Genomic DNA, 144,179 nt, shown 5'->3' with positions numbered 1-144,179 from the left:
AGAGAAAACCCAGCTTTGCATAGGGTCTTGCTGGTGAGAAAAAGATAAAAAACCAGGTAAGATATGTTGACATCTTCAAAAAAGAGATTCACTTCCTTAAAGTAACCTGTAAGGAAGAACCAATTTTGGTCCCACTGGATCACAGCTTTTATAGAAAGCAATTTTATAGAAAACACCAACCTGCAAACTTAAGATTTTTTTCCTCAAGTTTATTATAAACCAAGTTCAAAGGCAGTAAGATAACTATTTACAACTTTCCAGGTGGCAAGCATCTGAGCAAAGCCTAGAGGATCTTAGGGTCTTGGTGGGCGCATCCCTGGAGGTGGAGGACCTGTGAAGGGAAGAATAAAAGGAATATCTAACAGGTTAGGGGTACAAAACACCAAATTCTGGCCTGGGACTGAGAGCATGATCACCAGCCTATAGCTAAGAAGCAGCATAAGATAGTAAAAAGACCACTAGGACTCAAGGGGCCTAGTTTCTAGCAGATGATGCCACTATTATATTGTGTAATCTTGGGCAAGTCATCCCAATCCAAACCCCAAACCCACCACTGCCTGTCTTCTCTTGGGGTCTTCATTCAGAAAATAAAGGTGTGATATTACCTGACCTCCCAGCTCTATGTAGCAATAGGTCATAAACAGTGAAGTGTCAGGAGGGACAATAAAGACTGGATTAACTCCTACCCCCTCATTTCACAAAGAAAAAAATTAAAGTTAGCTCCAATATTCTGATTCCATGATCAGGAGATGGATCTATGTGAGGCCTAGTTCACATCCAGATTAAAATGTAACTGGGAAATATTTAATAAAATAAGTAAAAGTACAATATAATGTTAATTTGTTATTTTCTGATGGTGGGAATCTGTTAACATTTGTGTTTGACGCTGCTTGTCTATAAACACATGAAATTTTGTCTGTGCATGAAATTCAAATTTCCTTTTGCTAAGCATAAAAACCAAAGGCCTGGACATTTTGAGCAGTATACCAGACTATAAAAAGCAGTGGCAACTTAATCCACACAGATCGTGTTTAACACTAGAAGGACCAAAATTTAAGAATAAATCAAAGGAATACGCCTTTTTAAGTGATATAGTGCATTTTTATCCATAAAGCAAAGAAAATGTAAAGATAGGACAAAAATTCCAGAGCAAAATTATACTGTTTTTTGTCAGTTGACATACCCAGTCCTTCTAGTTAAGCCACACAGAATCACACACTCTCAAGAGTAGGATGGAAAGTAGAGGTTATCTAGTCCAATCTGTAACTGAAAAAGAATTTCTTCTGCAGTATCCCTGGCCCTTCTAACTCACTGTAATCTCCATGTACAAATCTTTTCTCCTTTGTGAATCCTTATCTGTAAAATGGGAATACTACTACTTACATCAAAAGGCTTTACAGGATTATTCTGAGAATCATAAGAGAGCCCAGAGAGGGAAACAGAAACTAAGGATCATCTGTACAACACCTTCATTTTACAGAAGAAACTGAGTACAAGCAAGGTTAAACTTGCCCAAAGTCATAGGGGTAGGAAATGGCAGACCTGCCATTCAAATCCATGCCTTTTACTCTCAATTCCCTGCTACTTCTATAGAACCTAGATGGTTGGAAAAAGGTGTTCTGGAAGAAAAAAAAGGTTCAACGCAAATTTAAAGATCAGAATTCCAGAGCTAAAAATGACCTCAGATCCTAACAAAAAATTCAGGAATAGGGACCTTAGAACACTAAATGTTAGAATATGATGGGCACTTAAAGATATCCTGACTGTAATATCCTCAATATCACTATTCCAGAGCACTCACCTCTCATTCCTGGAGGTGGTGGTCTCATGCCAGGAGGAGGCATGCCCATTGGCGCCCCTCGTCCAGGGGGCATTCCCATTGGAGGGCCCATGGGAGGTCTCATTCCAGGTGGAGGAGCCATCATGCCTGCAACAAAGAAGTCCCAGAAAACTAGCTTGAGTATTTGTCTTAAATAAAACAAAATCAGAGTTCAAAGGTCCATCACACTCCCTCTACAATCCAGCCAACCCATATCCCTAGGATCTACATTCAGAAACCATGGTTTCTTCTAGTTCATCCCCTGCCTTGAAGTTGTATCTTAAGGCATCAGCCTTGACTGAGATACACAGCTGGACCTCAGAGTAATCCTGCTAACTGACCCCAGTTCTTCATCAAGTTCAGACAAGGCCATGTTTCATCACTAATCCAGCTGAGAGTCTCTCCCTCTGAGTAGTGCTGATCCAAGAGGCTCTTTACCTGGAGGAGGTGCCCCTCGACCCATTGGTGGGGGAGGTCCCCCTCGGCCTGGAGGATATTGTGTTGGAGCCCCTGCAATGCTGGCTGTGGCGGCAGCAGCTGCAGCAGCAACAGTTCCTCTTCCCTGGGGAGTCATCACCTGGAAGGACAAGGTTGGAAGGTCCAGAGATTGTCAAGATAAAGTCATGGCTTTTGAGAGCTGGTAAAGACTTAAAGAGATCTCACCCCCAAGAAAGCATCACCACTGAAGAGAAGCCTAGTTATCATGTAAATATTTCCAGTAACAGGGAGATCAATATCCCCTTAGGAAAGCCCATTCCACTACTGAAGAGTGATAAATAGTAGCTTTCCACCCCTTTTTATATTGAGACAAAGTTTGCCTACCTCAACCTTCCACCTTGTTTGCCAACCAATAGTCAAATCCTTTTTCAAGACAAACTTCAAATACTTGAAGATGGTATTCAAGACCTCACTAAATCGTCCATTCCCCAGATTACACATCCCTAGATCAACTTATTCTTCCTTGAAATGGTTTCCTCTCCCCTCCTGCCCCATATCACCACGTGTCAACATCCCTTCTAAATTCAAATATGTTTTTGAATTAGTTGCAGAAATAAAAGTCAGGGATTCAGCCACTACTATTATATCTTGATAATCAGCTTCTTCTTAGGGAATTCAGAAAAAGGCATTGGAGTACTGGCAAAACAAATATTATTTAGCTAGTAAATGGTGCCAGCCTGACCTACTCTAAACAAAGTATGTTGCTATCTTGAGTGCATGGCTCTCAGCAATGCAAGATCTATGGACCAACATCTATATTGAAAACAATCAAGTTGTTGCAGAAGGTATGAGAACAGTACAGTGAAAAAAGGACAAACCTCAAGTCACAGGACCTGGAATTCAAATCCTGACTCTACTACATACTACTTTTTTAAACCTTTACCTTCCATCTTGGGATCAATCCTGTGTATTGGTTCCAAGGCAGAAGAGTGGTATGGGCTAGGTAATGGGGGTTCAGTGACTTGCCCAGGGTCACACAGCTAGAAAGTATCTAAGGCCAAATTTGAACCCAGGACCTCCCGTCTCTAGGCCTGACTCTCAATCCACTGAGCAACCCAGCTGTCCCCTGCTACATACTACTTCTGATGCTTATGCCAATATGATCTTGGGTAACAAACCCTTTAAGCCTCAGTTCTGTCATTTCTAAAATTAGTGATGGGCTAAATCTTATAGGTCCCTTCCAGATCTAGATCTTTGATTATCAAGAGTCTTATAATCAGAATGAGTTCACATCTTGGAGCTAATACACTATCTTTATGATTGGTGGAAGTCTCTTTAACACTTATTACTTGTTTCCTCACTTGAAGAATAGAAATAAAACCTGCACTGCCTAACTACAAAGGGTAACTATGAGACAAATACTTTTTATGTTTTTAAGGACTAGAGAAAGTAAGTTATTACTACTATTAAAATGATAGGGAAGGGGCAGGTAAGTGACTCAGTGGATTGAGAGCCAGGTCTAGAGCTGGGAGGTACTGGTTTCAAATCTGGCCTCAGACACCTCCTACCTGTGTCATCCTTGGGCAAGTCACTTAATACCCATTGCCTGGCTATTACTACTCTCCTTTCTTGGAACCAATATACAGTATTGATTCTAAGACAGAAGGTAAGGCTTTAAAAAAAAAAATTAACCCTGGGTAGGTGTCAGAATTCACAACCATACTAGGACACAGTCCCCACCCCCACCCCCCCAAGAATCTTTGTTTTTTCTCTATTTCTGGCTGCTTTGAGGCTGTTGGGGTGAATCAGAAAAAGACTAGGACCACTAGAACCCCACCTAAAGTACAGCTCAGACAGGTACTAGTCATCACTTTACCTCCACTTCATCACCTAACTATATGGGATAACAGTTCACAAGGTTATTGTGAAGAAAGTACTTAACATTATTACCTAGCTTACAGGTTTGTTATGAGGAAAGTGTTTGGCAAATTAAAAAAAAACGATTATACTCTTTTGACCATTTAGATCTTCCAAAAGACAATATTAAATTACAAACAGGAATAGAAAAAGTTGAAAAATGACATTTTTACTCGTTTTCAAAAAAAGCAAATATAAATCAGCACAATTCAACAAAAGCTCCCTCCTAGAAAAAGCTTACAGTAAGTAGGCAAAATACATTGAACCTATCCCAACTTGTACTACACCAAGGTATATATTTCTTCAAAGGTTCTTATCACGTTCTCAGAAACTCAAGAGGACACTCTTTAATCACAATTCACAATGGCAAATTTTCCCATCATATTAATTTTTTTTTAAGAATCCCCACAAGAATCATGTAACCATGGGAAAATTCTCTTCATTAGTAAATTAAATAAAATTTTTAAAAAAGAAAGAAAAAAGAAAGAATCCCCACAAGAACTGGAGGAGTCATATGTAGCCTCAGGGCTAACGAATAGGGGCTCTTAAAACTCTCCCCAAAATAGAATGCCTGGAGGCCTGTGTATCCACTGGGTTCTGTTATGAGTCCTCTTCTCTCACACACTATAATCACACTGACCTCATCAGTTCCCATGGATTCAATTCTGTATCAACAGATAATTCTCAAATCTTTTATCTTTAGCCCATTTCTCATGTGAACTGCAATCCCCATCACTAATATAATGAAATTTCCAAAGCATCTTAAATGCAATGTAATTACCTCCCACTGTTCTCCCAAAACCCCTTTCCTTTAACTTCCATGTTTGTCAGACACCATCAATATTAAAGTCATTCAAGTTTGTAACTGCAGTCATCCTTAATTCTTCATTCATTTTCATCTCCAATATCCAAGTCAACTGCTGAGACCTGCTGATTCTATTTCCACTTCTCTCACTTCTTCCCCTCTTCTCTCCACTTACACAGTACCCAAACCTATTTCAAGCCCTCTTTCACATTTTACATGGACTACTGAAATAGTTACTCGAATCTCCAAACAATCCTGCAACACAGATGTCAAACTGATATTCTTAAAGAGCTGACCCTGCCACTACCCTTCAAAAGAACCTCTTAGTGGCACACTTGCTCTTGACTCTAGGATAAAATTCCTATTTAAACTTCTCTAGCATGTCAAGTCCTTCACTTTCTGGCTCTAGGCTATATTTTCACAGTGATTAGGTTACTTCCCATTAACAACTCTGTAGACCAGTCAAAATGACCTACTTGCTATCTACCTCCTGTTTTTTTGTCTTCAGAAGCTGCCTTCTTCACCCCTCCACATTGTAGATGTACAATGCAGTCCAAGATTAATTTGTATTCACTATCTATATTTGTTAGCCTTAACTTATACATATGTCATTTCCCTCCACTAGAGACCAAGTTCCTTCAGGGACAGTTTCATTTTTGCCTTTGTTGTATCTTCAGTGCCTAGCACAAAGTAAGTGCTCAATAAATGAAATTAATTGCTTTTAGCACCATCCCTACACCTACCCCACCCCACCCTTCCATATAAAATTCCATGTTTTCACAGCTCCTTACCTGTTGGGATGGTCCTCCTACTCCTCGAACAGGCCCTGCTAGCCCTGCAGGAGCCTGGGGCATTGGGACACCAGCAGGCACACCTCTTCCTGCTGCCCTACCAATCCCAGGACCTCCTGCAGCTCCGGCAAGTGGGACTCTAGCAATACCAGTCTGAAATGGGGAGAAAAAAGTTTTATAGCCCAGAGACACTAAGAGGAACCTCTGTGGAACAAACTTGCTAACAGACTCCCAAATTTGCAGTGCACTCAAATATACAAAATATACAAATATACAAAACAAGGTCAATATGCAACCACCACCTTTACCCTCTTATCCACTAGGCCTGATCCTTTGTTGTCATCCTAAGAGAGCATGTATATTTGGTCACTTAACCAATTAAAGTTTCAGTTCCTTATCTCTAAAATGAAAATGTACCTCAGTAGGTTAAAAAAAGCTTTTGAAAACTTAAGTGCTTTAATAATTTGAACTGTTATCACCACCATTACTACTTACACATAAAACAATCTACCTGCTTACACAAAGACCAAAAAAAAATACTGGATCTGGAACCTAGTTATGGCTGTCACTAATTTAGTACATAAAAAATAAGTCACTTTTCTGTCTTCTCTCAGAGATGAAAAAAACTCTGAAGCCATCTACTCCACTATGTCCAAAGTCCTATATACTGAATCACTCTCTAAGTTTCCTTCTAAAGTTATGATTCTATGACTAAATGTGTAGTTTGTTCATCATATATTTTAGGTCCAGTCTGTTGACTGTTCTTGGGGTTCCACAGCAAGGAATTGCACACTACAATATGCTCTGGTCTAATAAAGTCTGGCATAGTGAAAAGGAAATTGGTGCCTAAAGGCATGAGTTTAAATACTGGCTTTTCCACTTTACTAGCTATGAAATATAGAAATCACATCATCTCTCTGAGCTTCAGATGCATATAAATACATAGGAATTCATAATATTTTTATTACCTACCTTATTGGGTTGTGGTGACAAGAGAGCTTTTTAACTTTGTAAAATGACATAGAAATGAGGCATTCCTATTTTCCCAGGAAGAGCATTTGACCCTCAGTACTCATACCAAGTCAGGGGCTTCCCCATCACCTCAAGACCATACTGATTTCTGCCTTACATCTTTGGGAGGTGGCCCTTCCACGGTCATCGAGACTAGGTTTTCCCCACGTAGTAGCACAAGACCCAGAACTCGCTTTTCTTCCCTTTCTGCTTGTTTTGAGTTCTTTGGCCTAAAGAGAGAAGGGGGAAAAAAAAACACAAATGCACTTTAATGGATGTTATTAAGGCATTGCCCAAATTAAACTCCTTGTGGCACACTCCTAGCATTCCCCCCAGCTTCCTGCTCTGAAACTTGGAATCTGTTGTAGTCATTTGCAAAGTTAAAGATCCAGTTCATTTCCAGACATCTGACTGGTATAATGGAAAGAGGCAGAAGAACAGACTTAGAGTGAGAAGACTTGGTTTCAAATCCCAGCTCTGGCAATGACTAGCTGTACAACTTTGGGCAAGCCACTCTCCTTCTCTAGATCTTTCTTTAATTCAAAAACCAAAAAGATTGATTTTGATTATTTCTAATGGTTTCTAAACCCTATGAAAATTAGCTCCTTGGAAATCTTCCAAAGGTAAATCAAGATAATCCTCAGGTGGCAAAGTTAAAAAGGACCTCGGTAACTATCCAGTTTCCACTTGAAGTCCTCCACTGACATAGAATCCACCACTTCTACAAGAGAGCATATTGCCCTTTCAGAGAGCTCTAATTGTTAGTTAATTGTTAATTTTCCTTTGGACAGCCAAAATCTTCCTCCCTCTATTTTTGTTTTTAGAACTGTGCTTTGGGACTAAATGAAGTGAGTCTAATTCTAATCCCTCTTTCCAATAAATTTTAGTTCTTCATTGGTTCCCAGAACAACCTCAGAGATGTACTATACAGAAAACAGCCCCAAGACAAAATGGAAAACTTTTGGTAATAAAAGGGTTCAAGATAGTGCTTACATCTACAGTAGGCAGGATATTGTAGTACACCAGTAGTACTGGGAGTTGTCCTACACTTAGTAATTCTTTTCAGTTGTTTTTTTTAAGCTGTAGACTTACCTCTATCCCTGGGAGAACCCAGAAATTTGATCTGTGATTCTAGATCACAATTCCATAAATATCTTCTAAGCATCTGTTATGTACAACAGTGCTTCTAGGATGGTCTCAGGACAGTAGCAAGCATTCAGGACAGATAGCAACCCTATTCCTGCACATATATACCCAAGCCATAACTGTTTCCATATTCTATACTACTCCATCATGTGGAAAGGAAAATAAGAGAATCCCATACCACATCCAGGGCCCATAAAACTCATGATGTGGATATTCTAAAAATATATGTTAAACAAATAAACACATTGGTCCAAATATAGAAAATACCTTTCCTACAAACTTAGCTTATAAAAAATATGAATGCAGACAATAACTAATGTTAGGCTTTTTTCAGTATAAACATTTTTTTCTTCTTTATAGAGATCTTTTCTTAGGAGAACAGTGTATATTCAGATCAATTTAGTACCTATAAAGACTATTTTCTACTTTTACCTGGACCTTCAGGTAATACTTTCCTTCATACCAATCCTTCCCAAAAATTCCAAGAAGACCCTGACAATAACTCCCACAGAAAAGTTGAAAGGTTCTGCAGCTGACCTTCTGTTAACATGTTCACTCCAATCCTCCTAATGTAAGTGATGTTGTCACTAGAATGTTCCTCTCTACCTGGATATCTTATCTTAGCCTCCAGCACTTGAATTCTTTTACTGGGAGAAAGGACATCAGTCTACTCCTATTAGCTTCCAGATCACTCAGGTCCCTAAAAACCTCCCTGCTGGCATTTATTACCCCACTCACACTGGACATAAGTCCTCATCCTGGACTCCCTCCACTCAAACCAGACACAAAAAAACACAGACCTAAAAGAAACAAAAGGTCATTAATAGGCGGATGGAAGAAAGGAAAATTGGAGCCCTACTCTTGGAAGTAAGAGACCTGGGTTCTAATCACTCCCATGTTGACCACTACTTTTTTTAAGAAACTAAAGACCAAAGGCAAGGCATTTATACTCCCCAAGATGCCTGACCAATAAAATGGCAATAAATAACTTCGATGTCTTGGGGTAAGGAGCATCTAAGACAAATCATCCTGATGTCCTTAAAGCTTTGAGAGCCAATAATATCACTAGAAAACTAACATAGGTAATAATTTGAAAACCTGAGGAAAGGAGCATTTAGCCATTGTCTCTCACCACTTCTATTTTTGCAGATGGCAAAGAAGGGATTCTGGAATAATGGGGAAAAACATTGGATGTGGGGGTCACTAAACCTAGGTTTGAATATCTGCTCTGCTCTATGACTTTAGACAAGTCACTCAGCCCCTTTGGATCACAGGTGCATCTTCTACAAAATAAGGGGTTACACTCTCAATGATCCTTAAGGTCTCTTTGAAGTCTCTGATTCTAAATCACTAGCCCCAAACACCAACCCAAGTGGTGAAGTCAGGCACTTACCCTGAAGAGTCAGGGGCTCCTGAAAGCTGCTTCAGAGCAGGCTGTATTGGGTGGGGGTGCCGTTTAGGCTGCAGCCTTACAGAGAGGCAATGAGGACAGAAAAGCAAGTTCTCCCCCTTAAAAACCTGTGGGGAGAACACGAGAGCCCTTTACCCCAGGGGGGCAAACAAGGAAAAAGCAGAAACACAGCTCTCAGGCTAAGGGGTTCCAAGCACAGCTGAACTCCCGGGGAAGGCAGCATTCAGAGGGCACTGGGGATCTCAGCTAGCTTTTCTTCAAAAAAGGACACAACCACACAGACACATAAAGCACAGTCAGGCAACAGCCAGACAGGGGGATGGCTAACTACATCACCTGCCACTTGGGTCCCTCCCCCCAATATTCTGCTGGGTGAACTGGGCTGCTCTCCTCCCACCAGGGCCCCTCCTCACTTGATCTTCCTGAACTCATCACAGTCACACAGGATCAGGTTCATGTGCTTGTCGAAGGCCTTGAAGGTGCCAATGAAGATGCGGCCATCCTGCAGGATACACCTCATCCTGTAGTCGATGTGCTGCAGCATCTTGCTACTCTTGCCCACCGTCTATAGGAAGCAAGAAAGAAAAGGTTGAGATACTAGAATCTGAATCTCTCCTTCACTCTACATCTCATTTCCCCTCCCAAGGGGAGGCTAGCATGAAGGAAAATATACAGGCCTTGGAGTCAGGAGACCTAGGTTCCAGTCTTGACCTTGGATAAATCACTTTCCCCACTCTTAATCCACAGTGTCCTCAGTAAAATGAAGAGTTTATACAAAATTAGCTTTAATATTTTTTTCCAGTTCTTTGTTCTGAGATCCTTAAAATAGACCCTTGGAACAGCCTCTTTTCATCTCCCTTTCTTCACACTAATTTGTCACTCTCTTCTCCTCAACCACAAATACTAACTCCCTGCATGTATAGTTTTCACACATAATCCAGTGATATCATTTGACCACCCCAAGAGCCAATTGAGATAAACAGTACAGAGATATTTACCTCAGTTTTATAAAAAAGGAAACTGAGGCTCAGCTGAAGAGCTTGAGACTTGTCCAAGGTAACTAGGGCTTAAACCGAAATCATCTGACTTAAAATCCAGTACATTCTCAAACTGGGCCTTCTGCCACCTGAGGGATATACATTACTGATGATGTTCAGCAAGCTAATTGGTAGATAGTATCCACTTAATAAATATTATGTTGAATGAATGAGAGTTGTTTAATTTAAGAGGATGAATATAGAAGAAAAGACATTTGAATGGGAAACTTGGGCTGAAACAATGTTGTGGAAAGAGAATTGATTCTGAATCAGATCTGGATTCAAGTTCTAAAGCAAGTCTCACTCTTACTACCTATGTGACCTTGGAGCTGAGTAATGGATGTGGGGGTCACTAAACCTAGGTTTGAATATCTGCTGGAAGTCCTAGAAGTTAGGAGACAATAGGTCTAGAAAGGAGGGCCTGAGTTTTCTCTTGTGTAAAATTATGAGGATGGAGTAAAGGGTAAAAGGTTTCACCATGGGGTTTATGAAGCCCATTCTTCTCACTCCTTATCCTCAATCCCCAAGTTCCCCTTGGCTCTAGTCCTGACTTCCAATCCATTCTCTTCCAGAGTCCTCCATCTTTCAGATCTCTAGCCCCTCAAATCCAACTGATTTACTGTCTCCTCTCCACCAATCCTCCCCACTTTCAAACTCCTTACCACCTCCAGCCCAGTCCTTAAATCCTGAACGTGCCCACCTTTAACTTTTCCCCCGGGTCACTGGGCATCCCACCTCAACCTCTCAGTCTCCCCTTTAATACTTCCCTCTACTGAAGGCTTGCCTCCCCCACAATTTCCGATGGTCCCAAACCGTCCCCTCCCCAAACCGACCCGACCTTCCCCTCACAGATACACAATGACCTCCCAGAACCCTCACCCCCCCCCTAGAAATTCTGGCCTTCCTCTCCCCTTCTTCCTGAATCTATATCCCTTCCTCCCCCTCACAATCCCTCCTCGAAATCTCGGCCCCAAGCGCCCTCTCCACCCCCCTCAGAACCCCAGGTCCGCACTAGCTCCCCTCCCCCTCCTCAGAATCCCCGCCCCGAGCAAGAACGCCCGCCCCTCCCCCCTCAGAATCCCGGCTTCAAAGACCGCGCTCCCCTTCCCACTCAGAATCCAGACCCCACGCGTCCTCCACTCCCCCACCTCAGAATCCAGACCCCACGCGCCGCACCCTCCCCTCCCCCTCCTCAGAACACAGTCCTCGCGCACCCTCCCGTCCCCCCCTCAGAACCCGAGTCCCAGCAGCTGTGGCCAGCCCCGTACTCGGCGGCCGGCCCTAGCTGCGCCCTCCGCTCGGGGCCAGGCCCAGGGCCGCCCCAGATGGATGCCCAGCGCCCTCTCACCATGGTGGCGGCTGGGATGGCTCTGATTCGCGACGGATTCGGCTCAGCCGGGGCCTACAAACCGACGAGAACTCCGGTTCCCGCGCCCGCGGCCGGAAATGAGCCCACGACAAAACGGTCCGACTGGGGAAACTTCCGGGTCTGCCTCCCGACTGATGAGGCCCTAGTCCTTTATGTTCCATCCTGGTAATTTCCCCTCACATATTCATTGTTTCTTATTTAAATTTTTAAATTCCTTCGTTATAACAATTCGCATTAATTTATAATAATTCGCATTAATTAAAAAAAAAACCTTATTGTTTACAATGCGCTTTTCTCGCAACAATCCTATGACATTGGCTAAGTATTATACCCACTTTATAGAAACTGAGGCTTAGATAAGTAAAGATTTGCCCAGTCATCATATAATTAGTAACCACCAGAGCTGATATAAATAACTCCCACTTACATAGTGCTTTAAAGTTTGCACCAGTGCCTTATAAATATCTCAATTTTTCCCACTCAACAACTCTGAAAGATGGTGCTTTATTATCCTAGTCTGAAGATGAGGAAACTGAATCATAAAAAAATTAAATGACTTACCAAGGTTACACAGCTAGAAAGCTAATAAGTGTGCCAGAAATGGAACTTAGGTCATTCTGTCTCTAGGTCCAGCATTCTATGCATGATGCCACCTAACTGCCTAGGCTTGTCTTCCTTCCTATATCAAACAGCACTGCAACTGTGACCACCCCAACTTCCCTCAGGTTGAACAGTGACAGAAACCCAAGAGCCCTGAAAGTAGAATCATGCCCTAGACACTGAGGGAAGAAAGAATTCCAGCCCAAACAACCATCACCAAGGAAAGCAAACTATGTAGAAAAGGGGCCAATCATGCCCACCAAACTGCCATCTTTGGGAGGGCAAAAACCAGCCTAGCTGAAATAGGGACCCTGAAGGAGAGACAGGAAGCTGCATGTGTCAAACAAGCCAAAGCACTCTCACCAAATCACCATCACCCTTTAAGACCCCAGTGAGGATAGTTCTGGACTCTGAACCCAAAAGCCTTAAGAATAGCCAAGTTATCCCACTACCCCATGCAAACCACTAGTCTTGATGCCAGCCCAGACCCCAAAGCCAAAATCCCAGGAAACAGCCTTCGTGCAAATGCTGTTTTAACATCAAAAATTGATATGATTTCATCAGTGGAAATTATTTTAAAGATGCTTTAACACCTGCTTTGCCCTAAGGTCCATGTTTCTATCTTGACTATCATCTGTGTCATCTCCATTAGAGTGAGTTCCTTGAGAGCATGTCTCATTCATTCATTCCATTTCCATTTCCTCAGTAATTTATTTCATTTAACAGCTACTCAATACATAGTTTGTCTTATATGATGAAGGAAAATAAGACAAGATCTTGTCGTAATGGAACACTTTTGATCTAATAGCAGTAAATACAACTTAAAATAAGATAATTAGCTAACAGGGACTTTAGAGAGCATTTTGTCCAACTCTCATTTTACAGCAACAAACTAGTTCATGGTTCTAGACTTAGGAGGTTAGTAACTATTGCTAATTCCTGGTCTAGAAATCAAGATCTGGGATCTCCTCTCAGCTCTGCAACTAACTCTGGGACCTTCAATTTCCTAATCTATAAAACTAGGTTACATTAGATGACTTCAAAAGCCTCTTCTAGAGACTTACAGGGCTGTGAACATAGTAGACTTTTAGTAGTTGTTTTAAAAAATTAGTAAATAAATGGAAGTGAAAAGACACAAACTTTGGCACCTATACAAGATCTGACATTTACTAATCAATCTGCATTCTAAAAGACTCTTCTAAAACATCTTAATTCTATGACTTAGTTTTCCTCTTGAACGGATGAAAGCAGGTTACCAATGAAAAGTAAAAAAGGAATCATTATAGAATATTACCGAGGAAACTGTAAACCTCAAAATTTCTTAGACTTATAAATGTTGGAAATTTCACCATTGGGAAATTTCATACTTGAAAAATTTCCTATTGATAGTGGGTCTTGACTATTGGAATGTGAACCCCATTGGCATGGGAGGTTCCTTCTCCTACCTTCTTAAGATTACTTTAGGACAGAAACCTTTTGCTGAACAATGGAAAGGACTTTGACCCATGCTTAAGCATAGAACAGGAATTTCTTTGAGTCATGATTGATTTTAGAATTGATACAATGGAGATACTTGGAATCAATCTCCACCCTATTCAGTCCTAACAGGATTGAGTAAGGGCTGCAGCCTAGATCAAAATTTAATTATTCCAATCTCTACCCTACTCAGGTTAACAGGATTTAGAAAGGGCTGTAGCAAAGGATCAAAGATTTAATTATTTGAAAATATGACCTTCAAAAGCCAGAGACCTCTGGGCGGTCCTGGGTTTAAGCTAGAGCCTCCATTGGCACAGGGAAATTGATGGACAGGTGATTGGTAGATGTGAGGACTGAGGGGAGGCAACTTGGATGGTTTCCTTAAAGATAGGGGAGTCTGAAGACTGGGGGGGGGGTGGTTGAGAAGTTGGTCGGTGTGGTTGGTGTGTGCTCTGAGAAGCTTGCTCTGAAGGAAGCTGAAAGTTGGGGGCCTCTGAGAGTGTTTCTCCATTTTTGGTCACGTGAGTAATAGGGACTGATCTCTTTTCTTTGCCCCAGCTATCTAAGGGCTTGGGCCTTTTGGCCCAGCCTAAACAGAAGGGGTATTTAAGCCCTATTCCCTTCTCTCCCTTTTCTCTCTCTCTCTCACTAATTACTTCCTCCTATTGTAATTAAACTCCATAAAAGATTGACTGTTGATTTAAGTTTTCATTTAGGAATTACATAGCTGATTTCTTGGCGACCTTAAATTAATATATATCAGTCTTTTAAAGTGATTCCCTTGTCACAAAACACTGCAAAGGTAGAAAGATGAACTTCAAGGGTATTGGGTGCCTGGGAAGAAGAAAAGGAAAGAGGAGACTGTCAAAGACAAAATCCCTACTGTACTTTTCTCAAGAATCAACAAATACAAGAACTGTTTGATTACTCTTTAAAAATAAAAGTGCTTCAGCTAGAGCATAGAGCTTTCTTTTCACAAAAGCTAGCCCTGAGCCTTTCTTTAGCATTCCATTCAACCAGGTCTCTGAAATGGTCTCCACACTATTTCAATTCTTTCTCTTTTCTCCTCCCTTTCCCTTTCTTCATGTGGTGTCTCCTTAGAACACCCTCTGACCCTTGCCTTCTGATTATGTAAAGTTTTCTCACCCTTCAAGACCCAGTCCAAGTCCTATTTTCTACACTAAACCATCTCTGATCAACTTGAGCACCCTAATTTCTTCCTCTTCCAACCTCAAGAACTGTACAGGTTAGTATCCCTTTGTCACTATTATAAATAATAAAACCTGTATATATATGCCCCTTTCTCTATAAATTGTAGTGAGGACATGATGTGGGATTCTTCAAGGCCATGCCAGCAGAATAACAGCTCTAACAAGGTCCTATCTTTTTGAAAAAGATTCAAGAACGGCTCTGGTTAAAGATCCCAAATCTGTTGTCTAAGAGGCAGACTAGCTAAGCTTGAAAATGATCATTTTGAGGGTGATTAATTCTTCAGCCACAGAAATTAAAAACAATACACTAAGTTAGAGGAGCTATGGTGTCGGTCTAGAAAGTATCCACACTAACAAAATTATGGATGAGTAAATTATTGATGTACAAGTATCTCAAACATTGCAGGTGCTGGGGTGTGGCACCCCCACAATCTGGAAAATTTCAGAAAAAATTTTGACTCTCCTTTTGTACCAAAGAAGTCTGCTTTTTTTTTTCTTTTATGTTGTGTTTACAGTGCCTCATTGTAGAATTTCGGTTAAGTATTTAGTCATAGGCTATATAGTTTCTAAAATCTTTTCTGTTATCTGCAGCTTTCACAAACTTCTCCAAAATTCCCATTTAATCTCTTATGCAGATCCACAGTATTTAAAAACTGCAATGGGGAAAGTCATAATGTGGAATAGATACTTGTATAAAGTGCTTTAAGATTTACAAAATGCTTTCCTCACAACCATATAAAGTAAGAAGTACAAATATTATTCATATTTTGCTGACAAGGAAAGTCTCAGATTAAAAGGGCTTGTTCATGGTCACATGGTGTCAGAGCCAGAATTTAAACCCCAATCCAGCTCTTTCCACTGCACTACACCACCACTTTTTTACAACCAATAAAAAGAATTTATGGAGCCATCTACTAGGTGCTGGGCCCTGGGAACACTCCCAGGAAGGAGCTTGCATCCTAACAGGGGAGATAAGTACATAGAAAAATATATACATTATTGGATGATTTCTAATTTTGCTTGTATTGTCATTTTGGGTCAATTCTTATATAATAAATGTTAAATTAAAAAATAATACCCAAAGGGTTATACAATTATATCATTGGAAAATTTAAAATAAATATGTGTATGTATCAAAGTTAACCAGCACAAATTGACAAAATACATGGAGTTTCAGAGGGAAGATACAAGCATTAATATTAGTAGCATTTATATAGCATATATATGTATACTGCTTATGTTAGTAAAATCCTTTACAAATATTATGATCCCCACAACCACCCTGGGAGACAGGTGCTATTATTATCCCTATTTTATAGATGAGAAAACTGAAGCAAGTGAATTTCAAAACTACTCCACCCTATTCAGACCATTCTTCAGAAGATTAGATTTAGCTATTTCCTGATCAATAACAATAGAGATACTTGAAATAACAGAATCAGGTCTTGGAAACTACACCCTACTCAGTGTAACAATATTAGTAAGGGCTGCAGCAAACTCAAGATTTAATTATTTGAGAATATGGCCTTCAACAGACATGTGCAAAAAAAGGACAGACCTCTGGGTGGTCCTAGGTCAAGCTAGAGCCACCATTGGCACATGTGAGACACAGGAAGTGAGGTAGATAACAGCCTCTGCAGTTCTGGGGACTTCCTGGGAGGAGGGTGAGTCAGTTCAAGGCTGGTGCTTGAGGTTGGAGGAGCCCTGCAGATTGCTTTCCTTTGTATTGGTCATGTGAGTGATGAGGACTGATCCTTTTCCCTGCCTTGGCTATCCAAGGCCTTAAAGCCTGCTTTGGCTCAGCCTGAGCCAGAGTGGTTCTGAGTTAAACTTCTTTCCTTCTTTCCCTCTTTCCTTTTCTCTCTCCCTCTAATATTTTCTTCCTCCTGTTGCAATTAAAACACCATAAAAACTTGGCAGATGACTTGAGTGTTTCATTTAGGAATTACATAAGTGAATTCCTTGGTGAACTTAAATTTATATCAGTCTTTTAAAGTGATTTCAATATCACAAGCAGATGAGTTAAGTGGCTTGACCAAGTTCACACTGCTGGGAAATGAGGTCGCATTTGAACTCAGGTCTTTCTCATTCCAAACCTGGCACTTGGAACTATGGTGCCAGCTTGCTGAATTTGGGAAGACCCCAGAAAGTTCCAAACAGAAGATGTTACTTGAGTTTTGTTTTAAAGGAATAGAAGGACTCTGAGGCAGAAGTGAGGAAGATATTCCATGAATGTGACCCAGAGATGGGAGATGGAGTGTCATGTGTTTAAAGAGAAAGGCAAATCTGACCTATTTGCAAAATTCAGTGAGACCAACTAGAATCAAAAGAGGGTAGATCTAAGGTCTTGATAATGTTAAAAGAGTCATCCTCTTTTTTGGTATACTCCACTCTCTGGCCATGGACTATGCACTGAGTACATGCTCCATAAATATTTGCTAACTCTCCACCTACCAGATGAATTCTTCTCTGATAAGTATCATTCAGAACTTATTTATATCCAATGACAAAAACATTGGGGCACCCTATTCCATTGTTGAAGAGATGAGCTGAAATCCGTGATTTTAACCCATCTATCCACTGCTCCAAGTTGTATTCTTTGAGATTGAGTCTAATCCCAATTTTCAATATTATGTCCCCCACTAAATGCCTTAACCGAATAAATTATCCTTAGTGGTTCAACTGATCATTGAGACAGTGCACCAGTCCTATAGTCAGGAATATCTGAATTAAAATCCAGTCTCAGACACTTACTACTTGGGTGGCCCTGGGCAAGTCACTTAATGTCTATATGCCTCAGTTTCCTCATCTTTAAAATGGGATCATAATAGCACCTACCTCCCAGGATGACTGAGGACCAAATGAAATAATCTATTTGTAATGTATTCAGCAAAATCTTAAAATGTTATAATGCTTGCTATTATCATCTTTCTGAGGCCTCTTACTTAGAGACAATAATAGGAAAAAGCAGGGAATTGAACCTATGGTTATCACAATAGAGGGAGACAGTAAGAAGAAACAACCACCTTTTCTCACCAAAAATAGATGAATAAAAGGGAAATCAAGAGACTGAGATAAAAGAACCATCTCCTCTAAGATAGCCCAGGTAAGAACTATGGTAGTTTTTGAAGGTTTAAATTCTGTACCCTCTTCCAACTCTTCAACAGACACAGAAAATACCCAACAATGATACTGCAAAATTTTTGTTTTCCCCAAGAGTTTATTATGAATCAATTTTAAAGCAGCACACTGTACAAAAAACCCACAAAACTATATACAGCCTCAGGTCAGAGGCAGCATCACAGCAAACTGAAGAATTCTAAGGTCTTGGTGGGCGCATTCCGGGGGGAGGGGGACCTATATGGGAAACAAAAGAAGTCCATGAGATTAGACATAATAACATTTCACATTTCTAAAATGCTCTAAAGTCTCCAAAACATTTTCATCACACACCTCTGAGAGGTATGTAGCAAAAGTAATATCCCCTTTAGACAGTGGTGGAAACTGAGGTACAGAAAGGAAGAAACACTTGGTCCAGGATCAGACACCTAGTAAATACCTAATCCTTCCTGGAAAACGGAACCCCCCCAGGGAATGAAAGAAAAGAGGATTCAGAGCTCAAGGGAGCTATCATCCCCACTGCACAAGCAACAGCAAGAAAATGGGTCTGATGGCATTCCTAAAACCATGAGTCTAGTCAACATATATGCAGCTTCCATTCTCGTTCTGTTGTGCAGGCCCATAACCACCAGAGGTCTAAGCTCAGGCTGAGAGAACAGTAGCAACAATCCACAATGACCATGTTTGAACAGCAAATGTAGCTGTTCCACTCACCTCTCATCCCAGGAGGAGGGGGTCTCATGCCAGGAGGTGGCATGCCCATTGGTGCCCCTCGCCCAGGGGGCATCCCCATTGGGGGCCCCATGGGTGGTCTCATTCCTGGTGGGGGAGCCATCATGCCTACAACAGAAAAGTCCCAGAGAACAATTCAGTGCTGTATGATAATTGTAAGGAGTAGCACAAAGGGAGAAAAGCGAGAGCCAGGTAACAAAAAGAGATGAGCTTTACAAGGGGTCCCAATGTTTCTGGCTCTATCATCCACATTGTGGCTGTTCCTTGCTCAAAGATGACATGCAGTCAGCAGCCAGGGCTCTTCTCATAGGAAAGAATAGGCCTTAAGCCACTGGACAATCATCCAGGCTGGACCTCAGAGTAATCCTGCTGAGTAATTCAAACTCTTCATCAGGTTCAGACAAGGTTAGGTTTCATCACCAATCCAGCTGAGGCCTTAACCACCTACCAGTACAGAGTCTATCTAAGGATGCCTTACCTGGAGGAGGTGTCCCTCTGCTCACGGGTGGGGGAGGAGTCCCTCGACCAGGAGGGTACTGTGTTGGGGCTCCTGCGATACTGGCTGTGGCAGCAACTGCAGCAGCAGCTACGGTCCCTCTTGCCTGGGGAGTCATCACCTAAGAGAGCACAGAGGTTGCTAACAGTAAACACAAATCAAAATATAGGCATTTATGAAGTACCTACTATGTGCATGGCACTGGAGAAGATACCAAATCTAAAAAAGCATGGCCCTTGTCTTAGTCAACTTGGTCTAATATAGAATAAAATACCAACACAGATGGTTAGTATAATATATGATTTATGAATTAAATGGGGAGAAGTCCAAGGAAGAAAGATTAGATACTACTCTTTCCACAAACTGCAATATAGACACAAACGATGATTGAGAATTCAACATTACCAAATGCAGAAGAAGGAAGGGAACAGTGTGGGGGTAGCTGGTGTGTTAAGACATGTAAAGTAGATGTCCATATTCATCATTTCACATTTATCTATTTTTTTTTTAAGGCAAAGTACAATAACATTGGAAAGGACACTGGAGCCAAATTGTGCAGGGTCTTGCACACCAGTCTAAGGAGCATGAAGCACATGCATTAGAAAGACTGCCCTATGTGCCTAAGACTGTGTTGGGAACAGTAGGGACAGGGAAACCCATTAGGAGGTTATTACCACATTTCAAGTCAAGAGATAACAAGCACCTGATCTAGAGGGTAGCAATGAGAATGAATGGGAAGGAGAGATACTTCAGAGAGAAAACAGAAAGGATCTGGTAGCTAGTTAGATGCTGGGAGTTAGCAGTGGGGAAGAATAATAAAAAATATAAGAAATTTCAAGCCTGGGTGACTGAAAAGGGGGTAGTGCCATTAACAGAAAATTCAGATAAAACTGAAAAGTAATTGCACAAGCTAATTGATTGTGATAAAAATTAAAACATTTTAGTTGGAAAAAAAAAACCTTTTAAACAAATTTCTCTGAAAAAAAGTGTGATATGCAAGACGTAATCATGAATTGATTCAAATGTCTAATAAGAAGCATTTCTTAATAAATAAAGATCAGAGAATATGAAGGGACACTTAAAAGTCAGGAGAAAAATCAATAATCATGAAAACCTGCCCCAAATCACTAGCAATAAGAAAAATGAAAATTAAAACTCCAAGAAACCTAGTTCTCCACCTGAGTGGAAAGCAAGCAGCCAGAGTGGAGGTAGATTCCTTCAAGGGGCAAGGGTTGAAAGACCACAACAACCTGGATCAAAAACAGGATTGACATACATAATGCGAGTGATTTTACACAATCACAGTTATAAGGTGGCTTTGATGGAGAATACCAATATTTCATTTGAATAAAGACAAAGTAGTTAAAAAAAAAGACAAAGTAGTTGATGAGTCAGAAAATAAAATGAAAAGATAGTTATTGTTAACTATCATGATTGTGACTTCTCCCTCGAACTATGGTTTCATATAGTTTTTACTCCAAACAGATTATTCCATATTATAGAGAAGAATCGGAAACAGTGGATACAATGTAAAGAAACTACAAGGCAATATTCAATGTGAAATTTTCCAGATTCTTTATGAAGAAGCCCTGGGTCTCTTGCAGGAACAAAATGATGCACTGTCTTCCCAGCAACAAATGAGAAAAACTAGAGATATAAAGACTAGATATGGATATCTGGGAATATAGAAGGGTGGAGGAAAGACAGTAACTGAACCTTAAACAAGGATTTTCAAGGTATTCTACATAATATAGACTTTCTTGATCTTTAATTCCCCGAGGAAATCAAAATTAAGACAACACATATACTAGCAAAGATTATATTATTGAAGTAACAGACATAATCTATAAGGTTGAATTATGGATGAATTAATTTTTTTCCTCAATGAAAAAACTGAAACCACCCAAATACAATGAATAAAGAAGTAAAGCCTTTTTAAGTTTAGGAAAATACTCAGCATTCTTATTTTTGGTTAAATGTTAAAGAATAAATGAATTGGAGAAAATGGGTAAAAACCTTTAAAACTTGACGTGCAAAAGAAAATGAAGGCTAGGAAGAATTGCTGATGACTTACAAATAAATGAGTCTCTAAAGATAAGCCATAAACATCAAATTAAGTGTTCTATTGGCGAATTGCTGTTTGTTGGTTGTTGTTTTTTTATAATAACCCTTACTTTCCCTTTTGGTGTCAATACTGTGCATTGGCTCCAAGGCAGAAGAGTGGTAAGGGCTAGGCAATGGGGGTTAAGTGACTTGCCCAGGGTCACACAGCTTGGGAGTATCTGAGACCAGATTTGAACCTAGAACCTCCCATCTCTAGGCCTGGCTCTCAATCCACTGAGCTACTCAGCTGCCCCCCTTGCTGTTTTTTTTAATGTTAGAAATTGGTTACAAAATTAAGATAGTCACAAAATAAACAGTGAGATCTTTGAGAAAAAATGCATCTTTTTAGTACAAACATTCACCGAGTTCTTTTACCTAAAAATTGATGTTTCTCCCTGTATTATTATTTGTCTCCACTGAATAGTAATCTAAATAAGTTTTCCAAATATAGACAGGAAATAGCAAAGTCAATTCTGAACCCATGGAAACTATACATATTGATTTATTAGTTGGCTAATTTCAGTCTCAATTCAACAAAAATTCATGTGATGCTTTGCTACCTCATAAGCGGTGATAATTAGATAAAAATGTAAAAGATAATTATTGTGTATCTAGAAAAAAAACCCCAAGAAATCTGAGCTTTTACCTCATATACATGAGATGGGCAAAGATTCCCCCCCCCCCCCCCAAAGGATGACTATTATTAAAGAGGATGTAGAAGGAGTGGCACATTCATTCAGTGGAGCTTTGAAATGATCCATCTATTCTGGAAACCAATTTCAAACTGTATCCCTAAAAGCATTAAACTGTGCACAGCCTTTGACCAAGAGAAACTATTAGGCACATACCCCAAAGAGATCAAAGAAAGAAGGAAAGAGCTTACATGCACAAAAATATGTAAAGCAGAACTTTTTGTTATAACAAAGTGAATCTCATCAATTGAAAAATGAATTGTCATATGAAGTTAATGAGATTATTGGGCCATAAATGACAAAAGGAACAAACCTGGGAAAACCTGTAAATACTGACACAGAATTAAGTAAACAGAACCAGGAGAACATTTTTTTGGGTGACAATTACACATTGGAAGGGAAATCAATGGCAAAAAACATAAGAATAACAATTATCCCAATGACCTATCACAACTCCACAAGACTCATGATGAATCATGCTTCCCATCACTTGTAGTAGAGAGGTGGTGAACAAGAAGTTCTAAATCAGATATGCAGATTTGTTTTGCCTGACTCATTATTTAGCTTTATGGTTCTTTATATAAGGAAATGTTCATATTTATTGATATTTATATCATTTTTCAAATGAGGAAAGCACTGATGAATGGCATTAATCTTTTATTTCTTTTATATTCCTGCCCAACACCTAATACATTCTCACTTCTAACAGGCAGACTTGGAGTCAGGATGCCCAGATTCAATTCCTGGCAGAAATGCTTCCCTACACACCCTTGTCATCATGGTACCAGCCACTGGATCCTCCAGAGCAGAGACCATGCCCAGGCCTCTCCCCTTTTGCAAGTCCAGAGCTTTGCCATTATGACATGACCCATCCCAGCCAGGTTTTACTTTTCCACCAGGCCTTATTCTTGCTGCTGCCACAACTTGCCTCTTTCCTCTTTCCATATCCCTAAGTTGTCCATTCTTGATACAGTCACCATCCCAATGACTTCTCACTACTCCCCTAATTAGAATGTAATAAGCTCTTTAATGAGATTGTCTCCTTTGTATTTGTATCCCCAGTTTTTAGCCTGGTACTTGATGTATGGTAAACACTTAAATAGCTTTTTCAAAAATTTATTTGTCCACTATCCTCAACATAGCACTGGGCAAAACACTTCAACCTCTCAGCTATAAAATGGCAATAATTGTATTTGCTTTGTCTACTGCATCACAGGGTAGTTGTAAAAAACCTAAAGTCAACAGATATTTATAACACTATTAATATTTTATTACTAATATATGTAATAATATAATTAGATATTATATAATGTTACTTGCAATGTAATTATTGTTAATATGTATAATAATTATTATAATGGAGAATATTGAAGAATGTAATAACACTTGTCTGAAACTCCATTAATATTGGATCACCTGGTTCCTTGCTAGAAATGTCAGTCAGCAACTGTGGAATTGGAAATCTGGGAATTTGAAGCACAAGAATTCAAGTCAATTCAACAATTACTAAATGCTCACTAGCTCTGACCCTTCAAATCAATCAGCTGCCAAATCTTGGCGCCTCTCCAATATGATCCCTTCTCTTTACTGACACAGCCACAACCCTAGCTCAGGCCTTCAGCACCTCTCCCCTGGCCTTATCACAATAGTCTCCCAATTGGACTCCTTACTTAAGTCTCCAAATAATTCTCTATATAGCTGCCAAAATATATTTCCATAAGTTAGGTCTTAAGTCACTACCCTACTCAAAATTCCAGTGATTCTTTATTGGTCTTTAGAATGAAAAGATAAATAAAATAATATTTAAGCCTTTAATAATCAGGCCCTGAACAACTCCCTTGATCTGAATAAAAGCTTTTCTCCGTATTATCTATAATAATAAATATTTATATTACTTCCCCCTTCATGTACTATATAATCTAGCCAATCTAGTCCTGCAGTTCCTCACATAGGACACTATTTCTATATTACTCCTCCAAAGCCTGAAATTCACTTCCATCTTACCTGACTTTTAGAATCTATTTCCTTCAAGATTCAATTCTAGTACTGACTTTTTAGCTCTTAGGGCCTTCCCTCTTAAAATTACTTCCTATTTATGCTACATGTATTTGTATGTATTTAAAAATTAAAAAACAACAACAACAACAAAAAACACTCCTTACCCTCCATCTTAGAATCAATGTCAAGTATTGGTTCTAAGGTAGAAGGGAAGTAATGGCCAGGCAATAGGGATTAAGTGACTTGCCCAGGGTCACACAGCTATAAAGTATGTGAGGCCAAATCTGAACCCAAGACCCCATCTCTAGGCCTGGCTCTCTATCCACTGAACCAACTAACTGCCCCCGAGTACACTTATTTATGTATACATTGTCTCACCTGATATATTTCATTTTCCTCTTTGCATCCTCAACACCTAATATAATGCCTGGCACATAATATGTATTTAATAAACGCTTGCTGATAAAAACTAAGATATATATTTTATCTTCATAATGACCCTGGAAGATAGTTCCTATTATAACCTCCATTTTACAAATGAGGAGACTAAGGCATATATGTTAAATAACTTGCCCAGGGTTACACAGCCAATGTCTAAGGCAGAATTTGAACTGAAATCTTCAAGTCCAACATTCAATCCACTGCAACATCTGGCTATTAAAAACTCAACAGGGGGGCAACTGGGTAGCTCAGTGGATTGAGAGTTAGGCCTAGAGATGGGAGGTCCTGGGTTCAAATGTGGCCTCAGACACTTCCCAGCTGTGACCCTGGGCAAGTCACTTAACCCCATTGCCTAGCCCTTACCACTCTTCTGCCTTGGAACCAATACCCAGTATTGATTCCAAGACAGAAGATAAGGGTTTAAAAAAACAAAAAAAAACTCAACAAGTAAATAGTCAAAAGATTTGAATAGACACTTTTCAAAAAAACTGCAAAATATTAACTATATGAAAGAATGCTCCAACCCACTAATAACAACAGAAATCCAAATCAAAACAATTCTGAAATTTCATCTCACAAACAGCAAATTAGCAAGAATGGTAAAAGATGAAAATTTGAACTGTGGATAGATAGGCTGGCACACATCATTCGTGGATCTGGGAATTTTCCCAATCATTCTGAAAAGTAATTTGGAATTCTGCAGAAATGACTAAAATGTCCATAACCCTAAGCATATACCACAAAAATGATTAAAAAAAAAAAAAGGACACCAAATGCACTAGGTTCCCAGCACATAGTAGGTGTTTAATAATTACTTGTTCAACTTGAGTACAAAATAAATGCCCAGATGATTGAGGAACTGCTAAACAGTGTATGAGTTACAAATAGAACATTACTGTGCTGGAAGAAATTATCACTGTAATGACTACAAAGGAGGAAAGATGGCAGGAAACCAATATGCACTAACTACAACATAAACAAAAAGAACAACAAAACTGAAACTGAATTCAGTGAAATTACAATGACCAAGTTTTGCCTCAAAGGGCTGAGAGAAAGCATCTCCCTTCCTTTTTGGCAAAGATGGGGGACTATGGGCTTGGAACATCACAGGTAAATTTATTTTCATGGCTAATTTTACTGAACTTTCCCTCCCTTTTTTATTCTTTGTTATAAAGGACAGCTCTCTGGGAGAGGAGAGCAAAGGATATATTCAGAAATGTTAGGTTATAAAAAAAAATAAATCAAATAAAAATGTTTAAAATGAGAAGAAAAATACTTATTGACTGAAAATCATGTGTTATGTCCCCCCATTTCCCCCCAATATAAAGTAAAATGCAACATAGATCCTACTCTCATGAAGTTTATAGTCCAATGGAGGATTATTCACACTCCTCATTAATTAAATACTTATCACGTACAATAAATCCTTAATGGAGGTGGAAAGGGAAGGGAGGAAAGGAGAAAAGATAGTACCAAGGCTTTGCTCAGGCTGCCTGAATTGTTACCTAGAGCCTTCTAAGAAAAAGGTTCAAATGCTGTCCTGAATACCTGGTTGTTCTTTCCAAGACTATAACCCAGGACTAAGGCCTCAGAACTTTTGCCATTTATGGAACCTATCCTTCAGATGCTTTGAATATCCATACCCAGACTTCATTTGTCCTAACAAAAAGAGCCTCTTGAGGGCAAGGATTGCTTCATTTTTGGTTTTTGTAGCTTCAGTGCTTAGTGGTGTCTAGCACGTTGTAGGCATTTAATAAATGCTTATTCAGTGAATGACCTAAGACGTTATAGTGGTCCAGCTCCTTACCTGTTGAGATGGCCCACCAACCCCCCGGACAGGCCCTGCTAAGCCTGCAGGAGCCTGGGGCATGGGAACGCCAGCTGGCACACCTCTGCCTGCAGCCCTGCCAATCCCAGGGCCTCCTGCAGCTCCAGCCAATGGCACACGAGCAATGCCTGTCTGAAACAGGAAAATATATGAAGTCATTTATAGGGAAGAAAGATTAAATATGATCACACTTTGTAGGCAAGCTAGCAACTAAGGCTCAAAAGAACACAAAATGTCATTAACCCATTATAACCACAAACATCACCACTCATGCCCAGACAAGTAAAAAAAAAAAGAAAGAAAAAGAAAAAGTTCACTAACTGTGGCTCACATACCTATATGAATACTTATGAAACAATATTATCAAGATAGAACATAAGCCTTGGCTCAGGCAGCATTTTATCAACCCAAATCCTCCATCAGCTAACATATCTCCATAAGTTCATTAAATGCCCTCATGATCATCATAAAGCTTGAATTACACATAATACTAGAAAAACATGGAGGGAAACAGTGTTACACTGAGCTAAAACCTGCCATTCTGCAAGTGTTCCTACTAGACCTGCCTTCTGGATCTAAAGAGAATTAATCTAATGGCTATTCCACAAGACAGCCCCATTCTAATATGTGAATACAATATTTATGTGTTTTTCAGCTCTACCCCCTCCCAAAGTTTCTCTTCTCCACACTAAACATCTTTACAAACACCTTCACAAACAATTGCATTTCCCAGACCTTGATCTATGGAATCCTACAGTACCAGACAATATAAAGGATTCAAATGAAAAATTTGATAACCATGATAATTTCCCCCTATGAAATATTAAATGTATCAAACATATATACTATGTACAATAATTTTCCAGTATGAAAATACATCTTTCTCCGTGTTTTGCTATAAAATGTTGACTCCTTTATTCCCTTGGAAACCTAGGGTGGCATTAATGGATTCCATCAATGGATATTTCACATCCCCATGTATTTTATGGTCAAATGGGTTTGGAGAATGTTGCCAAGGGAACAGTGCTATAAATGGGGCCTTGATCAGACTTGTATTCAGGGAGCTAATGTAGCCAGGGCTCAAGTAAGAATTCTGTTCACACCAACAATCCAATTCAATTTTGGACAACAGGCACAGTGGAGCCTGGCAAATTTACCGTGGAGTCTAGACATAAAGTTTTAATAACATTATTGTGAAATGAAAATGATTTTGACTGTAGTCATATCATGTGGGGGGACTAAAGGAGGCAGAGGTTCTGCCTATGTAGTAACAGTGCTCTGTGTACATTATTGGATACTGTATTGATGACCTATATGTATATTAGAGGTCTACAAGCTTTCAAAAGAGGAATTCTAAAGTTGTAATCCTTGTTTTCTGATCTGTGGTTCAGTGGTTTATAGAATTTTACAGATGGAAGGGCTCTCATGGGATAACAGACTCTCAGAGTGGGGAGAATTCTCAGAAGCTACCTAATAGCTGAACAAAAATCTTCTCTATAACAGCAACAATAACAACTAACATTCATATGACTCTAAATTTAAGATTTGCAAAGCAATTTATATATTAAATGATTTGATTCTTCACAGCAATCTCGTAAAATAGGTACTCTTATTATGAGGCCAAAGGAGGTTAAGTGACTTGCCTTGCAATAACAGTCTCATTGGCAGATGTGAAAATCAAACAAGAGTCCATAATTTAGAGCTAAAAAGAACATTTATACACCATCTAATTCAATCTCATTAGATCATAGCACATCAGACAGAACTAAGTGGAAAGAACCTCAGAACCTATAGAGCATGAATGGTGGGAAAGATTCCTAGGATCACATGAAGATCAGAGCAGGAAAACCTTATAGATCATCTAGTCTAATATCTTGATTTTAGAAATCAGATGTCATCTCGTCAAAACGAAATATTCCCTGTTGCCCTGCTCCTTCCATCTATAGGGGAGGAAGAGACCAATGAGGGGACAAGAGAGGGAAGCTATTCAAAGCAGTATTTAAATGATGATGGGAATATCCTGGTGCTCAAATTTCTTCTGTATTTTATTATTTATCTCAATAACCACTAAAAGCTCTAGCTAGATCCTATTTCATTTGGTATATCTAAATTTATCAGAGTACTTAATTAAGGTCAGCCAGATTTAAGTTCTAGGCATATGATAATTACTATAGCTACTTTCTAATTTCTACATATTCAACTGATTCTGAAAGAGCTACAAACTACAACTTCCTCTTCTGTCTTAAGTTTTTATAGGCTCCTAAGGTGGGTACATCCAAACCCAGATGGAAGTTTCCCTCCCTATCCTTTTCCCAACCCATTCGCCTTACATCTTTAGGGGGCGGACCTTCCACAGTCATAGAGACCAAGTTCTCCCCTCGAAGCAGCACCAGTCCCAGAACCCTCTTTTCCTCACGTTCGGGTTGTTTTGCATTCTTTGGCCTGAAGGATAGAAATATGGCTATTAGTGGAACAGGCTATTGAATACAGCCTGTACAACACAGGCAATTCTATGCTCCTAGGCTTCCTAGGATCCCTCAAAACCTTCACCTTGTCACTAGGCCCATAACTTACTCAAGGAGTCCTGGGATCCTTAACGTTGGAAGACTTAGAATCATAGAATGTTAAAGCTGGACGGGTCCTTAAAACATAGAACATACAATGTCAGAGCTGAAAGGAACCTTAGAACACAGAATATTAAAACTGGAAGGGCCCTTAGAACACAAGATGGAAGTGGTGGAAGGGACCTTAGAAACCATATTACCGCCTCATTTTACAGAAGATGAAATTTAGGTTCTGAGAGGAAAGGAACCAGTCTAAGGTCACACAGTCACCAGTGGATATAATTTAAAATCCAGCCTTCTGTAGAGTCAGAACTTCACATAACAAGGCTCTTAATAAACACTGAAATTGCACTCCATACCTCTTTTACCATGAATCACATTCTAAATATTGTATTATAGATGTTTGCATAGTTGACATCTCATCTATTAGACTATAAGCTCCCTGGGGGGCAAGATCCAAGTCTTATTCATCACTATACTTGTTGGAGTTCACAACACAGCGTCTTAACAGAGAACACAGTTAATAAAAGTTGATTAATGCAAAAATCAGCTTCTTTAAAATACTTAACTGCAAGATATTTTCACCCCAAGATGACCACATAGAATTATAACCTTCTTAAAGAGAGCCTCAGAGAACAGTAGAATGTGTACAATTACACTCAAAAATATTGCTGTTAGCCTCATAGTATTTAGGCTTCATAAATACTTGCTAAATTGAACTGAAATTATCTTAAAGCATTTCACTCATTAAATAAGCACAACTCATCATGTATTGGTTAATTTTGCTGAACTGATATTTTTTTCCCTATTTCTTTTTATTCTTTGTAACAAAAGCATGTTCCTAAAGTAGGGGATGAAGGAAGGCTATATTTGAAAATGAGATTTTAAAAATCAAGATAAAAATTAAAATAACCACATGAACACATTTCATTAAATGTCACTATTAGCTGGGAATAAAGACCTGAAACTTAGAAATTGAGTGTTTAGCAATGAGTAGAAAGAATCCTTTTCCAGATAACTGGAATCCAGATTTCAAAATAACCAAGTATTGTAAAATCTCTCTTCTCTTATGTTATAGTATTCTCTCCAAACACACACTGGGAACCACCAGAACAAAGAGCTAGGACTGGGGCCTTAGAACACAGAAAAAAAGGGCATGGATAGAATATCAATTACTAGACCAAATTTCACGAGGCAAGGGACTAAGAATGTTATGTTAGAAAGGACCTTTAGAGACCATCTATTCTAAACCTTTCATTTTACAAATGGGGAACTTGGTCTAGACATAAATGTCTACCCAAAGTCACAGTTTCTCAGAACTAGTTGCTCTGTGCATAAAGCAGTCTAGAACCTAGATTTCCTGGCTCTTGCAGAGTACCTGGCATCTTAATTTATTTATCTTATTTATCTATCATCTATTCTAAGACCAAGGTTCCACCCATCATATCACTGCTTTTTATCATCTCCAAGTCATGTGTGCTGATATATATATATATGTGTGTGTGTATATTATGTTTCAACATAGATGTCTCCTCATATTCCACTAAGGGGGGGGAGAAAGGCTAAGGACTAAAACGGAGAAAAGCATGTTATTCTATGAGTATTAAGTACTAGAAGCCTAGTTTACCTGCCCTCCACACCCTCTAACCCCCCCCCCTCATATCCCAAGCTTCCCAACCCATCTCCCTCCTCACTTGATCTTTCTGAACTCATCACAGTCACACAGGATCAGGTTCATGTGCTTGTCAAAGGCCTTGAAGGTACCAATGAAGATGCGGCCATCCTGCAGGATACACCTCATCCTGTAGTCGATGTGCTGCAGCATCTTGCTGCTCTTGCCCACTGTCTGAGGGAATTAAAGAGGGAAAAGCAGTGATTCTGGGCCCTGCACGAACTACTTATCACCACAAACTGTCCAAAGGTCCTAACCTTGACCTTTTCCCATTATATGATCATTTAAAAATAACTCTTACTTTCTGTCTTGATATTACTACTAACAGCTAAGAATCTGGGATTATAGGATTTGCCCAAGGTCAACACGGATAGGAAGTATGTAAGACCAAAGCTGAACCCAAGATCTCCCATCTCTAGGCCTGGATTCTCTATCCACTGAGCCACCTACCTGCCCCTCCCATTAGATAATCTTGACACTCAAGAACAAACATACTCTGGGCTCTTAATCTCTAACCCAAATCTATGATTTGGTGATCCTTCACACCCCCTCCCCAAATATCTTTACTTGTACACTCTTATCTCTGTTTATGCCCCTTTCTCTCTCCTGATATTGCCACCAACTTGACTCAGGCCCTTATGCCTGCCTTCTGGTTGGTTTGCCTACTCCAAGTTCTCTCCAAACTTAAATCTATCCTCCAATCAAAGTGATCTTCCCAAAAGTGCAGATCTAACCACACACTGCTTATGGTCCCAGGCATCAACAACCAATAAAACTCCAGTGGTTCTTTATTACCTCCGGAATTCAATATTGACCCTTTCTACCATTCCAGTCTTCTTACACCTTAAACTGCTCCTGCTCCACGTACTCTTTGATCCAGGTACGCTAATCTCCTTGCTGTTCCCCTTTCCCTCTAATGGGCATTTTCATTGACTGTCCCTTATGCCTAGAATTCTTTCCCTCCTCATTTGTTTCCTGAATTTCCCCACTTTCTTCAATCCCAGCTGAAATTCTATCTTCTGCAAACTATCTTTCCTTATCCCACTTAACGCTAGTCTCTTCCCTCTGTTGATCACCTCCAACATATCCAGTAGGTAACTTGCATTGTTTCCCTCATTATACTATGAGTTCTTGAAAACGGGGATTATCTCTTGCCTTTCTTTGTACCACCAGCGTGTAGCCCTGGATGTGGCACAAAATAATGCTCAATAAATGTGCCGACTTAACTTCACCACCATGCGAAACCCAGAGAACAAGACAATCCTCCCCCAACCTGGCAGGACCCTGACCTCTAACCTTCCCGGTCGCCCGGCCCCGCCCTCTGCAGTGCTCTCACGGTCCTCGCCACCTCCAGCCCCTAGACTGGCCCTGTTCCCGACTCGTCCTGTCCTGTTCCCCAGCCCAGGCCTTCTTTTCCTGTGGTACCAATATTACTTACCATGGTGACGGCTGCAAAGAGTATCGACTTAGAGAAAGGTTCCCGCTCCGGCGACCGAGAACACGAGGGAGCTGGAGGAAAGTAACCGCCCCGCGATTTCCGGCTCTAACGGAAATACGAAAGGTGCCGTAAAGCCCTCGGAATGCTTGAGAAGGGCACGTGACCAAACATGTTCCGTCTGCCGCCATGTTGGATGAGGGCAAGCGCCCTTTTCCCAAGGCAGAAAGATTTCTTGGGAACTTTCCAGAACTGGTAGTAACTCTTAGTGGCACTGCTCTTGTCCAAACCCTTCAGGAGTAGACAGCCTCAGGCCTACGAAGGGCACTATTAGTCATTAGCGCTTAGTTTTTTTTATTTATTGATAATTCATTTTGTAGCTATTGACCTATTGTGAAGTATAGATTGTTGCCAGAAAACTACACATGGGATAAATTGGAGATAATCTCAGAGAAACACTACTAGGGGATCAGGAAAGATATTTATTATTATTATTACTATTATCTTTCATGGAGCTACCAAAATAATCTTAATGCACAGTCCTAACCCCTAATCCCATGCCTTCCAAACGTTCAATAGTTTATCTCCAAAATAACATAGAAACTCCTCATCCTGTCATTAAAGGCTCTCTTTAATCTCCGTTCCAACCTTTTTTTTTTTAATTATATGCCGCTATTGTGTGAGATAAAAATGATGACTCACTCAGATAAACAAAACCTGGAATCAGAAGATAGGAGTAAAAAGAGGTAGTTGTTTGTTCCCTTCATGAAAGAGAGCACTTCAACGATGGGTTAAGAAGTACGAACTGACTAGGTAGCAGGCCGGCAAATATATCATTGCTTCTCTATCCTTCTTCAGTCTCCTTCCTAAGCTTGTCCAGGAGTCCTAAATCAACAAAAGGTAACAAACTAGCCCTTGTAAAATGCATGTTTATCCTGAGAATAGCACATTCAATTCTATCTTACACAGTCCCCCCTTTTTTTATTTTCAGAGATGTGCTATTCTCACTTGCCTCAGTTTCCCCTTCTAGGTAAAACATAACAAACAATACAAATTCCACAAATTCCAGTCCAAATACAATCAGTTGGATCTCATCACCAGTCACCAGGATCCTTCTGGAGCTATCCCCTCCAAAGCCTTGATTGTCCAGAAGACGAGAGGAGCTGCCAATTCCTTCACTAGGGTACAATGAGTCCATTCTTTTTAAGCTGTCCTCACGGCTTATGATGTAGGGTGTAGAGGTTGTTATGGAATCTAGAAATCCCCAATTTATTTAGTAAACAGGTAGAAACCCCAGGTTTTAACCTTGTCACAGGAAAGTTTTCCCCCTGAGGGAAGGTCCCACTTCACCAGACCATACACATCCACTTCAGGTGGGAGATAAGCCCCATCCAAAGTCCAGTGACTCTTCCTCTCCAGAAGCCTTTTCCCAGTATATCACACCCTCCTTCCGAGGATCGAACTCTGGACCTTCAGCTTTTGAGACTGACATACGAAGACAGCATAAGTGGAACAACCTGGGGTTGCTCCCCAATGCCTACATATTGGGGAGTTTGGGTGGGAGCAGCTAATCCCTTTTGTCCTAATGGTTTCTCCCCCTAGGCTAAGGTCCATTACCAAGGTGACCCAGCCCTGGGCTGAGTCTTTCCCTTTTGCCTCCATTGTAGGGCATCAGCCCCTCACTGTTATTCCTGTCTGGAACTCCTCATTTTCCTTTCTTACCATTGTAAAGTTAGTCAACTCTCCCTCTCACTCCAAGCCCCCAGGGTCATCTAGAGTGGTATATAGGTTCCCCAAATTCTTTTGTTCCTCTGAGTTCATCCTGAATGGGTGGCACTCCCAGGGGTCAGTGACCAGGGGGTCCAGACTCTGTGCAGTCTCAGGGGAGCAGCTCTGTTGTCGCACTTAGTAGCACTAACCCCTTTTCTCCTTGATTAAAGAGTGATTTTGACTATTTAATAGTTCTGCGTTTTTTCTAGTTGACAACACTATGAGAACCTGGAAGGGCATCTCTCAAATTGGGGTAGCCCAAGAGCCCCCTTCTTTCTCCTACTAACTTCAGAACTACTTTCTGCTCTCCTCCACCAAGGTGGCAGCGACAGCAACAGCCTGGATACATATAAGCCACCCTCTGGTCACTGGATTCAGGATCATGGACAGGGAAGTTACTGGCTTATGGAACACATAAAAACACATAAAATAGACTTATGGTACTAGACTTACAAAAACAAACATGAAAGAGTTAAACAACTTTGCCTCAGGTTCTGAGTCTGCTCCAACCCAACTTCCCATATCTGCAGGAGAGAGAGACAGGCCCTTTTGTGACTTGGGATTTCCCCAATTACCTCTGTGAAAATCAAGGTGGCTAGAACCCTGTCAAATCCCCACTGGCAGGCATTAAACTACTCAATCCTGAGGCATGCAAGCCAACTTCACTGATTCAGTCACTGTCAGCCTCACCAGATCTTTTATAGAATCTTGTCTAAGATACCTTGTGAATCATACCCTAGGTTGCACCCAAACCTCGGGCTCACCAGCCAAAGCAATCCTATGGACCAGCCAGGGTATTTCAACCTTTCAAAATCTCAACACGTTTGGGATCTGGACAAATAAACCCAAATTCTTGTTGCAGCTCTCTCCCCACTGCATCTGGATCTCCTCTGCTTTTTACTCTCAACTTCTTAACCCTTTAGGCTTGAAAGTTGGCAGAGGATCACTCAATTATCTCTCCCCTTGGGGGGACACCAGAATGACTGGTGGGACATCCTGCCAATCAAGGAAGGGTGTCAAGGGTCTCTCTTCGGGTCCAGGAATCCCAGATGAGCCCCCATCTGTGTGAGATAAAAATGATGATAAGTGCCCTACTCACTCAAATAAACAAAAACTTGGAATCAGAAGGTAGGAGTAAAAAGAGGCAGTTGTTTGTTTCCTTCATGAAAGAGAGCACTTCAATGAAGTGCCAACTGACTAGGCAGCAAGCAGGCAATATATCATTGCCTTTCTATCCTTCATCAGTCTCCCTGCTAAGCTTATCTAGGAGTCCTCAGTCAACAAAAGGTAAAAAACTAGCCTTGGTAAGTAAGCTGAATGCTCATCCTGATGACATGGGCACTGTACCCCAGAAACCCAGGTGAACTATTACCAGGGAAACTCCCTTGCCTTTGCATCCTTGTGACGCTTAACCTAGAAACACCCAATGATCCCACCCAGGGTCCTGAGATGTTTACCCTCTTTTGTCCTCTAGATTTAAGGTGGACAAAGAAATTAATCTTTATGCCTCCAGGCAGGCCCAAGTCAGTTCACCACCTCACACCACCAAATGCCTGAGGGACTAACACTCTAGGTCACATCCACACCAGGACATAGCATCTAAAGAGTCTATAAATCCCAGAACTGATACATAGCATCTAAAGAGTATATAAACCCTAGAACTGATGTCATCTGGGGGACAGCCTTTCCATCCATGCTGTCCCCATGGAGGAACAGCCTTTCCATTCATGCTGTACTCCCAGGAACTGCTCCCCATCTTGCTGTCCCACCTTGCTATCCTCCTGGCCATTCTCAACATTACTTTCTAAATTAATAAATCTCTTTTTTGTTTTTAAGCTAAGTTTTGGAGTCTTGCATGCTTGCAAAAGGTATCCTTCCCGAACCCCAAGGGTATCCTTCCCGCCCATAACATTTTGATGCCCAACGTTTTTGGCTCTCCTGAAAGCTACTCCTGTACTCTGGATCATCCATGAGGACACAGCTTCTCAGGTAGGAAGGAAACTTTTCTTTGACTCCTGAAACCCCCATCTTTTGGGTGATATCTTTGTGGGAACTCTTTCGTTCTCTCTCTCCCATCAGCCCCAGATCAGTCTGGCCACTGGAGTTTGGGGTCTATCTGTCGGCTTCCCCTTCTGATACTAGAAGACATTCTGGTTTGTGGGGAGCCTTGCCTCAGTCTTACACTGAGTGCTCACCTCAGTCTTGAACTGAGTGCTCTTGGTTGGGAAATCTCTGTGGACGCACAGTTGTTGACCCTCCAGTGTGGAATTGGCCATTCCACATCTAAATGGGACAGAGACAGATTCCCATACACCCCAAGATTCCCCTTTGGGGTGTATACTTAAAAATTAGAAAAAATTGGCACTAAAGTAAAAGCAACCAATTTCTTTTTGTAATGTTACATTACATCCTTGGTAAGCAAGAGGCATGGCCTATCCATGGCACCCTAAAATTGAAATTTATTTTTCAGCCTGAGGTCAAGCCAGATAGGGACTAGCCAACCCAATTAAGACCAAGGGAGAAGCATGCTTGCAGGCCTCTCCTGTTGGGAAGAGATCAAGTCTAAGTAGCCTGAGAGAAAATTCAGTTGAATTTTTTGTTTGTTTTCTCTCATGTTGTGAACCTTAAAAAATTCTCAGACCCTACTTCATAAAGTTTGGTTAAGACCATTCCCCCTTTAAACAATGAAGGGACTTAGATCAGGAATGTGAGAACTCTACTCCACCCATACTTAAGCATACTTTAGGGGAAGAAACTCCTTGCTGAACAATGAAAAATACTTAAACCCATACTTATAGCAAGGCAAAAGTTCTTAAGCTGTGCCTATTTTTAGATCTAATACAAAAGGGTGGTAAGTACCTATAAAGGTCAGGCAGCTTGTGAATTTACAAGGAGCAAAGAGCTGAGAACTTACTCAGAGGTTTTCTGAGTTGTAAACTTAATCAAAAGTTTAAGCCTACTTAGGTGTGAATTAAGAATGGTCTGTCCTTTGGAAACCCTCTACTGTGATTGGTAGATGTGAGAACTTAGGGGAGGTGACATAGGAGAAAATTCCCTTTAAAAGGAGATGAAAAGCTGAGAGAAGGGACGGTCTCAGAAGTACTCTCTCTGGAGATTCAGCTGGGAAAAGCTGAATTGGAAGAGGCAGCTGGTGTCTCTCTGAACACTAGAATCTTGCTTGGACAAATCATGTGGTGAGTGGATAAAAGACTGACTGATCTCTCGCTTAGGGTTTTCAACCTAGGCTGGTTCATGCTGGCCTAGGCTGGTCTAGCCCTTTTTCTCATTATTTCCTTTTTCTCTCTTTCTCTCTTTCATTAATTCCTCATTTGTATTAATTAAAATCTCTATAAAACCCAGCTGACTTGGGTATATTTAATATTTGGGAATTTTTCCCTGGAGACCACCTTATATTTTATTTAAAACAAGACACTGTCTTGAAACCATATTTTCTGTGGTCACAATTTAAGCCAAACACTCTTTTTATCTGCCACAGTTTATAACTCCCACTATTTTAATTACTACAATGTTAACTAGCTGAGCAACATCAAAAAAAATGATGAGGAAATTGACTTTTTGTTACCCTAAATTCTAACACCAGGTGGCAATTGGACATATTGTATGGACAGAATCTCCTTACCTTTTAGCTTTATTCTCTCAATAGGATCCCAGTTCTCCAAACTCTACTCTTCACTTGGATTTTAAGGCAAGGGCCCGCCGAGAAATCCAGGTGGAGATGGGGGGAAGGAAACCGGGAAGTTATCAGTTCACTGATCAAATCTACCTTCTCCTCTGCTGCAGAGAGGAAGGGGGTTGATTCTAAACATAAAAACTGGTGAGAAAGCCCTATTTGGGGGATTTTTAAATGTCTTACACTTTTAAAACTAAGGTTTTTTCCCAACTTGTAGAACAACCTATTAATTACCTTCTGTTTTGAGGTAAACAGGGAAAGATAAGAAGACCTGATAAATCTCCTTTCCCTGTTTGCTAGCCAGAAGGAGGTAATGCTTAAAATCTGTCTATTAGAGGTATTTATTGGTATTTTATTTCAAAACTGTGATCATGTATTTATATGTGGGCTTAAAAAAATAACATCCTAATTTTAATTTTGTTACAGTGAAATTTCAGTTTGTATAGAAAAGCCACGGATCAGTTTTGTAAAATAGGTTTTAGCAGTGTTTAAACTTACCAAAAATGGGTTTTTGTTTAAAATTATCAAATGGTTTTCATCCCAGTGTATTAAAGTTGGAATAACTTTATTGTTACATTTAACTTCTTGGTCTTGAAAATAATCAGCCTGCTTGTCAAAAGGCTTGCTTTAAAGTTTACAGTCCTTAAAAGGATTCAAATCTCTAAATTTAAAATAGATCCTGTAATACTAAATGCTTTATGAAATTTTTTTAATGTTATGTGAGTTGTTATTGAAACATGTATTTTAAATATTGTTTGGATGTAAACAACAGCTCATTGTAAACCTGACTCTACCATAGACTTTGTTCAATACTGGGTGGTTACCTCAGTTTACCAATTTGTACTATGTACTGAAACTCATAACTGATGAGTACTATGCTAAAGATACAGTATTTCAATGATCCTTTAAATCAGAATTCTTTTGGTTACCAATTAGCAATTGCAGTGATATCAATAGAATGTTTGTTTGACTTATGATGGTAAAAGCAAGTTAGAGAAGGTGATGAGGTATGTTGGGTTTGAATTCAGAAGAAAGAGGGACTTTGATCTAAAGTCCATAAAGCTTGAGCATGCAGATTTGTGAAGGAAGAATGGAAGTTGTGTTCTGCCTTTGAAGCAGAGGATTTTGAAGGAAAAGAGAGAGAGAGAAAGATAGACAGAAAGAGAGAGAAGGTGAAAGAGAACAGATAAATGCAATTGGATCTTAAATTAGGGATAATTTCTAGAATTGATGTATGTAGTTTTGGAAAATCACAAATAATTATGGAATTTCTCTGAAAATTCCTTAGAGAGATTCCTGACTGGTCTTGTCTTAGTTCCTTCAAATGGCCTAAGGTCAGGATTTGATCTAGCCTTGATTTGTATTTACTATAGATCTAATGAATTCAACATTCCTGTTCAGGTTTTATGACTAAATTGTGATAAATTAATTATTGCCAAAATATGTAAGAATAATTGCTATAATGTAGACTCATAGGCTTTGAGGAATCCTTAGAGAGGGCAAATGGTCAGAAAAGCTTGTTTGAGGGTATGGAAATTTGCTCCTGGTATGCTGATAAGCAGAATTTCTCTGAGCTGTAATGGGTGAGACTTGTCCTTTAAGGAAAAAAGAAGGCTTCTGGGATCCAATGGCAAGTACACAAAGGAGAGAGAAAGTCCTAGGATGGTTATAGAGAAGACAGCTAGCCCAAGGCTCACTTTGGACTGAATTTTCCTGACCATCTAGGCTGCCCATCCTTGAGTGAAACAATAATGGCAGTGACAGCCTTGCTTGGTACACAAAGCCACTCACTGTGTCCTTTGTGACTTGGAGATATTTTCCCTTCTGGGCCTTCTTCATTCGTGGCAAATTCTCATAATCAGCACATAATACAAATTGGAAAATTAAAGTTTCCATTTCCCCAAACAACCTATTAGGTTAGTAATTGAACATTCTCAAATTGTTAGGGAACATACTTTGAGAAGTAGGTGAAGTTTATTAATTGATGGCTTGTATTTGCAGCCTTAATTGAAGTTTGAATCTTGAGCTTGGAATAGCTCAAAGCTCTCCTGAATTTTCTCCAGAATCTGGAGTAAAGTCATCTGTAAAATATTGTTACTCAATTGTTTATAGATGTTATAGTTAATGTGTACTTTGCAAAAGCATATTCTTTAACAGAAACATCACATACCAACTCTGCAAACAACTCAGGAATCCAATTTCCTAAAGGGATCTATTCCTATCAGAAGATGATTTCTGAAGAAGTCTGTTGGCTAAGATACCCAAATGCAAATGTGTAATGCCAATTGCTATTGTACTAATTTTCTTTGTCTCTATCCCCACGGTCCTTTTCTACACTTCTATCTTAGGGGCTGACTCTCCCCTTGTGACCTGTCTGCCCATCAGGGGAAGCAGTCGCTGGCCATCCTTCACATCTCCAAGCAGATTCCCAACTTCCTAGGACCCAAGCATTCACTGAGGACAAGTCCCTAAGACCCTGTGACCACAGCCTTTCCTTCCCTGTTATCTTCAACCCCTTTTACTTTAGCTCTTAACTACCTGACCATAACTATTTCTTTCCTTAAATTTTGGGTCTTCTCCTATGTTTCAAATCATGCATACCCAGCCAGCTGGACATATAATCCTCTGATTCATCTCTCTAGTTACTTCTAGGGTAAATGCACTCATGGGAGTCATCCAGATGCCAGATGCCACAATAACCTCGGAAAACATCCCAGCCCAATGCTCTAGACACAGCCTACAGTTAATACCTCTCTCTCCTAACATTAGGCAGGGACAACTCTACGCCCATTATCAGCTGTGTGTGTGTGGGGGGGGGGGTGACAGGAGCCCCTGGGGTTGGGGTCCTTATCAGTTCCTAGCACATTCTAGGGTATGGTAACTGGTTCTTCATTAACTTGACTGCAGCGGCCCTAGGGGCAAGAGGGTCAGGGGAAAAATACATTCCAGGTCTGATCTTTCAACACCACAACTTTTACAGGGCATAAACCCTGGACTCTGGGGGTGTTATACCTGGGAGTGCCACCATGCTAGATGAGGACTCTAAGGAACAAAATAATTTGGGGAACCTATATACCATTTGGGGAATCCAGGGGAAGGGAAAGATGATTGACGTTACTATAGCTACAAAGAAAATGGGAGTGTTCAAACTACACTGACAGGATATAATCAAACTTGGGAAAGGAATCAGAGCTAGAGGTTAGGATGTAATAGAAAGGGCTACTTATAATGAATACTAAATAGCTGGTCCCTGCCCAGGTGTGGGTCTTCTATGGAAAAGGTCTCTGATACAATAGGGGAGACTACCTAAACAAAGAGGGTCCTTAGCATATGCTTAGTCCAACTCAACTAGGATTGTCATTCACCTGAGGGTCTGCCACTGTCTAAAACTGCTAGCCTGGGATTCTCTTCAGGGTGGATTCCCTTGTGTTATGGTGGGATTGTAAGTGGGGAAAGAAAAGAGGGAAAACATAAATATTTTAGGTTTATTGATGGGAAAGGGAGAGGAAGGAGGATAAAAGGGAGAAGGAAGTACTTAATCTTATTCCCAAACCAAAATTCCCTTAATAATATCCTAATGGCTAACTTGTCTAGGCTAAATAAGTTAAGTTTCCCCCAAACAGAACCTCACAAAACAGAGTGAAATAAATGAGCCAAGATCCCAGAGGAAATGTCCAAAGTAGGTCCAGCAGAGAAGTGGTTCTTTGATCTTCTGTCCAGCTGCCAGCAGCCAGTAAAAACAGTTTTTTCCTCCACTAAAACTGATATCTTACAAAGGACCAGAAACTTTGTAGAAAATATGGAAATCTCCACTATCTCCAAAAATGTCCCCCCAGGAGACTTTTGTTTTGTTTTTAAGTTGGGAACTTAGAATCTTGACCCAGGCTCCCATGTGATTCTGTGTCAAATGTCCCTGTCAATCAAATGCAGTTCATTTTGCAATCTTCCTTTGCTTACTACATTCCCCCCTTTGTACAAAGCCCAAATCGTGTTGAAAACACTATTTTGACATTTCTGCGCAACCTAAAATGCTTACCAATTACCAATTACCTAAACTAAGATATCTACCCAAAATAACAAGCAATCTTCACTCAACTATCTTAATCTAACTAATACTAACCTATTTTAAGGAATTTAACAAGGAAAAAGGAAAAGGAATTAAATAATAAACAAATACAAGTGTCAAACCAAAGCAAAAGCAAAACAAACAAATAACATCAAACAAAAGATTTACATAATTTCCATGCAAACATCAAACTCAAAATATTACTACTATCTGCTAATACAGAACATTGTACTACTATTGCAGTACAATAACATTAAACTTAGAGAGAGAAAATTTTTTTAAAATTTCAATAAACACATTGCATAAGTTTTACACTGAAAATCAAACCAAACATTAAACTCATTGCAAATACATGTAACAATAAATATAAGTGAGCTATGTACATAATATACACACATACATATAGTACATACAGTATATACATGTGTGCTATACATATGCACATATACCTTCACATTTATATATATGTTGCATACATTACACATATAATAAAATCAATTTACAATATACCCTATTTACATATATTTACATATTTATTTACAACTTCCTTTGATACTTGATGTCTTATGTTGTTTGTGTTGTGTAATGTATGATATAGTACAATTCAGTATCTAATTTCCTCATCTACTTAATCCTAATTAACTAATCCCTATGTTCAAAATTCTTCTATCTAACTAGATTTCTATACTTACGATAAATCTAAGTATCTAATTACATTTTGTTAGTAACTAACTTATCTATAGCTAATTATAACAATGTTAGTACCCTAACTATACATTGTTTCACTCATTTAAGTAGTGATTCAATTTAACCTAACCATGTCTATGTTTTATATTTATGTTTTGTTATGTTGTTATGCTGGAACTGCCTGCAGTTCCAATTTAATTTCTTTATGGGTGGTCACCTGAGAAGGAGAATGGAGACTGAGGGAAAATGGATGAAAAGGTAATAGAGATAGAGAACGAGAAACAGAGGAATAAAGACTCAGAGACAAAAAGTTAAAACACAAGGGATATAGCAAGCTCCGGTGATTCTTCTCAAAAAGAAAGAGAGTGGCTTGCACTTTTATTTACATTCCCCCTGAATTTTTATTGGAGCGATTTGGAATGTGAAGTGGGAGGTAGCTAATGAACATTGGACACGGCATAGGTTTTAACATTAGTTGAACTCACAATCACGTAATCAAAGAGGAGGAGGCTAATCAAGCTTGGACTTGGTAAGGAATGTGGTCTAACAATGTGTAAACTAGGACCCTGTGGCAAATAATGTCCTGCTCAGGAATTCTTTTGTCCATTGGACTGAAGATTTGGAAATACAATAATCAATAAGTAACATGACCATGATGTGAATCTTAAAAATTCTCAGACCCTACTTCAGAACACTTGGTTAAGACCATTCCCCATTTTAAACAATGAAGAGACTTAGGAAAGTGAGAACTCTACTCCACCCATACTTAAGCATACTTTAGGGGAAGATAAAGTTGTAAACTCTTTACTGAATAATGAAAAAGTACTTAACTCATACTTATAGTGAAGCAAAAACCTTAAGCTAAGTCTATTTTCAGGAAGGTGCTAAGTACCTATGAAGGTCAAATTAATCACTAAAGGTTCAAGCAAGCTTAGCAAGAGGTATGAGGTTTTAGTTTACTCAGGTGTGAATTACTCATAAGTTTAGTCTACTCAGGTGTGAATTAAGAATGGTCTGATCTTTGGAAAACATCTACTGTGATTGGTAGATATAAGAACTTAGGGGAGGTGACATAGAAGAAAATTCTTTTTAAAAGGAAGTCAGAAACTGAGAGAAAAAAACTCTGAGAGAACACTCTGAAGAAGAATTCAGCCTTAGAAGCTGAAGTGGAGCTCAGGAGCTGAACTGGTGCTTCTCTCTGAACACTAGAATCTTGCTTGGGACAAATCTTGTGGTGAGTGGATTAAAGACTGACTGATCTCTCTCTTAGGGCTTGGGCCTAGGCTGGCCTGGGCTGGCCTAGCCCTTTTCTCATTGTTTTCTCTTACTCTCTCTCTCTCTCATAAATTCCTTATTTGTATTAATTAAAATCTCCATAAAAACCCAGCTGACTTGGATATTTCATATTTGGGAATTTTCCCATGGCGACCACTATATTTTTTATTTGAAACCATATTTCTGCGGTCATGGTTTAAGCCAACAAATCTTTTATCTATAACAGTTTATGGCAAACACTACTTTAACTATTACAATGAGTCTGATATATGAATACATAAGATATAATATCAATACATCAATAATACTTACATGACGCCAATATACCTGGTATGCTACATATCCCCCTTTTTGTTTAAAAATTAAAACGATATTGTATAATGGTAAAAAGACAGTATAAACCAAACAAAAATAACAAACATAATAACAAGGATAGCAAAAATGAGAAAAATATAAAAAATGAATTCTATATCAAATAGCAAAATTAAATTTTAAAAGTTTATGAAAGATCAATAAAAATAATAATAATATGATCTTAACTCCCTAGTGATCCTGAATTAATGTGATATCAGTCCCACAGTCCTGTAGGACAGGTGCAATAATATATAATTTTACCCATGTACAGCCAGGACTGTAAGAAGTTGCCAGACCTCTAAATCTAAAGAAAGGGACTATAGTGTGTGATGCGAGGGCAGTCTTTCCTTTGTCTTGATCATACATAGTCTTAGGGATATTGAAGCCAAGATGCTGGCCACACAGATATTTGGTTGTAACTTTGTTACCAGGTGGACCTGTGTTTGAGGGTGTCAAAACACTGCATCCTTTTACCTCCAACCTTAGCAACCAATATTAATCCATCTTGTATGGATTATAGATCTCTCTATGGCTTAGGCTTTCTTGCAAAGTGCAATGTATACATCATAATCCCTTCATATGCAATCAGACACAAGAATTCGTAAAAGTCCCATGAAGTTTAACAAATTCTGGCATGTTCCTATAGTCTCAAGCTTTGGGGTATGTATAAATATATAGGCTTAGATTTATTGTTAATTCATAGTTCAGGATCAGAGTATTAATATTGCTTTGAAAATACTTTAAATACCCAGAAAAGAATATATAACAAAATTATTAATAAAAAGCATTCAGGAAAAAGAAAATGAAAAAGATAACAATAAAATGTCTAATTGAAAATAAGAACAGAATCAGAAAATTGATGAGAAAAAAATTTTTTTGACATCGTACATGCCATGTGGCAATGTGTCAACTAATCCAAATTGTAATAGGGAGAATTTACCTTCAAAAATGATTCCTATATTTCTAATGTAAGACGGTCAAGATTTATAGCGTAAGTGTACCAAATATATTAGCATGTAAAAGCTTTTCAAAAACATTAATACAATAATTAATGTAATTCTTACAAGGTACCAATAGTCCCATAAACATTACATTTGGTGTGATTGTTGCTCTATATCATCATGTATTAAACAACAAGAATGATGAGATATAGCAACTTCTGCCTGCATATTTCTGATATAAGCCTGTATAAATAATATAACCTTTTCTGCAAAGTGTGAGTAGACCAATAAAGATAATAACCAAGACTATGACATTATCAATGTTTGTTAAATTAATTCTGCCAAACCAATTTTTAGGGCCCATGGAAGTTAAAGTTGCTTCCCATTTGGAAGCAATCTTTACAGCTTGTTCATATACAATTTGGTCTAGCTTATTAATTTCTTGTTGTAAATGTATAATATCCAATGTCCCCAAGCATCTTTAATGTGTTGTACTATGGATTGCCATTCATATGAAACATTATCATATTTTAAAGGTATAATATAAAATTCAGTTTGATTGAAATGACATGGATAAGTAATTCTAGTGTGTAAAGCTTCAACCTCTTTTCCTAGCCAAAATACAGCATCTTTCAAAGTTTCTAATTCATCCTTAAAAGCAAGGTCAAAACTTTGTTGTGTGTGCCACAATTCAGATGAATTAGATACAATCTCTTGTATAAAACCTTGGTTCTGAATGGAGTTAGTCAATGTAATTGTTGCTGTGGTTAATGCTGTAATCATAGCAATGATGGACACTCTTGTTCCTATAATTGTAAACATAAAACTTTTGAGTGATGCATAATGATATTAAATACTTTGAGAGCAAAATGGACAATTGGAGTAGATGCCCATGTCTCTGTAAGATTTACAGGTAACCACACCAACGATGGTTGGTACATAATAGCTATATAGGTATTGTCATGCATAGAACCTATACATTGATGTAGATGACAGTTTAGGCATTGAATTTCATATAGTACCTTATGGTTTATGGAGATGTTAAGAGTGAAACTGTAAAGGATAATTTTAGCATTGTGACCTAAACTATATTAATTATTTGGTCACCATGGATGTCCCAAATATAAATAAAAATACCCAAGTCAGCTGGAAATTTATGGTGATTTAATTAATGTAGTGGAAAGAATTTAAGAAAAAGGAAGAAGGAAAGGGTACAGGATTTCTCCCGCCTTGCTTGTGCCAGGAGGGAGACCAGAGGTTCTAGGAAGGTAAGGTTTTGGAGAGTAAAGGAGGAAGGAATCAGCCTGAACTCCAAGAGAGCTTAGCTAAGATGCCTGAACTTGAATCAGCTCAAGGGCAAACTCACTGCCAAAACCCAGACAAATAGCTGCTACCACACCGAAATGTTGGAATCCTTAGCACACTGCATGCCAGAGCCTCCTCTCCAGGGAAAGAGGGCAAAGAGAGGAAGTGATATGCCCTATATAGAGGGTTTTAGGTCACTTTCCTGCATCTCATCTGTACCAATGATAGCTTAACTTTACTTAGGACAGCGCAGGGGTCTGTCAGCTGTTTCTGCACATGTCTGTTGAAGGCCATCTTCTTAGATACTTAATCCTTGAGTATGGGTACAGACATTCCTGATCTTGTTAAACTAAGTAGGGTAGAGCAATGTAGAATTTCTAAGACCTGATTTTGTTAGACCAAGTATCTCCATTGTTACAAATCAGGAAATAGCTAAATCAAATCTTCTAAAGTATGGTCTGAGTAGGGTGGAGTAATTTTAAAATTCACACTACCTACCAACATTACACAAGGAGTAAATACATATGCTATGATGTTGAAATGAGTGACATTTTCAAAATCAATCCCAAAATTTGTTATATTTACCTTAAATCTACAAATTGACTGGGTGGCAGCCATTATCTTCCACTGAGTATTTTGAATAGGACCTGCATCAATAGCAAGTCTGGGACCTGATACATGTAAATTCTTCAATCCTATGCTGTGTTGTGCATGGAATGTGCCATCTCTCATACCCTCTAGTTCTATTTAAATGTGTCAATAGATCATAAAATACACAATGTAATTTAGGTCCCCAATGAAAAATCTCCAAGTCTAGTTTACCTGACATCTCAACATTTCTGGGAGTTTGGACAGAATAATCTGTCCATGATAAATCCCTGTGCAATGTCTCTACTTGATTTAAGCATAACTTCTTGTTCTTGGGATGGTTAGATTTATGAGGTGGATGAGAAGTTCTATCTCATTTTCCTATGACACCCATACCTATGTCTATATATTTGTTATCAGTAGCATTTTTTACAATCCAAGCTTGAACTCTATGAGGTATACAGAATGAATTCTTTTTGTCAGTACATAACATAGACATACAAAATGGAGGTTATACAGTAGAGCCTGAATAGTAGTATTCATACAAGTAGTAGCTTGTCCCTTTCAGATTTCATGGGAATGTCTTTGGCTAAATGTGGGTGTGGTAGCCATTTTGTGTCATTAACATACACAAGTGGGGGCTTGTCCATTGTATTTTAATAAAAATCCCAGATTTTGAAATTTTTGTTCAAGAAAAATCTTCAAGGAAAAAGCTTGCTACCTCCTAAATCCAGAGAATGAACTGTTGCAGAAAGATGCCAGAAAACCTACACTATAGCAAGAAGATCAAGAATGATCTTTGGGTTTGGTTGATTGAATTGAAGTTTGATTGAACATTTATTTTAAATGTACACTTTTATGCCAAATGGGACTGCCCCTCATTTGGCTTTTTGTTAATGCTCCTAGCAAAACATTGGTTTTGCTTTCTCTCTTTTCTATTTCTCCCTAACTCTTGTAATCTCCTCTTAGAAACTGAATATTGTATATATCTGTAGTTAGAAGTGCTTTAGGACTACAAGATGATTATGTTAAATGATCAGTGGGGAGACTAGTCTCCTAATGATCATCAAGGGGATTGTGAACTTTAACTTACTCCACCCTACTTAGATATTACTTTATGGTGAAGATAAAGTTGTAATCTCCTGATTGAACAATGAAGGTACCTAATTCTTACTTTATAGTGAAGCTAGAACTTTAAGTCTATTTTTAGATCTTACTACATAAAGGTGTTAAGTAACTATAAAGGGTAAATTAATCACAAAAAGGTTAAGTAACTAACAAAAGGTGAACTTAACAAAGAAGTGTTAAGTAACTTAAAAGATATAATCTAATCAAAGAAGATAAGAACTAAAGAATGGGCAGTACTGGAGAAAAGCCTCGGTTGTGATTGGTAGATGTGAAAATTTAGAGGAGGGGACACAAGAGTAAAAAGTCTATATATTTCGTGTCACATCCTCTCTCCGGTACCTTTTGGTGGCAGAGAGTTGGCTGGTAGTAGCGTGCTGGGCATTTCAACATCTTGGCATGGCTACAGCTATTGTCCAGTTTGGTGGTGAATTTCTGGCACCATCCAAGTTAACATTCAGCATGACAAGTGTCCATCAGGGCAATAATAGTGAATATAATTAAGAGAAGAGTAATTTCAGTCTTTGGAATGTGTGTAGTCACCGGTGATTGTTTCGTCAGGCGTGTCTTGAGTGTGGCTGGTGTGCAGTTGACTAATATCATCTGTGTTGTTCGTCTGCTTTTCTTCCTGGTCTTGAGCTGCAAATTGTGTTGTGCTCTGCCCTGGTTGCCTGTCTGCTCCATCTGCATCTGGATCTTGTCTTCTCCATGGTTTGATGTGTTTGGTGGGTATCCAGATATTTCCATTACCTGTAGAAATACAAGCAAACCCTTGACCCAATCTTATAAATCTGTTTGGTCCCCTGTAGTCTTTATCTCCTGGTAATCTCCCAAAACCCCAGGGCTGCTGTACTGTGCAATCTTTACCATAACACTCAAAATGAATTTGCATAGGAGTAGCAGTTAGCTCTTCTGGGATGGAGAAGTGATTGATGTTTAGGAGTACCATTTTTAATAATTTGTTAGGATTAATAGGCTTAGGTTTCATAATATTGCCTTCTTAAATTGTTTGGTATTCCCCCTTTTGTTTTTGTATTTGGGCTTTAAGAGTTCTGTTAGCCCTTTCCATAATAGCTTGTCCTGTGGAGTTGCCTGGAATGCCCATTTTATGTGATATATTCCATAATTTGCAAAATTCTTCAAATCTTTTGCTAACATATGCAGTTCCATTACCAGTTTTTATTTGTTTAGAAATGCCCAAATGTGCAAATGATTCTAAAAGATGTGCAATAACACGACATACTTTTTCTCCATTTTGAGCTGTAGCCCATATAACATGAGAAAAGGTATCAACAATTACATATATATATTTTAGTCTTCCAAAAGGAGCATGTTGAGTCACATCCATTTGCCATAGCTGATTGGCTTTTAACCCTCGTGGATTTACTCCTGCTGGAAGGGAATTGGAAGAGAAAGGTGCACAAAACTGCATTACTGAATTATTTCTTTTGCCTGTCTTTTGGTTATATCAAATTGAAATTTAAGAGATTTGGCATTTTGATGTAATAGACAGTGCAAATTAACTGCTTTCTGAAAGGCAGAGGCAACTAATGCATCCACCTTTGAATTTCCCTCAGACTGAGGTCTGGGGAGGTTTGTGTGTGAACGAATGTGTGTTATAAAATTTTGTTTTGTCTTTTCAGTATCACAGTTTGTGTGGTATGAAATAAAAGGAATAACTTGTCATCATGGACAGTTTAATTTTTGCTGTTTCTAAGGAGTTAACTAAATTCACCACATACAATGAATCATATATGATGTTGCAAGGTTCTTTGATATCCTTAAGTACATTCCTGACAGCTGCCAATTCAGCCTTATGTGGGGACTGTATTGTGTGTGCATTAACATCACACAATTGTTTACAACTGCTCCTGCTTTACTATTTTTTGAGGCATCAGTGAAAATATTTACAGCATTAATAATTGGATGCATAGATGTTATTTTTGGAAAAATAATAGGAGTTAATTTTACAAATTGTAATATTTTATTACTAGGAATGTGATTATCAATCTTTCCTGTAAAATTCACAAAGAGAAATTTTCCATGGTAGTGACTGTGCAAATAAAATTTTGATTCTGGTCTTGTGTGATAGGGAGATGGATGGTATCCACACAGACAGTTAGTTGTTGGGATCTTTTTCTGATTTGAGTGATTAAAAAAACCATGAGTTCTAAATAACTAGTGTGATAGAGACAGGAAGAGTGAGGTTTTGCAGGACTTTTGGACCAAGATGCAAAGAATGCAAAAGCCAGGGTTCCAACAGAATGTCCCAGGTTGGTGGCAGTTTGAGCTGACGGGGGGAGGGGCTGCTGATCTCTCTGTCTGGCACTGGAAGTCACTTTTTTTTTTCTTGGAGGCTTTTGCTGGCCACTCACTGGGAGGAGAAACTGGATTTTTGAACTTGGTCTCTGGCTCTCTGGCTCTGAGCAGTTGGAGCTGAGAGGGGGCTTTTGGTCTCTGTGTCTCTGACTGGAAGCCACTCTTTTTCCTTGGAGGTTTTGAAAGCTGGCTGAGAGACTTTTGGACTGAGGCTGACTTGGCTTTTGGACTTTAGCTCTGAGCAGTGGAAGTTGATTAGGGGAGAAGCTTTTGAGTTGGTGGTCTTTAAGAGAATTGAGCTGGCCAAGAGGAAACTTAGAGACTTTAAACGTCTGTTTCTTTCTGGGTTTTAAGCTGAGAGATCCGGCTGAGTTGTGAAGAAGAAAGAAGATTTTGACCTCCATCTTTTTAACTGTCTAAGAGACACACTTGTGACTCCCCAAAGCATCAATTTTTACCTCATTTAGATTAGGAAATTCCTCATCCCTCTTACCTCAGTTTCCCATCCTGTTATCCTAATAAACCCCTTGACTGAAAAAGCAACTAGAGTATCATTATAGTTCAACTCAGGAGGGAGTGAAGGAGTCAAAGGCTTCAAGGAAGATTGGGGAGGTGAGGGAGTCAAAAGGATTGGTTAAGGGAGGGAGTGAGGGAGGAAAGGGTTTAGGAAGTAGATTGACCCATCAGCAATCAGTAGGGATCAATAGGCAAACCCCAGAGCCAATCCCAGAGCAGTCCCTTATAAGCAATGTCCCCTCTGTACTAGTATCCCTGTGTGTGACATTCCCCAGCATTATTGTTTTTCCTCCATCACAAATAAGCAGGCTTAGGTTCCTGTGGCAGCCCTCTCTAGTAAAAGCCAGCTAGAGAACAGCAGCCATTATGAAGAAACGGGTTCCCCTCAGTTTATCCTCTCTAGTTCAAGAAGTAATAGTTTTCTCTCAGCTTATTCTTTATTACACTAGTAAAAGTGATTTAGTTAGCTGATTAGCTAAATGCATCCATTCAATTATATGGTCTCCTTGATGTAATGCACCAATGGGAATGTACATTGTACTTATGACTGATGCTACTAAAGGTAGAGAAGGATCAATCCTGTATAATATAGCTGCTGATAAAGTTGCTTCCTCTATTTGTAATTCAACCTCAGCTTTGGGTGAAAGTACCCTTGGTGAGGACAGTGAAGGGGGTCTCCCCTTAGAGTGGCAAATAAGTTTTCTAATTGCCCTGTTGTAATTTTTAGAAAGGGCCTAAGCCAATTAATATCACCCATTAATTTTTGAAAATCATTTAGAGTTTTTAAACAATCCCTATGAATCTCTATTTTTTGTGGTCTAATCTCCTGCTCATAAACAATTGTGCCTAGATATTTATAAGGAGGTCTAATTTGAATCTTCTCAGGGGAAATTACTAGTTTAGCTTTAGTTAAAGCTGCCTTGGTGTCCACTAGCATGTCCTGAACTATGTTATTAGATGGTGCTGCTAGCATTATATCATCTAAATATTGGCAGATATATGGCCCTTCATACTTTTTCCTCACTTCTTTGAGTGCTTGGGCAACAAATTTTTGACACAAGGTGGTGCTATTGTTCATTCCCTGAGGCAGTACTAACCATTTGTATCTTTTAAAGGGTATGTTAAAATTTATGGAGGGAACTGAAAAAGCAAATCTATGGCAGTCCTTCGGTGATAGAGGACTGTGGAAAAAACAATCTTTTAAATCAATCACTATAAGATTCAAATTCATGGGAATGGGGCTAGGGGAGGGAATGCCTGGTTGGTGTGTTCCCATGTCAAGCATTTGTTCGTTTACCTTTCTTAAATCATGAATCAGTCTCCATTTACCTGACTTTTTAGGGACAAGGACAATAGGTGTGTTCCGTGCACTATTGGATTCTTTGATATGCCCTAAGCTTAGTTGTTCTTGTATTAATTTATTTAAATGTAGGAGTTTTTCTCTAGATATAGGTCATTGATTGATCCACACAGGCTTAGAATTAATCCAAGTTTTTGGATCAGCAAATTTAATTGTGGAGTTCATAATAGATCCACAAAATGTTGAATATGCTGGATTGGATGTGGTTAGTGTTATATTCATTTCAGCCATAACATCTTTGCCTCAAAGAGAATGCGAGATGTCTAGGATATAAGGCCTAAATATTTCCTTATGTCCTTCATCGTCAGACCAAGATGAATCTCTGGCAGATTGTAGAATATTTTTGGGTACCCCAATACCAATTAACTGCTGCTGAAGTGTGATTGCTACCCAAGATACTGGCCAATATCTTGTATAGATTACTGATATGTTGGATCCAGAATGTAAAATGCCTGTCATAATATTTGTCTTCTACGTAAAGGGACATGATTAATCTGTCCATAGTAGTTTTTTGTGTCCAATATAAATTTGGGGTGTGCGATTCAGAGTGTTCTGTTTCCTCAATGTTTGTTTCAAGAAGAGGAGTCTTAGCTAGTAAAAGCAATGTGGATATCTCCATTTCCTTTGTAATGTTAAATGAGGAAACAGCTCTTGCTAAGATATGTATTCTTTATCCTGTGTGCTTATCAATTACCTGGGGCAGGCCTTCTAGTCCTTGTGCAAGTAGATTGCGTTTACCTAACAGTAAACCTATGGATTCATGAGAAACAGTGAAATCAAAGGAATAGGGAAGATTCCCATTTGAGCTGTAATCACTAAATCTGAATCTGCCTTGATAGAAAAACTGATTTGCTCTTGCTGTGGTAAAGAATTTACAGCCACTTCAAATCCCTTGGAAGGGTGACCTGTTTGTCCTGGGCCCAAGACCTGCCCAGAGATCAGTTTTTTGGCATGTGTGTAAGATTTTTGCAGTTATAATTATGTGGGGCCCTGTTTCTGCATAAAGATGTCTAGTAATATAGTTTTTTAATATTTTGGACAAAGACTGGGAGGGTTTTTTGATTGTAATTTAGGGCAAGTCTTTTGAAAATGACCAGTATGGCCACATGAGAAACAGGGACCTTTAGGTCTTTTAAGTTGTGCTGCCAGGACTGTCTTGTGTTCAAAGGTGCCTATGTCCTGGCAGCTCTTATGAAATCTGTTAATGAACCAGTTGCCATAATGAGAGCCAATGCCCTTTTTGAATCCAACTTAGAATTTCTATAGGCAAGATCTTTCAAAAGAATTTCTGCAGCTCTTTTGTGAGGAATTTGGCATTTAATGGCATTGGAGAATTTGTCTACAAAATCTGCAAAATTTTCTGTGGGTTTTTGTATAATGTTTGTATATGAATTTGCCACTTTTTCTTTTGCTGGTAAGGATTTCCACATTCCTTTTGCTGCTAGGGCAATTTGACCATAGATCTGTTCTGTATATTAAATTTGCCTATCAAGGACTGCAAATTCTCCTTGTCCTACTAACTGATCATAAGAAATATTTAGTCCGGCTGCTCTGGCCTGTTCTTGACATAAATATTGAAATTTTAATTTCCAATTTAAATAGTCACCACCATTAAGTGTAGATTCTGCTAAGACATGCCAATCATCTGGTGTAAGAAACTGCTGACTAATATTCCTAATTAGCGCTATAGTGAATGGAGCTGTGTTTCAATTCTGTACTACACTATCTCTGAGAGCTTTAAGGGTCTTGAATTCAAAGATCCTATTTTCTGCTAATTGCTCATTTGGATTATTTGGGTTATCTCTCAGAACTATAGGGCATGCAAGGAATTCTGCTCTTTCCTCAGGGAGGGCTCTTTGTATTGCCTTCCTGACAGATAGGATTCTGGTAGCCTCTGGGGAGAAAGGTATGTGGGGAGGAGTAGGGTGAATTTGAAAAGAAGGATCATATTGTGGTGGTGGTGGGGGAGGAGGAATAAATGCAGACTCTAATGGGATAGTATCAGAATAATTCCATTAGACTGGATGGGTTAGCAGAAATAAGTTAGGGTAAAGTGCTGGCTCTGGTGAATCTTTGTATTTTTGCAGGCACCATTGGGGGAGGGGGAGGATATGTCAAGGAAGGACATTTTGTAGGACTAAAGGGTAGGGGTGGGGGATGTGCATGTGTAGAGTTTGATTTTGAGAGCAATTTAGGGTCTGGGGAAATGGAATAAGGTTCAGGGTCTGGAAATTCTAAAGATTTTTCATATGGAATGTTGTAATGGCTCTGCTGCTTATGCCATTTGTGCAACAGTCCATGTGTTCCATATATCTTGGGATAGTTTTCGTCCCTCTTTCTGATATTGTTTCATTATTTGACCTATTTGATCTCATTCTTGTACATTAACTACCCCTTTTGATGGAAAATCAGGATAAAATTTTAGGATACTCTTAATTAATGCTTGGAGCTTAATCTCTGAAATCTTAATTCCTCACTTCTGTATTAAAGACTTCAGTCTTTAATAGTCAAGCAGTAGAAAAGCCTAAGGGAGAGCGAATCAGTTTTTATCACTCACCACAAGATCGTCTCCAAGCAAGCTCCAGTCCTCCACTGAATCTCCTAAACTGAGTTCTGTGAATCTTGAAATTTCTCAGACTTGTGAATGTTAAAAAAATTCCCCATTGGGGAATTTTTTGTTGGGACAATTCCCTATTGGGGCCATTCCCCATTTGGACAGTGAGAACTCTACTTAGATCAAAAATATGAAGACCTTTACTCCACCTCTACTTAAGCCTGCTTTAGGGGGAAAACTCCTTGCTGAACAATGAAAAATACTTAAACCCATACTTAAGCCATGCCTATTTTTAGAATTAATACAAAGGGGTGCTAAGTACCTATAAAGGTCAGGCAACTTGTAAACTTACATGGGACAAAGAGGTGAGAAACTTACTCAGAGATTCTAGCCTACTCAGGTGTGGATTACTAAAAGGATTAGTCTACTCAGGTGTGAATTCAGAATGAGCTGTCCTTTGGAAAACATCTACTGTGATTGGTAGATGGAAGAACTTAGGGGAGGTGACATAGGAGAAAACCCCCTATATAAGAAAAGGACAGTCTGTTGAAAGAAAACAGTCTCTAAGGAGGCTGTTAGAAGGAGAGTGCTCTAAGGAGGAGGCTCTGAAAGACAGGCTCTAAGGAGTCTCTTGGGAGAGGCTCTTGAGGATAGTCAGAAGAATCTCTCTCTGGAGAAGGATGGCTGGCTGAACTGGTGTCTATATTCTTGCTTGGACAGATCTTGTGGTGAGTGATTAAGGACTGACTGATCTTTTCTCTTAGGGCTTAGGCCTGGGTTGGCCAGGACTGGCCAGGACCGGCTTATCCCTTTCTCATTATTTCCTTTTTCTCTCTTTCTTTAATTCCTCATTGTATTATTAATTAAATTCTCTATAAAACCCAGTTGACTTGGGTATATTCATAATTGGGAATATTTCCCTGGTGACCACCTTATATTTGATATGAAAAAAAAACCACTGTAATGAAAACATATTTCCTACAGTCACAACTTACTCATCCACTTTATATCTACTACAATTTAAGTCTTCCACTAGTTTAACTCTTACAGTTTAAGACCTCAACCATTTTAATTATTACAGTTTATGGCTCCAACTCTTTTAAATGCCACAGTTCAGAGTCTAACTCCACACTGAATTCAATTGTGAATTCAATTCAAAATGTCCCTCACTTCAACTCTGAACTCCAAACACCTCCAAACTAAATTCAATAATAATCTGAATTCCTCTTATCCCTTCCTTTTAAAGAAATTTTCTCTTATGTCACCTCCCCTAAATTTTCACATCTACCAATCACAGTAGATGCTTTTCCCCAGGACTACCCATTCTTAGTTCTCATCTTCTTTTGTTCTCACCTTCTCTGGTTAGATAAAATCTACTGAGTATTTCACACCTCTTTTGTTAAGCTTGCCTTTTGTAAGTTGCTTGACCTTTTAGGTTCTAATTTAACCTTTATATATACTTAGCATCCTTTTGTATTAGATCTAAAAATAGACCTAACTTAAGGTTCTAGCTTTACTATAAGTATGAGTTAGGGACTTTTCATTGTTTAATCAGGAGTTTTCAGCTTTATCTTCCCCTAAGGCACTGTCTGAGTAGGGTGGAGTAATTTTAAAAATTCTCAAAACATTCCTGATCAAGTACCTCCATTGTTAAAAATAGGGAATAGCTTAATCAAATCTTCTGAAGTAGAGTCTGAGTACTTTCAAGATTCACAGTTGGGCACCATATGCTGAAACTGCCTGCAGTTCCAATTTAATTTCTTTATGAGTGGTCATAAGAAGGAGAATGGAGACTGAGGGAAAATGGATGAAAAGTTAAGAGAGAGAGAGACACACACACACACACACACACACACACACACAGAGAGAGAGAGAGAGAGAGAGAGAGAGAGAGAGAGAGAGAGAGAGAGAGAGAGAGAGAAACAAAGGAATAAAGACTCAGAGACAAAAAGTTAAAACACAAGGGATGTAGCAAGCTCCGGTGACTCTTCTCAAAAAGAAAGAGAGTGGCTTGCACATGTCCCCAAACTTTTATTGGAGCGATTTGGAATGTGAAGTGGGAGGTAGCTAATGAACATTGGACATGGCATAGGTTTTAACATTAGTTGAACTGACAATCACATAATCAAAGAGGAGGAGGCTAATCAAGCTAACAATGTGTAAGCTAGGACCCTGTGGCAAATAATGTCCTGCTCAGGAATTCTTTTGTCTGTTGGACTGAAGATTTGGAAATACAATAATCAATAAGTAACATGACCATGGGTCTGATATATGAATACATAAGATACAATATCAATACATCAGTAATACTTACACGATGCCAATATGGTATCTGGTATGCTATATGTTACTTTTGCTATGTTATGTTGTTTTGATAGTGTAATGTCAGTGTTACTGTTATATGCAATATATACTTACTACTACTTCAGATCTTTTCTTCTCTTTTCACCTCCACTTGCTTGAAGAATTCTTCTTCTGCAATTCCATAGTAGTAAACATATTTGTGTTTGTGTGTGAATAAGTGCTATGTTATTTTGTACTATAATACATTACCCCCAAAGTATTAATTCATTAGTCCATTAATCCTGTAGTCCTCTTCATTATAAATTTCCCAAAGTTTTAAAATTTATGTTTTCAGTCTTTTAACAATGTCTATTTATTCCTGAATTCTTCTCTTTGTTTACATTGTCCTCTTCTATTCTCTTCCTCAGGAATGGTCCTCTCCTTGCTGGTCTTTTTGACTGCAGACTCAATTTGACTGATGATTCTTACTTTCTACAATCTCTTCTTCATCTTCTTCTTTCATGATTTGTACATTTTCATTATTAATACCATGTGCTAATTTTATATGTGAACAACGATACCATGAATCTCTACCCAAAATTTTTACTGAAGATGGAGAAACTAACACAACAGTGTAAAGACCTAACCAACCCTCTTGTATTGTTGATGCTGTAGCAAAATTTTTGACATACCATATCTCCTGGTTTGTAATTATGCAGAGAATAATCCAAAGCACCAGTTTGAATTAATACTCCCATATCATGTTATTCTGTTAGCACTTAAGTAAGAAGCAAGTTGACAATCTCCTCCTAAGAGAGATGTATAGACTGTCTTACAAGTTTTTGTCATTTCATAGTTTGATATATATGTAAATCTGCTCATGGTCTCGTACATAGGTAAAACAAAGCTATGGGAAGAACCTCTGACTATTTGAGATGAGTTTCAGCACAGATCTTCCCCACCATAGTCTTGAGTTCCCTATTTACATGCTCCACCTGATCTGAACTTTGTGGGAGATAAGGAACATGATATTTTGGTGTTATTCCTATTCTCATATACTCTTTTCATGATGTCTTGGATGAAATGTGATCCCTTATCAGAGTCTATGGTTAGTGGTACTCCAAATCTAGGTATAATTTCCTTAATCAACCTTTCACCACAAAACTAGCTGTATTTGTATTTGATGGAAAATCTTCTGGCCATTTGGTCAATCTGTCAACAATTACCAAGCAAAATTTGTATCTTCCAGCTTTTGACGTGGTGATGTAATCAATTTGCAGACTTTCAAATGGACAATATGCTTAAAGGTCTACCACCTAATCCTTTCTGTCTGAATACCCTTTGATTGAATTTTTGGCCAACAGAACAGCTTGAGATCTTATTTGCTACAGTACTTATTTCAGGAGCAATCCATTGTCTCTTTATGGTGTCAATTACAGCTTGAGTACCAAAATGACCTCTTGGCTGAATGGCTTGATGCAAATAGATATATAGATCTTTTGGTAACAGCCATTTTCCAGTATCTGCTAACCATATACCATGTTCTTTTCTTGCTCCAAACCTCTCCTTCCATTTTTCTATTTCTGAGTCTACATAAACTTTTTCTAGATCATCAGATTCTATAGTTGATAAGTTCATGACATATACTGGAGCATTCTTAGCAGCAAATTTTGCAGTTACATCAGCTCTATGATTTCCTTTAACAATTGAATCCCTGCCATAAGCGTGACTTCTATAATGGATTAGCTGTTTCAGCTTTTGGATAGCATCCAACAACTCAGTTATTATTTCTGCTTGAGCAATTGGTTTTCCTGATGCAGTAATAAAACCTCATTGTTTCCAGATCTTTCCTGGGGCATGACAAACGGAAAAAGCATAATGAGAGTCGGTATAAACATTTGCACTTTTACCATCAGCCAGAAAACATGCTTGCTTTAAAGTGATCAACTCAGCAACTTGAGCACTAAGGTTACTAGGTAATAATCCATACCACAGTATCTCAAATTCTGTGACAACTGCAGTACCTGTACATCGAATTCCATTACACAAATATGAAGAACTATCTGTGAATAAAACCAAGTCTGGATTTTTGATTGGAGTGTCTTTTAAATTCATCCTAGGCATATCTACTAGATCTACTACTTCTACACATTCATGTAATGGTTCACCGTTCTTTGGAAAATCAAGAAGAAGTGTAGGTGGATTTAATACACTACATCTCTTCAACTCAATGTTTTCACTACCTAGAGGTATAATTTCATAATTAGATATTTGTTGGTCAGAATAAGCTTGAGTACAAAATTTCCTCATCAGTGCTTCTATTTGATACAAACAATATACTGTCAATGGACATCCCAAAACTAAAGCTGATGACTTCTGGACTAACACAATTGCAGCTGCTATACCCCTTAGACAAGGAACTGTACCAGCAGCAATTGGATCTAGCTGTGTAATAATTAAAAGAGTTGAGGGTCATAAACTGTGTCAGTTAAAAGAGTGGATGCCTTAAACTGTAAGAGTTAAAATGGTTGAGGTTGTAAACTGTAGTGAGTAAAATAGTGGAAGATATAAATTGTGATAGATATAAGAGTGGGTGAGTAAATTGTGACCTCAGAAAATATGTTTTCACCACAGTGTTTTGTTTTAAATCAAATATAAGGTGGTTGCCAGGGAAATATTCCCAATTATGAATATACCCAAGTCAACTGGGTTTTATAGAGATTTTAATTAATAATACAATGAGGAATTAAAGAAAGAGAGAAAGAGAGAAAAAAGGAAATAATGAGAAAAGGATAGACTGGCCCAGGGTAGCCCTGGCCAACCCAGGCCTAAGTCTTAAAAGAAAAGATCAGTCAGTCAGTTATCACTCACCATAAGATCTGTTCAAGCGAGGATTCTGGGGGACAGAATCTCCCCAGAGGGAGTTCCAGCCAGAGTCAGCCTCCCTTGAGAGACCTCCTTAGAGATTGTCCTTCAAGAGATTCTTCTCAAGAGAACCTCCTTAGAGCCTGTCTCTCAAGAGCTTTTTCCTTCTCAAGAGATCCCTTTTTCTTATATAGGGGGTTTTCTCCTATGTCACCTCCCCTAAGTTCTTCCATCTACCAATCACAGTAGACATTTTCCAAAGGACAGCCCATTCTGAATTCACAGCTGAGTCTACTAATCCCTTTAGTAAGTTTGAACCAGAAAAAATACAGCTGAGTCGACTAATCCTTTTTTTTTCACCTTTTTGTCCTGGCAAATTTACAAGTTGCCTGACTTTTAATAGGTACTTAGCATCCCATTGTATTAATTCTAAAAATAGGCATGACTTAAAGAACTTTTTGCCTCATTTTAAGTATGGGTTTAAGTAATTTCATTGTTTAGCAAGTAGTTCTCTCCCCTAAAGCAGTCCTAAGTATGGGTGGAGTAGAGGTCCTCCCATTTCTGATCCAAGTAGAGTTCTCACATTTTAGATGGGGAATGGTCCCTAATAGGGAGTTGTCCCAATAAAAAATTCACAAGTCTGAGAAATTTCAAGATTCACAGCTGACAACTATAGTATCCAATTGGATGATAACTTTGTCCTAAAGTCTGTGTCAGTACACCAGAAGCAATTATGTTGGTCTCATTCACAAACAATTGAAAAGGTTTAGTATAGTCTGGAATTCCAAGGGTTGGTGCGGATAAAATTGCTTCCTTAAGCATACTTAAAGCTTGTAGATGTTCATGTTTGAGTTTCAGAGATTCTGGTTCTGTATTCATGGTTAGATCTGTTAAACATTTAGTAATTTCACTATACGCAGGTATCCATTGCCTACAGAAACCAGTTGTTACAAGAACAGCTCTGATTTGCTTCTTGGCCTTAGGTGCACTCTGACACCTCACCTGAACTAGGATACGAAGCTTCCCCAGTAGTGTATAAAGGACTCTCACTGCCAAACCTCGACAATAGCTGCCGCCACGTCAAGATGCCAAGACACTCAGCATGCTGCCACCAGAGCCACCTCTCCGCAAAAAGAGCTGGAGTGAGGAAGTGATGCGAAATATATAGACCATTTTTACATCACTTTCCTGAATCTCATATGTACCAATGGTAGCTTAAGCTTGACTTAGGATAGCCCAGGGGTCTGTCAGTTGTTTCTGATTTGTCAATTGCTAGCACATGTCTGTCACAGGCCGTCTTTCTCAATACTTAATCCTTAAGTAGGGGTGTAGACATTCCTATTTTGTTAGACTAAGCAGGGTAAAGTAAATCTAAAATTCGCAACACTTGATTAACATTCTATATTCTTATATTATGATTATAGATTCTTGACAGAATAAAGGTTTCATGCAAGATAAATGATTTCATCACAGATGGCTTAGTTTTCTCATTACCCTGTGAGGAGTTTGAACTTACAATCAAGGAAATTTACTTATTACTTTTAGTAGAAAGAATTAATTAATCAGAAATTCTTAAAGGTAATTCAACAATCATAATATAACATTGAGGTTGAGAAGTACTGAGAACACAATTCAGATTTAATATTAGACTGGTCATTTTTCAGGGTTTACTAGGGAGTTTCTCAAGGGGAAGAATCAAGTTACTAAGGCATGATGAAGCTTTGTGTACCTGTACATTTTATATGGGCCGTTATGATTGATTTATATGCTGGCTTCATGAGTAAGTTTCTGTGAGTGGGAAAGTTCTGGGCTTAGCTTGTAGCTATGGTTTGACTGGGAGTTATGTACCTAAGTAAAAGTTAACCCATGGTAGTCTTTTGGGATTGGGTTTGAAGGTCTGATCTTTTGGTGATGTTTTGGAGAAATAGAGTACAGATATTTTGTTTTTGCATTATTCCTTTTGAGGTTAGGGGGAATAGCAATCATGTCAATTCCATAGGTAAGGGATGTTAATGAGAGAGGTTATGCAGAGGGGATTGAGTGGGCAATCATATCTTGCCAAGGGCCACTCTGTGGCCTCCTTAGCTACCACGAGTGACTTTGTCAAAGAATCATGGTCTGATGGTTCCCTGCAGCACTCAGTTTCTGGATATCAGCTATTCCTTTCTGAGTGATACTTCTGGAACCCTCTGACAACACAAAGCAAAGATATTCAATGTGAGGCAATACCCACTGAAGTTTTGTCTTGGAGATTTTATGTCCACGTTCATATAATTCAATCAGGAGAATTTTGCTATCCCTTTAAACACACTTTAGCAGATGGAGATGTTAGAAGGATATCATCAACAAAATGTACTATTTTACACTCCTTGAATGTTATTGTTTAAAGGTCTCTGTTTAAAAATCTGTGAGAACTGACTTGGGGAATTTCACAGAAACCTTGTGGAAGACAAGTCCAAGTCCACTGAGTTTTTTCCCATGTAAAAGCAAAGATCTTTTGAGAATCCTTGTGAATTGGTATCAAGAAAAATGCTGAACATAAATCTACCACAGCGAAATATCTTGCTTGACTTGGGATGGCTGAGATTATAGCAGCTGGGCTTGATACTATAGGATGTGTCTTTATTACATGATTGTTTACAGCTCTCAGATCTTGGACGAATCTGTAGGCGATTTTGCCCTTTTGATCTACCTTTGACTTTTTTTTATCGAAAGTATAGGTGTATTATATTCTGAGAAGCATGGTATTATGATCCCTTGTTGAATTAAGGAGTCAATGATAGGTCTGATACCTCTATAGCTTCTTTACTCAAAGAGTATTGAGGAATACAATGACCTAGTCCTTCCTTGGTTTTCATCCTTACTGGAGTAGATGATTTCAATAGACCTACATCTATGGATGACTTTGACCAAAAATCTTCAGAGATATCCTCAGAAATAGGGTAGATGGAATCCAACTCATTCTCTGTACTGACTGAATCTAAGAACAGCAATGGAAAAGCTTTCAGAGATTCTTCTGGGAGTTGTCATGATATATCCCCAGTGTCAGTACATTGAGTCATTGCCCATAATTTACAAAGTAAATTGAACCAAGAAGGTTCATTGGACATTCTGGCATACAAAGAAATACATGCGCCACAGATAAAGGACCTAAAGTTATCATTTTAGGTTGTAATTTTGGTACTCTCTCTGGTTTTCCAGTAGCTCAAATCATTTCCATAGTACCAACAGCTTTACAATCTTTAGGAAGACTTTTCAAAACTGATTTACTGGCTCCAGTATCCATCAAAAGATCATATATCTGATCCCCTAGAGTTACAGATACATAGGGTTCAGTGCTATTTGGAGGTTGGAAGGTTTCAAGAACTGGTGCAAGCACAGTAATGTCAGTACAAAGTTCAGTCATTTCCTGGTCATACAAGCTTAAATATGCTTGAATTACATGACTTTCCCAGGATTTTGTATCATCAGCTTTTATATTATTCTCATTTGTCCTTAAATTCTCCATCTTAGTATCATTGTTCTCATTTACAATATCATTATTATATTCTTTTATATTCTTCATTAATTTTTCTTATTGTACATTCATTAGTATTTTCTATTAAATTTATATTATAATGTTCTTTCTCTGTACAATTATTTACACTAATTATATTATCTTTTGAATTAATTCCTTTGCATCACCATCTACCTTATTTTCATTACACTCAATTTTTTTATCAACTCATTTTCATTTATACCACACTCATTATTTCTTGATTCATTTTCGTAGCTAGGGCATAACTTCATAATGCACAGGCACCCTTGTTCTGATCACCTTTTACTATCTGGCTGTACTTTGGTCTAGCTCCAGAATTTACCCATGATTGCATTGTAGCTAGATCTGGTGTTTGTTGACTCTGGAAGCAGGCATTTTGACATTGACTTACATATCTGTTTTGATGATGATGATGATGATAATGATTCCATCGGTTGTTATTATAATTATGATAATGATTGCTACTCCAGTTATTGTTACATTGTCTATTAAAGCCAACAATCCTATTCATTTGCCTTCTGAGTTGGTTCCTGAACTTGCAATCTCTAAATAGGTGTCTAATCCTGTCATAAAGGAAACATCGCCTAGGACCTGATCTTCTTTCACTAGGCCTATAGTTATTTTTATATATTGGCTGCACAGATCTCAAAACAGATACTGCCTTTTCCTCCTTAATCTCACTTTCCTGTGCCTTTAATTCAGCTTCCCTCATTTTCCTTTTTAAATCTTCTACAATGGAATCTCTTTCATCGTTTTTGTCTTCAGGATCATTAGTTAAATATGTGGCTTTTCTCCTTAATTCCTCCAAATCAAGCTCTTCCCAATCTGGGTAATTAAATTTAAAGAATTGCCTAACCCTTGGCACAGTATTCTTTACAAATATACACTTAAGGTGGGCAATGGTGCCTTCATCGAGTGCATCCATTCCCAGGAGAGTTTCAGCTGCTTCGGTTATTCTCTCTAGGAAAATCACAGGTGCTTCTGATACCTTTTGCTTAATGGCCTCAAACTTAGACCAAGCATTAGGTCTCTTTGCATATCTCCCCATGACTTCCAATATAGCATCCCTTTCTTCAATAAGTTCTTCATATCCCCCATCATCTGCTGTATCAAGCTTTAAATTTTCTGGCCATGATTTCAAAAGAGGGTCTTATCTAGTCTCCTCAATGACCTTATTCCTCTCTCTCTTTGTAAGTACCTCTTTCATAAGGAGTGAAAAATCATTAAAATCTGGGTCATAAAATTCTATTGCCCTTCACATTTCCTTAATAACTTTATTGGGTTCAACACTAAAATTTAGGGTTCTCCTCTTTATAGATTCGAGGTCCTCTGGGGAAAATCTTTTATGTCTTCTTACTTTGTGTAATTCATTCTGTGTTACCATTGGTAGATCACTAAGGGGACATAGATGAACTTTTTCAGTTGCCTCTTCTTGTTCTAATCTGTTTAATGGTTTACTATTATTGATTGCATTGCTGTTATTATCAGCATTGTTTCCATTCCCCAGGTTTATATTTAAATTGTTTATTAACTGTTCCTTATACACATGGGAACATGGAACTAGTACAAACTTTGAGGTCTCCAACCTACAAACTAGTCCTGAAACCTGGGCTTCACCAGATCCCACTAGGCCACAAGTTCTAGATTCCATGTTGACAACAGGAAACTAGAAGAGCTGAAGATAGCCCACATGAAAATGATGGCAAAATTAAAGAAACTATCAAAATAAATTACATTTAAAGTTTTGCAGAGCCCATGAAGGAAGAAATGCCTGGTCTGTGTTTTAGCTCACTGTGGATCAGCTCCTCCTATCAACCTGGCATTTTGAAAAAAATCATTTTGTGAGTCTGATTTTAACCAACTTGCCTCCATTAGTGCTTTAGAAATGTCTAAAAATGGATTTTCCCATCTAGAAGAAAACATGAATTAATTGAAAATAATAGCTTCTGCTAAAGTTCTGCTATATATTCACTCTGACAGTTCAGATTCACCAGTTGTTGAAAAAACAGAAGAATTGGATATAAAAGATCACAATGACAGTACCCTTTCAAATGACCATCTGAGAAGACATGAAAAAAAAAAAGAGTGGCTCAAATCCTGGTCAGAGAAGGAGAAGGCATTTAAACTTCTGAAAAAGTAAAAAGAACAATCACAGAAAAAAAGGTTCCAAGTCAATCCCTTGCCTTATCTGCCTCTCCTCTTCTCAGGAATTACTGCAGAAGAATGAAGAAAGGAAGAATGTGAAGAAGAAAAGCAAATCCTTTTGACCTCTCAGAAACCATTTACATTTAATGGCAGGGAAGAACAGAAGAAAGAAGCTCTGAAGATGAAACTGACTGATATGCTGAAGCCTAAAAAGAAAAAGAATCCATTTAAAGCCTGACAGGTTCCCAGGTCCTCCTCCAGCTCAGCTTTCAGTAACAGACTAAAAGAGGGCAATTTCTTTAAGGAAGCACATGAGAACCTAGGAGCTTAGAACTTGTCACTGTCCAGAAACATGTGGACTCACCAATTGCTCTCCAAGAAGTCAAAACACACAAAGTAGGACAGGAAGATCAAGTATAGGAACAAGGTCAAGTATCCAGTGACCAACTTCAAAGATCTCCAATGTAAAATTTCAGAAGCAATTCTTGGAGAAGAATACCAGGGCTACCACAGTCTATGAGCCATTTGATCTTTTAACTTTGTGGATCCCCTCCAAAAAGGAGAAAATTTTGGAAGACATTCAAGCTGCTGAAGAATGTTTAAAAGAAATTTGTTGGCTTTATCTGTCTTCTCAAGGTAAAGCACAAGTAAGCTGATTAAAAACCAAGTATCTCCTTTGTAAATCAAGTGAATCTCAATCTCCCAGACCTACTTCAAGGAGATAGCAAGCCACTGGAAAGAATAAAAGAGTACCTACAAGAACTAAAAGAAATAGAAAATAGAAAGCAGATTAAAGAAGAGGCCTTTACTGTTTGAAAGAGTTGCTCAGAAAAATGCAAGAATATCAGCAAAACAGTATTATTCTAACACCTTAAGAGAACTTGGATTTTGTGATTAGTTTGAGTCTAAGAAAGTCCAAAAGGTAGAATATTTGACAGACCAAGAGAATGAAAACTACACTGAAGATGAAGTGGACCTTGATGAAGATAAACTAGGAGAACATTGGGGAGAAAATAATCAGGATGTCTTTATCAGTTAAGATAGTCTCAAATAAGATGATGTCATCCCAAAGAGATAATAAGGAAAAAGACTTGTATAAGAATAATCATAGCTGCCCTCTTTGTAGTGGCAAAAAAACTGGAAAATGAGGAGTTGCCCTCCAATTGGGGAATGGCTGAACAAATTGTGGTATCTGTTGATGATGGAATACTATTGTACTCAAAGGAATTATGAACTGGAGGAATTCCATGTGAACTGGAACGACCTCCAGGAATTGATGCAGAGTGAAAGGAGCAGAACCAGGAAAACATTGTACAAAGAGATTGATATACTGTGGTACAATCAAATGTAATGTACTTCTCTACTAGCAGCAATACAATGATCCAGGACAATTCTGAGGGACCTTTGAAAAAGAATGCTATCCATATTCAGAGGAAGAACTGTGAGAAATGAAACACAGAAGAAAGACAACTGCTTGATTACATGGGTTGATGGTGATATGATTGGGGATGTAGACTCTAAATGATCACCCCAGTGCAAATATCAATAATATGGAAATAGGTCTTGATCAATGACACATGTAAAACACAGTGGAATTGTTCATCAGCTACAGGAGGGAGGTGGGGGAGGAAGGGAAAGAACATGAATCTTGTAACCATGGAAAAATATTCTAAATTAACTAATTAAATAAAATTATAAAAATAAAATAAAATAAAATGATTACTTAAAAAAGATGATGTCATGAAGATAGTTTATAAGAAAATTTGGTGGAGAAAAAAAATGGGAACAAGAAAAGCATCTTAAAGTGCCCTGTTTCTATTGATTATAACCAGCAACCTGACTTATGTTATGCTTGTCACAGATGGGGGCTAGGCCCAAGCCAAAGGCCAGTGACTCTTTGGCATAGTAGGCATTGTGTCAGTCTCTAAAGTTGAAGGTCCTGAGTTCAGTCCTTGGAAGGAGGGTGTGATATCCTGGGAGAGGCTTCTGGAGACTAAAAGTGTCACTTGGCTTGGTTGCTTAGTCCCCATCTGAAGTGGATTATTAAACCTGAGATTCCCCTCAGGGTGGATTCTCAAGGGAACCGGGTCAAACCTGAGGCTTGCACCTCCAAGCATTTAGGTTATTTAAAACTGGGGATCACTAAATCTTTCTAAGCTACAAGTTTGGGGACTTCTAGTTTCCATGCTGACAATAGAAAAGTATTCATATAATGTCAGGTATAGATAGGTATTTATTTCCTCTACATGAAAGAAATGCTTGAAACAAACAAGACCCAGAAACTTGCATAGACAGAAAGATTGAAAATCGTATTTGGTAATCTATAACTACTGTTATGCTTTTCTAAAAGGTTGATACTTAAACCCATTAATATCCAATTGGGTCCTAAGTGCAATAAGGTAATCTTTTGTTTTTCACATTTTACAATTTTATATCTCTTTAATCTATTAATTATCCCACTCACTACAGCAGCTTTTCCAAACCTTTTCACGTGTCCTCGGAGCTCTCGTGGTCCCTGTCTCCCTTTAGAGGAGGCAAGCCAGCCTAGCATCCTGAGGGAGAGATAGGAAGTAACCATGGCCAGTCAAAACACTGTTACCACCTTGCCCAACATCTTCACCAAGATCTTGATACAGTCAGCCCAGGATCCTGAATCCAAGATCCTTGGGACTAGCAATGCTTCCACCCCACTGCCCACAGTCATCATCCTGGAAAGCAACCTCTATGGAGATGCAGCCTGGGAACTGCTCCTGCAAGTGATGAAGCCACAAATATTTGACTCAAAAAGAAAAGTTCTTGCTACTAAAGTCCTTGGTAACATGAGATGATTCATGTAATAGGTAGTATTGGGTATATTTGATGGATAAATGATAACTAATGGATCAGGTAGTTATCTTCTTTTGTCTGCCCTTCTCCCTCTATATTTGCCTTTCTCCTTCTTCCAGCCTCTTCTTCAGTCTCCTTCTAAGTCACTCAGGGTGAACTATGATGTTTCAGAGGAAATACTCTTTTCTCTTCTTTATCTCAAGTAGAGGTTTATTGGGGAAAACAGGAAAGATGGAGGATAGAGGTAAGTGGGTTGGGATTTCCCTATTATCTACAGTGAGCCTTAGGTTGGAGGATATTGAGAGAAATGACAATTCAATCACTACCATGAAACAGAGCAAGTCAGAAAGAGAGATAAGGATGATTGTCCTTCTTCTTCTGCCTTCAAATCAGCCAGGCTACCTCCAACTTGATTATCCCAAGTCCCAGATATTAACCCAGCTTCTTCCTTCAAAGTCACCACCATCAGCCAAGAAGCCCAGAAATCAATCAGCAGTTGACTCTTGCCTTCAACTGTTTCTCGGTAACATTTGTGACAAGGAAATCACTTAAAAGACTGATATATATTAATTTAAGGTCGCTAAGGAATTCAGCTATGTAATTCCTTAATGAAAACTCAAGTCAGCAGTCAACCTTTTATGGAGTTTAATTACAAACAGGAGGAAGAAAGGTATTAGAGAGAGAGAGAGAGAAAAGGGAGAGAAGGGAATAGGGCTTAAATACCCCCTCTGTTTAGGCTGGGCCAAAAGGCCCAAGTGCTTAGATAGCTGAGGCAAGAAAAGAGATCAGTCCCTATCACTCACGTGACCAAAATGGAGAAACAGTCTCGGGGCCTCCACCTCCAGCTTCCTTCAGAGCAAGCTTCTCAGAGCACAACCTCTCAGAGCAAAACCTTTCCAACCCCCCTAGTCCTCAGACCCCGCTATCTTTAAGGAAACCATCCAAGTTCCCTCCCCTTAGTTCTCACATCTACCAATCACTGTCCATGTCTTCCCTGTGCCAATGGTGGCTCTAGCTTAACCCAGGACCACCCAGAGGTCTGTGGCTTTGCACATGTCTGTTGAAGGTCATATTCTCAAATAATTAAATCTTGATCTATGCTGCAGCCCTTCCTAAATCCTGTTAGGACTGAGTAGGGTGGAGATTGTAAATTCCAAGACCTGGTTCTGTCATTCCAAGTATCTCTATTGTATCAATTCTAAAATCAATCATGACTCAAAGAACTTCCTGTTCTATGCTTAAGCATAGGTCAAAGCCCTTTCCATTGTTCAGCAAAAGGTTTCTGTCCTAAAGTAATCTTAAGTAGGGAGGAGAAAGACCTTCCCATGCCAAGGGGGTTCACATTCCAATAGACTATCAGTAGGAAATTTTTCAAGTATGAAATTTCCCAATGGTGAAATTTCCAACATTTATAAGTCTAAGAAATTTTAAGGTTTACACATTCCAAATGGAATCTTGCTACCACAAGGACAGCTACTATAAAAAAATTTTTTTTAAAAATGAGTCCTTTTCCTCTTTGTTATCTTTGCAGTATCAGACTAGTATTGGTATCTCTGAATCAAAGGGTTTAGTAGCTTTGGGATCATAGTTCCAAGTTGTTCTTGTCAACATGGAAATCTAGAGATCCCCAGTTTATTTAGTTTGAGGGTATAAACCCCAGGTTTTGACCTTGTCACAGGAAAGGTTTCCCCCTAAGGGAAGGTCCCTCTTCACCAGACAATAGACATCCACTTCAGCTTTGGCTCAGGAGTTAGTGCATCAGTCTCACAAGCTGAAGGTCCCCAGTCTGATCCTCGATCCTTGGAAGGAGGGTGTGATATACTGGGAGAAGCTTCTGGAGACAAAAGAGCTACTTGACTTGGATGGGATCTGTCTCCTCACCTGAAGTGGATGTCTATTGTCTGGTGAAGAGGGACCTTCCCTTAGGGGGAAACCTTTCCTGTGACAAGGTCAAAACCTGGGGTTTTTACACTCAAACTAAATAAACTGGGGATCTCTAGATTTCCATGTTGACATTGTCTAGGATGGTTTAAAATCTAATTAGGAATATAATAGCAGTTTACAAAAGTATTTTATAACTAATGTGAAAGTACAGTAATATGAAGTACTACTTGCTAATTAAAAGAATTTATTTATTTAATTCATTATATGTTCTGCCTTCATGCCCCAGCTGCCATTTTACTTTAGAACTACCTTGTGTTCTTGGGGTTTTCTCACCTTGGAACATCTCTCCACTATGCTGACCACATGATTACCTTCTCTCACTGGTGAGTTCCTTATGTGATCACTGTTTTGAAGATGTTCCAAGATAGCTATGCTTTGCTCCTCTATTAGACTGTAAGCTCCTTGAGGGCAGGAACTGTCTCTTGCCTCTTTTTGTATTTCTGGCACTTAGTACAATGCCTGGCACATAGTGGGTGCTTAATAAATGTTGATTTATTAATTGGCTGTGTTTGTGATTCAATGAATTTCTTCCACCATGGCCTTTTCCTTCTTTTCATTTCTTTTTATATGTTGTATTCCCCATAAGAAATGCAAACTTTTTGAAGTATGTGCTGTACGTGCTGAGGCACTTAATAAATGCTTATAGTTAACCTGCCTTTTTGCTAATTAAGTGCATGCAAAATAATAATACATGTATAACCCAGATAGAATCTCTTGCCGGCTCTGTGAGGGGGAAGGGAAGGGAGTGAGGGAGACAAGTTTGATACATAACTTCAGAAAACTAATGTGGAAATTTGTTATTACATGTAATAGGTAAAAAAAATTGAAAAAATACATGGAAAAATATTTAATAGAAGGAAAAAAATCACTGAGGATGGATGTTCAGAGAAAACCTCTCTCACTAGTTCTCTCTCACTAATAGAATGACCCAGGGACCACAATTTCCTGCCCATTTGTCAATTCAGCTCATAAAAGGCAGGAAGAAGGCTATGGAAGGCTTTACACAAAGGGATGCTAGGTTCTGCCACCCAAGTTATCCCAAAGCAATCAGCAAAAGGCAGGCCAAAACCAAGGGGAAGGCTCCCTCCAGCAATTTATAATTTAACTGAAACCAAACTAAAAATGTGCTTTATTTTCAAGCTGAAAGCTTTCTCTCACTTGGGTTTGATATTCAATGCTTAGGTGTGGGGCAGGGTAAGTGGTCATCAACTCCACCTAGGGATACACTTTCCATCCTGTGATTAGTTGAATCAAGACATGTGATTTGTTCTGGAGGACTGCAGTGCATCCTGGGGATTGTAGTCCTATAAGAACTCTTTGTCATGGAGAATTCATGGGGGATGCTACTGTGGTCTAGGCCAGTTTCCTAGAGCTCTTTGGATTGCTACTTTGCCATGATCAAGCTCACTTATTTTTATTTGTCATTTACCCTTCATTAGAAAGTAAATTCCTTGGAGACAGGTGCTTGGGTCTTATAGCATCTTTATATCACTAATGCAAAACTCAGGGCCTGGCACATACTTTGATGCAGGGGTCCCCAAACTATGGCCCATGGGCCACATGTGGCCCCCTGAGGCCATTTATCCAGCCCCCACCTCACTTCTGGAAGGGGCACCTCTTTCATTGGTGGTCAGCGAGAGGAGCATTGAATGTGGTGGCACCGCAAAGTGCAGCATTGTTCACGGTACTTCGGTGACATAATCCTTTGCATGTCACCTTGTTCTGAGAGTAACTAAATAAGAACCAGGTACCTAGCAAAGGATTATGTGGCTGCACAATGGAAGACCTCAGCATGGTGAGTGGCGATGTGGGGGAGGGGATTCCACACTGTGTATACTGTTGCCCGGTATAGTGGTGGCAGTGATGGGCCTGTACAAGGTGTGCCAGGCCCATCCCAGCCAGCGCTGCAACCTCCGCTATCCCAGATAGTGGTATACAGATTGGTTCATAGTTTTTTATTTTTTTTATTTTTTTTAATAGTCCGGCCCTCTAATGGTCTAAGGGACAGTGAACTTGCCCCCTATGTAAAAAGTTTGGGGACCCCCTGGTCTAGGCAATGTGCTAAGGGCTATAACAACAATAACAACAAAAATAAGTAGCATTTATATAGGGTTTAGTATAAGCTATGAATTGTTCTAAGGGCTTTATAAGTATTAGCTCATTTGATACAACCATCCTGGGAGGTAGGTGACATTATTATTATTATTTTTTAAAACCTTTACTTTCTATCTTAGGATTAATACTGTGTATGGGTTCCAAATCAGATGAGAAGTTAGGGTTAGACAATAGGCATTAAGTGACTTGCTGAGGGTCACACAGCCCAGAAGTATCTGAGGTCAGATTTGAATCTAGAACCTCCTATCTCTGGGCCTGACTCTTAATCCAGAAGGTGCTATTATCATCCTCATTTTACAGATGGAGAAACTGAGGCAAACAAGGGTTAAGTGACTTTTCCAGGGTCACATGACGAGTAAGTATCTGAGATTGGATTTAAATTCAAGACTTCCTGGCTCCAGGCCTGGCACTCTATTCATTGATGATGTAGTCATCAGTAGATTTAGAGTAGGAAGAGACCTTCAAAGTCATGAAATCCAACCCTCATTTTATGGATATGGAAACTGAGGCTGAGAGAGCTTTAGTGATTTTCTCATAGTAACAGCAAGTATCTGAGACAGAGTTTGAACTCAGGTCTCCCTTGCTCTAAACCCAGTATGTCAGTATCTGTTGAGCTATGTGACCTGTCTCTTTCTGCCTCAGCATTATTAAGGAGCTGAATTTGAATCCCATTGCTCACTCTTATGGGCAAATCATTTAACCTCTGTGAGCCTCAGTTTCATCTGTAAAATGGGGCTCAGAGAACTTACCTCATAAAGTTGTTATAAAGTTCAAATGAACTGATTTATAGGAGATGTTTTGCAAACTTTGATGTACTGTATTAATATCAGTTGTTAAGATAATTGGCTGCTAGTTTGCATAATGCATAGATTGCCAGGCCTGAAGTCTGGAAGAATTGAGTTCAAATCTGGCCACAGACATTTCCAAACTGTCTGACCCTGGGCAAGTCACTTAACTCTGTTTGCCTCAGTTTCCTAATTTGTAAAATAGTGAATAACTAACCCCTCAAGTATCTTTGCCAAGAAAGCCATAAAAGGGATTATAAGGGATCAGACAGGACTAAAGAAAGCTGAATAGCTAAATATTAAGTTAATTGTGTAATCTAATCCTATAATTTTACAGCTAAGGATGCAGGCTCAGAGAGAGGAATGGATTTGCCCAAGATCATATAGCTAATATGGGGCAGAGAGGGAGTACTAGAACCCAGATTTTTGGCTTCAATACTTTTCCCATTATATTATAGTGCTGTTTTATTTAAATTTTTATTGTCTTTTATTTACATATCACCATCCTTTCTGAATATATCCTTCCCTCTTTCCTCCTCAGTAAGCCATCCCTTATAATAAAAAATTAAAAAGTAGTTCAACAAAATTGATCAAAACAGTAGTCTGATAGAATATGAAATATTCTATACCACAGTTCCTTTCCACTCTTCACCTCTGCAAAAAAGAGGAGAAAAGTATGCTGTCTAAAACACAACTTGCAGAATTTTCTTAATAAGTCAGGTGCTATAGAATTATGGAATTCTGCATTTATGTACTCTAATCCTTCATTTTATAGATGTGAATTTTAGATTTACTCCACCCTGCTTAGTCTAACAAAACAGGAATGTCTACACCCCTACTTAAGGATGAAGTGTTGAGAAGGATGGCCTATGACAGACATGTGCTAGCAAATGACAAATCAGAAACAACTGACAGACCCCCTGGGCTGTCTTAAATCAATCTTAAGTTACCATGGGTACATGAGAGACGCAGGAAGTGATGTAAAAACGGTCTATATATTTTGCGTCATTTCCTATCTCAGCTCTTTTCGCAGAGAAGTGGCTCTGGCTCTTGCGGCGGAGAGGTGGCTGGTGTCAGCATGCTGAGGGTCTTGGCATCTTGGCGGTATGCAGCTATTGTCCAGGTTTGGTGGTGAGAGTCCTTGATACAGTAACTGGGAGAAGCTTAATATCGTAGGTCAGGTGATGCATCTTCTCTGAGCTCTCTTGGAGTTTAGGCTGATTCCTTTTTCCTTTACTTTCTGAAACGCTATCCTCTTAGGAAGCCCCTAATCTTCTGAGGAGCCCTCTTGGCAGAGGTCTTTGAACTGCCCCTGGCACAGGCTAGGCCAGAGAATTCTTATACCCTTTTCCCTCTCTCTTCTTAATTCTTTCCCTCTATATTAATTAAACCACCACAAAATTTCCAAACTGACTTGAGTATTTTATTTAGGATTTGAATTAACCCCTTGCGACCAATTAAATTTATATTCAGCCTCAACCCTAAAATTTACCCTCACATAGATGAAGCTAATATTTTTTATTATTTATTTTTCTTTTTTCTTTTTTTCCCTTTTTAAAAAATTTGGTCAATTTCAAACATTATTCCTTGGTTACAAAAATCATATTCTATTCCTCCCTCCTTTCCCCCCACCCTGTGTATAATGTTTCCGTGTATAATGTTCTCCTGGTTCTGCTCCTCTCATTCTGTATCACTTCCTGGAGGTTGTTCCAGTCTCCATGGAATTCCTCCACTTTATTATTCCTTTGAGCACAATAGTATTCCATACCAACATATACCACAATTTGTTCAGCCCAATTGAAGGGCATCCCCTCATTTTCCAATTTTTAGATGAAGGTAATATTGGCAGGGCTTAGATAACTTGTTTCAGTTCACATGGAAAATCAAGGGCAGGATCCAGGCCTGCCAGACCACTGAAAATGATTAAAGGACAGGGCTAGTCCAGGTTAGGTCAGGAAGGAGCTCATCGAGGTCCTAGAGAGAAAGGATCATAGATTGGTAGTTTTCTGTTTTAAGTATGATTCTTGCTCTCTGGATAATAATTCCATCTTTTTCTTCCTGCTGGGTACATAAGAGCTGGCAGCACCCTATTCATTTCAATACCTCAAAAAAAGGAATTGACAAAACCCTGTGTTTTGGCCCCTAGTATGTTTTTTTATCTTGACTTTTTGTCATTGTGGGGAAGAGGCCCCTGGGGCAAGACACTTAATCCTGTTGGCTTCAGTTTCCTCTGTCAAATTAGCTGAAAGAAAGAAATGGTAAATTACTACAGTATCTTTGTCAAGAAAAATTCCAAAGGGGGCCATGAAACAGCTAAACTTAAAAAAGACTGAGGGGGTATCCTGGAGAATTGTGGGAGATAAGATTTACTATGTAGTCATAAATTGTCAGAACTGGAAGGAGGCTTAGAACCCAGAAAGTAGTGTATCAGAACTGGAAGAGAATTTAATGGGAATTTAATGACAATTTAATCAGAAAGCCCCAATTTTCTAGAACCAGCTCAAAGAAGGGAAATGACTTAGCCACAGTCACATGTTCAGTGAATAGCAGAGCCTAGTTCTTGGCTCACTCCTTTAGAAGTTCCTGTGACAAAAGCTGCCTCCCACACCTCCTCTAGCATCACCAACCCAGCTGCATCCCTCAAGTCAGTGACTGCTCTGCGCCCACGGTCAGCTCTGGGCTACGGGTATTATTAGTGCAATTATGGTAGGGAGCAATAAGACTCTGACACAGCCTGTCACTTCCCACTCTCAGGTCCTCAAATACTATTATTATTGTTGTTGTGGACTATTTGGTTGTGTACTGTTGTGAACTATTGTGCATTCATGTAGGAAAAAGGGGTCTCTATCGTCACAACCTAGAAAGTGTCACAAGCGGTTCTGTTTACAATTCCAGCTCTGGACCTCGCAAGATTTAAAAAAAAAAAGTCAAGCTGTAGACTGTCCTTCCTGCAAAGAAAGATGTCCTTAGAGCCCAGGCCGCAAGACAAAAAAAAAAGGTCTGGTCTCTTTAAATTTCAATTCTAATGGGCGGGGTCCCCAGCAGAGTCCCAGGCTTCCCCGCCAGCCGGGTAACAGCTCCACCCTCCTTCTGATCGACAAGAGAATCGCCCAATAAAAGGAGAGGGTGTCGGCTCTATATTACCACGGAGCAATGGGAGAGCAAGACAGCCTGCTCGGAGGCGGGACCTTACGAGGCTGGGCCGAGGAGTCCGCCTGGGTGAGCGGCAGCAGCCAAACCCGGGGAGCGACGGAAGGGCCCAGGTTGTGGGCCCTGGTGAGTAACGGTCGGCACGACCGGGGCTGGAGCCAGCTTTGGGGCTAGAGGGGATGAAGGTTGGGTTCTGTGCGGGGTGCGGGGGCGGAGGAGACGAGGGCTAAGAAGCGAGGGGGTCCTGGGGGCCTGGGCCAAAGGGGCCGGGGAAGCAGGGCGGGGGAAGGGCGGGGAGGGGTCCCAGGGAGCTGGGGGGAGGGGATTGGAGGACTGGAACGTGGGGGCGGGGGCGCGGGGGGGCGGGGTAGAGGGAGGCGGTGAGGAGAATGGAGGAAAGGATGCCTGGGAAGCAGGGGAATGGAGGGAAAGGATGTCTGGAGAGGAAGGAGAATTGGGGGAAGAATGTCTGGAGAGTGAGGGAATGGGGGGGGAAATGGCTGGGGAGGTGGGGAGTGGAAGAAGAGATGCCTGGGGAGGTGGGAGAATGGGAGAGGGAGGATGTCTGGGAGTAGAGAAATCAGGAAGGGTATATTGAGGAGAAAGCATGTCCGGTGAGGGAAAGAATGGATGAAAGAGTGCCTGGGGAGGGGGATAATAGTAGAAAGAAAGCTAGGGAGGAGGGAGAATGGAAGGAAAGGATATTTGTAGAGAGGAGAAGGGAGGAAGAGATGATTATGGAGGGAGAAGAATGGGAGGAAGGATGACTGGGGAGGAGGGAGAATGGGAGGGAAAGAAATATTTGGGGAGGGGGACAGTGGGAGGACAGGATTCTGGTAAGGGGGGAGACTAGAGGAAGGGATACTGGGGGAAGGGGGAGAATGAGAAGGAAAGGATGTCAGGAGAGGGGGGAAATAGGGAGAATGGATGGCTGGGGTTGGGGTGAGATTTGGGTAAAAGGTAAAGAGCAAAGAGCCTTGGGAATTCATATTAGGGCATGAGAGTTATGAGATTCCAAGGTTTGTGTGATTATACATTTATTTAGATTTGGAAGGACTTTAGAGATCATTTAGTCACCCTGTCATTTTTCAAATGAAATAAAAAAAAAACCCAAAAACAATGTGAGGGCAGAAGCTTAATTTACTTTTTTGTATTCCTGTCTCTAGAATTTAGTGCAGGGTGTAGCAGATGAGCACTAAATGGATGCTTGTTAATTGATTAATGAAGCCAGTGAGGTTAATTTGCCCAAGATCACATTAGTAACAAGTGACCAAGTAGGGAGTTCTCTGATTTCAAACTCTGAAGCTATCACTTTTTCACTCATGTCATGCTTTGGTTCTTTCCTGGTCTTCTTCCCTTCCGAGATAACCTCATCTCACCCCTTAATGAACTATGCTCTCTATTCTTTATCAAGTCCTTACATTGCAAAACCATTGGGGGACTTAAACCCATGCCTATGGGTCAGTGTCAGAAACCTAGTCTTAGAGTCAGGCCTTGCTATGCCAGGGTGGTCTCTCTTCTAATCTTATTAATAACATGAACTTTCTGTGGATCCTGAAAGTGATGATGGTAAAATCAAAACTTCTTGAAGAGAAAGTCATGTGATTGATACACATGATTTACTTAATTAATATATATTTGATATGTCTTTAGGAATTGGTACTCCAACCTCCCCTTACAACTCATGCATAGGATAAGGACACTCAGGGATGATGTTGGAGATTATACAGGATACTTTGTTACCTATTTAGCCCCAAATCCATTCCTGGTTGGTGGCAGTTTTTCTTATATGCCAACCTTGAGTTAATAAAAACGGTATTAGCAAATTCAGCATTGATCTGAAGATGAACCATACTTAAAACCCTTCATGGTCATGGGTTCATACATTTGGAGATCATCTAGTTCACCTAGAGAAGCTGCCTAGTAAAGTCAGAAGACTTGGGTTTTAATCCAGCTCTGCTACGTAATCACCCAGTATGTTTTTTAATGCTTTGTTTAACCTCTTGAGGTCTATTTCCTCATCTAAAAGGAGAGCATTGAATTAGATGAACGCTCTGGTCCCAATTCTAAATCTGTGATCTTTTGAATCTCTTCATTTTAAAGATGAGGAAACTGAACCCCAGGGAAAAAGAAATGACATTTCCAAATCAGAACTAAGATTTGAGCCCGGGACATCTGATTCTAAACTTAGCATAGTATCTATTATTATTCTCTAAGTTTGTTTTCTAGATACACTCAGGGTTATGTACAGGAGTTTGCTTAAAATTTATAAAAAAATTATAGAAAACTTAATTATGTGCTTGGATCCTGACCTGGATATGGGGCTAGGATATAGAGAAGAATAGAGATACAGACATATAGGACAATATTTATCTTCAGGGAACTCATTTTGTTGGGATTCAATACGCATTCGAAGCAGATGACATTTTAAAGCAGTATTCAGTATGATTAAGTGAATAGTGGGTGGTGCAGACAGTAAGTGCCAGTTTGGTTTTAAAGCAGCAAATGTAGAGGAACAGATGCAAACTACTAAGGCAGCTCTGGACCTGACTCAGGCTTAGAAAAGTCCTTTAGGAAAGCAATAATGATAATACCATTTTGCATTCTCACAGCGTTTCTGTTTTTCTTTGTTTCTTGTTTTACTTTCCAAATCCTTTTCACTTCGGTTGTCCCATTCTGTTTTTACCACATCCCTGGCCAGCAGCAGAAGAGTAAAAAGAACGGTAGACTTGGAGTCAGGAGATCCATGTTCGAATCCTGATTCTGACACCTGTTAGCTATGTGACTCTGGTTAAGACATTTAACCTCTCAAGTTTTAATTTAGTCATCTGTAAAATGAGAATACTGATAACTACACAATTGTGAAGAAATTGCCAAGTAAGCCTCAAGTCACTTTTTTTTTAAACCCCTACCTTCTGTCTTAGAATCAATACTGTGTATTGGTTCCAAGGTAGAAGAGTAGTAAGGGCTAGGCAATGGAGGTTAAGAGACTTTCCCAGGGTCACACAGCTAGGAAGCATCTAAGGCCAGATTTGAACCCAGGACCTCATATCTCTAGGCCTCGAATCATTCTTGAAATGTGAATTGGTAGGTGGGGCATTTTATAGCTAAGGAACTGAGGTTTACTTACCTTCGAATAAACTCCCTGTAAAAGGAGTAGAGGCTCAGAGAGAAATGATTTGTCTAAAGCTAAAAAACTGGTTGGTGGCATACGGCTTAGGAGTCTCATGATACTTACTGTCATCATATCATGCTACTAATAATGACAGGCTCTGTGGCGGTCTCAGCCTGAGACTCTTTTCCCTAGACTTCATTGCCTATTCTCAAATGGCCCTTTCTAAGCATCTTGGACCTCTTGCACAGTTTTATTAGCCTGTCAAAGGGGAACTGATATCCTAAAGCCCCAGCTATAATTTTCACCCCATGTTCTGTTTTCTTTTCCCTGTTGGCAGTCCCAAGTACTTTGGAAAGTGGCTTTGCCACTGCCAGACCTCTGCCAGTTCTTCTACCCATCAAGGAAACCAGTTTGCCAGCGTATCTGGTTAAGGATTTGAGAGGTTCTGAGTATATGCAGCCATCTAAGTCAGTGATATTTTTGTTTTCTACTTCTCCCCTACATCCATCCTCCACTTTGTCCATCTGTTGTTGGTTATGATTTGTGAGCCTCTTTTTTGGGTGGATAACTTTCTATGACAATTTTTGACTTAAATAGAGATCGATATCTGCTTATGTTGGGGTATCTACTGATGCTCCTAGCAATAAATGTCAGAATCTGAATCTATTGGTCAATCATATCCTACCTACTCTTCTTTGTATCAACTGGTGTATTGTGGTCAGTGTGGTGGAAGCCGAGTCATTGCTTTGATGGGGAGATTTCGGGGGTTAGGGGGGAAAAGCCAGAGGTGCTAGAGATGGAATAGTTGATTAAGTAATAGGTGTGGTCTCAAGTTTATTTCCCAAATGGTATGTCTCCTAAAATCATGTAATGTCAGAGCTGGAAGGGAACTTAGAGTACAAAAGATTAGAATGAAAGGAACAGTGTTAGACATAGAATGCAGAACTCAAAGGGAATAATAAATCCCTTATTCAGTCTAATCTCTCATTTTACAGATGGGGAACTAAATCCCAGCAAAATGAAGTAACTTAATCTGAGGTCACACAGCAAAGTAGTGGCAGAAACAGGATTAGAACCCAAATCTCAGGACTCCAGATGCTTTCCACTATACAGGCTATCTCCTGGTGAGATTTTTTAGAATCAAACTTCCTTTGACAGTGTCAGCAAAGAATCTTAGAATCTTTTTGTTAAAAGATTAGGGAGTTCACCCTTATGGTGCCTCCCTCTTGTCTCCTAATTCCTTGGAATTGAGAGTCATTTTTTCACTTCCTTTCTTAAAATGTGCTGTGAAGCACCACCATCATAATCTAGCCCTGTGAAGCAATCACCACATTTATGTGATTTATAAAAGTGTCAAGGAGTTTTTTGTAACAATGATGAGTCTATAAGCACATCTCTCAAAATCCGCTTAAAGAATGCTCCATTTGAGGCATTCTGTGACACTCATTCTTCTCAACATGATTTTGTCTTTGAAACCTGGGTTTTAGTTCTTCCAAATATGTAGCCAAATTATCTTCTTGGATCAGTGCATGTCATAGGGCTTCTTTCCCAATTTGCTTGTGATTTGAGTTTTCAAAGATTTTCTTTTATACCTAATGCTAAAAGGGTGGAAGAAGTCATTTTATTCAGAATGGGCAAATTACTTCTTTGTCCCCCTGGAGCTAGACTGAGAGACACAGCTCAGCTATCCCTGACCAATTTCTCCTGAACTCTGCACTTCTGCTGAGTGGAAGAGTGAGAGAAGCTATTTATAACTGTGAATTTTGCAGTGGTAGTTGAATTGCTTCATACTGATTTCCACTTCCTTTCAAAAATGAAAATGAAGAAAATGAGCAAGTATGGGTGCTCTGTTGAGAGGACTTATCTGGGGAGAGAACAACACCTAGTCTCAGCATCCTGCCTCCCCCCCTCCCCCTTTTCTCTTTCTCTCTCTCCTTCTTCCATATGAGAAAATATTTCTAATATGTACCACGTTGAATCAGATGGGTGTTGTTTTTTTTTCTCCCTGCTTAGAGGTCAGCATTTGGATCTGAGTCAGAAGATTCAATGTCTTGGCCTTATCAGGAAGAACCCAGGTCAGCAGTAGGTAGAAGTTTCAATGAAGCTTGTAAGCTCAATATATATAAAACACTTTCCTCACAATCTGAGCTATCCATTGATGGAGTGAATGAAAAAAGACCATGAACTGGTGCTGAAGATGGCTTAAAGGCCAAATGACTACTTCCAGAGGGACTTGCACATTAGGTGGTTTGGATAAGATCAGCTTCAGGCTTTTGGTTGTGATATTCTTTGATATTTAGATTTAGAGAGATATTTTGCCATTGAATAATTTCTGTTTGGTGCTCAGGGAGAAAACAACCATCAGGTAACCAAGAATATTGTATGTTTCTTTTTCCTTTGGAGCCATAAGCAGACATATGTATAATAATACTGATTTGTTGTGGTACTCTTATCTGTTATATGATTTAAATATTCTATTTCCATCACATCCTATTTGCATAGATATCATGTGACTTGTCTACCAATTAGGAATTTATCCTTTCTTCTTTTTTTAAAAATTTGTATTTAGTCAATTTAGAATATTATTCCTTGGTTACAAGAATCGTATTCTATCCCTCCTTCCCCTACCCCCACCCTTCCCACTTTACTAATGTCCTTGATCAGAACCTATTTCCATGTTGTTGGTGTTTGCATCAGGATGTTCATTTAGAGTCTACATCCCTAACCATATCCCCTCCAACCCATGTAATCAAGCAGTTGCTTTTCTTCTGTGTTTTCTACTCTCACAGTTTTTCAGGAATTTATCCTTTCAAACAGGTACTGTACTCCTTAAAACCATTTCCTTTAGAGACCATGTGCTCATCCCACAATGCTGCTGTTGCACATCATCTCTGTTAATATTTTGAGAGGGACCTTCAGAATCCATAGTTCCAGTTGTGGTCTCTCCTTAGCATTGGCCTATCTTTGTTGCCTGAGAATAGATTTGGTTTTTGGAGATGGCCCAGAGTCATTCAGACTCAAGTTGGAAGAAGAAGGTGGTTGGTCAAGCTGGTTAGGGTCAGAAATGACTCTGGAAAGCAATGAAGCTAGTTTCTTGTCTGACTTGTGAAAAAGCCCAGAAAGCAGTTCCCAAAGAGGAGTTCCAAATGTTGCACAATGACAGCATTGTTGGAATATATTTGTAGCTTCTCAAGGGGACTTTTGAAGAAGACAGTACTCTTTTCGATATATAAGGTCTTCCATAGATTTGTAAGATTTATTCATTTTTAGAGCCAGAAAGAATGAAATGGCATTTCGTTGGACTCACTTTATAGATTAGAAAATTGAATGAAAAAAAGCAATGGGTTTGAGCACAAACTTGTGCTCTTTTAGCTCTGCCAGTTACTTTCTGGGAGATCTTGAATAAGTGACTTAACTTCCTCCCATCCCCCTACTCCTTCCCTACCCCTGCCTTCTTTTCTCTTCTAAAAGAGAGAGTTGAACTAGATGCTCGCCAAGGACTTTTCTGTCACTAATATTCTGTGAATCTATGCCATGTTCATACAGCTAGGTAGTGGCCCTAAACCTCCTGCCCTGGGGTCCCATGTTCTTTCCACTGCACTCATGCTGCTTACATTTATTTAGAGATCGGTCTTGTTACTATAGAATTATACCTTCTAGTTAGACCATATGTTTATGGATGAGGAAACCTGAAGAAGTTAAAACTGTAGGTTCTCAGTGAGTCAGTGTCAGCTTTGGAATTCAATATCTATGATGTGTCTCCTTCCTCATGGACCCAGTTATATCATTTGTGTACACAAAGCCAGAAATAGCAAACCAGAATTTTGGGACCAGGTCAGAGTGGGGCCATTCTCTTCCATGAGATGTCTTGGAGGATAAGAGTTGACAGTATCTTCCTCCCATCCACTGGGTTTGTTCTGGGGATGCTGATGTCTCAGCAATTTGGTCTGACGCACCCTATCCCACTCAGAACACCCACAACTTAGTAGCACGTGGTAGTTACAATTTCCTTCTTCCTGAGGTTTGTGAATTTGTTGGGGAGAGAGAGGTTCTGTTTTTCAGTCACTGAGAATCCCTATTGCTGGACTCTTTAGAGCCAGACTGTACTTATTAGACTGATAGAGCTCTGAATGTTAGCTTGATAACTTAGAACCATATTAGAGGAGAAAGACAGACCAAATGAAGAAGATAGAACTAGCAGGGACCTTAAAACAGAATATTAGATCTAAGATGTACTCTTAATTTGGTCTGGATCTGTAATTTCATCAGTGTAGGGGATTTCATATATGGAACTTAATTGCACTGATAGAGGTTGTTAACTGTTCTGTGACTTACAGTCAGAGTTACTGAGGGCACTGAAAAGTTATAATATTTGTGAGTCTTCTTATTGTGTGCTTCATCTTGCCACTTATTAGGGCATTTGAAGAAATTTAAAATTAGAAGGGACCTTATATAATCCAACCTTTCATTTTATAGATGAAGAAATTGAGACCTAGAAAGGAGGAATAGCTTGTTTAAGATTACTCTAACAATCAGTGGCAAAGTTGGGATTATTGTTTAAGTCCCTGATTCCTAATCCCTATGCCTTTCCCCCTAAACTATGATTCCTCTTTTCTCATGATGGTATGCCAGGAGAAGCTGGCAGCCACTCTGGAGGCCTCAGTTGCTGGCTAGCCAGCTGAGTGTGGAAGGTCATTCAAAAAAGGCTTTTTAAACATTTTAAAAATATGTTTTTTAAAGATCAGGGCCTTTTGTAGAACTGTAGGCTGAAAGGGCACTGTGTGCAAATGTCCCTTAAAGTCATACAACAGCCTGGTGATTACCCTTAATCAGACCTTGGAGGGACAGGATGCCATAGCTACCGTTTTTTAGAGTACCATAAAGCTAGACCTAGTTGCCTAGGATACCAGTCACATGACCTACCCTCCATCCTTGCTCAAACTGAGGTTAGTTTTTTTCCCCTTCTTAAGGGGGAATTTTTCCTTTTTTTTTTTTAAACCCTTACCTTCCGTCTTGGAATCAATACTGTATATTGGTTCCAAGACAGAAGAGTGGTAAGGGCTAGGTAATGGGGGTTAAGTGACTTGCCCAGGGTCACACAGCTGGGAAGTGTCTGAGACCAGATTTCAACCTAGGACTTCCCATCTCAAGGTCTGGTTCTCAATCCACTGAGCTACCTAGCTGCCCCCAAATTTTTCCTTTTGGAAGCTTTGTCTCTTAAAGACTTCCAAGGAGTGATGCCATATACAGCTATATGCTGTTCCTAACCTGATCCTTTTTTTGTTGCTTTAATCTGAAGTAATGAATGCACAAAAGGGAGTTTGTAGAGTAATCTGAGAAATCTGATTTGAGAGTAAGATTTTGGGATTTTAGAAGGGGACTTTTGTTAGAATGGACTTTAGTCCTACATATTCTTTTTATAGAAGAGAATTTGAGTCCCCAAAAAAGTGAATAATTTGCCCAGGTCACTCAAATATAAGTGGCAAAGCTGGGATTTGAAAGTTGGCCTTCTGATTCCAGAACCAGAACTCTTTCTAAGGCCTTAGAAGTCATCTAGCTCAATGCCTCTTTAAAAAAAAATGTTTATTTTTTAAAAATTCATTTTAAAATTTTGAGCTCCAAACTTTTTTCCTCCCTTCAGCCTATCCCCCACTCATTGAGAAGGCAAACAATATACCTATTATAACATATGAAGCCATGCAAAACATATTTTAATATTAGCCATCCCGCAGCTCTTGATAGTACAACATCCCTGACAAGTGATCTAGCCTTTGCTCAGGTATTTTGGAAGATAGAGAACTCACTACTTCCAAAGATTCTGTTCCATTCTATTTTTGAACTTCTTAATCTCCTTGGATACAATGTATGGATGTATCCCAGGAAGCTATCGTTGGCTCTCTTCTTTTTTTTTCTTTATTCTTTTGATGCTTTCTTTAGCTCCCATGAGTTCATCTATGACTCCCATATCCATATATTCAGCCCTCATCTCTTTTCAGTGTGTTCATCTATTATAAACTGCCTGCTGGAGAGCTACATAGACATTTAACACTCAGCATATCCAAAAACTCATTATCTTTCCTTTTAAACTTACCTCTCATCCTAACTTAATAGTTTATTTAGTGGGAACTGCCATTATTCTAGTTATCCAAACTCACAACCTTAAAGTCTTTTACTTTTTATCCAAGTCATTTGACTCTTTTCCCTCCTCCACTCATACAGTCACCACCTACTTCAGATAGACCCTCATTGCTTCTCTCCTGGGCACTAATTTCCTAATTGGTTTCCTTGCTTCTTTTCTTTCTCCTCTCTGATCTGCCCTCCTTATAGCTGTCAGATTGAAAGCCCTAAAACAAAGATCTAACTATACATGTCATTTCCCTGCTCAGAAAATTTCAGCAGCTCTCTTTGACTTTTAGAGTAAAATGCAAACTATTTGGTCTAGCAATTAAAGCCCTTCACATACTTTTTCCTATATGTGATATTTCATCTTCCACTTCCATTTTTTGTCCCAGGTGCCTGGATTGCTCTTTCTCCACACCTCTACTTCTTGGAATGTATAGTTAGCTTCCAGAGAATGCTTTGCTCCCTTCCCTTCAAAACTCATCTTAGGTTCTGCCTCCTACTAAGGGTCTTTGCTGATAGATACATGTTTGTTGAATAGAATTAACTTGAATTTGAATATTCTGAAGTCTGTTTCCCTGATTCTTCTCAATCGTCCTAGTTCTATCTTCTGGGGTTGCATGTATATAACGAGTTTCCTCCTTTTTCCATATGATCTCTCTTTAGATATTTTAAGATAGTTATGTGTGTTAAAATTGTATCTTGTTTTGGTCCACCTCACCACCCCTCCCCAACTAGTCAGTTTAATAAGTAAGTTTATAGCCTGCATAAAGGAGTAATAGCTAGATTGTCAAAGAAAACCTAAAATTCACATAAAAACCATACCAGAGATCAAAAGAGGTAATATAGATATTGTATCATATAGTAACTGAAATTCACACCCTGGAAGTATGTGATGAATCAACAGAAACTATTTAGGCACTGCAGTTAAGTTCTGGTCCTGTGATGTATAAATTCCAGATACATTCCAGTCTTCCATAGCTTCAGGCCAGTAGAACATCAAAAAGTGCTGATAACATTGAGATGATGATTTTGAAGTTTTACTGATAACTTTGAGATGATTTGGTTATGGTAACAGGAGTTGCTCTTTCCTAAAAAAACTACAAAAATGAGACCTCTAACTCTTTTGCTATTATCCTATCCCCCTGACACTCTTTCATCTCCTAAGGGTTCATGCTACTGAGTGCTTCCAACTTGAATTCATGTTTATGTAAGAAATATTTTCTGTTTCTCCCCATCCTCTTCCCTACACTACCTGCTCTTCTTCACCATCCCATCTGCCTATGTATCCCTCCCTATTTTTCACTGCTTGTCTCCTTATTTTCTGCACTGTTTACCCTTTGTAGTTATTAAAGCGTGTTGCTGCTCCATTTGTAGTCTTTCTTGCTGAGTACATAATTTCATAAAATAATTATCAGAACTTTCTGTTCTTCCCCTCTTAAAGTCTTTTCAGACATTCTTGATTCTTTGGTGGATCCTTGTTTGACATGGTTTCAAGCTCTCTTCTCACTTTGATCACTCTTCTTTGGGCATGATCCTAGATGTCAGCATCCTTAAAATATGACACCGAGAACTGAGTATATTAAAGATTTAGCCTGACCAAATCTGATAAGCATGCCGTCTCTGTCTTCCAGGTGTTGCAAAAACTGGATGAACTCTTTTGAGGCCACTTGTCTCTAATGTGTATGACACTTATCTCCAATACAGAGAAAACATTTCTTCCAATAATCTTAAGCCACAACTGGCAGCAGTTATGGGATTGGGGTTAAAATCATTTGACTTAGGGAGTTTTTTAAAAAAAATTATTTATTTAAGAATATTTTTCCATAGTTACATGATTCATGTTCTTTCTCTCTTCTCCCATTCCTTTCCCATAGTCAACAAGCAATTTCACTGAATTTTGTGTGTATCATTGATCAAGATTTAAGTAGTTTTTTATAAATGTATCATATAGAATATTGAACAACCCTTCTTCTTTGCATTTTACATAAAAAAAATAAGTTTAAAAAAAAGGTGATTATGCCCTGTGACTTTCTCTTTTGTCTGATCTTTTCCCCACAGGCAGCTGAACTGAGAGTGTATGTGTATGAATAACCAGGGAGCCCCTTTTGCATTGGAGGAAGGTGGGTTCATTAATGAAAATGCCGCCTCCATCTGACATTGTCAAAGTGGCAATTGAGTGGCCAGGTGCTAATGCCCAGCTGCTGGAAATCGACCAGGTGAGAGTTTGAGAGAGAATGAGAGAGTCTGTGTGTGTGTGTGTGTGTGTGTTCATGAGTGTCTGTGCACACATGCATGCATGTATAAGGGAGGAAGCATGGAGTGGGAGCCCTCAAGTCAGGAATAAGTCTCACCTTTAGGAGTTCCATCTGGTAGTTTGGCCCTGATATGCCAGGGGTAGATCAGGATGGCTTATAGTAAAGTGGCTTACTCTTTAACAAAAGCTACTAGGTAAGAATTCCACTCTTCTCTCTTGAGATAGTCTTGAGATAGATAACATCTACTCCACTAACAGCCTTGGTATGACTAGAAGGTGATCACCAGTGAGGAATTATGTCTTTTTCTTTACAGAAACGGCCCCTTGCGTCCATTATCAAGGAGGTTTGTGATGGGTAAGTTTGGTTTAGTAATAGATTCCATAGCCCCTGACTGCTGGTCCCAAATGACTAAAGCAACACTAATGGATCTTGAGAAGGATTTATTTGGATTGGCAGCAGACCAGATATAACAATCATTCTGGCCCTTAAGGAGATACAGTGTATTAGTCAGGCTCTCAAGACCTTAGGGATAACACTTTTCTGTCCTGGCAGTGGCTTGCTTTGTTTTTATTAAGTTTTGTATACCAAATGAGGGATTGACAACCCATATAATCTACTGCTAGGCCAGGACTATTCACTATTCCCCCAAACCCCTCTTTTAAAAAAGTTTAAATTTTTTTTTTTTACCAAAAGGAAATCTACCTTTCCCTGCCTTCTATCCCCAATTTAAAAAGAAAGTGAAATAAAACCTTTGTAAAAAATATGTGTATTCAAGAAAAACAAATTCCTGCATTGGGCACATCCAAAAAATACTTATGTCTCAATCTGCACACTGAGTCCCTTACTTCTCTCTTTCATTAAACTGGTAGCATGCTTCATAATGAGCCTTCTGGTATTGCAGTTTCATCATATTCTTTTCATTGGAGCACAGACTTGTCTTCTCTATCACTAGTGCTATGACCTTCTCCCAAGGATATAGTTGCTACCATCAAGAAAATCCTCTATCTACCAGAATGTCCTAGCTTTCTTTTCTTCTTTCCACTCCCCCCTCCATGAAAGTTGGTGCCTTTTTTCATGCATACATGATATAGCCACACAAGTCTGGTTGGGGGAGTGACTTTGTTCACACACATAATGTTGGCATATAAAAATGGGGCTGCCATTTTAGCAATCCACTTAAGAAAAGTTGTTCTAAAACCTAAGATTATAAAATGGAGTTCAGTTATAAAATTATAAAAATTTAGAGTCATAAAGTTTAGAAGTCTTAATTCAGTTTCCTCATGGTTGAGAGGAGAAATTCAGGCTTAGAGAGGAGAGGTGACTTGTCCAAATTCACACCACTAGTGGGTAATAGTTAACAATCTAATTCAGTTCTTGAGTGTTTTCTACCAAATTATTCTGGGAGTTATGTGACATTAGAGCTTAAATATCACATAGTCCAACTCCCTCATTTTATAGTAGAGGAAATGGAGGCCAGAGAAATGAACTGACTTCCCTAAAATCTAAGAATCACGGAATTTTCAAATGGAAAAAGAATTTAATCAGCCTTTTGGTTCAACCTGTGCTTGAAAGGAGGTTCTACTATAATATTACCATGGAAGGTTGGGCAGTTTCTACTTGAAGATTTCCAGTGAAGAGGACCATTATCTCTAAGGCAGCCCATTCTAATTTTGTACAGCCTTAATTATTAGGAAGCTTTTCCTGATTTTATCTAGGTGGTGTAGGGTAGTGTGTAGTGAATAGAGCACTGGACCTGGAGTCAAGAAGTTCAAATCCGGGGGCAACTGGGTCACTCAGTGGATTGAGAGCCAGGCTCAGAGATGGGAGGTCCTGGGTTCAAATCTGGCCTCAGACACTTCCTAGCTGTGTGACCCTGGGCAAGTCACTTAACCCTTATTGCCTAGCCCTTACCACTCTTCTGCCTTGGGACCAATACCCAGTATTGATTCCAAGATGGAAGGTAAAGGCTATTTAAAAACAAAAAAAGTTCAAATCTAGCTCAGACATTTACTAGCTTTGTGACCCTAGGCTTCACTTCTGTTTGCCTCAGTTTCCTCAACTGTAAATGAAAATAATAATAGCATCTACCTTTCAGAGTTGTTATATCAGACGAAATAATATTTGTGAAGTGCTTAGCACAGTGCCTGGCACATAGTAGGTGCTATATAATTGCTAGCTATCACTTATTATTATTGACATGAAACATACATTAATTGCTTTGCAACTTCCATACATTAGTCCTTTTTTTGCTCTCTATGGCTAAACAGAACAATTCTAATTCATCTACTACTTGAGAGCCTTTTACATATTTGAACACACTTATGAGAATCCCCCAACTTTTCTCTTCCCCAGCTAATTCTTTCCACCCATCATTATATGATATGGATTTATGACCATTCTTGCTATGCTTTTTTGGAAAGTTTTCTTTCCAATGTCTTTCCTAAACTTCAGAGCCTAAATCAAATGCAATGCTTCCAGTTTGTTGTGATCAGGGAAGACTGTGGAGGGAGAACCACCTCTGTATTCAGGAAAGCTGTGCTCCTAATGCATCCTAAGGTCCTGTTAGCCTTTTGACTGGTAGGCTGTATCACCAACTCATTCTGACCTTAAAGTTGACTGAAGCTCCCAAATCTTTTTCATACAAATTGCTGTCTGCTCATGCCTGACCCATCTTGTGCTTATTGAGTTGATTGTTTTTAACTGTGGTGTTTATCTTAACATTTATGCCCATTAAATTTCAACTTCTTATGCAGGAATAGCAGACAGAAGGCTCACCTTGAAGCAGGACTTGACTTGAAGACCTTTCTCTGACACATGCTGGCTATATGCTCAGTCAATTCACTTAATTTCTCAGGCAACTCTTTTAAAATTGTATTTTAAAAAATTCTTATCTTCTCTCTTAGTACTAAGACAGAACAGTGGTAAGGGCTAGGCAGTAGGGGTTAAGTGACTTGTGCAGGGTCACACAGCTAGGATGTGTCTGAGGCCAGATTTGAGCCAAGGACCTCTCCTGTGGCTCTTTATCCTCTGAACCACCAAGTTGCCTCTCCCAGGCAATTCTTTAAAAGTTTTAATTTGTAAAGCTCAGATAAATTGTAGATACCAGTCTTCATTGGTAGAGGGACTTTCCTTAGTAGGAATTCTCTATACCAATGAAGTCATAGGTCCTGTCCAAAACAAGAGATTCTTTTTGGATCTTCACTGTCTCCACCAGTATGCTAGCTCTCACTCCAGCTTTGAGTCATGTTCAAATTTCATAATAATGCTATCTGTGCCATTGCTAGGAATATTCATAGTATTAGGTCAAGCACATATCTGCTGGAGACCTCCTGCCAGGCTGATATTGAACTATTTTTGAAAAAACTCTTACCTTCTACCTTAGTATCAGTTCTAAGACAGAAGATCAGCAAGGGTTAGGCAATCAGGATTAAGTTATTTGCCCAGGGTGACATAGATAGGAAGTGTCTGAGGTCAGATTTGAACCCAAGTCCTCCCTGTTCTAGACCTGGTGCTCTATCCACCTTGCTACCTAGCTGCCCCATGTTGAACTATTAATAACTATTCTAGCTCCAAGTTTATCTAACTAATACTATCTAGCTTCTGTCTCTTCATTTTTTCTACAAGTATAACATGAGATGCTTCATCAGATGCTTAGGTGATACACATAATTCTCTATGCACTAGTTTAGTGACCCAGTTGGAAACAGAATTAAAATTTATCTGGCTTGACCTGTTCTTGGTGATGCCATGTTGGGTCTTTGAAATCACTGTTTGCTTTCCTAGATGTTCAGTAACCATTTTTAAAATTATCTGCTATAGAGTCTTCCTAGGAATCAAAATTGGTCACTGGCCTATAATTTATACACCCTTTTCTCTTCCTTTTTTGGAAAATTTGTACATTTGTCCATGACTAATTGGGCATCACCACTCCCTTCTCTCAAAGCTTTCAGACATCACTGACTCTGTCTGTACCTAGTCTTATCAGCTTTTTCAGTACCACAGGATAAGATTCATCTGGGCCAAGTGACAGGAATTTATCAAGGGCTCTAGGTATTTTCTTACTGTCCCTTTGTGTCTTAGAAATCAGTGTCATTGTGCCATTTCTGTTTTGTCACTTCCAGCCAATACAGAGATCATCCTTAGGGAAACTAAGCAAAATAAGAATTAAGCAATTCTATCTTCTTTCTCTTTTCAGTTTTCATTGTATTCTCTTATAAGCAGTGGTCAAAGGCTGCCTTTGAACTTCCTAGCCTGTAATAATGATTTTTTAAAATTCTCTTTTGTTTTCCTTAGCTTTCTTTCAGTGTCAGCTATTTCTGTGCTGTAGCTCTCCTGACATTTTTCATAAGATTGTGCTGTGTTCCTTTTTTATCCACCTTTACCTGCATGTATTTTCTTTTCATTTCTTTTTTTAAAAATCGAAGTTGATGAGTTCACTCTATGCACATAAGTCTCTTCAGGTTTTTCCTCTTCACTTTAATTGTTTCTCTTTATGTCTTCAGGATTTTATACTTACAGGTTTCTTACCCTTTCTGGGCTGACTTTTGGTCCATGATATTCTACATAGTTTTTTCAAAACTCTTTAAAAATCTGCTTTCCTTAGATTTGGGGTCTGTGTCAGACTTGTGATTGGATTTCTCCTTCTTCTCCATTGCAAACTCTAGGCGAGAGTGGGCACTTTCCCTCAAGGTTTATATAATTTCTATTCTAGCAACTAGTTTTTTCCTGTTAGCATAATTTCTTCCTTCAAAAAATGGAGATTTATTTTGGGATAGGATAATATTCTGGAATGGAAATGATCATTAAAGTAAATCAGGAAGTTATTGGCTGCTCTGCTTTTGCCAGAGGGAGGGCTCCAGCAGATGTCTGGATAATTGAAATCTCCCATCAATACCATATTATGTCTTTGCCAACTTTGTGATGTGCTTCCTGAAATCCTCATCTATTGTTTTTGTTCAGGTGATCTGTAATATGGTGAAATTGCTTCTGTTTCTTCTTCTGCTTTCCTCAGATACTCTTCTTGATGTTTCTTCTGTCTGATTCCTGGGCATATCTATTCACATAACCTATAACTAGACAGCTAAAAAACTGCTTTACAAAAAAAAATTAAAAAGTACTTTACAGAGGGTAAACTGAGTACATTTACAGTTTGATGTGATTCGAGTCAGTAAACATTCATTAATACTTACTATGCATGGAAATTTGATTTAGACACAATTGCAGCTGGTGGGAAAGGTAAAGTCCAGTTTATGGGGCAGACACTTGTTCTATATGTTTTTTTTGTCCTCTTAACCAGGTGGTCACTACCAAACCCTGAATACTACACTCTTCGTTATGCAGATGGCCCCCAGCTATATATCACTGAACAGGTTAGTATTGGGGAAGGAGCAGTCAGAGGGGGTTTGGGACTGTGATCTTAAGGGTATTGTTCCAGGAGGCAGCTGCATTTGTACTGCCTGGTGGTTGGAGCTTCCCATATGTTGGATATAGAATCCTCTTCTGTTTGGGAGGCACCGTACCTTGAACTACAAACCATAGTATGTCAGACCTGTAAGTAGCTTTAAATCATAGGCCAGAGATGGGAATACTCTTAGGTTATTGCCCATTGCTAGAAGGGACATAGGCTGTCAGAACTCACAGGGACTCTTAATGGTCATCTAGTTAATTCTCCCTCATTTTACTACTAAGGAAACTGAAGCCCAGAGAGAGAGGGATAGTGATTTGTCCAAGGTCATTAGGAAAATCAGTGGCAGAGTTGAGACTGGAGCTTAGGTCTCCTAATACCCAGTTCATTGTTGTCACTGTTATACCATACTGACTTTGTCTGCCCCTGTTGTTTGGAAATCTTTTTCTTCCTAGTCTAGTGGGCCTGAGTACAGACAGTAGCAACCCATTGTGCTGGGCAAAGAGATTTGCCAGTCTATTACATCATTCTGTAACAAAGCAAGCCCTTGTTGGCCCTGTTAGCTTGAAAACTTGGCATATTACATTCTTATTTATTACTTCTCTTCTTTCTTTGTGCTTAGACCCGCAGTGACATAAAAAATGGGACTATCTTGCAGCTGGCCATCTCACCGGTAGGTAATCTCCCTTTTTGTCACTGTAAATTCTTAGGTCAAGCCAGTGGTTCAAGCCTTCTATTTCTTTCTAGGATTGTCCTGACTTTGAATGTAAACTGATTGTCAGACACTTTTCTAGAGCAAATAGAGAATTTTTCAGGATTCTTTGTTGTAGTTGGTTTTCTAAAGTAGAAGATATTCCTGTAGTGTTGGCTTGAGAGGCAAATGATGAAAATTTGGCTTATGTGGCATTGCAATAAAAACTACATTTGTAATTTGATGGTTTTTAGGATTTTTCATCCTGCAATAACCTTTTCCTGCCACCTCCATGTAAGGACTAAAACAAAATTATGAAAAGCATTAGGGGAGCCCTATATTAAAAAAGGGTAGGAGTTAATAAGAGCCTTATTTAAGGGAGGAGAGGAGAGGAGAGGCTAAGGAAGTGGAGATGATGAGCACTTGGATTCACCAATTATATAAATATCTGTTATGTCTTTTTTTTTCCTCAACCCTTACCTTCCATCTTGGATTTAATACTTGTATTGGTTCCAAGGCAGAAGAGTGGTAAGGGCTAGGCAATGGGGGTTAAGTGACTTGCCCAGGGTCACACAGCTGGGAAGTGTTTGAGGCCAGATTTGAAACTAGGACCTCCTGACTCTAGGCCTGGCTCTCAATCCACTGAGCTACTCAGCTGCCCCCTGTTATGTCTTTTTTTTAAACCCTTACTCTCTGTCTTAGAATCAATACTAAGTATCTGTACCAAGACAGTAAAGGCTAGGCAACAGGAATTAAGTGACTTTCCTGGGGGCACACAGCTAGGGAAAATCTGAGGTCATATTTGAATCCACAACCTTCTATCTTTAGGCCTGATGTTCCATCTACAGAACCACCTAGCTCCCTCAGGTTGTGTCTTTAGTACTGTATTGGCATAATAGAAAATGCAGTTTCCTAGAGCTCTTTGGGTTGTTCCTTTGTCATGATCAAGCTCATTTTTTTTTATACTTGTCATATACCCTTCATCAGACAGTAAATTCCTTGGAGACAGGTGCTTGGGTCTTATAGCATCTTTATATCACTAATGCAAAACACAGGGCCTGGCACATGCTTTGATGAAGGGGTCCCCAAACTGTGGCCCCCTGAGGCCATTTATCCAGCCCCCACCACACTTCTGGAAGGGTCACCTCTTTCATTGGTGGTCAGTGAGAAGAGGAGCACTGTATGTGGTGGCATCCCAAAGCATGGTGTTGCTCATGTACAGTACTACTTCTGCTGACATAATCCTTTGCATGATGCCTTGTTCTGAGAGTAACTGAATAAGAACCAGGCGCTGCACAAAGGATTATGTGGCTGCACAATGGAAGACATCAGCATGGTGAACGGAGATCTGGGGGGAGGGGATTCTGCACTGTGTATACTGCTGCCCGGTATAGTGGTGGTGGTGATGGACCTGTGTAAGATGTGACAGGCCCATCCCAGCCAGTGCTGCAGCCTCCGCTATCCCAGACATCGGTATACAGATTTGTTCATAGTTTGTTTTTTTTAATATTCTGGCCCTCCAACGGTCTGAGGGACAGTGAACTAGACCCTTGTGTAAAAAGTTTGGGGACCCCTGCTTTGATGTCTTTTTGATCCCTCCAGTTAATCAACAAGCATTTATTAAGTGAATAATAAGAAACTACTCCCTAAGTTTGTCCTTCCCTACGTCCCATTTTACGTGCATACTTTCCTTAATGGAGGGGGACAGAAGAAAAAGATGTGTATGGGAGGTGGATCTCTCTCCTTGGGTTGGCACACAATCTGGAATAGGAGCTCTGATGCCTGCTGGGTGCTCAAGGGCTTTTATCAGCTTAAGAGGTTTGGCGGGCTACAGATTTTGGCTTTCTGATTCAGTTTAGGTAATTTAGCTAGGTGATATTTTCTGTCTCCTTCCTATATTTCCTTCTTTTTGCTTTATTTCCATTTTTATTAAAACTTAATTGTTAAAAGCTACTAATAGACTCCTGACTTGAGAGTTAATTTTATAGACAGAAGCCATAATTTTTTAAAGTTAGTATTACATTTAGTATTTTATTTTCATTATTACATAAGTAAATACCAAGAACTTTGCTAAGTGAAAAGGTCACAATAACAAAAGTGAAACAGTTCCTGCCTTTAAAGAGCTTATATTCTATTAGCAGGAAATGACATGAACAAGTATATACCTAATATGCACAAAATTAATACAGTGTAGTTTGGGGAAGTTGAGCTAGAAGATGGTAACTGGGAGGATCAAGCAATTTTTTGTAGACAAGGTGGTATATAAGCAATCTTGAAGGAAACTAGAGATTCAGCAGTGGAGGTTAAGGAGTGTATTCTAAGTATGGGACACAGCAAGTGTAAACACAACAGAAGGGAGATGGAGTGCCCCATCTGTACAAAAATAGCATGTGGGCCAATATGGCAGGATGGAAGAATGTGAGGAGGACAGTGAGAATGGTGCAGATCATAGTATATATACCCATGCTAAGCTTCTCCTAGCCAGGTAGTTCAGTAGATAGAGTGCTGGACTTGATGTGGTACATTCCATGGTGTCATGAAGAGTTAGACACAATTGAATGAGTCAATGACAATTCTTAATACTTCGAAGTCTAGGAGGCCTCTGGAAAGAGGTGAGCCTGCCTACACCTGGACTTTGAAGTATGGGTAGTAGAATAGGTAATTTGGCTAAGGGAACATACTGTAGTAAAGAAAGAATTTGTTTCACCCTCAAAAATCTGGTGGAGACAAGCAATTTCAGCTTACATGGAATTCTTGACAATAATCTTAAACCCTCTATTTGAATTGTTTTTTTTTCCCTTTTAAACATTTTATTTGATCATTTTCAAACATTATTCCTTGGAAACAAAGATCATTTTCTTTTCCTCCCCCCGTCCCACCACCCCTCCCATAGTCGACTGGGTATCACATGTGTCCTTGAATCGAACCCATTTCCATGTTGTTGGTATTTGCATTAGGGTGTTTATTTAGAGTCTCTCCTCAATCATGTCCCTTCAACCCCTGTAGTCAAGCAGTTGCTTTTCATCGGTGTTTTTACTCCCACAATTTGTCCTCTGCTTGTGGATAGTGTTTTTTCTCCTAAATCCCTGCAGAATGTTCAGGGACATTGCATTGACAGTAATGGAGAAGTCCATTACGTTCCATTGTACCACAGTGTTTCAGTCTCTGTGTACAATATTTTCCTGGTTCTGCTCCTTTCGCTCTGCATCACTTCCTGGAGGTTGTTCCAGTCTCCATGGAATTCCTCTACTTTATTATTCCTTTTAGCACAATAGTATTCCATCACTAATATATACCACAATTTGTTCAGCCATTCCCCAATCAAAGGGCATTACCTCATTTTCCAATTTTTGGCCACCACAAAGAGCGCAGCTATGAATATTCTTGTACAAGTCTTTTTCCTTATTATCTCTTTGGGGTACAAACCCAGCAATGCTATGGCTGGATCAAAGGGCAGATAGTCTTTTAGCACCCTTTGGGCATAGTTCCAAATTGCCCTCCAGAATGGTTGGATCAATTCACAATTCCACCAGCAATGAATTAATGTCCTGACTTTGCCACATCCCCTCCAGCATTCATGACTTTCCTTTGCTGTCATGTTAGCCAATATGCTAGGTGTGAGGTGATACCTCAGAGTTGTTTTGATTTGCATCTCTCTGATTATCAGAGATTTAGAGCACTTTTTCATGTACTTATTAATAGTTTTGATTTCTTTGGCTGAAAACTGCCTATTCATGTCCCTTGCCCATTTATCAGTTGGAGAATGGCTTGATTTTTTGTACAATTGATTTAGCTCTTTATAAATTTGAGTAATTAGACCTTTGTCAGAGGTTATTTGAATTGTTAAACTGGAAAAAACACAGACCTACTAAATAGTCAGAAAACCCACTCTTTAATTAAGGAAAGGGGTTCAGTGCTTTTCTCAAGGCCTCCATGCAGAGTCCCAAGACTCTGGTTATTGACCCTTGGGAGAAATCACCGCACTAGATGACAACTCCAAAAGACAAAAGAATTTGGGGAACTTATATACCTTTTGGGGAACTGTGGGGCAGGGAAATATGATTGATTGACATTACCATGGCTACAAGGAAATGGGAGTGTTCAAACTATTCTGACAGGCATGGGAAAGAAACTATAGCCAGAGGCTAGGGTGCCTACCTTCCTATGGATAGTAAAAGGATGGTCCCTACCCAGTGTTACAGTTAAAAGAGTGGTTGCCTTAAACTGTGACTTCGAAAATATGGTTTCAAATAAAAAATATAGTGGTCGCCATGGGAAAAATTCCCAAATATGAAATACCCAAGTCAGCTGGGTTTTATGGAGATTTAAATTAATACAAATTAAAGAATTAAGGAAAGAAGAGAGAGAGAGAGAGAGAGAGAGAGAGAGAGAGAGAGAGAGAGAGAGAGAGAAATAGTATGAATGGCCTAGGCCTAAGCCATAAGAGAGACCAGTCAGTCTTTAATCCACTCACCACAAGATCTTTTCCAAGCAAAACTGTAGTGTTCAGAGAGACCCTCCAGTTTAGCTTCTGAGCTGAACTAAGTTCAGCCATAGAGGAGAGGGAGAGAGGGAGAGATCAAGAGACTGAGAGACCGAGACCCAGCAGCCTCCTCTGACTCCAATTCAGCTTTGGCAAGCTGAACTTTTTTTTTCAGTTAGAGGCCTTCCGGCCTCCTTTTAAAGAGAATTTTCTCCTATGTCACCTCCCCTAAGTTTTCACATCTATCAATCACAGTAGAAGTTTTCACAGGACTGACCATTCACGCCTGAGTAGACTAAACTTTTGAGTAATTCACACCTGAGTAGACTAAAACCTCACACCTCTTGCTTAAGCTTGCTTGAACTTTTAGTGATTATTTTGACCTTTATAGGTACTTAGCACCTTTTTGTATTAGATCTAAAAATAGACCCAGCTTAAGGGTTTTAGCTTTACTTTAAGTATGGGTTGAGTACTTTTCATTGTTCATTAAGGAGTTTACAACTTTATCTTCCCCTAAAGTATGCTTAAGTATGGGTGGAGTAATGTTAGAGTTCTCACATTCCTGATCAAGTACCTTCATTGTTAAAATGGGGAATGGTCTTAACCAAATGTAGAGTCTGAGAATTCACAAGTCTGAGAAATTTTAAGATTCACACCAGGTGTTGGTCTTCTTGAGAAAGGGTCTCTGAAACCTTGGGGGAGACTACTTAAAGACAAAAAGAATTCTTAGCATTTGCTTAGCTCCACCTAACTGGGATTATCATTTACCTCAAGGTCTCTTATTCAGTCTGAAACTGTTAGTCTGAGATTCCTCAGTGTGAGGAACAAGGACCCGCTTTGTGGTCTCTATCTTTCAAGCTGACTAAACTTGAAGTTCTCTTAGACTCCACATTGACAGGATAAGTGAATTGTTCAGCTCTGAATTGGCCTAGACACTATTAGAACCCAGGTGTCCTGACTCCTGGTTTGTTCCTTTCACTATGATAGGCTGCATCAATAAAAAATAATGCTATTACTGTTCTGAGGAGTAGTTAACTCTAGGTGAATGAATGCTTGATTTTTACTAAAGTTAGACTTTTTTTTCTGCAGGGAAAATTTGAGAGGGATACAAATAACCACTTTGGTCTTGGCACATTCTCTTCCATCCACCCTCCTCCTTTACACCCCCAAGGTCTTTAAGGTCCTTATTACCTTTTACCTGGACTATTGCAATATTATTCCATCTTTTTTTCCTGTTTCTAGTGTCCTCTCTCCAAACAAACCTTACTCAACTGCCTAAATAACCGTGTTAGAAGAAAGGTCTTATGGGGTGCAGAGGTGAACCTCTGGGGTTCAGGAAGAATATATTTTGCAAGAATGCAAGACTCAGAAACTTAGCTTAAAATAAAAAGAGAAATGTATTAATTTGGAAGGTAATGTTGAATCTGGCCAGGAGGGCAGCACAGGTGGAAGCCTGCCCCCTAGATTGAACAGCATGGGTAGGAAAGCTTCTCCTTGGGGGGACAGCATTGATGGAAAAGCAGTCCCCCTAGAGGACATCAATTCTGGGAATTTTATACTATTTACTACAGAGAGGATGTGACTCTGGAGCAAGGGGTTGCGGGGGAGGAGGTTTGCCCAAAAGCATGGAGGTGGGGTGGACCTCTGGATTTGAAGGAACAATGGATGAGGTGTGTCTCTCTGTCCATCTCAAATCAATGGGACAATCAAAGGAGGGTAATCTTCCAGGAAGATGTTTTGGGTTGGGAGTCAAGAGGGCTTAAGGGAGCAAAAGAATTTCCCTGATAATAGTTTGCCTGAGTTTCTGGGGATACTATGCCCATGCCTGCCTGACCAAGTCACTCCTCTGTCTATAAATCTTGTGTGCCTTCTTATCACCAGAAGGATAAAACACCTCTTCCTTAGCCTGGTCTTTATGGTTTTGCACATTCTGGCTCCAATTTTAATCTCCCTTAATTCTACTCCCCCTTACAAATTATCCATTCCAGACATATTGGTCTACTAGTTTGTCTCATAGTCTCTTCTAATCTTATCTCATATTCCTTCCCTCTTCAGTATGTATTGCTCAGGGTGTCACTGATTGGAGTGCCATCTCTTCCATTTAGCTTTGTTTACTTTTCTAGCTAAATGTGATTTTTTTCTTCCCCAGATTTCTTTACAGCATTTTCCTTAGATCTCTCCTATGTTCCTGTTTCATTCCAGTTAGTATCATACATATTTGTGCATATCTTATCCCTCTTACTAGAATGTAAACTCCTTGAAGACACTTCATATATTGTTTTAACTTGATAATCCCCAGGCCTTGTGCATAGTAGATCACTGATAAATGTTTATTGACTTGCCACAAACTGAATTAATGGAAAGATGGCTCTGCTTCATCCTGAATCACTTTAGGCCCCCAAGATCCAAACCCAGCTCAGGGACCTACCACAAGAATCATATTAAAGAAGAGGTGGCAGAGTTGCTAAAACACTTGCTTTCTGGTCTTGTAGTCCCGGGCAGCCCGCCAACTTATGGAGAGGACACAGTCATCTAACATGGAGACTCGGCTGGACGCCATGAAGGAACTAGCGAAACTTTCTGCTGATGTGACCTTTGCCACTGAATTCATCAACATGGAGGGAATCATGGTGTTAACGAGACTGGTGGAGAGTGGTACCAAGCTTTTGTCCCAGTAAGTGTGTCACAAACCCTATCTTGAGGGTTTTCTGAGATGAGAGCTGATGGTGTACTATAGAAACAATACTGGAGTTTGTTAGGAGAGCTAGGTTTAAATCTTTTTTTAGATATTTGCTCATTTAAGCTATATGGGTTTTTTTCCCTCAAATGGAGGTAGTAATCATTATATTTCCTATTGTCATCATTCTTTAATTCATCTAACAAGTATTTGTGGTACATCCACTGTGTACAGTGAACTATGAGAAAATTGGAGTTTTCTGGGAACCTGTAGTCTAGTTAGGGAAATAAAAGTTATATAAAAAGTCAACTAAGAATAATAACAGCAGCTCACATTAATATAGTACATCACAGCTTACAGAATACTTTGCTTACAACTTTGTGAGGCAGGTATTAATATCTATTTTACAGCTGCAGTTCAGGATTAAGTGATTTGATATTATCACATAGCTCATAAGCAAAAGAAATAAAATATGATTATGAGTCAAGTGGGCAGCACAGACAAGTACTACAGGAATTCAGAGATATTAGAGATCAGTTTTTGACATACTTGTTAATTTTCTAGGACACATGAAAATGAGTGAGGGGATCAAAGTGGAGAACAAGGCCTTGTAATCTCACCCTCTACCCCTGTTGCTCATTATCCATTTGTCCAGCCATCTTTTCATTCGTCTACTCTCCCCAAACCCCCATCCTCTTTTTACCATGGTTGTCATCTCCTCTACTGTGCACCCTTAGCCACAAGTTTCTAGGTGAAAAAAAAACCCAGGATGTTCTTCCAGCATGGTACAGTGTGTTCATAAATCTCAAGTGTCAGTGTGAACAAGCTAGGAAATGGCAGTTTAGAGTGTCATCAGCAGCAATCTGTACTCACATCCCTCATTTGGAGGCTTTGGAGAACTTAGGTTATAAAAGTTGAGGTCAGTAGTTCCTTTCAGGTTTGGCTGCCCTGAGAAATATTGGAATGTTTTTTTTTTTTCAAGAGTCCCAGCTATGCTGCTGCTGAATGAACATTCACTAACTTTCACCACTTAGGCTGGGTTTCTGTTTTAACTCTTGTTGCCTGGGGGGTGGGGGTGGGGGTGGAGTTCTCTGTTGCCTTAGTTACACAAAGTGAGTTCTCAGGCATGTTAGCCCTGACCAGGCCTCAATAGTTGTTGTCACCAAGCACTAGCAATCTTCTGGTTAGGGAAGGATTGGATTATGCCTTTGTATCCCTTGGGCTTTGGAGTCACATGGGACAGAAGTTTCCTAAGCTTGTGGTGTACAGTGGAAAAAGCTCCAGACTTGATAGTAGGAGCCCTGAGTTCTAGCCCTTGCTCTGCCAGTGACTCACTGTAACCCTTCTGGGCCTTAGTTTTCTCATCTGTGTTAGATTAGATGTCTGTCTTTTTAAAATAAAATTCTTACTCACAACAACTCTGTGAGGCAGGTATTTATATTTACTCCATTTTACAGTTGTGATTCAAAGTTAAGTGATTTGATGTTTGATGACATCTTGGCTTCTTAAAAAAAAATCACCTTCATTTCTTTTTCTCTCTTAAAAAAACTACAAACCCTTCCCATCTTAGAAGTGATACTAAGTTATCAGTTACAAAGCAGAAAGGCTAAGCAAATTGAATTAAGTTACTTGCCCAGAGTGACACAGCTAGGAAGTATCTGAGGCCAGATTTAATCGCTTTCATTTTTAAACATATACTTCCCCTATTTCCTTCCCAGAGAGCAATCCCTTGTAACAAAGAATCAAAAAAAAAAAATAGCTCAGCTAAACGAGTGAGACCCGTAGCCAAATCTTTCACTTTACTCAGGGTTCTATACCTGAATTCTTCAGCCTTTGTGAAGTAGAGAGCAAAATTTGTTTATTACATTTATTCCATGTTGTTTCATTGTTCTTCCCTTTCTTTTGCATTATTGTAGTCATGTATATTGTTTTATTGTTTTTGCTTCATTTTGTATAAATTCATAAATATTTCTCTGAATATTTTAAATATTCATTTCTTATAATTTAGCAATATTCCATTGCATTTATGTATCAAAATTTTTTTAGCCAGTCAGTTAAGCCAAGACATATTTTGCTCCCTGTTCTTTATAACTATGAAGGTGCTCCTCTAAACATTCTATTGTCTATGGGTTTATCTTTTACTTCCTTGAGGTATATACCTAATGGTTCAGTCTCTGGGTCAAAGAACATGAGCAATTTAGTCACTCTCTTAGCATAATTCTAAATTAATTTCCAAAATGGTTGGACCAATTCACAAATCCACCAGACGTGTGTAAGTATGCCTATTTTTTTACAATCTTTACATTGACTGTTCTTGATCTTTTGTCACCTTTGTTAATCTGCAGGCTGTGAAATGAAACCTCAGAATTGTTTTGATTTGTGTTTCTCTTATTATTATTTGGAGCAGTCTTTCATTTTACTCTTTATATTTTGAAATTCTTGTTTTGAGAACTATTTGTTCATCTGTATTGACTACTTTGCCACTGGGTAGACTAGACCTCTCTAGTTCTAAGCCCTTGTGTTTGCATTTCTCTCTGACCCTTAGTTGCTTCATCTATAAAATAAGGTGGTTGGATTAAGTAATAGTAACTAATTTATGTAACATTTTAAAGGCAAGAAAACATTTATTAAGTACTTATGTGGAGTCAGAAGGATCTGGGTTCACATCTGGCCTCAGATACTTCTTAGCTATGTGACAATCACTGGGTAGATCACTTATACTCTACTGTCTAGCCCTTGCTCTTCTGCCCTAGAGTTGTTACTAAGACACAAAGTAAAGGTTTAAAAAGTAAAAGTGTACCTATTATGTGCCAAGCCCTGTGCTAAGCTCTAGGGATACAAATGGAGGCAAAAAGATAGACCATTCCTGCCCTCAAGGCACTTGATACTCTAAAGGAAGGCAGTATGCAAAAGGAAGCTGAAATGCTGGGGGAAAGGAACCCACAAAGGGGAACAAATAGTAGTCCCATTTGTAAAATAGAGAATTGAAAGGAAGGAGTTGGTGTTGGAGGGGGCAGGAGGATTTAAAGATTTAAATGATTGGAACTTTTAAAAATTTGCTCTTGTCTTGGCTCCCTATTCTGAACATTTGTGTACGTTTCTCACCTGACTCAGTTACAGTGAGATGCTGGCATTTACCCTGACTGCCTTCCTGGAACTCATGGACCATGGTATTGTCTCCTGGGACATGGTTTCGATCACCTTCATTAAGCAGGTGAGGATCTTTCTGCTCAGTGCCTTCACTGCTTATGCCCCTACTGCCTGCTGCTGAGAGGATGTTCCTTTTTTCTTGGGAAGGTACCCATAAAGAAAGGCAGGTAGGCCCAAGAGGATCTGGATGTTTTTATCAATGACTTGACTAAGACTTAGAAAGCATTTTTACCAAATTTGGTTTAGTTATACCTGGAGAATAGAATTTGGTTCTGGATAGCTATATTTTAGATGGAACATTGACATAAGAACTCTTTCATTGAAGAGCAGAAACCTGAAACATGAATATGTTTTTAAGTATTTGTGTTCTGTGAGCATAATGGTTTATGGGTGAATGCATTATCTGTGTGCATGTGTGTGTGTCCATGACAGCAGAGGAAGCAGACATGGTTCCTATTCCTGGCATCACATTTTAGGAGAAACATTGACAAGATGGACCACAACTAAGATCAAAAAGTCTGTCTTGGGGGCAGCTGGGTAGCTCAGTGGATTGATAGCCAGGCCTAGAGATGGGAGGTCCTGGGTTCAAATCTGGCCTCAGACACTTCCTAGCTGTGTGACCCTGGGCAAGTCACTTGACCCCCATTGTCTAGCCCTTACCACTCTTCTGCCTTGGAGCCAATGCACAGTATTCACTCCAAGATGGAAGGTAAGGGTTTTAAAAAAAAAAGTCTGTCTTACAGAAGAGGGATGAGACTTGCTCTGTTTGATGTTGACCCTATAAGACAGAATTAGAACCAATGTATTAATGTTACTGAAAGGCAAAGATTCTCTCAGCCTAAGAACTTGATAATAGTTAGAGTACTCCAACAAAGGAATAGGTTGCATTTATCTGAGATTTGATTGTCTATATCTGGAGAAAGAACATCTCTCAGTTTGAACCATGTAGCCATAAAGCAGATAGACATCTGCTGCCCTGATGTCTGGGAGGAAAGAAGCACCTTCTGGTGTTCTAGCATTATAAATCCAAACCTGTCAAGTGTCAGCAGTGCCCCAGCCCACTGCCTTCTGAACTTGTGGATGAAATGGCTTTTTTCTGAATTTAGATTGCTGGGTATGTGAGCCAGCCCATGGTGGATGTGTCCATCCTGCAACGGTCCCTGGCTATCCTGGAGAGCATGGTCCTGAACAGCCAAAGCCTGTACCAGAAGATAGCTGAGGAGATCACCGTGGGCCAGCTCATCTCTCACCTCCAGGTGTGAGTAAGAAACACTGCCTTTTCCTGGCTCAGCTTTCAGGTCTCATATCCCTGCCTCTCCTTTGGGAAGACTATGTAAGCTGCCGACTTGTTGGTTCATTCAGAATAATATTTCCTCAGTGCAGGGTTTTATGTGAGAGGAAGCTAGTGCACCCGAGGCTTTCCTTGAAGGGACTTGCTGCCAAGAAGTAGCTGTGGCACAGAAACGATAGCAGCAGCAACAGCCGCCACCCCCTTGCCTCGTACTTTATGCTTTACAGTAGGTTTTCTTTACAACAGCCCTATGAGGAAACAAACTCAGGCTGATTAATGTAATATAAGTGTCAGGGTAAAGAGAGCAATAGATTTGAAATTAGAGTTCTCAAGCTCAAGTCAACCCTACCTCTTCTCTGTATTAACAAGTTACTTTATTTTTGAAGAAAAGAAGGAAATAAGCATTTATGAAGCAGTTATTTTGGACCAAGCACTGTGCTAAGTCCTTTACAAATATTATTTCGTTCGACCCTTATAAAAACCCTGGGAAGTAGGTGCTGCTATTATCCCAATTTTACAGTTGAGGAAACTGAGGCAGACAGGCTAAGTGACTTGCCTAGGTTCACATAACTAGTAAGTGTTTGAGGCTTAGTTCCCTCATCTATAAAACAGGGATAATGGATGTACTACATAACTCAGGACTGTTGTGAAGGCTCAAAGGAGATAATTCTGTAAAGCACTATATAAGTAGTTACTATTATTACATTCTAGAAATATTTTCCCCAGGAAATGAAACAAATGAACACTTGGGAACACTACCAATATTGCTTCCTCTTTTCTCAGCTGGTCTGCAAATTAGCATTTACCCATTAACGATTCCTTCCTGACCCTTGCTCCATTCCTCCTGGCATTGCCAGTATTCCTTGGGATCCTGGTAAAGCAAGCTCCCAGGAGGCTGTGGGCAGTAATGTATGGCCCCTTTTGACTGTACTTTAAACTAACTGATCCACTACTCCCAGTAAGTAGAAAGCATGCCTTGTGCTATATTTAATTTGTAGCTCCCATCTCTGTCTGTTAGTCCTTCCCTCCCCTTTCCTTCCCTTCCCTTCCTCATATTTGAATCCAGGACTTCCAATCTCCAGGTCTGGCACTCTGTCCACGGAGCTTTTTATTGGGTTAAGTAGTAGACCAGGAAATCCACTTTAAGGTGTTGTGAGGCAGGCATGGTATAGAAGAAAGAGCACTGAATTTAGATACAAAACACTTGTCTGGGCCATACAACTGGGGACAAGCCCCACTTCCTCCCTGAGCTGAATAGGCTCATGAGGAAAGCATTTTTTAAAGTATAAAGTGCTTACAAACAGGAATTATAAGTCTTATAGCTTTGTATCTCCACAAATCACCATAGCTTTCTGCATCCTTTTTTTTTTTTAAACATTATTTTACTTGGTCATTTTCAAACATTATTCCTTGGAAACAAAGATCATTTTCTTTTCCTCCCCCCCTCCCACCACCCCTCCCATAGCTGATGTGGGATTCCACTGGGTATCATATGTGTCCTTGAATCGAACCCATTTCCATGTTGTTGGTATTTGCTTTTTTTTTTTAAATAAAGTGAGACTAGGCCAACTAATAATGGATCAATGTTAATGACTGATCTTTTTAAAAATTAAATTGTTTTCAATTAACAAGCTTTTGTTTTCCTTTTTATCTCCATAACTTACCTGTCCTCACTGAGAAGGAAAAAAATAGAAAAACAATACTTTTGTAAAACAGATATGTACTGTCAAGCATGAGACAATTTCTCACATTGGCCACGTCAAAACCACATCTTGTTCTGTAAGTTCAGCCCATCACCTCCTGTGGGAGGTGGACAGCAGGCCTCATCACTTTGGGATCATGATTGGATTGGATGGGATAATTGCAGTCTTCAGTTTTTTAAAGTTATTTACTAGTACAATGTTGGTGTAGACATTGTTCTCCTGGTTCTGTTTATTTTTACTTCATCAGTTCATCCAAGTTTTATGAGGTTTCTCTGAAATCATCCCTTTCATCATCAATTAACAGCACAATGGTATCTTCAATTCTATTCATGTATCATATAATTTGTCTAGCCATTCACCAGTTTGATGGATACCCAGTTCTTTGCCACCACAGAAAAAGCTACTGTAAATATTTCTGTACATATGTATCCTTTTTTCTTTGTCTTTGGTTTAATGGCTAATCCTTAAGAAGCCTTACTCATGTCTCAGTGTGGTTCTATGATCTTGGGAAAGTTCCTTACCGTAGTCTGCCTCAGCTTCCTAGACTGTAAAACGGAGATAATAATGGAATCTTCCTCCTAGGGTTGTTAAGAGGATCAAATGAAATAATATTTATAAAGCACATAATAAGACTTTATCTTTTTGGTTGAGTCACATTATCTCTAAAGTCTTATTTTCCCACTTATACATGGAAGAACTCAAACTAGCTAATATTTTACTATCCCTTCCAACTTTAGTTTCTCCTTTAGAAATTTGGATGCTATACCATTTGGTGCATACATGTTGATTACTGATATTTCCTCATTGTCTATACTCCCTTTTATCAGGATGTATTTACCTTCCCTGTCCCTTTTAATCAGATCTATTTTTACTTTGGCTTTGTCACATATCATGATTGCAACTCCTGCCTTCTTTCTGTCAGTTGAGGCCCAATAGGTTTTGCTCTAACCTTTTGAGTATCTATCCCCCTCAGGTGTGTTTCTTGTAGACAACATATGATAGGATTTTGGATTCTAATCCACTCTCCTATTTGTTTTCGTTTTATGGGTGAGTTCATCCCATTCACGTTCAAAGTTATGATTGTCACTTGTGTATTCCCCAGCATTTTGATATCCTATCCTAGTTCTGTCCTTTCTTATTTTGCTATATCCTTTTAAACCAGTGGTTTACTTTTAATCAATCTCCCTAATCCACTCCCTTAATATGCTTCTCTTTCCGGCCCCTCCCTTTTTGTACCCTTCTCTTTTTTTTAGGGTCTGTTAAGTTCACTCCCCCATCTCTTTCCCTCCCTTTTTGACGTTTTCCCTTCTCCCTTTCCCTGTAGGATAAGATAGAATTCAAGACCCCAATGGATCTAGATGCTCTTCCCTCTCAGACTTGATTTCACTGAGAGTAAGGTTTAAGTATTACCTATTAACACTCTCTTTCTCTCCTTCTTATAATTCTTCCTCTCCCCTTCCCATGCGTATCTTTGTGTGATAAAGATTATCCTATTTATTTTATCAAGTATCTCTTGGTGCTATCTTCGATTCCCCCCTTCCTTTTTCTTTTCTTTTTTTTTTTGGCATATCATCGTATAGTACTTATTACCCCAATCTCTTCCTGTGCATGATTCTTCTAATTACTATAATAATGAATATAATTTTTGAGAGTTACAAATAACATTTTCCCACATAAATAATATATAGAATTTGATCTAATTGTAGCCCTTAAAGAAGAAAGTTTGAATAAAAAAGCATTTTTCCCCTTTTCTAAAACTCTCTTATTTACCTTTTCATGTTTCTCTTGATCTTTGTGTTTGGATATCAAACTTTCCACTGAGTTCTGTTCTTTTTTTTTCTTTCTTTTTACAAATACTTGGAAATCTTCTATTTTGTTGAATGTTCATACTTTCCCCTGGAAGTATATAGTCAGTTTTGATGGATAGGTGATCCTTGGTTGAAGACCCAATTCTCTTGCCTTTCTGAATATCATGTTCCAGGCCTTGTGGTCCTTTAGTATGGAAGCTGCCAGGTCTTATGTGATCCTGATTGGTGCTCCTTGGTATCTGAAATGTCTCTTTTTGGCTTCTTGTAGAATTTTCTCCTTAGCTTGAAAGTTCTTGAATTTGGCAGTTACATTCCTGGGAGTTGTTTTTTTTGAGGATTTAGTGTAGAGGATGTTCTATGAACTCTTTCAATGTCTATTTTGCCCCCTTGTTCAAGAAAATTAGGGCAGTTTTCTTGGATAATTTCTTGTAGTATGATGTCAAGATTTCTGCTTATTTCTGGCTTTTCAGGTAGACTAATGATTCTCAGATTATCTCTCGTTGCTCTGTTTTCCTGATCTGTCATCTTCTCAGTGAGATATTTTATGTTTTCTTCTATTTTGTCAGTCTTTTGACTTTGCTTTATTAATTCTTGCTGTTTTGCAAGATCATTGTCTTCCAGTTGCCGAATTCTGGTCTTTAAAGACTGGTTTTCCTTTTCAGTTTGATCTATCCTGCTTTTTGTGGCTTCCAGCTGTTTCTCCAATTGGGAGTTCTTGTCCTTTAAACTGTTATTTTCTCTTTGAACTATTTCCCACTTTTCTTGCCAGAAGGCTTCTATCTTTTTGATAAGCTCCAATTTAAATTCTTCAAGAGCTTGTGAACAATTTCCATTTTTTTTGGAAGGTTTTGGTTCATTTATTTGAATTTCCTTCTCTATTTCCTTGTAGCCTGGGTTTTTCCTCCATAAAAATTTTCCAGGGTCAACCCCCTTTTCCTGTTTTTCTTGGTGGAGGGAGGTTGTTGTTCCTGGGCACAATTTGCCATCACTGTGAAGGTTTTTCCTTCCCTTTTTAGTCAGAAATCGGAGTGAGATGGGCAGGCTTTCTGTGTATGGAGTTAAGGAGCAAGGATTTTGCCTGAGGGAAGCTCTCAAATCTCCACAGCTTCTGCTGTTTGCTGCCTTTCTCTGTGCTATCTTCCCACAAACGCCCATGGTCTGCGCTCTTCAGCCTGCTGGGGTTTCAGTTGTAGCTGCTCTCAGGGGTAGGTTTTTTGTGGTCTTAGTCAGCTCCCAAGGACCTAGAGGTGCCCCTTACTCTAGAGGTGCCCCTCACTCACTCACTGATTCTGGCACCTGCTGGCTCTGACTCTAGCTCTGTAGGTGGGGTGGGGGAGGGTAGATCAGCTCGTTTTGGTGGGAGCTTTTTCACCCCCTTATAGTATGGAAATTCCCTAATCCTACGTACCTTCAATGCTGCACCCTACTGTAGAGTCCCTTCGTTAATATGAATTTGGTTTTTTTGGTCTTTTGAGGTGTAGTCTATATCGGTGGGTGCTGAGGAGAGGATGTGTCTTGTGTCTAGACTGCTGCCATGTTTACCCAGAAGTCTCCCTTCCAACTTTAAAGCCCCTGGCAGCTCTGATTTGACCTGTGAGACTTAGCTAAGGGCTATCACAGAAAATAGCTTCAGGGCCTACTATTTGACTCAGGAGACACTTCAAACCCTATCTGTGGTGGGAGCCACATCCACTTGGGGCCTTGCCATGTAGGTCAGTCTCTAATCTGTCTTCAAGGCTTGAATGGTTCAGCAGACTAAGCATTCAACTGTATGCTGGAGTCCTGGCCATCTATGGTTCAAAAAACTCAGTCTAAGAGGAGGAAGAGAAACCTTTCAGACTTGATGGCTGTTCTACTGCTGCTAGTCAACATAATCATTCTGACCAGAAGCATTTCTATCTGAAGTGTTGTGTCTTTGTGGAATATCCCTTCCCTGCTCCATTGTTAAGGAAACATTTTTTTCTTTTAAGTGTTAGATAGTCCACCATTGCCTCATTTCATTCTGATCTTGTCTGAACCACTAAATTGGCCCATATCAGACTTGGTCCAGAACCCTCTTAGAGAAAAATGGCACCCAGCCCCCAGTTTGCATGACATTCAGTTTAGGGACAGGGAATTGGGTTAGGGTTGTTTTGTCGTCATGGTGGTTTTTGTCCTTTCTTCAAATTCTTCCCTAAAGAGTAATAAAATATATAATTTAGGTTATATGAAATTAAAAAGGTTGCACAAGCAAAATTAATGTAGCCAAAATTAGAAGGAAAACAGGAAACTGGGAAAATTTTTGTAGAACGTTTCTCTGATAAAGGCTTGGTTTCTCAAATTGAGCTAAATTTATAAAAATAAGAGCCAATGCCTTAGTTGATAAATGGTCATATGAATGGGCAATTTTCAGAATAAGAAATTAATCAATAGTCATATGAAAAAATGCACTAAATCACTACTGATTAGAAAAATGTATTCTTGAGATACCACCTCACACCTGTCCAAACTGGCTAATAGGACAGAAAAGGAAAATGATAAATGCTAGAGAGGATGTGGAAAAATGGGGACACTAATGAATGCACTGTTGGTATAGCTGTGAACTGATCCTCTCATTCTGGGGAGCAATTTAGAATTATTCCCCAAAGCTTATAAAACTGCATATCCTTTGGTCCAGCAATACCACTACTAGGTAGGTCTATATCCTAAAGAGATCAAAGAAAAAGGGAAGGACTTACTTGTACAAAAATATTTCTAGCAGTTTTTTTGTAGTAGAAAAGAATTGGAAATTGAGGAGGCTCTTATTAACTGGAGAACATAACTGTGATGGAATACTTTGGTGTTATATAAAAAATGACAAACAGGATGATTTGGGAAGACTTATATGAACTGATGCAAATTGAAGTATATAGTGTATTGTATACAGTGACAACAATACTGAAGGATGATCAGCTGTGAAAGAAAGCTATTCTGAGCAAGGCAGTGATCCAAGACACTTCCAAAGGACCCATGATGAAAAATGCTATCCACCTTCCGAAAGAACTGCTGAGTTCTGAGTGCAGATTGAAGCATACTTTTTAAACTTTATTTTTATTGTTTTATTTTGTTTGTGTGTTCTTTTGCAACATGGCTAATATGGAAATGTTTTGCATGATCTCATATATAATTGAAATTAAATTGTTTGCCTTTTCAAAAAGTAGGAGGGAAGGACTCAAAAATTTAAAAATATTGTTAAAATTTTTTTTAAATGTTAAAATTTTAAAAATGTAATTGGGAAATATTAAATGATAATAATTTTTAAAAATCTTCCTTATACATCATCCTACCCCATAGGATCTGGTAATTGCCCTCTGTTTTCTCTCCTACAGCTCTAATCAGGAGATCCAGACTTATGCCATCGCACTGATTAATGCACTTTTCCTGAAGGCACCTGAGGACAAGAGACAGGTGTGTGGCTGCCTCTTTTAATAGGTTTTTCAATCTCTCTGGTCAGTAGCTACTGTCACGCTTGAAAGCATATGGGCTCTTAAGAGAATTTTCCCCTGCAAAGAAAAAGGACAAAATTTATCTTATCCTTCATGTATTAAGAGAGCATACAGTAATAGAAAAGTAATGGATTTAGAGTCAAAAGAGCTGAATTTGAATCCTGGCTCTGTCTGGGTGACCTTGGGCAAGTTGATTAACCTCTCTGGACCTCATTTCCTCATCTATCAAAGGAGAGGTTGTAAGCTAAATTCCGTAATCCTGTAAATTTTTTTCTTATTCCAGATCTGTGGTCCAAGTTCTTAGGTGCATCATCATGTCAAAGAGAAAGGAGAGTGTGAAGCCCCTTTTGAGAATAAGAGGAACTCTCACATACCCTGGCTGGGGCTTAATGCCCCCAATATAAAATTTAGGGTTTAGGTTTTCCCTTCTAGTACCAACATATTAGTTATTTATTTTTTGGTGGATATTTGGAGATGGGTTTGGGTAAGCTCAGAGCATTCCTTACTCTGCCATCAGATCTCCTCGAAGTAAAAATCAGAAAAGCTGTTTATCCAAGAAGCATCACAAAGGCTATGTCCAGGTCCCCAGGTTTTAGTGAGTAGGACAGTAGAGATCTTGTCTTGGAAACACAGAAGTAGAGGGCTTTCAGGGAGTTTCCTTGACGTTCCCTTGGTGAGCTAACAATAACTAACCCTCTTTGAGCCTCCATTTCTCCAGTTTGTAAAGTGAGGCTATATGTAATGATATTGATTGCATAGAATTACAGATGTAAAAGTACTAGAGGTAACTAGGTTCCAATGATATCCAAATACCAAGTTGTTACTATCATTTGGTCTTAGGATTGTGCCAGTCCAAATCCCCATGGGACTATCCAAACCTTTTGATATATTCTTGGCTGGAGGACCTGGGGTGTCAATGCATCTGTCTGTGTCTGTCCTTGTTGTATGGCTTTGCTTTGTTAACCTCTTCCTTCCCAGTACTCATTTGCACTTAAGCTGAAAGCTAATTCCTGTCTGCCTCTCTCTGTGCCTTCTGCTCTGCCGGTAGGACAAGCTCCTTAATCCTCTAGACCTGCCTGTTACTGTAAGTAGCTCTGTCATGCTGGAAGGGCCCTGCTTCAGCTCCCTTAAGATATAGTCTCTGCTTTTGGTTGGGGAGGCTGGGGCTGGCACTGAATAAGGGGACATGAAGAGTGCTGTCCAGGTACCTGAGGGGCTCTGCATATTATATCCACATTTCTATAGGCTTCCATGTTTAGCCTGGAAAGATTAGAGTTAGAAGTAATAATAATTTCTTTTCCACTTTACTGGAAGTAGCAGCAAGCTTGTATTGAGATTTGGAGTGGGGTGGCCTAGGTTGGAGTCCTAACTTTGCCTCATACTGTCAGGATGATCTGGGGAAATCAAGTAGCCTTTCTGAACCTCAATTTATCTATAAAATGGGGATAATAATTTTCATACAACTATCTCAGGATTATTGGAAGGATCAGTGAGATTCATTTTCATCCAAGAAATGCTATGCATCTCTCCTGTTCAAACCTAGGACCTGGTGCTGGGGATACAAAGCTAGAAAATGGCACTGTCCTTCAAATAGCTTATAAATAATAGATGTAAAGCACTTTGTGAATTTTCAAGTGCTGTATAAATATGACCTAACTAATTAATTACTGCTTTGTGAGATTGAACCGTTTCTGGGAGAGGCCTCAGTTGCCTGGAGGTGGTTGCATTCAGCTCTTTTGTTCTAAACCTTTTCATGGTACCAGGCTGCCTTTCAAAAGGGGTATCCGAGTATATTTCATTCCAAAGGTGAGGTATAGAGCCAGCTTTGTGTCCATTAATTTAGAATTGTGTATAAACTAAAGTAGCAAATTAGACATATTGAAGACATGGTAGGCAGAACTGTAGCTAGTCCTGCAAAGAATCACTTTGTTAAGGCAAGAGACAGTGACTGATGTTAATAGTGATTAATAGGAACACCAAGAAAAGGTTATATCACCTTCATTGTGAATGGTGTGAGAAGGCAGAGATGTATAGTAAGTTTAAGGAAGATTGTTTTTTTGGGGGGTGGCAGGGTGAGCTAAAATAAAAAAAAAAGCCTTGGTACATAAAGGGGAAAATTTCAGTCACCTGGAAATTCAGTTATGTGGAACAGCTCATTCCCCAACAATGCCAGAATAATAAAATGTTAAGTTGTTCATAGGAACAGAATGCAGTTTAGAGGAAGGTGAACCTGTTAGGGGGAAAGTGTAAGCTAGGAGTGGTTCCCTGGATAATGGCTCCTCAAGCTTCTAGCCTTAGCTCTGCCTCTAGGTATGAAACCAGCATGACCTTGGGAAGTCATTTTCTCTCTTTGGGCCTCAGTTTCTCTATAAAAATGGATTGGATTAGATGATGATGATGATGATAGTAATTAGATTCATTCAAAAGACTGAGTACTTGAACTGAAATCCTCCCTCTCTGTTGGCCTGGTCATGTGACCAAATGTGGGAATAGGAAGTCCCTGAACCTCTTGTGCCCTTCTTCACCTCCTCTTCCTTCCTCAGCCATTCTAAGACAGTTGATTGCAGAGAGCCTGCTGTTTGTTCTTCAGTGTTCAAAGGCGTGACTAAGTCAGGCTCTCTACCTTGATGAAAACACAGGCCAAATGAAAACAAACCTCTCATATATATATATATATGAGAGGTATATATATATATATATATATATATATATGTATATATATATATACACACACACACATATATATATACACATATATACACACATATATATATACACACATATATACACACACACATATACACACACACACACATATATATATATAAACACACACAAAGGTTTTTACTTACAACACTCCTTTGTGGTAGCTATTTCTAGTTTATAGATGAGGAAATTGTGGCCTGGAGGGGTGAGATGATATAGATGCTCTGGGTCAGAGGACCAGCGAGTGTTGGAGCCTTGGAGAGCTATGATTCTAATATCGAGTAGAAATGACTCTGTGATTCTCTGATGTTCTTTGTGGTTTCTTCCACTGCTTACCCTCCTCCACTAGAATTAAGTTCTTTGAAACTTTCTTCTCTGTAGAATAGATATATTCAGTATCTCCTCGCTTTCTAAAGCACCAAGAAAATGTGAGTTATTTAAATGGAATTTGAAGGAGGTAGGAGCTAGAAGAATATGCTCTTGGTGCTTTTGAAAGGAACATTTGGACAGGAGCTCTTGTAGCTATAGTCCCATGTGTCCATCTGAAATTATTCTCATAGCTTAGGGAGCAATACTGTCTGCCTGCCATCTGTGCTCTGTGTGAAGTGTCCATTTGATTTCTTCATAACATCTTTCTCAGACTAAACCAACCCATGTTTCTTTTTGAAGACAATACACTGGTTTACAGTATGAGTTATTTGGACTTGCACAAAAAACATTTGGGAAATAAAAATAAAGTATTTTTTTGGTTAAAAACAAGCAACTGACTTTCCCTAATTTTACCACACATTCTTATTTTCATGTCAACAGAAAAACTTGAAAATGATATCAAGACTAAGAATCAAGATGGATTTAGGATCCATATGATGTGTTGATGTGTGTACTCCGAAAAGGAGTTATGGGATGGGAACGGGGCGGGGGGGGGGGGCATAGAAGGAGGCAGCATGAAACAGTGAAAAGAATAACATTTCAAGTCTGGAGACATGGACTCAGGGCCTGGTTCTGCTGTTTGCTATTTCTGTTACTTTGAGCAAATCACTTAAGCTCTCTTGGCCCAGTTTCCTCTTTGTAAACAGAGATTTTAAGGTACCATTCTTGGTCTATGTGTGTCCTTTTCTTTCATCTCTTACTTATTTTGAATTTCTTGACAGGATATGGCCAATGCATTTGCACAGAAGCACCTTCGGAATATAATCTTGAATGTAAGTTTGTGATACACAGTTATTATTTTGGGGGGAGAGGATATCGGTGGGTATCAAAGACTTCTGAAACAGAACTCCGTCAACCAGATGTGAGGGGCTCAGGGCCCAACTCCATAGATTATTGAGGAGCCTAGGGCTATCCTTTATATCAGAGAACCAGGATCATCTCTTATGAGGGAGAAGGTTTTTGTCCAAAGGACAGAAATGATGGTCCTTAAAAGTCTGTATATTAAAGAGCAGTGCAGAAGATGAGGTTTGAATCCTGGCTTTCTCTTAACCAGCTGTATAACCTTGAGCAAGTTACTTAACTATTCTGAGCCGCCTCAGTTTTCCTCATTTGGAAAATGGAGCTAATAATACTCAAACTACCTCATAGGTACCTCATAGCAGAGTTGCAAGGAAAATATTTTACAAATCTTAAAGTTTTATAGAAGTTATTACAGTCCTCAGATATGGTTCTTCTGTTCAACAAACATTTTTTTAAGTTTATTGATCTTTTTGTTTTTATATCACATCATATCTGAATGTAGTGTCACTCTCCTCTCCTACCCAACAAATTTTCCCTTTAACTGAAGATTTTTAAAGGTAATTCAGCAAAACTAATAAGTAGACACGTTGACTGTGCTTAATAGCTCATGCAGCATTCCACAACTTGTCCCCCACCTCTCCAGTGAAAGCAAATAGGTCCATATTTTCATACCTTCTCTGGGACAAAACTTGATCATATGTAATTACATTGTGTTTGGTTTCATTTAAATATTCTTTCCATTTAGATTGCTGGAATGCGTACACACATTGTTTTCCTGGTTCTCTTTATTTTGCATTCTATCAATTCATCTTAGTCTTCTCATGTTTCTCTGATCTCCTCATATCTGTCATTTCTTATGTCTCAGTACTATTTGATTCCATCCATGTACAATTTATTTAGCTGTTCCTCAGTTGATGGACACCTACTTTGTTTCTAGTTCCTTGCTCTCTAATATTTTTTTCTTGTTCTGCTAAAAATATGACTGAATATTTTGGTCTATATGAGAACATTCTTTTTCTCTTTAATCTACTTAGAGCAGATGCCTAGAAATTGAAATTCTGAGTAAAAGGCTGTGGTGGACATTGTAGTCATTTTCTTGGTAATTCCATATTGTTCTGTCCAGTTTGTTTGTTAGACCAGTTAGTAGCTCTACCATCAGATTGGCAAAGATAGCCAAAAAGGAAAATAACCATTTTTGGAAGGAGTATGGGAGGACATTGACTGCTGATAAAGCTCAGAATTGAACCAGCTATTTTAGAAAACAATTTGGGACACTACCCAGAAAGTTACCACATTATACATGCTATTTGATCCAGCAATGCCACTTCGAGGCACATACCCCTGAGAGTTAAAAGAAAAAGGGAAAGGACCTAAAATGTACAAAAAATATTCAGAGAAATACTTTTTATTGTAGCAAACAACCAGAGATTTAGAGAGTGCCCACTGATTGGGGAATGACGGAGAAAATTATGGCATTTTAAAAACATGGAATATTTTTGCACCATAAGAAATGACAAAAGGGATGTATTCATAGAAACTTGGAAAGATTTGCATGAAATGGTGCAGAATGAAATTAATAGAACCAGGGAAACAATTCTTATCCTGACTAAATGGTAAAGAAAAACAATTTTGAAAGACTTAAGAACTTTGATGGATTCAATGACCAGCTGACTTCAGAGAACTGATGATGATATTAATAATAATAGCTAACATTTATAGAATACTTTAAGGCTTACAAAGTGTGTAACATTTATTATTAGCAGCTCATTTGGTTCTTACAATAACCCTGTGAGGGAGGTGCTATTATCCCTATTTTGCAGATTAGGAAACTGAGGCTGCCAGAGGTTAAGTGACTTGTCCAAGATCACTCAATCACTCAGCTAGTAAGTGTTGGAGGGGTGGATTAGCATTTAGGTCTTTCAACCCCAAATCCAGCACTTGATTCAATAAACCACTCATCTCCCAGACAGATGATGGACTAAAGGTGTAGAATGAAGCAGACCATTATAGTCAGTGGGTAGATTTATTTTACTTGGTTATGCATATTCGTTAAAAGGGCAGGGATTTTTTTTTAAAATTTAATTTGGGGGAAAGGAGAGAAAATTGCAAAGAGAGAGGGTAGGTAATGATGATGCCCCCTCAAAAGAAAAAAAGAAAACCATCAATTAAACATTTAAAAAATGCTCTGAAGAGAACAGAAGGCAATTTGGAGGGAGATAGACAACCAGGACAGCTTGGTGAGTTTGTATACCTCTTAAAAAAATACAGGCTGCAAATAATAGAAATTCATTATTTCATCTACATTCCTCTCATTTCTGTTCTTTTATATAAAAATGCTCATATTTGTTGGTGTTTAAGTTCAAAATAACAAAGAATAAAATTTTTTAAAAAGAAATTTAGTGAGAAGAAAGGGGTTAATTAAAGGGCCAGCTCTTGGAAACATGAAAGGGGATGGGACACAAAGAAAAGGGCTTGGCTTTGGCAAGGAAAAGAGATGTCTTTTGACAAGACTAGAGAAAGAGACAAGAGAAGATAATGATGAGATAATTTGAATTGTTTAAGTAAGAGCCTTTGCTTTCTTAAAAACATATATATTTTTTAATTTTATTTTTACCATCATGCAAAACACACTTCTATATTAGAGATTGTTGTAAGAGCAAACTCATGCATAACCAAAACCTCAAAATAAAACCATAAATAAACCAAAGTGGAAGATGACTCCAACAGTTCTTTTTCTGGAGGTAGAGAGCATTACCTGTCATAAGTCTTTCAGGATTGTCCCAGATCAGTGCATTGCTGAGAGCAACCAAATTTTCACAGATAATCATTGTTCAGTATTAGTGTTATTGTGTATAATGTCTCCCAGTTCTGCTTATTTCACTCTATTCTGATGTTATGTTGCTTATCATTTCTTAAAGCACAATAGTATTCTATTACCAATATGTACCATAATTTATTCAGCCATTTCCCCAATTGATGGACATCCTCTCAATTTCCAATTCTTTGCTACTACAAAAAGAGTTGCTGTAAATAACAAGTAGGCCCTTTCCTCCTTTTTATGATTTCTGGGATACAGATCCAGTAGTGGCATTATTGGATCAAAGGGTATGTACAGTTTTATAGCCCTTTGGGCATAGTTCCAAGTTGCCCTCCAGAATGGTTGGATCAGTTCACAACTTCACCAACAATGCATTAGTGTCCCAATTTTGCCACATCCCCTCCAACATTTATCACTTACCTTTGTCATATTGGCCAATCTGATAGATAGTACTCAGAGTTGTCTTACTTTGCATTTCTTTAATCAAGATAGATTTAGAACATTTTTTCATATGATCATTGATAACTTTGATTTCTTCATCTTAAAATTGTTGGTTCATATCCTTTAACTATTTGTTAATTGGAGAATGGCTTGTATAATTATACATTTTTTCCCCAGTTTGTTGTTTCCTTTCTAATGTTATATTCATTTTGTTTGTATACAAGCTTTTAAATTTAATATAATCATAATTATTCATTTTACATCTTATCTTTACTATACTCTTTATTTCTTGTTTGGTCATAAATTCTTCCCTTCTCCAAAGATTGCCAGGTAAACTATTTTGTGTTTCCCTGAGTTAGGTATAGTAATACTCTGTATCTAAATCATATATCCATTTTGACCTTATTTTGGAACAGGGTGTGAGATATTGGTCTTTGTCTAGCTTCTGTCATACTGTTTTCTAATTTTCTCAGCAATTTTTGTTAAATAGTGAGTTATTATTATTCCAAAAGCTGGGATCTTTGGGTTTATTGAACACTAGGTTGCTAAGTGCCTTTGTTTTCTTGGTAAAATATTTGTCAAGATTTTCTGCTCAGAGGGATGGAGTATGATGCAGTTGTAGGTGTCTTAAGAAGAAAAGAAGTTATCAGGGGTTTGTAATGCAGATTCACTCAAGGAAGAATAGAAGACTTTTGTAATAGGTTCTTTCATTCAATCCTTTCCTCTTTGCCCTTTGGATTTTTCAGCATGTAATTCGAGGTAATCGACCAATCAAAACTGAGATGGCTCATCAGCTCTATGTACTTCAAGTTCTGACCTTTAACCTTTTGGAAGAGAGGATGATGACCAAGATGGACCCTAATGATCAGGTTAATGGTGGGCCCCCAGTGATATTGCTCTCTGCCCTACAACCAGGGAAATGAGAAACCTCAAGCATATGTCATAACCTGCTTTTTGTGAGAGGTAACTGACTCATGACCCATCATAGTCAGTGACTTCTCCTCTGGAACATATTTTTACCTCACTGTGGAAACTTTTAAGATCTGGCACTAACATATCCTCCTGATCAACCCAGAGAAAAGGGTCACTTAGCCAAGTCTTTTTTTCTGTTTTTTGTACTGAAAAAGAGGTAGTAGCACTCTTTTCTTTTTTTCAGAAGCAGGGGACAGTGGATGGGGAACATAGTATGTAATGTCAGGCTTGGTTGTTGTATTGGTAACCTTTGCTGAACTTATTTTGGATTTCTTTTTTTAGTCTTTACTATAAGGAATGGTTGGTTCTCTGGGTGGGGAAAGGATATATTGGTAAATGAAGGAGATGTTAAAAAGAAAAAGAAAAAAGATAGAGATGGTGCCACTGATGCTACAGTTAGAACCAGAAAGGATTCCCAAAAAGGCTGCCCTATTTGTTCTCCCAAGCATACATTGGGTAACATATTTGCTTTCCCTCAGGCACAAAGAGACATCATATTTGAATTAAGGCGAATTGCATTTGATGCAGAGTCTGACCCTATGAGCGTCACTGGGAGCGGGACAGAGAAACGAAAAGCCATGTACACCAAGGACTACAAGATGCTGGGATTCACTGTATGTTTCCCAGTGACCTCTCCTGCCCATGCCTCTAGCCTTGTCTCTCTACTCCCTGCGCTTCATGGTTATAACCTGGGAATTTGCTAGGTCATAAATAAAACTTGAACTCCAGAACTAGATCCACAGGTAGAGCTGCTCTTTCATAAATTAATCATAGCTAACATTTACAGAGTGCGTTAAGGTTAGAGACTGAATATGCTGTACTTTGATGCTTACAACAGTCCCAAGAGTTTAGTACAAGGAAAATTATTCCCATTTTATATAGGCAAAGTAAAGTGACTTGCCAGAAATTACACACTTTTTTTGTTTTATAACAACTCTTATCTTTTGTCTTAGAATTAGTACTAAAGATCAGTTCCAAGGCAGAAGATCTGTAAGGGCTAGGCAATGGGGGTTAAGTGATTTGTCCAGGTCACACAGCTAGGAAGTGGCTGAGGTCATATATGAACCCAGAACCTCCTGTCTCCTATCCACTTTATATCCTGACTCTCTGTCCACTGAAATATTTAGCCACCCCTATAAAACCTTATCAAGAAGAATCATACCGTGATATCTGTCTAGTCATAAAAGCCTGCCTTGGGTGGCTGAGCATAGCCTTCAGGGCAAGGGGGCAGTGGTTTCACAGAATTGTTTAGAGGAACTTTCCCTTTGGATAATGAAGCACACTGAGTGAGAGGTGCTAATGTTCATGTTGAGTTTTTTTTTCTTATAGAACCATATCAACCCAGCAATGGACTTCACCCAGACTCCTCCAGGGATGCTAGCTCTGGATAACATGCTCTACTTGGCTAAAGTCCATCAGGATACCTATATCCGGGTAAAGGCAAAAAAAAAAGCTTGCCCTGAACTTTGGTTCTTGACCACATTCCACCAGGTTTTTGTCTCTCTGACATCCTAACCCTTTCTCTTTCCTGAAAGATTGTCTTGGAGAATAGCAGTCGGGAAGATAAGCATGAATGTCCCTTTGGTCGAAGTGCCATTGAGCTCACCAAAATGCTGTGTGAAATCCTGCAGGTCGGGGAACTGCGTAAGTCTCTCACACTGCTCGTCACTGTAACAAGAATAACAGTGCGCTTCCTAGTCATATGTCAGAGTGCTTTATATATAGTACTTCTTTTGCTTTCATGACATGTTAGGGTGTGCCACTATTATTCCCATTTTACCATTGAGAAAACTGAGGATGGAAAGTTTCAGCAATTGGTTCACATACAGAGCTAAGGAATGGCAGAGGCAGGCCTCAGATCCAGGCTTTTTTATGGTAAAACCAGTCCTCTCCAGGATGCTCACTCTTTCCCTAGTGTAGTGGTTGTGGGAGACTGAGTGAGTGAGGTGAGGCTGCCTGGTCCCTGCCTCCTGAAGAGCACCTCTCACACAGTTTGCTTCATCATCCAGAGGCAAAGTTCTTCCGAACAGTTCTGTCAAACCACTGCCCCCTTGCCCTGAAAGCTATCCTCAGCCACCCATGCCAGCCTCTTATGACTAGATGAATATCATGGTGCAACAATTCCTTTTGAAACAGTTTTGTGGGGGCAACTTGAGAGCTAGGCCTGGTATGAGGAGAACTCTGGTTGGAATCTTGAAGAACCCAGAGTTTGAGTTCTAGCCCTGCCACTTTGTGATTTGCTGGGTGTGGAGCATCTCTCTCTCTCAGAGCTGTTGCTAGGAAAGCTCTTTCTACCCTTAAAACATTGTAAAATGGGAGCAGGGTAATTTTGTAGATGAGGAAAACCAGGCTCAGAGCCTGTGGGGCTTTGGCCCAGGGCTACACAGCTGGTAAAAAGCAGAGACCAGTTCCTATTGCAGCCCCCAAGAGGTTAGTCAGTCTGTAGAGATGAGCCTGGACTGCTTTGACACTGGATCACCCATTCTCTTTCCCCCCAGAATAGGCAGGAGAAGGGAGAACAGTACTCAAGGGTAGGCCAAGGAAGCATCCTGTAGTCCCAAGAGGGTCCTCGGTTAGACCTCTATGTGATTTGCTTTTGTAAGAAGTATCAACTAAGTAAGATAATTGATGATCAGAGGTACCGAGTGGACCCTTTTGATTGAGGATATAAGGATAAAACCCTCCTGGGCCCATGTCCTACCCTGTATCAGGAAACAGGTTGGAGGGGTCAGGAAGGAGAAGAAACCCACCCTCCTCCTAAGACCAGCCTGAGAGATGTCTTCAAGTGATGACCAGGCCCTCACACAGTCAGTTCCTGGATTTTTTGGCCATGTTTTCTCTCTCTTTGAAGCCACAAAGGCCCTATATCTGGGTTCTCAGGCAGGTTTTTCATCCTTTTCCCATGTCCTCTCCCCCCACAGCAAATGAAGGACGGAATGACTACCACCCAATGTTCTTCACTCATGACCGAGCATTTGAGGAGCTCTTTGGAATCTGCATTCAGCTGCTGAACAAGACTTGGAAGGAGATGAGGGCAACAGCGGAAGATTTCAACAAGGTCATTGTTATGCTGGGGAACCTGCCCAGGACTGAAAGAGCCAAGCTGACTGTGCTTCCAGCTGAGACAATGAATTGAGAGACCAGTCAGCTAATGATAATCACAGTGTCTGTGCCTAGTGTATCTTAAGGTTTACACAGTCTCCTTGGAAGTAGGAGACTCAGATTTGGAGAGATGAAGCATCTTAACTGAGAGGTCCAGGACTAGTGAGAGAAGTGTGGCCTTGGAGGCAAATCTCCTGACTGCCAGCCTGCTGCTTTTTTCCCATTCTTCCATGCCATCCTTCTTTTAAAATAGACTTGGGGAGCAGAGTGCCTTACCCCCTAATTGTTGTTACTGTCAAACTCCAAACTGTCAAATTGTCAAACAAAAAAAGTGTAGATTTCATTTGGTATGGATTTTCACAGCAAGCCCAGATGGATTAGTAGCAACTACCAAAGCTGTAACAAGGGCATTGTGGTCAGTGTTTTGCCCTGGCACCGAGTCAGACTCATGTTAGGGAGTGAGTTTCCATATAAAGTTGAAAGTAATAATTGAAGTATTTGATTCAGAAACTTTCCTAGCACTTGTAGCTTTGGGCAAGTAAACTCCTTTAGATCTAATATCTATATATTGCAAAGAAGTTTTATTTTTAGGTCTCATAGGATTTTCCAGGGTTGAAACACCAAGGCATAGTTACTCATTCAGCAATTATTTCTAAGCATCTGGGTCAAGGCCCTTCACCTCTTAGAGCCTCAGCTCCCTCATCTGTAGAATGGAAATAAGGATTTCATTGTTTGCCCACAGGCTTATTTTGAAGAAAGCACTTTCTTGAACCTTAAATCACTGTGAAAATGCAAATTATTACTTCTAAAGCCCTCAGGGTGCTAAAAGAGTTTTTTAAATCCTCACAGACTTAGAAAATGTCAGCTGTGGAAAGCACCTTGGAGGCAATCTAGCCCAAACTCATCATTTTACATAGAAGGAAATTGAGAATCAGGGGAAGGATTATTTCAGTAAGGCCCTCATTGATGGCATGGCAAATGTTTATTCTTCTTTAGTTGACTTTCTATCCTTCTTCATTTAGTAACTGTTTCAAACTTCAAAATAATCTTCCTAAGGTATTAGCCTGATTATATAGCTACCCCATTCATAAACCTTTAGTGGCTCCCTATTGCCTGTGAGATAAAAAATTTGTTAATTAGTCAGACATTTAAGGCCTCCATAATTTGACTTCCATCTGTCTTTCCATTTCTATTTCATTTGACTTCTTCACAAACTCTACATTTTAGTCAACCTACACTACTAACTGTTCCACAAGCCCAATACCTCCATGCATTTATACAAGCCTTCCATGTGCTTAGATTTAATTTGTCCCTTATTTCCACTTCTCAGTCCTTATCTTTCTTTAAAGTTCATCTCTGGTGTCATTTTGTACTTGAAGCCTTCTCTAATATCCTCAGTTGTGAGAATTCTCTCCTTAATTTTCCTTTTACTCTATTTAGTCTTTCTCATGTTGAATCTCTCCGTAGAAGAAGACAGGGACTGTTTTTGTTTTTGTAGTCTCTGTGACTAGCATAGGATCTTGTATGTAGTAGATGCTTTAAGAGTGCTTGTTGAAATGAATTCCATTCTAATGAGTTCTCTGGACTTCACACAGAGTTAGTGGTAGGAGCAGGATGAGAGTCCAGCTCTCCCAGCTCCCAGCCCAATGCCTCCTGAATAACAGTGTCCATTTCTCCCAAAAGATGCTCATCATCTTTTTCTCTCAGGTTATGCAAGTGGTACGGGAGCAGATCACCCGGGCTTTGCCCTCAAAGCCTAACTCTTTAGATCAGTTCAAGAGCAAACTTCGGAGCCTGAGTTACTCTGAGATTCTGAGATTGCGCCAGTCTGAGAGGATGAGTCAGGATGATTTCCAGTCCCCACCGATTGTGTAAGTCTTGTGGGGCAAGAAAGAGGAAACAGCTTCCAACTCTAGTTCTCTTTGAGATGTTCAGCTGCCTCCATGGGCTAATCCTTTCTCTGATATATATCCTTTCCCAGGGAGTTAAGGGAGAAGATCCAGCCAGAGATCCTGGAGCTAATTAAGCAGCAGAGGCTGAATCGGCTCTGTGAAGGGAGCAGTTTCCGGAAAATTGGTAACCGTAGGCGGCAAGGTGAGATGGAGGGAAGCTCCCGGCTGTTCTGATCCTGATTCACAGAAGTGTTTGGGGCAGGATTACAACCCCACTAGGACCAATACACCTTAAGAGTACCTGATGGGGGGCAGCTGGGTGGCTCAGTGGATTGAGAACCAGGCCTAGAGATGGGAGGTCCTAGGTTCAAATCTGACCTCAGATACTTCCTAGTTATGTGACCCTGGGCAAGTCACTTGACTCCCATTGCCTAGCCCTTACCACTCTTCTGCCTTGGAGTCAATACACAGTATTGATTCCAAGACAGAAGGTAAGGGTTTAAAAAAAAAAAAAGAGTACCTGATGCAGAGAATAGATTTAGAACAAACTTTCTTCTGCTTCTGGGGTTTTTCCAAAGCTCCCTCTGATGACATGCCTGAAGTGAGAAAGCCTAGGTTCAGACATCTCTAGATATATGACCCTGGACAAGGCAGTTCCTCTGCTTCAGCCACTTTTTCCTTGTCAGAAAAATGGGGACCATATTGGACCACCTACTTCAATGAATCACAAGTATATTTTAAAAGCTTATTATGGGTTAGGTATTGTACTAGATACTAGGAATTTAACGATAATAGATGAAACAATCCCTTCTGAACAGGAGATTGCATTCTTTTTTTTTTTTTAAATAGCTTTTATTGGGATAGTTTGAACAGAGCTATTTGAATAGAGAAAGAATAAGCACAGAAATATATCATAGAATATACTAATAAGTACAAGGTAGTTGGGAAGGAGAGCATTTAGAAAGCTTAGAAAAGACTTCATATAGAAGGTAGGTTTGAGTGCCATCTTCTTTTCCCCCCCAACATTATTATTTATCTGTTTTAAACATTCATTTAGAAAAAATATTGAGTTCCAGATTTTCTCCCTCCCTCTAATACCTCCACTGATTGAGAAGTCAGGCAGTATGATATTAATTATATATATATAAAGTGATGCAAAGCATTTCTATATTAGTCATTTTGCTCCCCCCTCCAAGAATGGCAAGAAAAAGAAAGAAAATGAAAAAAGCATGCTTCATTTTACACTGACCTCCATCTTGAAGGACAGAAGGGGAGTCTGGGGCAGAGGTAAGGAGGGAGGGCATTCTGAATGTGGAAGATAGGGCAAATTTACAGAGAAGGGATGGGAGTGTAGTGTGCAAAGAAGAGAGAGAAGGCTATGTCCAGATCTCAAGATAGAGGAAGGGGAGGCTGGGACAACACACCTCCCAGGGTTGTTATAGGCAAAATATTTTGCAAACCTTTCCATGCTTTAGAAATCTGAGCTGTGAGGATTTAGGATTATTATTCATGTATTTCAGAGCGGTTCTGGTATTGTCGCCTGGCCCTGAACCATAAGGTTCTGCATTATGGAGATCTGGATGACAACCCTCAGGGGGAGGTGACCTTTGAATCTCTGCAAGAGAAAAGTAGGTGCAGCCTTGTTATTCTTTTGATGGGTAATGGAAAGAGCACTGACTAGAAACTTGTGTTATAGTGCTGATCTTGTCTCCTAAGTTGTGGTGTGACCTTGGGCAAGTCACTTCCCTAGACTGAGCCTCAGTTTCTCATCTCTAAAATGGGAATAATAAATTATGTCCTGACAGGAAGCAATGTGTGATAGTGGAAGGAACACCAGGCTTGGGGCTGGAAGGCATGGGTTCAAGACCTGGCTTAACCATAAATTAGTTATATAACCCTAGACAAGGCTATTTCTTCATGTATAAAATGGGAATAATAATAATTGCCATTCTTCTCTCAGGGAACCTGTGGTGAAAGTGCTTTGTCGAATGTAAATCAGTATAGAATTTTGAACTGTTGTTATTAACCTACCCCATTTGATTTTTGTAAGGATTAGATGAATGTGAAAGTGCTTTGAAAAATGGAAAATGCTCTCTAGTTTCTAAAGTATTGGAGATATTGTTATAAACCTTGTAGAATGGGTGTGAAGGTCCATGCCTGGGGGAAATCCTTGGGACAGATGGGTTGTTGTCCCACATTCCTCTGACTTTTCGTTTTTTCAGCAAACATTAATCATTGGGTGAGTGGGGCAGCTAGGTGGCTTGGTGGATAGAGTACTAGGCCTAGAGTTGGGAGGTCCTGGGTTCAGATTTGACCTCAGACACCTCTAACTATATGACTTTGGACAAGACACTCAACCCAGTTGCCTAGCCTTCATTGCTCTTCTGCTTGAGACAAATGCTTAGTATCAGTGCTAAGAAAGAAGGTCTCTGATAAAAGCCAGAATTGGAATGATGGCCTTGTCGGTGGAGCAGAGGGAACAAGGGATATAGTGGAGGCAGGATCAGGTTATCTATACTGGAATGTTTCCCCCTTTCTTTGCCCCCTTAGCATCCCCAACTTCCTTTAGACATCAGCTCAGGTGCAGTTCCTCCAAGAGGTCTTCCCTAATCTCCTTAGATGCTAGTGCCATCCTTTCTAAAATTACCTTTGTCTGCTCTGGATTTATCCTGTATGGTCACATTTAGCCATGTCATCTCCCTTATTTGTATATAAGCTCTTTGAAGGCAAGAAACAGTTTGGGCTTTTTTGGGTATCCCTGGTTTTTTTGGCATATAGCAAGCACTTAAAAAGTTCTTTTTGATAGATTGCCATATATAGGGAGAGAAAGGGAAGGGTGACAAATGATTCCAAGGTCAAGACTTTGGAACCTGCAGTGACCCTGCAGAAGTCCTGGCAGGACCATTGGTCAATCCTGTAAGGTAAGTAAGGCAAGTAGTAGCTTATCCATTTTATAGATGAGGAAACTGAGAAGAAAAGAAGTTAAACGACTTGCCTTGAGATCACATGGCTAATAACTAGGATTCATACTCAGATACTAATTAGAAAGTAGAAGTGATATGAAGTATTCCACATAGCCATCCTGTCTTGTGGTGCCATTTATGAGTCCAAATCCTTTGGGCAATCCATTTTCTTTTTTAATGAGTACTTTAAAAACAATAATAACAATTTGTCATTGTCACTTCCCTATAACCTCCGCCCCCAAAAATAACTTTACCTTTTATAAAATAAGTTAAGCAAAATTAATCAATACCTTGTTTGTCTCTGGTTGTGTCTGCCTTGTTCTTCACCCATGTTTCACCATCTATTTGCCCAGAAGAGAGAATTAAGTGTCCAGCTGTCTGGAGTAATTGATTATTGCACTGATTAGAATTCTGAAGACTTTTAGTGTACCTTTCTCTACATATTGTGGTCAATGAGCAGATTGTTTTCTTAGTTCAATTTTCTTCTGCATCTGAAGTCTTAAGTTTCTTTGAATTCTTTTTGTTTGTCATTGTTCATGATACAGTAGCATTCCATTATAGACCTGTTTGTTTAGCCATTGCCTAAAAGATTGCACTCATTTTGTTTCCAGTTTTTTACTAGCACAAAAAATGCTGCTATAAGTATTTTGCATCTATGGAACCATTCCCTCTATTTTTGAAATCCTAAGTATGCTTTGTATTGTTATTTCTGGGTCAAAGTATATGTATGGTTTAATGACAGTAGTGTAATCCCAAATTATTTTCCAGAATAGTTAGACCAGTTCACAGCTCTTAAGTGTGTCAAGAGGCCCATCTCCCCACAGTCCCTTCAACCTTTACTATTTTCATTTTTTGTCATTTTCATCAATCTGATGAATGTGGGGTGAAGCCTTAGTGTTCCTTTGATATGCATTGCATATATTATTAGTGATTTAGAACATTCTTTCATATGGTTGTTGATAGCTTGTGTTTCTTCTTTTGAAAACTGCCTGTTTATATCCTTTGATACTAACTTTTAAAAAAACAAACAACCTTGCCCTAGAGGCCAACTTATAGTTTCAGACTCCTAGAAAAAATCAAAATTGTCCTTCCCTGTGACCATTTCTATTTTTTTAGTTCCTGTTGCAGATATCAAGGCCATTGTCACTGGAAAGGATTGTCCTCATATGAAAGAAAAAAGTGCTCTCAAGCAGAACAAGGTGAGTTAGGTACTGGTCTGAGTCTGTGTGTGTCATTGGCTGAAGACTGGGGAGAGAAGTGGGACATTGGCAAAATATTAATATATGCAAGTTGTTTGATGAGACGCATGCCTCATTTATGTACCATCTATTTCCTTGCTAGCCCCCTTGGGGTCCTTGATTGGCCTTGGATTGAAGCATTTGAAAGTGGTAAATTGTTCAGTTTGGGTTAAGCCCTCTGAGGAAATATGAGATTCTTCTGATGCTTCAAATTAACTATATGTGGAGGAAGTGTCAATTGACTGAGAATCAGAATAACTGAGTTCTACTTTAGGTCTTTGATTAACTTGATGTGTGACTTTGGGCAAGTCACATCTTTTTTTCTGAGTCTCCCAGGCAGTGATAGTTCCTGCCCCACAGTAGCAATGGGGTGGAATGGAAAGAACAACAAACTGAGAGCATGAAGACCTCACTCATTCTTAAAATGAAGGGGTGGTGGTGGACAAGATAATCTCCAGGTAGTGACACCCTTTATTTAAAGAGTCCTTCTGGCTTGGACATTTTATCTTCTGAGGTCCTTCCCAACTTTAAAGTTCTATGATACTGTGATTTCCTCTTCAGGAAGTATTGGAATTGGCCTTCTCCATCCTGTATGATCCCGATGAGACCTTAAACTTCATCGCTCCTAATAAGTATGAGGTGAGAATAGTATGAGGACTCTTCTTGGAAGAAGGAAGACCTCGTGTGTATTCTAATGTAATGGGAAACATTGGACTGGGAGTTGAGAGGTCAGATTCCCAGCCCCTTCTCACTAGCTATGGCAGTTAGTCTCTGAGCCTCAGTTTCATGCTATGCAGAATGGAGATGATAACACTTGAACTACCTCCTGGGTCTTAGGGGAAAAGGTGCTTTGAGAACTGTCAGGCATCACATCAAGGTGACCTTTATTTTACAGTTTTTTAGAGGGGAAGAAGAGAAAAGATAAACTCAGCGAGGTCTCTGGGGTAGCTGCATTTGATTCTAGGTGCCTGCCCATATGGGGAAAGGGGGTACCAAAGAGTGGAGCCCCAAGGAGATTGTCTGAGGGACAAAGCTTCCCATTGCTACCCCTCTCAAATCAGAGGGCTATAGAATATCACTGGGGATGTTGTGTCCATAATTTCAACCCACATCCCTGTTCCCACCTCCACATGTTCAGGAAAGAGCTGGAGGAAATGAAGGCGAGTGAGGCTTACAAACTGTTAATTCAGTCACTGGTTATTAAATCAGCACATGTACATTGATGCTTGGCCCTGGGAAGGTTAAAAACCAAGGCCTGGCTCTGGACCTCAGGGGATTTCCAGTTTAGCAGAGGGATAAGAAATCAGCAGGTTATGAGGGCCCTGTGATTCTCATCAGTGTGGAGAATTCTCTGTATGTGGAAAATACTTCTGCTGATGCACACCAGCCATTTAGCCGTAATGTGGAGGAGAGTCTCATGGGATTGGTGGGAAGGTTTCATGAAATGGAACTGAAGAGACTTTATTAAGTACTTTTTAGGTCCCAGCACTGTGCCAGGGGCAGAAATGTTAATAGAAAAGAGAGGCTGGCCTTTCATTCTAATTAGGTAGACAACAACCCTATAGGAGGGTTTAGTGTTGGGGAAGATGGTAAAATCCTGGTGCCATGATTGACTTGGGGGAGCAGTGGTCCAGCAATGACTGCTGGGAAGAGGGCTGAATCTGGCTTCTGGCATTTCCTAGCTATCTGACCTTGGGCAAATCACTTACCCTACCTGCTGGTTTCCCTTCATCTATAAAACGTGGATAATAACAGCAGCTACCTCCCAGGATTGTTGTGAGAATCAAATGAGATAATATTCATAAAGCACTTGGCATAGTGCTTGGTACATAGTAGGTGCTGTATAAATATTAGCTCTTCTTATTGTTGAATGATGAGCTTGGCATCACGAGCCTCCAATGTAGACAGAGCCTCTAAACAGTTCACGGCTGTGTGGTGATATTTCACTTTCTGAGCCATCTATAAAATGGGACCAATAGATTGCCATTTTCAGAGGCTAATGTGAGAAAAGCTCTTTGCAAACCATCAAGTGCTAGAGAAGTGTGAGTTGTTGTTGTTCTCCACAGTACTGTATCTGGATTGATGGCCTCAGCGCCCTCCTTGGCAAAGACATGTCCAGTGAGCTGACCAAAAGTGACCTGGACACCCTGCTGAGCATGGAGATGAAGCTTCGGCTGCTCGACCTGGAGAACATCCAGATCCCTGAGGCCCCTCCCCCTGTCCCCAAGGAGCCCAGCAGCTATGACTTTGTCTACCACTATGGCTGAGTCTCTGCCCCAGGAGTGGGGATTGGGCCCAGGAGGAAGGTGCTTAGATGCTGGGGCCTTGTCCTTTGCTTGTATAGAATTCATGCTGACTGTGGTGGCCAGGTGAATGCCACTCATTCCTCAACTCCATGTCTTAGACTGAAAAGCTTCCTGTTGATGCCAGTCAGCTAAAAGAGGGAAGTGGGGTCTTGTGCCCTCCCTTCTTTCCACTGTGGATCAGACTCGGGGGCCTGGAAAGGGAACACCGTGCAAAGGTTGTAACACCGGGGAACAGATAGCATCTCTTCTGTTCTCCAGGTGGGGCAACCCTGAGCAGGCTGGCACAGACAATACATACAGTTGTCCTGAGGTGGCAGCACTTAGGTGGCTGGCCCCTGTACGATATGGAGGTGGCCCCACAGAGCTCTCCTGTGTTGGGGGGGCGAGTGGGAGCAGAGGCCCACTGCAGAGAGAACCATAAGAAAGACAGCCCAAAGGTGGCAGCCCAGCTGCATTGTATATATAGAGGAAAGCGCCAAATCCCATCTCCTCTGCTGTTGAGGACTTCTTTTGTGCCCAACTCTCCATACGGGTCCAAGTTATTGCTGCTGTTCTTGTGGAAGTGCAACTCTAATGTTTCTCTAGATTCTGAAACTGCCACAGCTCTCCTACCCAGGAACTGGCAGGACAGCTAGAGGTTTCAAATGGCTCTCTGTCGGGGTTCCTCACAGTTGAAAAGCCTTCTCTGTCAGAAGTAGCTTTGCCTCTTAGAAGCTAGAGACATTGGAACAAACTATGGTACTCTTGTTTTTTGGCTATGGGTGATGTTGCTTTATTTCATAGAATCTAAGGGCCAGAAAGGACCTTAGAATATAGAATGTTGGAGAGGGAAGGGACCTCAGAGGCATGTTTAGGCAACTCCTACCTGAAGCATGAATTCCTTCTTTAGAGCATCCCTAATGGGTAGTCATCTAGCTTCTGCTTGCTGACTTTCAGTAGTGGGGAGCTCACTACCTCTAGAGACAGCCCCTTCCATTTGGGATGGCTCTTATTGTTAAGAAGTTCTTCCTCATTTTGGGCCTTATTCTATCTCTATGTAACTTTCACCCACTGGCTCTACTTTTACCCGCTGGGGCCAAGCAGAATAAGTCTTATCTACAGGGCAACCCTGCAGATATTTGAAGGCAGCCTAAACTTAATTTTCCTCATTCCTTCAGCAAAAACCAATCTTGATAACCTGAATGAAAGACTAGACTTTTTTGGCCCCAAGAATTATTTTTAGTTTCCTTTTGGTCTCCAGACCCCAGGAAGTCTGCCTAGCACTCCCCACATGTGGCTTTTACCTCCTGCCTTGTTTTCAGGGAGCTGGCCCAAGCTAAAGCTGTGCAAATGGGACTTTCCTAGCTTACCACATAATGTCCCTAGGCATCACCACTTGAACACAGCTGCATTTGGTTATGGTAGTTTCATGTGGTAGGTACTGGTCCAATGAAGATTGTACTATATATTTTCTCTACTATAGGCCATACTTATACAGACATGTGTATATATCTATATATATCTATATAAATATTTATATTTATATAAGATCCACCTATTCTAGGATGGAATGTTTTGTGAAAAAATGAAATTGAGAAGAGAAGAAAAACCAAGACAAGCTCTGAGCCGAGATTGTAATGTAAGAGAACTCAGGAGGGCAGGCGAGGAACGTCCTGTCAGAAACTGTGTTTTCAATAAATACTCTCATGTATGGACTGCAGTTGTCGTTAACAGATGTTTTTCTATTTACTTCTTGCCCAAAGGGGATGATTTCACCTTGACGATCATTTATTCCAATGTGTTAGAAAGACTTGAATGCTCCTGATTCAGTACTTAGCTGTCTCCCAGGATCCCCTCACTCCCCTTCCCCTCCCTACTTTCCTGGCTAATTATGCTTGGGGAAATTACTGTGCTGGCTTTTATTTTCTGCATAGACTTAAGAGGTATAGCAGAGGAAGATCCGTCCCTTTGCTTGCACATGATTCCTCACCAGGCCTCCACCCCCTGATTCTTTCAATGAGTTGCCCAAATCTGTGGGCACTGAAGGGAACACGTAGCTGATCTTCCAGCTGGTGTTTAAGGCTGTTGCTCAAAAGCTGAACAGGCTGGGGGTGGGGAGTAGGTGATGGTATTGATGGAAATGGATGCCTTCTCTTGCTGTTATGGGGAGGAGTGGCAGAAATTCTTTCACTAGTCATAGAAAGCACATGAAAGGCAGGCCTTGAGGACTAAATAGAGCTTGGGACCTTGGGCAGAGATGCATGACGACAGCCAGTAGCTGAGCGCAGCCCATCTTCCACCTTGGCCTTCAGCCTTCTCTGGGCCTGATTTGAGCTTGCAATAAGTCACCTGGTGTGAACTGGGAATTTTCCTCTTTATTCCAGATTTGGGATGAGGTGGAGATTGGATTCAGGGAAGAAACCCTTAAATCTATGGCTTATTCTATATAACCTTATTAACCATGATGGCCTCCTAACTGTTCTCCACTCCCTATCACTCTTGCCCCACTGAGTTCAGGCAAGCATCGTGTTGATCACCTCCCTCTCCAGCTCTTTGAACCTTCAAGGATGTAACATTATATCTGGGACAAAATTCCAACTCTTGCCTTGCCTTTAAGCCTCCCTACAGTGTGAACTCAAAGATAATTTTCCTGGTTTTTCTCCTGCTTTCCCCCTAAATGGGTCATTCTGCACCATGCAAACTGGCAGTCTGCCTTCCCTCCCTCCATGTTTCTATCAGGTGAACTTCCTAGAATGCCCTTCATCCCCTTTCCATTTGCTAGGTTGCTACTACAGTGGCTAGAGTGATCAGAGTTCAAATTTGACCTTGGACACTTCCTACCTGTGTGATTCTGGCAAGTTGCTTAATAACCTGTCTGCCTCAGTATCCACCACTATAAAATGTGGGTATTGTAGGGATCAAATGACATATTTGTAAAGTGCTGAGTAGACATTTAATAAATGTTTGTGCCCTCTCCTTCCTTATTGAAATCCTACCTTAACTCTGGTGTAGTGTATAGATAGAAGACCTCAAAACTAGGAAAACCTGGGCTGAATCCTGTCTCTCACACAGCTAGGAAATATCAGAGGCCAAATTTTAACCCAGGATCCCTCATCTCTGGGCCTGGTTCTCAATCCACTGAGCCACCCAGCTGCCCCACTCACATGGGGGTATGTAGGTGATCTTTGCCTGGGACATCTCTAACCTTTTTTTTTATGCTACCCATTTAATATTTACCTTGTATTAAGTACTCCAGGACTTAAGTGATTGTGGGCAAACCATTTGTACCTATATCAAGGGTTGTTGTGAAGATAAAATTAGATAAAAGAAGTTCAAAAGAAGAAAATTAGATAAAAGTACTATAAAGTACTTTGCCTAGTGCCTGGCACAGAGTAAGCCCTATCAGTTATTCCCCTCTCTTAGCTTCAGTTTTCTTTGGAATAATGCTTATAATACCCACTTCCAACTAAACCATGAAGTGCTATGGAATTGTCGATTGCTATCTACTTTATTAATCAATCACCTACTATGTGCTGTGAATCTTAAAATTTCTCAGACTCTACCTTAGAACATTTGGTTAAGGCTATTCCCCATTTAAACAATGGAGGTACTTGATTAGAAATGTATTGGGAACTTTAAAATTACTCCACCTGTACTTAGGCATACTTTAGGGGAAGATAAAGTTGTAAAACTCCTTACTGAACAATGAAAAGTACTTAGCCCATACTTATAGTAAGGCAAAAGCCCTTAAGCTAGGTCTATTTTTAGATCTAATACAAAAGGGTGCTAAGTACCTATAAAGGTCAAATTAATCACTAAAAGGTCAGGCAACTTGCAAGGGACAACTTTAGCAAAGAGGTGTGAAAAACTTAGAAGTTTTAGTCAACCCAGAGAAGGTGATAACAAGATTCAAATTAAGAATGGTCAGTCCTTTGGAAAATGTCTACTGTGATTGGTAGATGTGAAAAAAGGAGATCAGAGGCCTCTGGATTTGGTTCAGTTTAGGAAGCTGAATTGGGGTCTCTTGGTGGCTGAACTTAGTTGAACTCAGGAGCTGAACTGGAGGGTGTCTCTGAACACTAGAGTTTTGTTTGGAAGGATCTTGTGGTGAGTGATTAAAGACTGACTTAGTTTTCTCTCTTAAGGAGAAAGGCCTAGGCCATTGGCTTAGGCCCTATTTCTTCTTACTCTCTCTCTCTCCCTTTCCTTAATTCCTTAATTTGTATTAATTAAAATCTCCATAAAGCCCAGCTGACTTGGGTATTTCATATTTGGGAATTTTTCCCATGGCGACCACTTTATTTTTAATATAAAATCAAGACACTAAAAATTATCTTTACAGTTTGGGCAATTCAAAGTCTTGAACGCATATTTTCACGGTCATAGTTTATGGCAACCACTCTTTTGTCTATAACTGTGCCAGACACTGTGCTAGGTACTAGGGCTACAAGAGAAAAGAAAAGTGAGGAGCTCACATTCTATGGGAGAAATTAATCAAAATTGATGGCATTTATAACTCTTTAAGGTTTACAAAAACTTTTGTTATCTCTTTGGATCTTTACAATAATTCCATGTAGGGGCTATTATAACCATTTTGCAGGCGAGGTAGGCTCAGAAAGGTTCAGTGACTTGTCCAGGGTTGCACAGCTATCTTAAGGCCGAATTTGAACTCTGGTCTTCCTAATTCCAAGCCAACCACCATGTCACTTAGCTGTCTCCAAGACAAAAAGCACATATGAAAATATATTCAGCATGATTATCAAATTGACAAAGCCAAATCTGTACAAAAAGTAGTTAAATACCAGGTAGTGTGGGAGGGAGGGCACTAGGGTCCAGGCAGGATCAGGAAAGGCTTCTTACTGAAGATGTTGTAAGAGCTGGATCTTCAAGAAAGAGCCCTAGGGACTCTGAGCAGGGGGATGGAGGGAGAGAATGCATTCCAGGCATGCAGGACACAAAGAAAAAATCAGAGTATCTGGGAGATACTTTAGAACATAGAATTTGGTGTCTGCCGAATGAATATTTCCCGAGGCATAGGCTGGACCATGCCCTTCCTCCCATTCAGCAAGCTTCTGTGACTTCCTGGAGCCCCTTTGTGGGCATTTAAAACCCCAGCCTCTCTTCCCAGAATTATTATTTTACACTGCTCCCCCTCACCCCTTCTACATTCCTCTTGTCAACTCATGTTCTCCCCCCCCTCCCCCAAGGATGTTAACTTTGCCTTTGTGTTGGTTATCTCCCATTCTCAGAATGCACCCCCTCCTCATTTCCACGTTTTAGAATCCATAACTCCCTTGTAAACTCTGTTCTCCTTAATGACCCCTTTCCTGATACCCTCAGCTATTAGTGTTCCTACCTTTCCCATCGGAACCTCCTCCTTATTTTACATTTATTTAATGTATACTTTACATTTATTTGTTGATTCATAAATTCATTTACTTTTTTCACATTTTATTTATTTTTATTAGAATATTTTCCCATGATTACATGATTCATGTTGTCTCCCTCCCCTCCCAGAGCTGACAAGCAATTTCCCTGGGTTATACATGTATTATCACTCAATACCTATTTCCATATTATTCATTTTTGTAACAGAGCAATCTTTTTATACCCAAACCCCAAATCATATATCCATATAACCAAGTGATACATCAGATGTTTTTCTTTAGCATTTCTACTCCATTCATTCACTTTTTTACATCTGTTGCATTCCTCCCATACACCCTGGGCAGAATGTACACTCTTTGAAAGCAAGGACTTTTGTCCTTGTATTCCCAACACTCAGTGTTATGGGCAGGAAGGATAGCCTTTGGGGTTCGGGAAGGATACCTTTTGCAAGCATGCAATGACTCCAAAACTTAGTTTAAAAACAAAAAGAGATTTATTAATTTAGAGAGTAATGTTGAGAGTGGCCAGGAGGATCGCAAGGTGGAACTGCAAGATGGGGAGCAGTTCCTGGGAGGACAGCATGAATGGAAAGGCTGTTCCCCCATGGGGACAGCATGGATGGAGAGGACATCAGTTCTGGGGATTATATACTCTTTAGATGCTATGTCTTGGTGTGGACGTGACCAGAATGTTAGTCCCTCAGGCATTTGGTGGAGTGGGGTGGTCATCTGACTGGGGTCTGCCTGGAGGCATAAAGATTCATTTCTTTGTCCACCTTAAATCTAGAGCACAAAAGAGGGTAAACATCTCAGGACCCTGGGGGGGGGGGGTCATTGGGTGTTTCTGGGTTAAGAGTCACAAGGATGCCAGGGCAAAGGAGTTTCCCTGGTAATAGTTCACCTGGGTTTCTGGGGTACAGTGCCCATGTCATCAGCACAATGCCTTGCACATAGCAAGGCCATAATGAACACTTTTGAATGTGAGAGCTGGAAGAGCCTGTAGAATACAAACCGTTAGAACTAGAATGGGACTTAGATCAGAGAACTATGTCAACTGGAAAGGACCTCAGGGATCAACCACTCCAAACTCATTGTTTTACCAAATGATTTCTATAATAGGACCTTGGCATATGTCCAGATCACCCAAGTTAGAGACATCCCCATATGGGCAAATCGGGGGACCTGATTCTGGGAGAAGATAGCCTGCATTCCCCTATCATGATTGTCTGTGGTCTTTAAATCTCCCTGCCTAAGGCACAGTGATGCACTCTCTCTAGTGTGATGTCCATGACAAAGTCCTGCTCACCTACAGCACAGTACACTAAGCTGGAGATAGGGATTGAGGGTAGGATGGGGGTGGGAAATAGAGTAACCTTTCTCCTTCCCTTTTGTCCCTGTATTTCCAAGAAATGGGCTTGGGACATTAAGGTCTACTTCATTTGTCCTTTTCAGTTCCAGGTACAGTCCATGAACTTGGGAGCTCAAGCCCTGGGAATTTGGGATCTAAGATTATAGGTCAGAAGCTACTTACAACCCAGAAGGAAAGCCCTGAGAAGCAAAGGTGCTGGGACTAGAACTCACGGGGACTTTGGACTCAGGACTAATGCTATATAGGAACTGATCTAAGCCGTGAATGGAATATTGCCTTCTTATCCCTTCCCAGAAACCAAGGAAACAAAGATTATGCCCCCAATATTGGGGGAAAAGTTTCTTGCTCTACCTTTGAAGTAAACATTCCTTTGTAAAAACTAGTCTGACTTAATTGGTTAAATGAAACTGCAATGCTTGGGACTCCCTAAAATTGAGGGAACACAGATGAGGCTGAGCCACTGAAAAAAATTAGACCGCCCAACCCTCTTAAATACCAAATAATCCTAGAGACAGGTAAAATGCAACATAGGCACTAGAAGTGAGGATAGTCACGTTTATTATTACTTTTGTTATTCAGGCAGCTGGCTGGTATAGTGGACTAAGGGTGAACATGGATTAGGATAGAGACAGAAGAATTAAATTCAAGTCTTACCTCAAACAAATACAAGTTGTCTAACCCTGGGCCATTGACAACCTCTGTCAATTTTGGTTTCTTCTGTTAGATGGGGGAAATAATATAGCACCTATCTCAAAGGGTTGCTATGAAGATCAGATGACATGACATAAAGTATTTTGTAAACTTCAAAGTGCTAATATAAATGCTATTATTACTGTTGAAACTAGTGATATTACATGGCAGCAAAATGTGGGATATACCGAAAGATATTTTAAAAAAGGGGGGGGGGGAAAGGACCTGTTTGTACAAAAATATAGCTGCTCTTTTTGTAGCGTCAAAGAATTGGAAATGAAAGGGATGTCCCTCAATTGGGAAATGACTGAACAAATTGTGGTATGTGATGGTGATGGAATACTACTGTGCTATAAAAAATGATGAACAGGATGATTTCAGAAAAAGCTGAAAAGATCTACATGAACTGATGCAGAGTGAAATAAGCAGAACCAAGAGAACATTACATACAGAAACAGCAATATTGTGGGACAATCAAATGTAATAGATTTTGCTACTAACAGCAATCTGGGACAATTCTGAGGACTTATAAAAAAGGATGCCACCCACCTCCAGAGAAAGCTGTTGGTGTAGAAATGCAGTTAATAACATGATTTATCACTTGTTTATTTGGGTATATGACTTGGAGTTTTGGTTCTATTAAGATTCACTTCCAAAAGTGAGTAATATGGAAATATGTTTTGTGTGGTAATACATATGTAACCCAGAAAGAAAAATGTGGGATACAACAATCTCCCAGAGGACAATGAAGAAACCAAGTATCAATCAGACAGCTAATCTCAAGTGCCTACTATGTATCTGGCACTGTTGCAATCTACTGCTGGAATCAACATGCAAGCAAGTATGTACAAACAAGATGGTTACAGGATGAATGGTAATCTCAGAAGGAAAGTGCTGAAATTAAGAATGAGTGGGAAAGGTTTCTTGAAGATGGGAAGAGATGAGGCAGGGTATACCAGGCATGGATGGAGAGGGGGGTCAGGGTCTGGTCCCTGCTCTGCCAGGAGATGGAGCTCCTTTGAGTAACAGAGCAAGCCAAATGTCACTAGATGGCAGAATATATGGAGCAGACTTAAAGTATAGAAGCCTGGAAAGGTAGGAAGGGGTCAGATTATGAAGGGCTTTGAAAGCCAAACAGGATTTTATATTTGATGCTGGAGGTAATGGTAGGGCACTGGGGTTTACCAATAGGGAAGTTATGAGGTTATTTTAGGAAGATCAATTTGGCTGTTGATCAATATCAATGAATAGATGAGTGCCAGGCCTGAAGGAAGACACACCTTCCGGAGTTCAAACGGTACCTTAGCCACTTCCTAACTGTGTGACTCTGGGCAAGTCACTTTACCCTGTTTCCTCAGCTGTAAAATGATCAGGAGAAGGAAATGGCAAACCACTCTACTATCTTTGCCAAAAAAACACAACCGGGGTCACAAAGAGTCAAGACAGGACTGAAAAGTTACTGAAAAATACTATCAGGAATTGTCAGTAAGAGATGAGCTGGGCAGAAAAACCTTGGAAAGCTACCTGCTCCTCCTGTGGAGGATAACCTATGGGAGGGCATAGCTAGGAGAGCACAGGCTGGGCATGCACGGATGGGTGCTATCAGCATCTTTGGAGGGAACTGCCAGCTCAATGAGATCTCGGGTCTATTTAAATAGTTATAGACACCAACCTTGCCCTCAGAGAGCTCCTTGTCTAGACCTGAGGAAGCAGCATAAGCTTTCACCGAGGGCCCTCAGCAATCCTGGGAGAGGCTGGTCGGTAACCAAGCCCTCCCCTCGAGGCTCGGCTGCAAGCCCGGAGCCAACCCGGCCTTGGGGGCTCGGGGAGAGGGGAGGGGACGAGACTAGGCCACTCGAGGGCCGGCGCTGCTTCCGCCGGAAATGCTCTCCCCGCCTTCCCAATATGGCGGCTGCAGGAGCCGGGTTCGCACTTCCGGCAGGAGGAGCCACGTCTAGAACTGCCTGGCCGCAGGTGAGCCGGTGCCGGGGCAAGGCAACTGCCGTGGGCCCGAGGGAATGGGGAGGAAGGGAAGGCGAGGGCGATATCCTGGCCGTGGTCCCAGCCCGGACTTCTTCAGTGGGGAGCCCGGGGGCGTGGTGGGGCCGGGCTGGTAGCCGAGAGGTCGGGGTGTTCCTGCAGGCATAGCCCAGGGCTAGAAGGAAGTGCCTCTAGCTTCCCTGCCCCTCCCCTGGCCTGGCTCTGGCGCTGGGCCACCGCCTCCGGGCAGGCCTCCGGAGCCGGGGCCCCGTTACCAGGGAGTCCCCTCCCCCCCACCCCCACCTCCCAACCCCGGGCCCGCAGTTCCTCGGGTTTGCACCTGCGAGTCCCCTCCTGGCCCCAAAGCTCTACCTTCGCCCTTGGGAGGCCCCCCGAGGCCCAGGGGGAAATGGCCTTACCTCGCCCTGAATCCCAGTTTTCTCATCTGTTAAATAAACGGGCCGTCTCCTAGAATATGGTCTTCCAGTTCTCACATAGTATTGCATTACCAGACCATGACTCGGCCATAGCATTCCAGGAGTATTAGACTGTAAGCTCCTCGAGGGCAGAGACTGGTTTTTCCTGACTTTGAATCCTCAGTGCTTTGCACACAGCCTACTAGTAGGCGGTCAATAAAATCTTACTGATTTGCCTTGACTTTGAAGGGGTCTCCGGGAGCATCGAGTCCAGCCTTTAAATTTTTTACAACAATTGAATCCTAGGCCTAGAAAGGATAAATTACTTGCCAGGAAGCAAATTGCCTAAGAAAACTGACTAGGTCTTCTCTTTCCAAGCTTAGTGCCCTTTCCGTTATCCTGGCCAGTTTTATCAGTTAACAAATATTTATTTAGTGTCAGCTCACTGAATATCTATTTAGTGTTTATTGTGTGCTTGATATTGAAAAGAGGATAGGAAGAACTTTAGAGTTCTTTACCCTGGGTTGCCATCAAATAAGTTGAGAAGAAAAAAACTCATTCAGGAAAAGAACTTTTAAGACCCTGCTGGACACTGGACAAGTAATTTCCTTTCTCTGGGCTGTTTCATCTTTTGTAAAATGAGATTGGACCAGTCACTTCAATGAAATTGTTCCCAGCTTTGACATTCAAGCAGTATGTCTCCCATATTATTTCCTTATGATTTTACTACTTGTTGAGGATTAGAAAAAAGGAGATTTGGACTATAGTCCCAAGTCACTATGTATCCTTGGCAATTCATTTCCTCTATCCTTTTTCCCTTTCCTCAAATGAGTAAAACAATGTAGCTGCACTATATTTCTACTGGTGCTATTGTTTGATAGTGTTATAACTTCAAGAAATGTCAAATGAATATTCAAAAAACACAATATAGGAGTCAATAGGAAGGTGAGAGAGCTGTGGGCTGGGGGAGTTAAGGAAAGTTTATGGAGGTAGAATTTGCACAGAACCTTGAAGAGCAAATAAAATTTCAGTAGTAAGGAGGGAAAAACCTAGGAAATGAGAAGGTAGAAACTGAGTAAAAGTGTAAGGATTTGTATAGGTTATTTGGGAGGGTAGAGGATTCATTTATGGGGGTAATGGTGGTTATTGTGAATCAGTCATTTTCAGTCATGTTTCCCTCTTTGTGATTTCATTTGGGGATTTCTTGTCAAAGATGCTAGAGTGGTTTGCTGTTTCCTTCTCCATTTTACAGATGAGGAAACAGGCAAACAGGGTAAAAGGACCTGTTTAGGGTAACATAGCTAGTGTCTGAGGTCAAAGTTGATCACAGGAAGATGAGTCCTCTACTGGGCCACCTAGCTGCCCTCTAAGGGAATAGTGGGAGATGATGCCAATAAGAGTAAGGTAGGTTAGCTTTATGATCTTCTGTTTTATTCTGTTTAGTGAGGCAGAGCAGTATAGAGTTCTGGAAGGTATGCTAGGTTTGAAATCAAATGACCTGGGTTTAGTTCTCAGCTCCATTTGCCAGTTGCTTATCTGTGAACACGGGCACATCCCTTCTGGACTTCTGTTTCCTCATCTGTAAAATATTGGGCTAAATCACTTCTAAGATCCTTTTCAGATCTAAACCTATAATCCTCTGATTTGTTGCTACTTCTCAGATGATTTATTTTCATTGATGAGCTAGGGCTTCAGAAGTCCTGTTTTACAAAGATCCACCAAATCCAGTCTGTGGTAGCTTCTGTATAGAAAGGCCCATCTTTCCTCCCCTTTTGTGGGTCATTGACCAACATCATATAGTTCTACAAGATGAGAGTTAAGGTGACAGTCAGTACTTGGCTTTAGGATGGCTCTTACCAATTACTGGAAGATAGAGAGGAAAAGCACTAGATTTGCAACCAAATGACCTAGTTTTAAGTCCCAGCTCTATCACTCTTTCATACCTGGGGCACTTTAATCAAATCAGTTACCATTGCTGGGCCTAAGTTTCCTCATCTGTAAGATGGACTAGATGTCCTTCAGAGTTCCCTACTAGTTCTGCATTTGTGCTTTTAAAAGCCATACACAAGAGTGAGTTGTCATGGCTGACAGAATGCCCTGCTTTGGGGATGGTTGGTTTAAAATTTTTTTTGAACTTTGAGATCATCAAATAGAGAATTTAGAAATAAGTTCTGCTTATATGGTTGGTTATTGAACTATTTAAAGGCACACTG

The 144,179-nt window shown here is 39.7% G+C and overlaps 4 protein-coding genes across 11 annotated transcripts in view; 2 read left to right on the top strand and 2 right to left on the bottom strand.

Moving 5' to 3' along the window:
- Positions 1-201: 201 nt before the first annotated feature.
- SNRPB (small nuclear ribonucleoprotein polypeptides B and B1) lies at positions 202-11,778 on the bottom strand. 2 transcript variants are annotated; one of them, NM_001032995.1, is given in 8 exon segments: positions 210-331; positions 1,802-1,927; positions 2,258-2,396; positions 5,771-5,923; positions 6,900-7,011; positions 9,321-9,445; positions 9,752-9,903; positions 11,724-11,778. In NM_001032995.1, coding segments are annotated over 3 exon segments (204 nt in total). In that variant the 5' UTR covers positions 11,727-11,778; the 3' UTR covers positions 210-331; positions 1,802-1,927; positions 2,258-2,396; positions 5,771-5,923; positions 6,900-7,011; positions 9,321-9,396.
- A 6,453-nt stretch (positions 11,779-18,231) lies between these two features.
- LOC100022567 (small nuclear ribonucleoprotein-associated protein N) lies at positions 18,232-32,233 on the bottom strand. Of its 3 annotated transcripts, none has more exons than XM_007474943.3 (7): positions 32,116-32,233; positions 30,700-30,851; positions 28,772-28,883; positions 26,421-26,573; positions 19,362-19,500; positions 18,866-18,991; positions 18,232-18,388 (listed from the first exon to the last, which is right to left on the bottom strand). In XM_007474943.3, exons 1-7 carry the CDS (start codon positions 32,116-32,118, stop codon positions 18,351-18,353), a joined length of 723 nt encoding a protein of 240 aa, XP_007475005.1. In that variant the 5' UTR covers positions 32,119-32,233; the 3' UTR covers positions 18,232-18,350. The 3 variants fall into 3 exon arrangements, with proteins under 3 accessions (XP_007475005.1, XP_056668348.1, XP_016283952.1); XM_056812370.1 differs by lacking the exon at positions 32,116-32,233 and adding an exon at positions 31,833-31,965; XM_016428466.2 differs by lacking the exon at positions 32,116-32,233 and adding an exon at positions 29,016-29,082 and having other exon boundaries at positions 30,700-30,839.
- A 44,003-nt stretch (positions 32,234-76,236) lies between these two features.
- ELMO2 (engulfment and cell motility 2) lies at positions 76,237-139,254 on the top strand. Of its 5 annotated transcripts, none has more exons than XM_007474940.3 (22): positions 76,240-76,440; positions 87,611-87,768; positions 88,121-88,161; positions 93,103-93,175; positions 93,833-93,883; positions 100,877-101,058; positions 104,176-104,275; positions 105,318-105,469; positions 112,361-112,439; positions 113,526-113,561; positions 116,335-116,385; positions 120,419-120,541; positions 121,124-121,258; positions 121,974-122,078; positions 122,180-122,288; positions 123,566-123,702; positions 125,454-125,617; positions 125,728-125,840; positions 127,159-127,266; positions 129,718-129,800; positions 130,401-130,478; positions 131,906-133,838. In XM_007474940.3, the coding sequence occupies exons 2-22, from the start codon at positions 87,685-87,687 to the stop codon at positions 132,104-132,106; spliced, it is 2,205 nt and encodes a 734-aa protein (XP_007475002.1). In that variant the 5' UTR covers positions 76,240-76,440; positions 87,611-87,684; the 3' UTR covers positions 132,107-133,838. The 5 variants fall into 5 exon arrangements, with proteins under 5 accessions (XP_056668345.1, XP_007475002.1, XP_056668347.1 ...); XM_056812368.1 differs by lacking the exon at positions 113,526-113,561 and having other exon boundaries at positions 76,242-76,440; positions 131,906-132,145; positions 133,689-133,844; XM_056812367.1 differs by lacking the exon at positions 113,526-113,561 and having other exon boundaries at positions 76,237-76,440; positions 133,689-133,964.
- A 2,172-nt stretch (positions 139,255-141,426) lies between these two features.
- SLC35C2 (solute carrier family 35 member C2) overlaps positions 141,427-144,179 on the top strand; it is an 11,949-nt gene continuing 9,196 nt past the window's right edge. Inside the window, exon 1 of the mRNA XM_001366435.5 lies at positions 141,427-141,544. The gene's annotated coding sequence lies outside the window, so the exon portion shown is untranslated. The remainder of the gene's footprint in view (positions 141,545-144,179) is intronic.

Source organism: Monodelphis domestica, chromosome 1 (assembly GCF_027887165.1).
Source record: "Monodelphis domestica isolate mMonDom1 chromosome 1, mMonDom1.pri, whole genome shotgun sequence".
NCBI lineage: Eukaryota > Metazoa > Chordata > Mammalia > Didelphimorphia > Didelphidae > Monodelphis > Monodelphis domestica.
The sequence above is the reverse complement of the archived record's forward strand: the minus strand, read 5'-3'. Positions and strand labels throughout refer to the sequence as shown.

Coding starts and splice junctions, on each gene's coding strand:
- ELMO2 (XM_056812367.1), top strand. CDS start 87,685: ATGAAAATGCCGCCTCCATCTGACATTGTCAAAGTGGCAATTGAGTGG. Junction 104,276..105,317: donor CGATCACCTTCATTAAGCAG/GTGAGGATCTTT, acceptor TTCTGAATTTAG/ATTGCTGGGTATGTGAGCCA. Junction 130,479..133,688: donor TCGCTCCTAATAAGTATGAG/GTGAGAATAGTA, acceptor CACCTATTCTAG/GATGGAATGTTTTGTGAAAA.
- LOC100022567 (XM_007474943.3), bottom strand. Junction 28,884..30,699: donor GATGAGTTCAGAAAGATCAA/GTGAGGAGGGAG, acceptor TCTATCCTTCAG/GCCAAAGAATGCAAAACAAC. Junction 18,992..19,361: donor CAGAGGGACACCTCCTCCAG/GTAAGGCATCCT, acceptor TTTCTGTTGTAG/GCATGATGGCTCCCCCACCA.